This window comes from Erinaceus europaeus, chromosome 22, assembly GCF_950295315.1.
Source record: "Erinaceus europaeus chromosome 22, mEriEur2.1, whole genome shotgun sequence".
NCBI lineage: Eukaryota > Metazoa > Chordata > Mammalia > Eulipotyphla > Erinaceidae > Erinaceus > Erinaceus europaeus.
Window position 1 is genome coordinate 12,217,904 of NC_080183.1, and position 144,179 is coordinate 12,362,082.

The following is a 144,179-nucleotide window of genomic DNA, read 5'->3' on the forward strand; positions in this document are numbered from 1 at the left end:
TGTGAAAGGAAAATCCTATCTCTTATGACTTATTAATCCATTATATTTTGGCTGTTTTGATACTATTTATTGATAGTTATTTATTTAATTTTTCTTATCTTTATTTTGTCTTCGCTTTTGAATTAAACATATTCTCTATCAGTCTTCAACAAAGATTTTCTAAGACAATTATAGAAAGCTGATTTCCTTTCCCACCTACACCTCAAGGACATCTTTGATGAATCAAACCCAATGGCAAGGAAGACTAAAGCAGAAACAAACCAATGGGACTACATCAAATTGAAAAGCTTCTGCACATCCAAAGAAACTATTAAACAAACAGAGAGACCCCTCACAGAATGGGAGAAGATCTTCACATGCCAGACATCAGACAAGAAACTAATCACCAAAAATATAAAGAGCTCAGCAAACTTAGCACCAAAAAAGCAAATGGCCCCATCCAAAAATGGGCAGAGGATATGAACAAAACATTCACTACAGAGGAGATCCAAAAGGCTAACAAACATATGAAAAACTGCTCTAGGTCACTGATTGTCAGAGAAATGCAAATTAAGACAACACTAAGATACCACCTCACTCCTGTAAGAATGGCATACATCAAAAAGGACAGCAGCAACAAATGCTGGAGAGGTTGTGGGGACAGAGGAACCCTTTTACATTGCTGGTGGGAAGGTAAATTGGTACAGCCTCTGTGGAGAGCAGTCTGGAAAACACTCAGAAGGCTAGACATGGACCTTCCATATGATCCAGTAATTCCTCTCCTGGGATTATACCCCAAGGACTCCATAACACCCAACCAAAAAGAGGTGTGTACTCCCATGTTCATAGCAGCACAATTCATAATAGCTAAAACCTAGAAGCAACCCAGGTGCCCAACAACAGAAGAGTGGCTGAGAAAGCTGTGGTATATATACACAATGGAATACTATGCAGCTATCAAGAACAATGAACCCACCTTCTCTGACCCATCTTGGACAGAGCTAGAAGGTATTATGTTAAGTGAGCTAAGTCAGAAAGATAAAGATGAGTATGGGATGATCCCACTCATCAACAGAAGTTGAGGAAGAAGATCTGAAAGGGAAACTAAAAGCAGTACCTGACCAAATTGTAAGTAGGGCACCAAAGTAAAAACCCTGTGGTGAGGGGTAGACATGCAGCTTCCTGGGGCAGTGGGGGGTGGGAGTGGGTGGGAGGGATGGGTCACAGTCTTTTGGTGGTGGGAATGGTGTTTATGTACACTCCTTGCAAAATGTAGACATATAAATCACTAGTTAATTAATATGAGAGGGGGAAAATCAATTGTATGTCTCAAAGTTTTTCAAAACACAAACTGAATCTTTTTAATATATAGGCTGTGTATTTGATATGCAGACTCTCTCAAAAGCCTAGACCAAGTAGATCAGAAGCACCCAAGAGCACAGCTATATACAAGATACTGGGTACTTTACAGTAAACCCTAACAAAAGGACTTTTCAAAGTTAACCCAATTACCAAATAATGTGATGATAACATTAACTATCCATTGTCTTTTTGAACCCTAAGACAGCAGGAACCTCACATCTCCACTATAGAGCCCCTACTCCCCCCAGTCCTGGAACCCTTGGATAGGGCCCACTTTCCTGTATGCCTCTCCCAATCCATATCAAATAATATTGCATCTGCCGATCACAACCTAACCAACACAACGATTGCCACCTCAACATGCTTCACTTCAGACTGTGTCCAGAGACTTCACGTGTGGAATGACAACCCTTCAGCTTCATTACTCGGGTGAGACCTTTCCTTTCATAGTATACTCTAATTTCATCTCAGGTGGTTCACTTTCTAACAAAGTCCCAAAACCTAGATATACACCAGTTTCTGTGAGAGAGAGCATATGTTCACACGTATCCATAAACTACTGCAAAATATATACCTGAAAGCAGAAGTACACTAGAGTTTGCAGTGAGTACCTCCCTAACACTTCCTCTCCACTATTCCAAGCTTTGGGTCCATGATTGCTCAACAATTTGTTTGGCTTCATATGTTAACTCTCTTTTCAGTCACCAGGTTCCAGATGCCATCAGGATGCTGGCCAGGCTTCCCTGGATTGAAGACCCCACCAATGTGTCCTGAAGCTCCGCTTCCCCAGAGACCCACCTTACTAGGGAAAGAGAGAGGCAGACTGGGAGTATGGACCGACCAGTCAACGCCCATGTTCAGCAGGGAAGCAATTACAGAAGCCAGACCTTCCACCTTCCGCATCCCACAGTGACCCTGGGTCCATGCTCCCAGAGGGATAGAGAATGGGAAAGCTATCAGGGGAGGGGGTGGGATATGGAGATTGGGTGGTGGGAATTGTGGAGTTGTACCCCTCCTACCCTATGGTTTTGTTAATTAATCCTTTCTTAAATAAAAAAAAAATTTAAAAAAAGAATAGAATACACACACACACACAAGAAAGCTGATTTCATTCTTTCTCAGAATGTGTGAGATTTCAAAGTGTGCCCCTGAAGCATAATTTTCATACAGAAACCCAAAAGGAATGTGTTTTAACCACAAGTAATTAGCAGTGCTGTTGATAGTGTGATGGTTTAGGGAATGCTGTTTGTCTATGGAGAAAGATTTATTGAGGGAATGAATGCATTTCAATGTCAAACTATTTAACATAAAATATAGACCATATTCAGAAATTACAGAAAGAATGTATTGTATCAACTGTTGAACGTGTCTTTTATACATATCTTACTTTTGACATGATCAAAGGAAGATTGCTCTCAGATGTTGGGCTTCTCGTTTTTCTTCTCTGCTCTAAGGACAAACTATAATTTGAACTGCACATGCGGCTATGTATGTATGCATCACTTCAAAAGGGATATTGATCAAGTAATTAAATTAAGTCTGATGTTTGACATCATGTACAAAAATCATTTCTCCACTGACAGAATATATTGTTTTTTTACTCGCTGCTGCAAGAAACTTAGATTTGGAGAGAAAATTAAAAAGAGTCTTCCAACATTGAAAAATTCACTGAGTTGGTAGGGCATTTGGAGACACACAGAAAAATGAGAATCTCTAGTTTGACTTCGTTTTGTTGACTGTGTTTAATAATACCAATGATGATAATGATTTATTCCTTTAATTATGCATCTTAGCTCATACATTTTAGTCAAGTTCAATTATTTTTCTTTAAACTCAATTACATTCAAGGAGATATGGTCTAGTAAGCTGACAAAATGGGGAGAATGGAATATGCAAACAATTATTTTATGAATTTCCTATATGAGAATTAAATAACTGTTAAGACAAATCCAGAAAACTACAAATTCTTTCGTTCAAACATCAACAAAGGAGAAAGAAGAAGAATCAGAGGAATGTAGCCATTCTATTGATAATTAATTTTGTACCCTTTTCTTTTTTCTTAGTATTTATTTATTCCCTTTTGCTGCCATTGTTGTTTTATTGTTATAGTTATTATTGTTGTTGTTATTGATGTCTTTATTGTTGGATAGGACGGAGAGAAATGGAGAGAGGAAGGGAAGAGAGAGGGGGGAGAGAAAGACAGACTCCTGCAGACCTGCTCCACCGCCTGTGAAGTGACTCCCCTGCAGGTGGGAAGCCAGGGGCTCGAACCCAGATCCTTACGCTAGTCCTTGTGCTCTGTGCACATGCGCTTAACCCGCTGCGCTACCGCCTGACTCCCAATTTTGTCCCCTTTTCTAGCCTGACAAGAACTTACAATGGAAGCTGTTGAGAAGCACGATTGCAAGGATCAGGGTCCTTTTGGAGTGGAAGTGAGTCATCCCACAAATGAAACAGCATGCAGAAACAGGGCAGTTAAGTAACGAGCCTTTATTTGAACAATACCTTCAAAAGTTGATATACAAAGGCCATGGCAGTGGTTCTACCAGGTATTGCTAAAATTATCAAACAACCTGCAGATTGACCAGTCAAGAGGAAACAGGAGAGTCTAAGAGGGGACACCACTGACAGCAGGGTGTGAGAAGTACCATTAGAATTCTCCAGCAGAGATGTCCACATCAGGCAAGTGGAAATCTTATAGGCAGTGAGCAGTGTCGCCTGATGGGGACATGTAGCAGTCGAAGTACTTGCTGAGATTCTTTGAAGTCTTCTTCTTGTGGTTCTGATGTGTCCACTGAGACAAAGAATTGCTGTTTCTTTCCGTGAGAGGAGACATTGTCACCTGGGAATCCCTTTTACATTACTATTTACAGATTACCCGCTTACTATCTGCACTCCAGGCTCTAAACAAAGATTTATCGGGAACTCATTATGTGTTGAATATTGATTCGACTCCTTTGAGACAGAGGTAAAGAAGAAAGAACATGTCTGTTAGCTTTCATGAAGTTTACATTTTACTGAGGGCTATACTCAACATCTAGCCACAAAGCATTGCACGAAGAATTATGATCCGGCATTACAGCAGAAAGGAACTAGTGAACCTTTTAATAATAAACTGATTTCAATGGTGACAGGAAGTCACAAAAGTAGGCCTGGGAGATCACTTCCCTACAAAGCAATCACATCACCTCATCTGGGGCCTAGAAACACATGACTGTATCAGGGAATCTTAAAGGTTCCACAGATGGTGGAGTATTATTGGTGCTGTGCTGTGGTGTCTCTCCTTCTCGCTTCCTTCTTCTTTCTACCTGTGTTAGAAAATAATGAACATGTTGGTGAGGTGAGATAGTGTGCCTATGTGCCCACAACTGTGCTGTGAACCATTAGACTCCCAATGAAAAAAAAATGAAGAAAAAATGGAAATGATAAATAGAGAAGTCCAGAGTAAACATGAGCACAAGCATCATGGGGAGATAATTTTGAGATTTACTTGAGATGTACTTAGTATGGGCTGATTGTGCCTTAAAAGGCATTTTTTGAAATCTAATTATGACTCTGAGGACTTTGGGAGGAATGTTATTAAGTTGTGGAAGTAGAACCCTCATGGTAGAGGGTCGGGCGGTAGCGCAGTGGATTAAGTGCACATGGTATGAAGCATGAGGACCTGCGTAAGGATCCGGGTTCGAGCCCTGGCTCCCCACCTGGAGGGGAGTCACTTCACAAGCAGTGAAGCAGGTCTGCAGGTGTCTGTCTTTCTCTCCCTTTCTCTGTCTTGCCCTCTTCTCTCAATTTCTCTCTGTCCTATCCAAAACAAGGACATCAATAACAACAATAATAAACAAACAACAATAAAACAACAAGGGCAACAAAAGGGGAAAAAATCACCTCTAGGAGCAGTGGATTCTTGGTGCAGGCACCAAGCCCCATCAATAACCCTGGAGGAAAAAAAAAAAAAAAAACCAACCTCATGGTATCCTCATCAGAAGACATCATAAAGTTAAAGTTAGCTTATTCCCTTCCCAGCACTCAAGGATTCAGCAAGTAGAAGACCTTCCAAAAAATCAGCAGTTAGAACTTCCCTACACACTGAATTAACCAACACCTTCATTTTGGACTTTCCAACTTCTAGAACTGTGCAAAAGTGCTACTGCTGATAAGCCATCAAGTTATAGCATTTTGCTATGGCCGGGGCTGTTGAAGATAACAGTGGTAAGACACTGAAAGCAATTCTAAGTGAATGTCCAAAGGAGGGGGGGGAAAATAACAGACTCAGGAAAATGAATGAAAATTTAACCTGATCCTTTATGTCTACATTAATTAAATCTTCTCTTTTATTAAATTTACTGTTGAATTTGATGTGTGTAGAGACAATAAAATAGTAAAGAAATAAAAGCATTGCTAAAATAGAGTACCAAGCATCACAGGGGCAGGAAATTAAAACAAATCAGTTCTGAAAATGACCAAGGAAGAGCACTCCAATGTTCTAGGTATTAAAGGAGGAGAAGGAGTCTGTGAGCTGAATGAGGGTAAAGTTGCCTAGACATAAAGATTTTTATGAAAGAAGACAAGTAACTGAGATGGCATGATAGTAGCTAAGAAAATATATATATATATATATATATATATATATATATTCAAATGAATGTAATTTATTCCCAATTCCTTAGTGAAGATTATATGTTGAGTCCCTATCATTGTTCAGCCTTTGAGCCTTTGGAGGATACAAACTAATTTAAGATATGGTATCTGTAAAGGTCAGTAAGCTTAAATCATCCTTGGGGAAATAAGATGTTCATACATGATATAAGGAGAGAATAATATAAATCAATATGCAATTATATGCTAACCTTTGTAATATTTAGCAGGACTTCAGGAATAGAAGAGAGTCACCTGGAAACAGAGTTATTTCCTGAGCTTGGAAATCCATCAGAAAATACAAATAAATCTGATGTAGTGGGGTCTGGGCTCAAGATAGAGTTCCATGCATGGCCAGGCAGATGGACGGTTCAGATGAGCCACCATGCTGGATAATCTACTCAGTGTTCTAAACAAATATTGGTACTTTTTTTTTTTCTTGCTGATAGAGACGGAGGAATTGAGCACGGAGGGAGAAGTAAAAGGAGGGAGAAAATGATACCCGTAAGCATTTTATAACACTCATGAAACTTCCCAAGTACATGTGAGACCCAGGGGATTGAACCCAGGTCCTTGTGCATAGTATTTGTACTTTACTGAATGTGCCACTGCCAAGTCCCTTAAACATACGTGTTTTTTTCCCCCCATGAATATAATGCTTCAGATGCTCATAGACTTTGTGGATACATGATTCACAGGACATAGACTCTACTCTTGGGATTATAATATGATATGAAAATAATTCTCAAAGCACAGACATTCATGTAAGCATAATCACATGTGTATACATTAAATTATTATTTAATGTATACACATGTTATTATTACCAATTATTAGGAATAATATTGGGAACTATAATTATCAGGAGTCATTATTTGGAATATTGTATTACTTATTCCTGCTCATAGAACCTGGCACCAGTAAATGAGAGAAACTTGAAAGAAAAAATACGTATAAATCTTCCAAGGAAATGTAATAATAAAGAGATTTTAGGTTGAAGAATGAGTATGATAAAGTACTCAACTGTATAGAGAAATAAGACATATTTAGACATCCCTGAATCTTTCATCTGATCAGCATACAGGATTCAAAGTGGAAAGGTCAGACTGGAAAAAACTTGCTGAAAAGTTTATCTTTTTGCCTCTTAATTAATGAAAACTCCTAAGGTGGGGAGTGAGATTAAACAAGTATGTATTTAAAGCAATTTGCCAGATAATTGAGGATAAGTGAGAAAAAATCAATGGAATGAGATGCTTTATAAATAGTTAATGATAACACAAACATATTTCTGGAAAGCACTTACTATGGTGTGGTGGTGAGATGCTGTAAGATTTTATCTCTACTGCCACTGTTGTTTTACTGATCACATCACCATTCAAGTAGTGAGTCCATTTCTGCTGTGGAGGTTGGATCTTTTGGGATTCTACATGTCTCTTTCTTGTGTGACTGTACTGTTACTCTCAACATGGAAACTCAGACAGTCTTAGATGGGCATGTCAAGAAGCAGTGAATCTGCAGAGAGAACGTCAAAGGGAAGTCATTACTATAATATAACATGTCCAGAGAGGGAGCTGGCCCTTTTGAAATCCTTTGAATTATAGTAGATGTGCCACTTGCTTCACAGAAGAGTAAAGAAAAAAAAACATCTCCCCTACCAGGTTAAATATCCTTCTTGAGAGAATCCCACTGAGGAAGGAAAGAAGGGTTCTATGTCAATGGAGTTAGTGCAGCATATACTGTTGTTTAGAAAAAAAAAAAAGACAAAAAAAATAAAATGATTACTGCAATATTTAGTCATGTAGCTTCTTTCTTTTTTTTATAAGACGATCTCTAAATTATAGCATGTATACAACTTGTTGGATCATAACTTTCATTGTGAATAAACAACATTTTAGTCCTGGAAAAAAAAAAGGAATCCAGGACTGGATGTCAAGGAGGAGAGAGTGTATTTCCTAGAAGGATATTCCAAAATATGAGACTGGTTAACACATATGACATTAAAACTATAATGATCTAGTAAAGAAGAAATATAAGAAGTCTTTCTGAATATAATTAAGAACAAACGTTAAGAACAATTACACAACTACTATAACTCTTCTGTCTAGATATATATATACAATGTTTTTTACTATGACATTAAGGACTACTTCAGTGTCTTCAGGACATGCAACTTAATTTTCAATTTGAGTGTTTGTTTGTTTTGACCGGAGCACTACTAAGCTCTGGCTTACAGTGGTATGGGGGATTGAACCTGGGACCTTGGAGCCTCAGGCATGAAGTCTCTTTGCATAACCATTATGCCATCTACCTCCACCCTTAAGCTCTTTCTATTAATCTTTTAAATATTAGTGTTCAAATGATTACTTTTTCTGATTTTTAAAGACTTACTTAAAAACTGGGGCTTAAAGACTGGGGTCAAGTAGTAAAGCACATGCACCACAGTGCATAAGGAACCAGGTTCAAGCCTTTGCTCCCCAGTTCCAGGAGAAAAGCTTCATGAGTGGTGAAGCAGAGCTGCAGGTGTATTTCTGTCTCTCTCCCTCTCTATCTCCCCCTTCTCTCTCAATTTCTCTCAGTCTCTATCCAATAATAAATAAATTTTTTTAAAAACAAGCGAAAAATAGAAACATTTTTTTAAAAGACTTATTTTATTTGTTCCACAAAAGTTATAGGGCAAATCTCACTCACATGTGAGTGAAGCCAGAGTACCAGTCTTCTACATTGATTGTCAAGGAACAAACCAGGAGCCTCAGACATGCAAGTAAGTCCTGTGCTCTACCAGCTTGAGCTATCTCCCTGATCTATATCAATCTGACTTTTGCTTGTGAGATTTGAGTCTCTCTCTCTACTACAAGAGCAAAAATCCAATGCTAGTTTGTATTTTTTTTATTTTGTCTCCCAAGATGACCACAACATCAAAGGGGCTACATAAGTAAGTGTAACTAAATGTATCAGGTCTGGATTGGCTTAACATACTGTAATTGTTGAGTTTTGAGAGGTCTATAAGTGTTTGCGAGTTTGGTTATAAAGTGAGTGTGCATTAAGAGGTTTTAAGGCATCCGTGACTGCTGGCCACACAATATAAAGCCTGGAAGGCAGATGCTTGTCAAGTTCACCCAGAAACAGGTTAGTTAGAAGTTCTAGATTCTACCTCTGACCAAGATGATCTCTCAGGCATGAAGTGCTTCATTAAACCCTTGCCATTTCTAAGTGTGGTTGGTCACACAATTCCTTGTCTCCCTGCCAAAATTCTCTTTTTGGTCTTCTAAAATCACTGCAGGAGAGCCTATGTTCTCTACTCCGACTCTTGAGAAATACGGACGATTGTAAACTAACAGGCGGTTGCTGTCTTCTCAGTGATACTATTGGTAGCACTAAACTAAATAAACCAAATAACCCTCTCAGTATCAACTATGATATGTCCTCAAACAGCAGTCTTTCTGATTCCATCTCAGCTGAAGTGACTTTAGCAATGACAACAACAACAAACAACCCCCAGATAGGAGATTAAGGAGAGATTATAAGAATTCAGAAAAGAAAGTGAAGCAATGTCCAGGAATCTGAGATATCTAGCTTTCAATGAATGCCAAAATATGCTTTGATCACTGACCAATGAGAAAAGAGAACACTAAGAGAGAGGAATTAGAGCAATGTGTGTGTGTGTGTGTGTGTGTGTGTGTGTGTGTGTGTGTGTACGCACGCGCGCACCTCATATTAGAACAGGGCTGTGATAATGCACCCTATGGCTTTTGGCTTCTAACTGGTGCGTTTTACAAGAAAGAATAGGCAGGGTTTCATTTTTGCCAGCTGTACAGATGCAGACATTTTAAATTAAAAATAACCTTTCAGCTGATTCCTTGCATAATTGCTATCTTGTTTTGCTAATAGTGTGGCTGAATTATAACTTGCTGAAACCTTGGGGATTTGCATGCTGGTTTATCCTCTGAATTTGCATTGACATGGTTTTCAGTCAAGTGCATAACTAAATCCTGTGGCCATGAGTGAGACTGGCAGTATTTGCATTGAAAATCAGCTGGAGATTAGTGCAAAACTGGCAGTGTGAAGGCTTCCTAAACAGATTCAATGATGAACATTTTGGGTCTCTCAAAATGCTCTCTCACTTCTATTAACTAACTGCGGCTGCTGAGACATTCCTTGTCCTTCCATCAAATGACCAAAGCAAAATCCAGAACAGACGGGGTCAACTCTTAAAGTGTACAGACACCTATGGCAACGTGACACAGTTTCATGTAATTGTTGTTTGCCAGAATATTTCTAAAATGATTTGGGATGAAGAAACTTGGACACATTCTTGCTGGCAATGAGTTTCCTTTGATTCATGGAAACCTCAAAAGATTTTGTTTTCTCATCAGAGACAAATGTACTAAGTAAAGGATGAACTGAATCTTTCCAGAATTTCATCATATTCTGTGTGAAATATTATAAAGGCAGATAGGGAGGAATTCCATGTAGTAAAACCAAGTTGTTTTCTTTATGAGAGGGATGATGCTTGATGCTGAAAGAAAAGAATGTTGACCTCAAGCCAAGTCAATTTTTTTTAAAACACTTGACTGATTTTTTAGTTGCTTTTACTGGACACCACAGACTTTTTCCATATTAAAGCCAAAAAGCATTTGAGAATACATTCAGACCCAGTTTCTAAAAGAATGTAAGTCACTGAGAGTGTAGGGAACATTCATGTATGAAAATTAGCCTCTACCAACAATAAGAACAACAACAATGAAAGAGAGAAGGTAGCTGACCTGGAAAGGAGTTGCTATTTTAATGAGATTAGATAAAATTGATGCCTTGGCATTGATGAGGTTTACACATCCTTCTAATTTCATTCCCCTCCTGGTAAATGTCAGTGCTGCTGAGGGAAGTGGGCTGGGGACTCAGGATTCCAGAAAATGAACCTATTGTTGTTATGGAGTTTAAATTCAAAAGTAATTTGAGCCAGGGCCCTAGTCCCTAATCCTGTGGTTCCCACACAGACATGATGGGTTTAGACTTCTAACAAATTCCTTTCTCCATTATCACTGGTCTTCTCCATGAGGAACAACATAATGGACTCCTTTGTGGGCCTCTATAGGACCTTGCCCTCAATGTGGATCAACAATGGTAGGAAAAGCTCCATTCAATGAAGTAGGAGGTTGGACAATGTACTCTACCACTTGAGGAAGAGCGTCCTGAGATGAGGGCAGCTTAGAATGCTCCTAGCCATAACCACAGAATGTGAGCTCAGACCTACAGAGATTCAGAGGTTACACAGGCTCCTGTGATGAACATGGGCCCCAGATCAAATTATGGGGTTTACAGTTAATGATATATACTTTTCCCATGTTTTGCGAGCTACTCTCTGTCCTGATCCAGCTTGCAAATCCTATTTCCAAATCTGACACCATCTCCCAAGACAATACCTTGGATCCACCTGCATGTTAGCTGGAACTCTGTCTTCTCAGATCCCTGCTCCACTGGGGAAAGAGAGAGACAGGCTGGGAGTATGGATCAGCCTGCCAACGCCAATGTTCAGCACAGAAGCAATTATAGAAGCCAGACCTTCCACCTTCTGCACCCCATGATGTCCTGGCTCCATGTTCCCAGAGGGATAAAGAATAGAAAAGCTGTCAAGGGAGGGGATGGGATATGGAGTTCTGGTGGTGGGAATTTTGTGGAATTGTACCCCTCTTACCCTATGGTCTTATCAATATTTCCATTTTATAAATAATTTTTTAAAAAAAACTTTCAGTTCAAGAACCTGAAATATTCCATTTTATTAGTTCTTTGCTTTTTTTCAATAACGTTTTGTGGTTTCCAATGTATGGATTTTTCACTGTTTAAATTTATTCATAACTACTTTAGACACTATTGTAAGTTTTCTTAATTTCATTTAGGGATTGTTTGTTGCTAGCGCACAGCAATACAACTAATTTATTTTATAAATAAGAAAAAATTGAATTGGATGTGCTTGAAGATTCCATCTGTAAAGAGGAAAAGCCAACGCATGTGAAAAGTAAATGAAATTTAATTAGGAGGTGGGTAGTGTCCTACCTGGTAAAACTTACATGTTACCATGTGCAAGGACCAGGATTTGGCCTGCTATCCAGATGCCACCTGTAGTAGGGGGCCACTTCACAAGCAGTGAACCAATGTTTGCGTTTCTCATCTTTTTTCCTTCTCTACCTCCTCGTCTCCTCTCAGTTTTTCTCTGTGTCCATCAAAAAAAAAAAAAGAAAGAAAAGAAAAAAGATTTCCGGGAGCAGTGGATTTGCCATACAGGAACATAAGAGCACTGATGGCAATAGAAAATTAAGTTATTAATTTACAATATTTTAATCAGTTTTACATAAATAGCAATGTATATAAAACATGTATGTTAAATTGTTAATTAGCTGAAATTCTAATATTTTAGTACAAAAGTATGTGGTAAAATTCACCATTTTGCTTTTTTTAATTTAGCGCTATTCCTCTGCAGGTCTATTTCAGTAGATGCCTATGCATGCCATATTTATCCATATATTACAACATTTTAAATACTAGAAATATGAAAATTATATTAACTGAAGCTTGACAAAAATATTCAGGCAAAGGCATCCCTCAGAAGGAATATAGAATATTTGATCTAGTATTAAAATAAACATCATCTCTATGAGATTTAAAATGAGAAAGTTGAAGGAATTGCTTTACCCAGAGTTTAAGTTTTTGTGAGCAAGTTTCAGTGTTAGAACCAGAATGAAGTCATTGTGCAAAAATTACAATTTCAGTATTCAATTTGTTTTTTTGTTTGTTTTTTAGTAATTTATCCCTGACCATAAAATTCCCATCACTATTGAGGAAACCTGAAATGTGGGTCAGAGATGTTCTTTTTGGGGGAAGGATAAATATATTTCTGCATATGTGTACACATCTATATCAATGGTCTTTATAAATTGAAACTGCCTTTCTTTCTAAGAGCTTCTGAAGGCTTTTCCTGTTAACATTCAGGGCAGATGGGTTTCATTAAACTGCCCAAAACATTCTTTCTCTAATCATCTGCCTGGTTCAATCAGAGGGGGAAAGGGCAGGCTTAGGAGGATCTATTCTTCTCTATCCCTCTCTGCAAGGCATCTGCTAGGACTTCATTCATCACTGTAAAAGCTGTGAATGGATGCCTTTGCAATACTCCAAGGTCTCATTGGGAGTGGTAGTGTAACGCCTAGACCTCTCCTCTGATAAAGCATGTACTTTTGTCAAACTGTCAGCAGACACTTCTCTCTTGATACAGTTTACTCAAGTCAATCTTCTACAATGTCAATTGGCTGCAAATGTTTCTTTTTGAAGAAAACTCCCAACACTTGCATTGATGGGCTTCACACAAATGAATACTTCTGCCTCTCTGTTGGCTGAATTTGTGAGATCTGTTTGCCTCCGGAGTGATCTAGACTACTTAGGAAAACAAAATATAAGACAACAACAACAAAAAGACTTGCAAATTTGTCAAATCATGCTATAAGGTTACCAACCTTATCCAAAAGGATAGATCATTCAGTCAATCACAACATCACAAAACTCCAGATTTCCTGGTAGATTTGAGAAGTAGTGAGTGACTAGAATATCAACAGCTGACTCCCACTCCCACCAAGCTCCCAAACAAGGACTGTGAACTGATGAGGATGGTGAACTACGTGATCCATAATTCCTTTCAATTATGAATTCCATAACTTTTCAACCAAAAGAAATGAAGACTGGGATTGTCATCCACTTATTACAGTGTGAGATATCTCAGTCACTTTGTTTTATAGAGGTGGCATAAGAATTATGAAAACATATAATGGCATTTCTTACGTAGTGCGTGAGGTGATCTATGAACACCCGAAACTTGTTTCATAAAACAATATGCACCCTGACCCACTTCATATTCCAATTTTAAGTTGTGAGATCTGTTTAAAACTTAACTTATTCTTCCTTTCTTTCCTTCTTATTTATTTTATTTTAGCTTTCAAGATGTGCCTTTTTAATCACAGGATAGATTTTTAGGTATGATAATAACAACATATTTAACAGAACTATCTCTTCGTGATAGGAGGGGCAAAAGATACACTATCCCTTCTTGTCTCACAATTATTGAGATCACAGAAGATATTTCGTTTTCAGTGAATTCATTTTACTTACCTCCTACCATGTGATCTTTCTTTCTTTCTTTCTTTCTTTCTTTCTTTCTTTCTTTCTAGTTTATTTAATACGGACAGAGAGACATTTAGAAGGGCAGGGAGACAGAGATAGAGAGAGATAGACACCTGCAGACCTGCTTCACCACTTGTGAAGACCCTCCCAACTCCTGCAGGAGGCTATCACGTGATTTTTTATGTCCTCATGTATGTTCTTTTGTTAAAACTATTTTTATTTAAACATTCATTTCTAAATATTTTTAAACAACTAGAACTAAAATCTTGCTTTTTTAAAATTGCAGTTCTGTTTTGACATCAATTTATATTAAAAAGTATCAAATACATCAATTAATGACACTTGTTTTAAGGGAACTCAATAAATGAATGTTTACATTTACAAATGTATGTAGTATACTTCACAACACTTTTAAATGTATAGAATAATTATATTTCCTTTCTTGTTGTTGTCATCTCAGGGACTTCACCACTTTGGGCTGACACTTTCAGAAAGAGAGAAGAGACAGTGCAGCAGAGAAACAGAGACAAAGAATAAAAACTTTCTTCCATGCAAAGGGGTGGATGGGCTCTAACCTGCGGACCTCATTCACGAATCTTCCCTCCCTTTTCTGTATAAATTATGCAATTGACTGCAACATATGATGGAATACACAACATCTAATCCCACCAGATCTCTGAGATCACTCTCTATTATCTTACTGAACTGTGTCCACACATGTCACAGTGATGGCATTTAGAGTAGTAATCTGTAATTGTTGCCAGTTAAAACTATCAGTCACCTCCCCACCTGGAGAGAGTGAGACATCAGGTGATTTAGTTCATACTCTGCTGCTGAATTAGCCAGAGTGGATCCATTTGTTTATTTTTTTTTTTTCCTTGCTCAAATGAAGCTGACATCTACACAGTAATACAGCCCTTACGCAATAGTGAATCAAAATAAATAAATAGAGTTGAGAGATGGAATGGCAGTACGGCTCTGGACTTGTGAATGTGAGGTCATAGGTCTGCTATCCTGACCACTTCATATCCTCCCGTTCTCTTAGAAATGAATATTTATCTCTTCTGTCTGTGAGGTCATAAGTACAAGAAAGTAATCACAATCTCTTATCCAACATCCTCTATCTATACTTTTATGAATGAATGCAGAAAATGTTATTAGGTAAGTGAAGATTACAGGAGATACAATAAAAAGTAAACTTTTTTATTTTTTTGGAGATATGATGGTACAATGGAAAGATAACCAGACTAAAATTTATGAAAGTTAAATCAAACCCTAACTTCTATGCAAGCTACTGAGATAAGTCTCTTAATTGTTAGGATGCAATTAAATTCATTAATAATTGCTGCAAAGTCATATCAAGTACTCTTCCAGGGAGACAGGCGATAATTATGCCTAAGAACTTGGCTGTGAAGTTAGGCTATTAAAGTTTAAATCTTGACTACTATTTACACTTTTGACCCTAAGGTGCACTGATAAACTTTGCCTATGCTTAAGTCTTTTTTTGTTTTACCCATAATATGGAAATATCTCTGTGTTTGTCGTTGGATGAATGTATCCATCTATAGTGAACAGTGCCTGCAGGGATGAGATACACACAAGAAATAAAAAGCTGTGAGATTATCACTAAACTTAGTCCAGTTTTATCATTTTCTAGTCACAAGACAATAAATTTGGACTAGCTTTACAAAATATCCACTGTTTCAGATTCTTAATTGAGAACCATAATTATCATATACCCTATAAGATTTTGTATTAAAACAAAATGGAAGTGAAATCACGATTATCATTGCAGCAATATTTCAGACTCAGAAGACATAGGTACTTATTATGCTGGGCTACTCCATAAAAGTTAATACTGTATAAGTAGTTACAGGGTTGTTTTTTTTTTTTATAAAATAATTTGTTTATTTTTGTAGAAAGAGAAAGACAGACACATACACACAAAGAGAAAGAGAGAGAGAGAGTAGAGAGAGAGAAAGAGAAAGGGGGAGAGGGGGGGAGAGAGAGAGAGGGAGAGAGAGCAGAGTATTGCTCACATCTGGCTGGCTTATGGTGGTGTTGGGGATTGAACCTGGGAGCTCAAAGTCTCAAGCAGGACAGTCTTTTGTTTAACCATTATGCTGTCTCCTCAGGCCTACAATCTTTAGTCACTCTCCTTTTCCTTTGGGGATCATCTTCCAGCGAAAAAGACTTCAATGTAGGTGAGAAACTTGTCCTAGTTTGCCCAGGTATAAAAGTTATAGCACTAAAAGTCCAATTGCCAGGTTCCCTCAGATATGAGTCAAAAAGCACGGTTTAAGGTTTGGGCTCTTTCTCTACCTCTAAGATTTTAATGTTGTTTCTTATCTCTTATACCCCACTGAATTAAAATATATTCACTTGATTGTTGTCACAATCCACCTAAAAATGTACATACTTAAGCTTCAATTGTAGATTCCAGGAAAAATATATTGGAATTAAGTGAATGGAAAGTTACCAGGTGAATTGCTCTAAGTCAAAGAAAGGCAAAGAAATAAGAAGAGAAAGTAAATTCAATAGTACAATAAAAATAAACTACCCGGAAAATTGTAATATACAATGGTTAAAGTTTATTTTGCCCATTGGAAAAATCTCAGAAGTTGATATTAACTAGCCAATATGTTAAAATGTCTCCTATTGGCATTAACATCTATTTTAATAAAATATCTATCATATGCTTAATAAATACTAACTGCTTATTAAAATGTTCTGATGGCCATTATGGTAAGAATTTATAAAGTATCTTCCTTTTAAGGACTTGAACTGTTTTAGTAAATGATGGATAGTTGGAAATCATATGTAATTTAATGAGAACATTCAATATTTCCTCTTTAAGAGAAGCATGGACAATGAATGTCCTCTACTAATTATTAGAGATAATGCATACTGAAGGAGTCTGCTTGGTTATTCATCTTTTGAAACCTCCATCAAGGACTCCTTGATCTTGGCTGTCCCTTGAGAGCTAATGGAAGGCTGATACATTCATGCTTTGCTTTCCCAGTTTTAGTGATAGCGCATCAAAGGGATAGAGGTTCATAAGTCATACCTTCTGCTCCAGTCCTTGTTAGAAATATCAACATTGCAGACTTTCTGAAGGGTTTTAAGTATTTCCATCCTCTGTTGGAAACAGGAAGGGCAAAGGTAAAAATACAAAATAAGAAAAGGAAAGGAAACAAAATTGAACTTCAAAAAAAAAAAAAAAAAAAGAAAGAAAGAAAGAAAATGCTTGCTTTGCGTTTGGACTAAGTTTAGGAAATATTTTTTCTTTTTCATTCTGCTTACTAATTCATCAACCCCATGATCCCTGCGAGGGCAGAAAGTCAAACAGCCTTATACTTGTGTACCTCTGTACTCTGTGTGACTTTTCTAAGTTCAGAGCCCCCACTGACTTCAAAGTGGAGAGAGACCATGGAAGAAATCCACAGGGTGCTGAGGGGGTGGGAAGGGTAGTGAGAGCTGGGGTAGTGTCTGGGACAAAACTGCAGTTAAGTCATCTGAAGTGTAACGTTTCTTTATCATCATCTGATGGGTTTAATTAGCTTCTCACATTGATATTATATAGTGGGTAGGATTTATTTTCTAGATAGGATGAGGGTTTTAGAATGTCTCATGAATCTAAATCATTGTGACAAAAACCAAAAAAACAAAAACAAACTTATGAATGCTTTATGTGGGATTGGACATCCACTGGGATAATATGCTGTCCTTCCTGTCTTATGAGGCTGATTCTATTCACACATTTAGTAGTGACTGACTAATGAGGAATCTATAAGATGTTCACAACAGACTGACTGACTATTCAGTTAACATGGAGGTCACGGATGTAAACAAAGAGGAGACCACAAAGAAGAGAGGTGGAATGAGATGAGGAGGAGCAGTAAGACATAAGAAGAATGTAATATTTTGGCATGTGACTAGTTTCTGTGGGAAAATTCCATGCAACAGTAGCCCAATTGGTTCTACTTGCTTACCTTTAAATACTTAGGCCAAGGTATATTTTGAGGTAAGTATGTCAATTAACTAAATAACAAAATATGCCTCCTTTTGTGTTCAAACCATTCTTGTTTACCAGTATTGCTTTTTAGTTCTTTTCTTCCTGATTGTATTTTGGCCATTTCTTTAATTTTTTTGTATTATCTTTATTTATTTATTGGATAGAGATAACCAGAAATCAAGAGGGAAGAGGGAGATAGGCAGAGAGAGACAGAAAGACACCAGCAGCACTGTTTCACCACTTGTGAAGCTTTCCCTCTGAAGGTGGGGGTTGGGATTCAAACCTAGGACCTTTGTGTATTGTAACATGTGTGCTCAACAAAATGCACCACCATCCAGCCTTCTAAGACCTGCATTTTATGCCCCCAAATGTAGATAAAGATAAAGAGACCGAACACTGCTAGTCTCAGTCTAATGATGATACCCAAGATTGAACCTGAGCATGAGGAAAGCAAGCCCTATGTTCAACTGCTGAATATCCCCATGTTCTCAGCCATCTTAAAGTTCCACAGCCAAATACCATTTCACAGTTTAAGTCTTAAAATGTCTGTAAAGCTTTCTACATTTAGAAGTCTCTTCTTGAATGTTTGTGCTATTCTTCTTCCAAAGATGTAATAATGAGCCTTGCAACTGTGTGACTAATTTTTTCCAGAACTTGTCACTACCATACCAGATGCTGGGACCGGAGAAGCTTTGCATTCAGCAAAATTCTTACTTCCATTTTCCTTCCACGTAGCCAGAAATTGGTCCTAGAGAATGCATCTTGAATGATCTGGTATCTCTTGAGAATGTTTCCTTCTTGGGAAAGCATCTTAATGAATAGCGACTGATGGATTTACTAGAGTTGAATAGGTTTAAAAGTATGACTTTCTTTGGGTGTCTTCTGATTACAAACTTTAGGGTCATATAGCATATAGTATGCTCTGCCCTTTCTTCTAAGGATTGGTATGAGCTATGACAGGTCAAATCTAACCACAGTCATTTATTTTTCCTTGAGTCTGACAGGTTTTGAATATACCTGTGTTATTGAATGATTGTAGTAGAGGGAACTATAATGGTAAACACATACAATAAAAAGCCTCTAACATAAATAGCTAAACTAAATAGCTTGAGAAAATGTTTTCCAAACTATTGTGAAATGGAAAGCAATGAAAACTCCCAAGATGCATCGTGTTTTTGTTTGTTTGTTTCATGAGAGCACACACTGATCACCTCTGGTTGATGGTGGTATGGAGGATTGAACCTGGGACCTTGGAATCTCAAGCATGTGAGTCTCTTTGCATAGTCATTATACTACCTACCCCCACCCTACAAGATAGTGTTTCTATCCTGGCTTCTGTTTTCATTCTCATCCCCAGTAAAATGCGGCAGCCAATCTAAAAAAATCTTTTTAATATAATATTCTCTTTAAGTCAGAACAGGGTCCTTCATTTAGGATTCAGGAATAAGAATAAGAATTCTTTTTTTTTTTTTTTTTTGAGATAACGATTGGGTACAAGTGTTTCTGTTGATATGCATTTTTCTGGAAAGGCAGAAAATCAGTGACTAGGTATGCATATTCCCGATTTGGATAATGCTAGTGTTTGAATGCCAACTCTGGGAATATAATGTAACCTTTTATGCAAATTAGTAAGACATTCCTAAACTTGAATTTTTTTCACATTTGAAAGCATATTCCACTAATTCCTGTCTGAAAATATTTTTGTGGAGGGCAGGGGGAAATAGCATAATTATTATGCAGACAGACTCTCATGCCAGAGGCTCCAAAGTCCAAGGTTCAATCCCCCATGCCACTATAAACTAGAGCTGAGCAGTGCTCTGGTGTTTCTCTCTGTCTCTCTCTCTCTCTCTGCATCTCTCTCAAAATGAAAATAAATAACATATTAAAAAAATATTTTGCAGAGATAGAAATACATATAAGCATATCTATAAGTTTCTCAATTCACATACCAAGCAGTCTCTTATAGCACAAAGAAGTCACCGGAAAGCTAGTAAATTTTCGGTTTCAAAACAAGTTCACCTGCCACTCTTTTTCAGACTCAACCTCACAATAAGGCTGTTCAGCTATTGCAGTGATATCAAATAAAAACTTTCTAACTTATTCAAGAAATAAACTGCACCCTCCACAGTAGAGTGACTTTAATAAGTTGCAATTTTTAAGAACGTGCATTAATTGGTATCAAGCTTATTTCTATGGGAAACCACAAGTAAAACTTGGATATATCTGAAAATCAAAAAAGCCTGGATCAGAACTCTGGATTAACATTTATTTTTTGTTGCGGTACTGCTATTACAGTTTTTACATTGGCAGAAAATGGGTAACAGAATAGACCATTGGCTTAAAGGTGATTGAAAGGAAACCAACCTCTCAAGCAAGGTTTTTAGAAATCTGGAAATTTTGTGTGATGATTAAGTAACACAACTATGTGTGGAATAAAATTTTAAAAATTAGTTGACTCATTATTTTTCTTTAGCCCAGGGAGCAAAATAGAAATTACAGATTCAGTTTGAGAAAGCATATCTACTCTCTGACATCCTTTCTCATATGAAGTGGTACCAGCAGTGTTGAGAATGACAGTACATATGTTATGACTGTTTGAATTTCAGAAAGCCTTTGGTTAAATTCCGCATAATTGGTTCCTGCTTAAGACAGAGCCTGCAAGAATCCAGGAGAAGACATGGGAACAGATAAAGAATGAGTGAAAGAAACACAAAACAGACACTTCTGGTAAGAGGAACCATGTCCACTCTGGCGGGAAGTATTAAGAGGGTCCCACATGGAGTGGGGCTTAGATGTTGGCTGCCTTTTATCTGAGTAACTGGTTCAGACAGTGGGATCAGATTTAAGTGGTCGCATTGGCTGATGCTGATTGGAGGACAGTGAACACAGAGATAGCTGCCAAGGAAGTTCAGAAAGCAGGAATGCATTCTATTAAGGAGCAGAAGACGACCACATGGCAACCAATAGTCATAAACACTTTAGTCGCAGAATGCATTTACATAAAAATGCAGAGGCAAGGGGCAAGAGGGAAGGAGTTAAAATATAGACATCCATGACACAGGATGAAAGAAAAATCCATAAAAGCCTGGATTTGAAAGTTTTCATCCTTAATACTTTAGGGTCTGAAGGATGAGAACACAGTGGGTTTAACTATTTATGTTGAAATGATATCCCAGGGAGAACTATTTACTTGAGTGATTAGGATAGAAACTAGAAACGGAGGTCTTTTACTATTGGAATACAAGTTTAAATTTCAGGTATTTAACAGTGAGCAAAGAAGGCATTTCAGATTAGGAGCAGATCAGTAATGCAGTTTGAACTTTGTAACACCCAGCTGCAAGTCAGTTTGTGCAAAACAAACAAAACAAAAAAAATGAGAAAGTGAGAACATACTGCTACACTAACCATATCCTTTCTCGTTTATTTTTGATAGATATGGCGGTCTATCCTAGGCCTGGGAGATAACAAAGACTTATGCACCAGCTGCTCATGCCTGAGGCCTGGCTGTGTGACTGGTACCACCACAAACCAGAGCTGAGCAGTGATCTTGTTATATAAATCCACACACATGTGTATGTATGTATGTAAATGTGTATCCTGGATATAATAAATTTTTAAAAGTTGACCAATCAACTAAATAAATAAAAGCAAGAACAAGACTAAAAGAGTATTATTATTATTGTTATTATTATTATTATTATTTTGACTCCAGGGTTATTGCTGGGGCTCAGTGCCTGCACTATGAATCGACTGCTCCTGGAGGCCATTTTTCCCACCTTGTTGTGCTTGTTGTAGGTGTTATAGCTGTTGTTGTTGTTGGATAGGACAGAGAGAAATGGAGAGAGGAGGGGAAGACAGAGGGGGGGAGAGAAAGACAGACACCTGCAGACCTGCTTCACCCACCGCCTGTGTATCGACCCCCTGCTGGTGGGGAGCTGGGGGCTTGAATTTAGAAACTTAGCTAACTGGGTCAGCGACATAGCTCATTTGGATAGTGCATTTTCCCTGTGCATGGCCCAAGCTTGAGTCCTGTTCTCAGATTCCTGAAGAAAGTTTCAGTGTTGTGGTTTCTGTATCTTTGTGACTACATGAAAAAGTTGTGCTAGAGTAATGAAGCCCAAGAGATAGAAACAAAAGGAAAGAAATGACTTTGTAAAAATCGCTCACTGACGTGACACTCAGGTGTCATCGCTCTGACTTCAGTCAAAGGCTACAATTTAGTCATTACCATCACCAGCTTTCCAAAGTGATTGAAAGAAGCCAAACAACAAGCAGTTAATTATTCGCTTATACAGGCATTATTCATTATTATATGAACAACTTGATGATTCAGATTGACTTTAAAAAGCAAACTCACACAGAGAAAACACTAAATATTTTAAAATATTTATTTAATTAATTTATTTATTGATTCCCTTTTGTTGCCCTTGTTTTTTTTTTTTATTGTTGTAGTTTTTATTGTTGTTGTTATTGATGTCGTTGTTGGGTAGGACAGAGAGAAATGGAGAGAGGAGGGGAAGACAGAGAGGGGAAGAGAAAGACAGACACCTGCAGACCTGCTTCTCCGCCTGTGAAGAGACTCCCCTGCAGGTGGGGAGCCAGGGGCTCCAAGTGGATCCTTATGCCGGTCCTTGCACTTGGTGCCACCTGCGCTTAGCCCACTGAGCTACCACCCGACTCCCAACACTTAAATATTTTATGATACACAATACTACTTATCTTTCCACTTGATTGATCGTACAAAATATTCCAGGGTGATGAAAAAAAGGCTACTTATCATTGTGATAGATCATCCATGAGAGAAGACATAAATGCAGAACTTCAGCACGCAAATATGTAAATTGAAATAATAATAATAATTGCCCTAATGACAAAGATAAAACTCAAGCAAATAATTTTAAGCTGATCAGCTGGTGATTGTGATTATTAATTGTAATGAATAAGAGAAAAGAATCAAGATTTGTAATTATTTTCAGAAGTATTAATTCTCTTTGAAATGGTCCCATAGATTCTGGCTGTGAGTTAATGATTATTTTAGCTTAGTTATGAAGGAAGCAAATAATAAATCATAATTAGATTCCCAAAAGTTTTATGTAGTTGGTGGTGATGGTGCTTTTTATTTATTTATTTATTTATTTATTTTCTTTCCAGAGTAGTACACTGCTTTGGTTTATTTATTTATTTATTTATTTATTTCCTTTTGTTGCCCTTGTTGTTGTTTTTATTGTTGTAGTTATTATTATTGTTATTGATGTCGTCATTGTTGGATAGGACACAGAGAAATGGAGAGAGGAGGGGAAGACAGAGGGGGGAGAGAAAGACAGACACCTGCATACCTGCTTCACCGCCTGTGAAGGGACTCCCCTGCAGGTGGGGAGCCGGGGGCTTGAACCAGGATCATTAAGCTGGTCCTTGCGCTTGTGCCATGTACGCTTAATCCGCTGTGCTACTGCCCGTCTCCCTTCTGCTTTGGTTTATAATGGTGCTGGGGATTACACCTGGGACCACAGCTCCTTGGACATGAAAAATTATTTTCATAGCCAGTATGCTATCTCCTTAGACCACATTTTTATTTATTTTACCTAGAACACCTCTAAACCCTGACTTCTGGTGGTATTGGGGATTGAACCTGGAACTTTGGGTACTTTAGGCATGATGGTCTTTTTACATAACCTCTGTGCTATCTCCCCAGCTGTACTACAATTTTCAGTGAAAGAAAGGCAAACTCTGAAAAAGAAAGTTTTATTTCAGATTTTACTTCTTATTTAATGTGAAAATAATATTTCTCTATCTAAATCATAAACAGCAGTTCCAAATATTCTGTCCTAATTTGTGTTAAAATTCCTTCTGTTTCTTTGAATTCAGGAAAGAAAAATCACGTGGCTTAAGTTCTGGTGTACTAAAATAGCACTTGGACCACTGTGAGCTTTTTGTGGTCATTCCAGGCTCATCTCTGTCTTTAAAAAATGCTATGATTTCTGTTTCAATAAAATGGAATTTTGTAGAAGTCTCTGAATTTTGTAGAAGTCTCTTCTGAAGTCTTCATGAGAGAAATCAAGAGAGGGAAGGAAGACAGAGGTGAGAAAGACAAACACCTGCAGACCTGCTTCACCTCCTGTGAAGCAAACCCCCTGAGGTGGGGAGCCCTGGGCTTGAACCGGGATCCCTTGAGCTTTGCGCCATGTGCACTTACCCTGCTGGTCTACCACCCAGCCTCCGCTTCTGAATCTTTATTTTATTTTATTTTATTTTATTTTATTTTATTTTATTTTATTTTATTTATTCCCTTTTGTTGCCCTTATTGTTTTATCGTTGTTGTCACTGATATCGTTGTTGTTGGATAGGACAGAGAGAAATGGAGAGAGGAGGGGGAAGAGAGACGGGAAGAGAAAGACAGACACCTGCAGACCTGCTTCACCACCTGTGAAGCGACTCCCCTGCTGGTGGGGCTCAAACTGCTAAACTGCTTAATGAGCATAAATGTTTCCTTGTCTTTTCATGGGCCATGGAAATGTTTGCAAGGCATTAGTATGGGATGTGGAGGGGGAAGGGATTCACAGGCAGAATGCTCCAACACAAAGCTGTAATCCATAATTTACTGCTGTTCATGCTGAACCAAAAATGGAAGCCCAAAGGGGTTTATTTATGCCCAGAAGCATTCAAACAATAGTGCTGGGTATGGCCAGCCTTACCTTGCACACCATAAATCACTTCCTGCCGTGGCTTCCCTGTCATTTTTCTCTTGCCACATTATTAGCTACCATACTCTAGAACAATGTCCTTACATCTCTACTTGTGGATTTCTCTTAACCATATGGAAGTCAGGGCAAAGAATTGTGTGTTTGATAATTTTTCTAAGTCTCAGTGGAAAACACAACTGTCAGAGATGCGTTTGTGAAATACTTGCTTTGTGAAAATCCAACGATCACTTGGAGAAACATACCCATATCTTTTATCCACCACAAATTCAGTTCTGTGTATACATATGTGTGTGTATACATTTTTATTTGTTTTAAGAGTTACACATGTAGTGGCTATTTTTATTTAAGCGATTTTTGATATTCCTTTTGACTTATTCTTTAACTTGTAGGCAACAGAAAATAATAAGCAAATGGAATCAAGTTCTCTTCAAATGCAGAAATAAACTATGATGAGATAATTTTTGAGAAGAGATTAAAAATGCAGAAGTGGGAAGCCGCACAGTGATGCTCCTGGTTAAGTGAACACAGCACTGTGTGCGAGGATCCAGGTTCTAGCCCTCAGCTCCCCGCCTGCAGAGGGATGTTTGACAAGTGGTGATGCAGGTCTGCAGTTGTCTATTTTACTCCCCACCCCCTTTTTTTTTAAATCTCCTCTCCCTTTCTTTCTGTCTCTACCAACATTAACAACGGAAAAGGCCAGTCTTGAAGCAGGAACAGTATGGGAATAGGCAGGGTCTCAGTGGCACTAATAAATAGGAAAGACACCTCGTGCATAGTTAGTAAACCCTAATTCGGGATTAAAGTCTAAATCACTTGGGCATACATTTTTGTGTTGAACTGTTATACCTTCTTTCTTTCACTCACAGGCTTCATTTTGTGACTTTCATATAGTGCCACTTGCCACTTTGACAAGTGACATTTAACAGACATCAACATTGAACCACTTACTCCTAAGTAAATATCAATGAAAGAATAATTTTAGATGTGTGTTTATGCCACCTTTGGCCTCATAGCATTGTTTTTATCGTTGGATCAGCCCAGATTATTTTGTTAATCAAAGCACCCCTTTCAGTAAGATCAGTAAATATTAGTCAAAAGAAGTAAAAACAACTAAAGCACTGTAGTAATCTTCCAACTATTCCCTGTAATTTCACCTTCTACCTTATTTTTTTTTTTCTGCTTATCATTCTGTAGTATCGGTGTACAAAAGAAATTTCCTACTCTGGAAATACGCTATTTTCACACAGAGATGTGTGTGTTTATGCATATTCTTTTAAGAAGTACTTCTGAGAAATTGCCATTTTAGCAATAAGCTATTTTAGCATTTGTTTGTAAACTTATATTTTGTATTTTCCTTGTTAATAAGTATTTGAAATATGTCCCTCGTTTTTAGACTGGGTTTATCTATATGTACACTTTTTTTTTTTACATAGCATAAGGTGATTTGAAAATAGAAAATATACACTTGGTGACTGCCAACTTAAACATACTCAGTTATCAAAAATATCTATTGATGAGAATTTTGTCTCTTTTGCTTTAAGGGAAATGAAACTTTTTTTTTCTTTAAAAACGACAAATGTCGAGAAATGTATTCCCTGATGAAAGCAAAAGACTTATTTCGTCTTTGACATATTTATCCAAGGCTAATTCACTGAACCAGGATGACTCCGGTGGGGGCCTACACCAAGGACAGTTTGAATTCTGACACTGATCTTGTCCCTGAGTTCAGTGTGTGTCTTATTCCTCATGTGCCTTGATCTGCCTGGCTGCAAATGAGCCTCAGTTACCTCCACACCCAGCGTTTTCAAAGTCCAATGAAGCATCACAGAAAGGCACTTTTAGGGATTTCCGGCGGGAGTGCACCAGGTTAAGCGCAAGTCCTGCAAAGAACAAAGACCGGGCGTAAGGATCCCGGTTTGAGCCCCCAGCTCCCCACCGGAAGGGGAGTCCCTTCACAGGCAGAGAAGCAGGTCTGTAGGTGTCTCTTTTTCTCTCCCCCTCTCGGTCTTCCCCTCCTCTCTCCATTTCTCTCTGTCCTATCCAACGATGACATCAATAAGAGCAACAATAATAACTACAACAATAAAACAACAAGGGCAACAAAAGGGAATAAATAAAAAGAAAGAAAGGCACTTTAGCTGTGCTGTGCGTTGTGGTGGAAAAACACTCCACAAAAATGAGTAAAGTCCACAAAATGAATAAAATTCCTGATATTTTATATGAATACATCACGTGGACATTGTATGACATGAACTTTGACAAATGGCAAGTAACATGACCCAGAAATGTGGCTGACTCCCACTATTCTGTTAATGCAATCAAAGAGTTATCAAACATTGATTACTGCAATGTCTATGGAGGCTGGAGGGATTAAAGCTTATATAAATTAAATATCTGTTTTCCACTAAAGGGGGTTTATTGCTTCGCTGTGGAAGCACACACATGAACAGGTCATCTCTTCAATCTCAAAGCATTTGTAAAGTCTGCGTTATATGTACATAACATGGTTTTAATCAGTGAGGAGACAGTTGTGGGGGAACAGCATACAAGTATTCTCTGAATGGAGTTTGCGTTCTAGCGGAGAAACAGTTACGAAGAGAATTAAATATATCTATCGCTGGTTAGTATTGAAGTGGAAAATCTTGAGAAAAGATATGCAGTATTGCTATTGTGGAAATTTTAGATATATGATCACTTATTTAAGTGTGTGTGTGTGTGTGTGTGTGTGTGTGTGTGTGTGTGTGTGTGTGTACCTGGCAGGAGTAAGGCAATCGGCTCTTGGAGAGAGAGGTTAAGTAGAAGTGTTAGCAAGTATTAGTTGCTTGGAGAACAAAGGACCCATGACCTGAGAACAGCAAACATCCAGTGTCTAGAGTATGGAACAAAACTAGCAACCTGGATTATTTTTTCACAAAGTCATAGAATGGCAGCAGTAAAGGAAAATATATGGTAGAGAAACAACTCACCTGATTGGGTGAATGTTTTGCTATGCGTGTGACCTAGGTTCATATAAGCATATTTTTTTATGTATAACCTATGAATAGCAAACACATGGTGTCAGCAGTGAACATACGAACATTCATAGCAAGTGACATGTCCCGGAAACACGCCTTGCGTGTGTCCTCTTACTTGTCTTGTTGACAGCCTCCCTGGGGCAAATGTGCTGATTGTGATGTCCCTTCTCACCCGTCAACCAAATCTTTACTTGTGAGGCCGCTTTGCGACCTCCCTATCAAATTTATCCATTACCTATTCTGTACATTTTATAATACATGTCTAACATATAAAGGATATCAGTAATCTGAGCTATGCATACCAAATAAGAATGAGAACTTATTCAGGATATATATATATATATATATATATATATACATATGTGTGTATATAAAATCTAATGTGTATATTATATTTACATATTATATGTATATATTATGTGTATGTAAATAATAATGCCGTCTACTATAGTAAATTATTATCTTGATGTATCAAGATACACACAGGCATATGCATAGACTCATCATGAAAATGGTTTTTCCTTTTTAATTTTTAAATACGTTAGCGTTTTGTAACGTCAAATTAAACTTAGTAAAAATCATCCAACCACTTGTCTCTCCCCAAGGAAGCATTTTGCACTGGTAAAAATAAAAGGGAAAAAAAAAAAAAAAACATGGCTTATGCTTCTTCTCATCTATATCACCTGCAGAAACCAATAGTTTGTCAGAGTGATGTCAACCAGGAGAAATTTCAATTCAAAATAGTAATCTTCTGAGTAAGATAAAAGTAATGGAAATATTAGCTGAAAATTGAAATGCCCCTAAATTCTTTTAACAGTAATGAGATATATCACAGAAAAGAAGGTTTCACCTGAGTGATCCCAAGTGAGCAGGTTGAATTGCTTATGTAGACTAAATACAATTCTACACAGCTGTAAGAGTATTTCTGAAATGAAAAATGATACTTTTTTTAGGAAGCTAAAAAAAATATAACTCAGTAATATAACAGTCTAAAATCACATATTGCAATATTAAAGATAAGGAAGAGTAAGAAAAAGCATAGTGATCATGAATTTAGAATAAACTTATTCCATAATAAAAAAAAATAGGGGGAAAAAAACCTTAAAGGGTTTAGGTTTAGAAACTGAAGTTTCATACATTTAATGCTTATTTAAAAAGCTTTCTTCTCTTCCTAAACATTCTTTAAACTAAAATCTTTAAAGGCCAAGAGAACATAAATGAGACTTCCTTGTGGTTTTATTCAGGAAACAAAAACATTGAAAGGACAAATTTTACACAGGGTCTCTGCAGAAATAATAAAAAAGAAGTTGATGATTGTCTGAAAGATTTCATATTTGGATAATGATCTGAACTAATTGGATTTATTTCCCATTAGTAAAAATTGTTATTAAAAAAAAAAACCTAAAAGTCTTAGTGTAAATTATATTTTATTGTATTAGATAACTTAATGAAATGCATATGTATAGATAGATCTGTAAAATAGTGGTTTTATTTGTGTCATTTAGTAAAATTATTATAGATAATGGTAATCACAGACACAGAAAGACACAATGACAGGACTTTTAATAACAGATTTGTCACTCTGTCAGTTAGAGAGGCAAATGGTGAATTCACTTGGGCTGTTTTTCACATCAGCAATGAGACTGTGGACTTTGGAAGAGGTTTTCTGCCTGAGTGTAAACACAAAAAAAAATCAGAAGAGGTCTGGAGAAACGCAGATTTCTTAGAATTCTTATTCATTGACTCAGCTAAGCTTGGAAGTTGGTTTTATTTTTCAGGTATCTTTCCTGTATGGTTGAATAAATTAGCACATTTTAAAGATACTAGAAATGATGCCAATTTTCATCTTTTAAGATTTCATAGCAAACATCTAACGTATTAGTGCTTTGAAAAAGGGAGTAGGGGACAAGGTATTATTATTGTTATAGTTATTTATTTATTTATTTTGCCTCCCATGATATTGCTGGGGCTGGGTGCTGGCACTGCAGAATCCACTGCTCCTGATGGCTATTATTTTCTGTTTTAGTGGATAAGACACAGAGAAATTGAGAGAGGAGGGGAAGATAAAGAGGGGGAGAGAAAGACACCTGCAGACCTGCTTCACTATGAAGCGACCCCCTGGCAGGTGGGGAGCAGGAAGCTTGAACCCAGATCCATGCATGGGTCCTTGTGCTTCCTACTATGTGCACTTAGCCCGGTAAATATGTACCAACTTACTTTAATTCTGCATAGTGCCATCAAAATGAGCGTTCTCTCACCTTTGCTTTTTATTTAATTCTACAAATTAATCTGGTAGGGGGCCAACTTTTTCAAGTGGATATTGATTCTCATTTGAAGCAAATAGGTGTAATGAGTGCTTAGAGGGAATAATAATAATTAGAATAATAACACTAGGCTTTTATTAAATGTCTTTCTTTTATCTTCAAAGTATTTTACAAAAGTGCATACAGTTAATGACTGCACCCTAAAAGGAACTTGCCAAAATATTTTGTTTTGCAAGAGGTGCATTAGAGAAGTGTTTCATTCAGCGTTACATTTTCTTGGGCATAACTCCATATATATGGATTTATTTTTAAAGAAATGGGTCTGCTGTAGAAAATAAAATCCATCAAAGCTTTTCTTTTTAATGCAAATAAGGCTCTTTCTATTCTTTCCAGAGGAATAAAATGCTCCCCTTGAAACTGACTGGAAGCCCAATTCTGTTAAATCTATGTAATAAAGGTCATTTTGTGTAGGACTGAAGGTTTAGCTTTTCTGTGTCTCCACTCAAGTCCACAGAAATAGAAACAGGCTTGGAAGGCAGAGAACCAAGTAAATAGATTTTTCAGTGCCCTGGGATAGGCATTAAATTCACTTAAGGTAAACATCATTCCTAAAAGTACTAATTTTGTAGAAATTGAGCTGAGCCTTATTATTTTGATAATTTGCTTCATTGTCTCCAACTGCTTTATGAAACACTTCTGGTTTGGTCTTTTTTTTTTTTTTTTAATATCTAGAAAGGACCTTACAGGAGAGAATAAACAATATTAAGTCAAAGAATCAGAGTGGAGACTGCGTGTGATCTGGAAGCCGGGTAAGTACCTAGCAACTCTGTTGTCAGCCTTTGATCTCCCAACAAAGTCTCTTTTACAACCAGCATATAGATAATAGCCAGACATGTCTAATAGCCATTGTTTCATTTTTTAACTATTTTAATTACGTCCGCAATTCAAGTATGTTGTTCAAAAGGAAACTATGTAAAGCAATATGGAGAGAAGGAAAGAAAAGTGTCTTTATTCTCATTAGAGACTGTCTTGCTCAGTTCTTCCAGGCCTTTTTAAAAAGATATTTTATTTAACAGAAATGGTTTTCAAGCACAAGGACCTGAGTAAGGATCCCTGTTCGAGCCCCCCGTCTCCCCATCTGCAGGAGGGTCACTTCACAAGCAGTGAAGCAGGTCTGCAGGTGTCATTATAGTGTTGCAGAATATGGGAGGTCTGGCTTCTGTAAGTGCTTTTCTGCTGGACATGGCTGTGGGAAGATATTTCTGTGGTGTAACTCGTGACAAAATCGGATTTAGTAGCATGAGTACATTGGTGTAAGCATTATCAACATCTAGCAAAAATACCAAATGGAGAAAATGAACCATCTTGAAAATGGAATGTATGTAAAGACCTAAAGACTAGATGTTATGAGAGAGAAAACAGGGTCTAAATGATCATGGCTAGACACAGCCATTGAGCAAACTGTCCTTTTTACAGTCATTGAATAATTGTTGGTGTCAGTCATGTCCTTCACAGTGCCAGATACTGGGAGATTTGATCTTCTATTCTCAACAGTCAAGATAGACAGGGAAATACAACACATATCACACACACACAGAAATAAGCATGCACAGGTATGATAATATAATAATGAATTGTGACACAATTTATAATTGGGGAAGTTATGTAGTTCTATCCAACAACAACAACATCAGTAATAACTACAACAATAAAAACAACAAGGACAACAAAAAGGAATAAATAAATAATAAATAAATATTTTTTTAAAAGAGAGAAATATGTGAATATATTTTCAGCAAATATTTATCTTCCTTTCTATACTTTCTTTATTCTAGGGGTTCAGTTTTTGAAAACCTGAATCATCAATTCTTTTACCCCAGGTTTGAGGGTAATGAATTCTACTTGTCTATTTTGCCATTCTTTGTTTTTGTAAAATGTCTTTTTCCAACTATTGACTTCTGGAGTGGCAATTCATTTATTTTATTCAGAACTTTACAGGTATTATGTCATTTCCTTGTGAGTCGAGGTTTCTAATGAGAAATCCACAGGGATTCAAATTTGTGTTACCCTATAGTTAATATAATTTTCTTTTGTTTTAAGTATATTTTTAGATTTCCTAATTATCATTATTTATTGGATAGAGACAACCAGAAATCGAGAAGAAAAAAGGAGACAGAGAGGGGAGAGAAAGAGAGACAGCTGAAGCCTTGCTTCACCACTCACAAAGCTTTTCCCCTGTAGGTGGGGACCAAGGGGCTGGAAACCAGGGCCTTGCACATTGTGCATTGTAATATTAGCACTTAATGAAGTGCGTCACCACCTGGTCCCAGTTAATATAATTTTTAATGGTTTCCCCACTGTCTTCAGTTTTCACCTGTTTTAATGTGAGATAATGTCCTTATAGTACTTAGTAGCTCTCCAACAGATTTTTATCACTTTCCCATTTACTAATTTATATTGTTCTTCAGATGTTTCTTAACATTTTAACTTTTTTTATTGTATTTCAAATATTTGTGAACAGAGAAGGTTGTTTTTTTTTTTTGCCTCCAGGGTTATTTCTGGGGCTCAGTGCCTGCACTACAAATCCACTGCTCCTGGAGGCCATTTTTGTTGCCCAGAGCAAACAGTAGGTACATTGTGAATGTAGAAAATGCACTAAATAAGAATGGATGGATATCACAATATGTTTTGATCAACAGGATAAATGTGCCTTTAACAAAGTCCAAGATGTGCTGGAGAAAAAGCACCAACATTAAGTCAGATGGACAAGTGTCGATGACAGGAAGAGATAACAAAACCAAAGTGTGAACCCATTTGAAATGGACATAAACCATTCCCTCTGGGAACAGAGCTTTTACTTAGCTACTTTAGCAAAATTGGACATTGCTGCAAAGATCAAGTGAACTCAAGCCTGTGGCTACAGAGACTACCAGACAACACACTAGTCACTTAGTGTTAATTTGGAAAGTATATCGGAGCAAATTTATATCGGGGCTTAAACCTGTGTCCTAGTGCACTGTAATGTGAGAACTCAACCAGGTGCGTCACCACCTGGCCACCCATTCCCACTCTCCCTTCCTTTCTCTACCACCCCTCTCAATTTCTCTCTGTCCTATTAATTGAAGGGGGGGGGGGTGAAACACAGTCTGCCAACAGTACTAGATTCATTGCACCAGACCCTGGAGATAACTGGTGGCAAAAGATTAATTAATTAATTCAACACACATTTGTTCCATAAAATGACAACATATCACATCTTGGAAGTTCATTGCTTAGCTATAAATGATTCCTTCTGAGAAGCCATTTCTCTAACACATATACTGCCTACATATACATACACATCTCCACTAGAGCATTCAAATAATTCCCAAAGAATGGAATTCTCAGAAAAAAAAAAAACTCCATATAATATTGTTTAGTCTAACCTTCAGTAAGGCCATTATTATAAATTTGTTTTCCCCACTCACAGTCGTCACAGTCCAGGAATACTTGAGGAAACAATATTTCAAATAATGTCAGGAGAGTTTGCTGAAAGTTCTTCCTTTTCCAGTACCGATATTCTTTTCTTACTTTAAAAAGAGAAAAAAAATCGATATTTACTTTTTTTGTTTGTTTGTTTTTAAATGAGAGAAAGACCAGAGTCATGTTCAGCTCTGGCTGACGGTGCTGCCAAGGAGATAAACTTGGAACCTCAGAGCCTCAGCAGGAAAATCTTTTCACTTTGCAGTCACAGTGGTATCTCCCAGCCTCTCAATTTTTGGACATTTTAATTAAACCCAGGAAGGAAGCTATACTTACAACACAAATATGTTATGGGAAAAGTGCCTATCGGATTTCAGGCTCAGGCAAAAACAAGCAAACAAACAAACAAAAAACCACTAGGATAGCTACAGGCCCTTTGGAATATAACTAAAATATGCCTACTAGCTATCGACAAAACGGAGGATCCCCCCAACACTTCATCTGCACTATTCCAGCCTTTAGGTCCATGACGAGAGTTGCAGAGTTAGAGAGTGCTCGGCGCTGTCGCGGGGGAAAGAGGCAGCAGAGTTCTGTTTGGTGATTAGTTTGTCTTAGTTTATAAATCGTTGTTCCTGAACAAAGAAATACAGCTTCCCTGCCCAGCCGTATGTCTCTGTTACCCGCCCGTGAAGCTAGCCCGGCCAGCTGGAGCCCCCGAATATTAACAACAACTGGTCAACAATTTGTTTGGCTTTGTATGTTAGCTCTCTTTTCAGCCACCAGGTTCCAGATGCCAGGGCTTCCCCTCCTCTCTCCATTTCTCTCTGCCCTATCCTGCAATGACGACAACAATAATAACTACAATAATCAAACAACAAGGGCAACAAAAGGGAATAAATAAATAAATAAATAAATACTTAGGGGCAACAAAAGGGAATAAATATATTAATAAATACTTTTAAAATAAGTAAATAAATAAACTTATTATTTAATGAACTCATTAAAGATGAAAGCACTGTGCAAGTAAGCCTTACAGTGCCTTGTTCAAAGTTGAAACTGGATGCAAGTTAATTCCGCTCTTCTTCTCTTGTCCATCCATTGTCTAATACTAATATAAATAATATATTAGAAAGCCTTAAATTTACGCTTAAATGTGTGCTCTATAAGGGTATTTTTCACTTATAAACTTTTTTTTACTATTTTTTCAAATCTATTTATTAATTTATTCCCTTTTACTGTCCTTGTTTAATTGTTGTAGTTATTATTGTTGTCATCATTGTTAGATAGGACAGAGAGAAATGGAGAGAGGAGGAGAAGACAGAGAGGTGGAGAAAAAGACAGACACCTGCAGACCGGCTTCACCACCTGTGAAGCAGAGCTGGGGACTCAAACCGGGATCCTTATGCAGGTTCATGTGCTTTGCGTCACGTGCACTTAACTGCCGGACTCCCTACTTTTTTTTCATTTCCTTACTGGGGTTTTTGTATTGTTTACCAGCTCACTCACTGCTCAGCTCTGGTTTATGATGGTGCAGGGGATTGAACCTGGGACTATGGAGCCTCAGGGATGAGAGTTTCTTTGCATAACCATTATGCTATCTGAACACAAGTCACCCCCCCCCCACACACACACACACCTTTTTGTTAAATGAGAGAGAAAGAAAGAGATATACAGAGAGTGAACAAGAGCCTTGCTTTGGCACATGCAGTGACAAGGATAAAACTCGGAACCTCATGCTTACAAGTCCATTCTCTAGCCACTGGACTACCTCAGCACCTCACAGGTCACTTAACTATTTATTTATTTATTGGGATTATTTATTGGGAGAGCACTGCTCAGCTATGGCCTATGGTGGTGCAGGAGATTGAACCTGGGACACTTGGTGCCTTAGGCATGAAAGTCTTTGCATAACAAAATCGGTTTCTCTAGCCCCAGGCCCTAACACAACTTAAGTTTACAAAAATCTTCTGTTTGCACAGGGGCAACAAGCCTGAAGGATGGATCCCCAGGACAACAGAGATTCAAGGTGTTTCCTTTAGCAAAGGCACCTCTCCTTCACCTCTGCTGCTTTTCTCCTGACTAAACCTATGAAAATATTTGACTTTGTGTCTAGGACTTTGATAGAATGACATTCTAGGTAACTATTTTTTTCCTTCTCTTGCTTCTTTCAAAACATCCATACATGAGCCCCATGGTGAAACTTGTAGAGGTTAAAGTTTCTTTTTATTTAGTTCAACATAAAAGTAAAGGACTGCCAATGGCATTGGTATTTTAATGCAGTTGTCTTCACTAAGTGCTAGGTCTTCTCAAACAGTTTTTGTCTAGATTCATTTTTTTTTTTTGTAAGTATCTAAATATCTGTTTTACCTGGTGGTGTTTTTCCAAAAATCTGAGGATTCTGATATCAATATAAAAAATCAAACATACTGAATGTTTAGAAAGGAAGGAAAATGGAGTCATGAGTGGAACAAAAGAAAATAAAAAGTGCATTCTGCATCAGAGTGAAGTGTTTTCCAAGACAGCCCTGACAAGAATTCAAAGTTGAGGCTAAGGCTATGCTACGGTAAACACACCTGATCTCATCTAATCTAAGAAGCTGATCTCACAAAGTTGAAAGGGGAGTAAAACAAGCTAAACAAGCTAAACTCGCATGTTTACAAATGAAGAGGAACAGAAATATGTGATCAGGCACTGAGCATTGCAGTGGGCTCAAGATACTGTGGTCATTTACTGAGTCAACAGACCACAGGCGTTGAACATTTAGTGGGAGACTGTAGCAAGAACTATCAATAACTAATCTCACTAGGCCAGCCTCTCTTCAAATTGGCTCTGATACACCATCTTCTTTATCCCCTTTCATAGTTCTAACAAACACGCAGTATCTTTGTTTTACAAACAAAGACACTTGAGTCAATAGAAATAGAATCTGGGAAATAGATTAACCAGAAGTGTGTTTACTACCAAGTACAAGACCCTGGGTTTGAGACCTAGCATCACATGTAAGCACCTTGGCCAACAATAAGAAAGCTTCACAGATGGAAGAATGGTATTATGATGTTCTCCCTCTCTTTCGGTTGGCCTCTCTTTCTCTTCCCTAAAAAATAAAGAAAACTTTACCCTACAGAGGATGCTCAGTAAGGGCATGCTGTATGCATGATGCCTTGGGTTCATTCCCCAGCATTGCACATTAAAATTGATTTTCAAAGATAAATGAAAATATAATAGTTCATTTGTATGTTTAGATATGATATTACACACAAAATCGCATAGATAAGATCAAAATCTTTAGTTCTTGAGGATGGAGAAGTTGTGAGTTTTATAATTTTTTAATATTTATTTATTTTCCCTTTTGTTGCCCTTGTTGTTTTAACATTGCTGTGGTTATTGATGTCATTGTTGTTAGATAGGACAGAGAGAAATGGAGAGAGGAGGGGAAGATGGAGAGGGGAAGAGAAAGACAGACACCTGCAGACCTGCTTCACCACTTGTGAAATGACTCCCCTGCAGGTGGAGAGCCGGGGGCTCAAACCAAGATCCTTATGCCTGTCCTTGCACTTTGTGCCACGTGAGCTTAACCCACTGCGCCACCGCCCGACTCCCAGAGTTTTATGATTTTTAAATACATCTGTTGAGAGTCTCCTTTGATTCGATTGTCAGTTCTGTTCTTGAGTTATTTACCAGATGGAAATTATTAGCAAGTAGTGAGGAGTTACAACTCTGCTTTTTTTTTTTTTTTTTTTTTTTTTGCCTCTGACAGATTCCTTTCTCCAGTATCGCAGTTCAATTCGGTCAGGAATGTCATCATAAGCCCTCTCGTGAGCCCCTCTAGAACCTTACCCTCACTATGAAGCAGCAATGGTAGGGACTGGCCCCTCTCAGAAGGGAGGCTGGGTCACCCCACTCTACCATTCCAGGGAAAGTGGTCCTGAATTGAGTGCAGCCTAGAATGTTCCCAGCTATTGAATCTGAGCTCAGATTAACAGGGCCTCAGAAGTTATACAAGCTCCTATACTAAATGTGAATATATATGGGCCCTGGGTCAGATCAGTGGGGTTAACAGTTAATTTTGTGTTGATATGTATTTTCTTCACGTTTCAGAGACTCTGCCTTTTTTAAGGTATTGAAGATTCATGACAGGGTCTTAGGGAATAATCTAAAGGCATCATTTCGAGCATATAATGAAATGAAAACCATTCCTAAACAAGTAAATCTTAAGATATCAACTTACTTTTAATGTTTTGCCTACAAGCAACTTTGTTTAATGTACTTCTTGAAGTTACTGAAAAGGCACTGAAAAGATAGGAAGAAAGGGCTACTGGCAACCATCTTTCCTCTTATATACACACAAATCTGCAGAAATGGAGGTATAATTCAAAATGCGAAATATGTTAATTCATACATAAAGTTCTTCTCACTTCTGCATTATTCCAAGCACTTTGCATATTGTCTTACTTAATATTCATAATAGTTCCATAATGTAAGTGCTGTCATAGGAATGATTATGAGTACCTTCATTTGTCAGATGAGAAATTAAGGCATAATGAGTTTGAAAATTTTGCCAAAGGTCATAGGATTTATGAGTGAGAGAGTTATGTTTTAAACTCCAGTTATGAGTGAGAGAGTTATGTTTTAAACTCCAGTTATGAGTGAGAGAGTTATGTTTTAAACTGACATGTATGTGCTTCTGTTATGGTATGACATCTCTAAATACAAAGTAGTTTAGCCTACACCAAATCCTCAATAACCATGGATATGGATATAGAAAGAGAAATATATATATATAATTTTCTTTTCCCCTCCAGGGTTATCACTGGGGCTTGGTGCTTACATTGTAAATCCACTGCTCATGCAGGCCATTTTCTCCATTTTGTTGTTGTTGTCATTGCTGCTATTGGATAGGACAGAGAGAAATCAAGAAAGAGGGAGACGGAGAGCGGGAGAGAAAGATAGACACCTGCAGACCTGCTTCACCACCTGTGAAACGACTCCCATGCAGGTGAGGAGCAGAGGCTTGAACTGGGATCCTTATGCCAGTCCCTGCACTTAGCACCATGTGCGCTTAACCCAGTGAGCTACCATCCAACCCCCAACTATGCATATTTGTAATGTTAAAATAATGTCCATTTTATTATTTAGATGAAAGGAAGAGAGACTTTTAAGCAGATGAAAAATAGTATAATAGTATAATTCATAAAATCTAGAAAGGAAACCTACCTTTTACCTTTTTGTTTTATATTATGTTATGTTTCCTGTTAAAAACAAAATTAAATAATGCTAACAATTCTTCAAACTGTTAGTTTAATATCACCAAGAAATGTTTAATGACTTAGCTGAATTTATCTAAGTCATGATCAAAACAACTGTGTTCCTCCAAATCCTTTTTGACAAATTAATTAAGGGACAGGGCAAAAGAAAGAAAAAGGTAAAAAAGAAAGAAAAGAAAAGAAAAGAAAAGAAAGAGAAATGAAAAAGTAATTAAAAGTTATGTACATTTATCTAGAGAAGTAGTTAGAAGAAAAGAAATTTTTCCAGGAAGAAAAAAAGTCATTATTTACCAAGAACGGTTTAAATGTATAGAAATATTGAAAACAGTTGCATACATTTACTCTAAATTATTGTACATACTTTATCCAACATTAAAAATAAGTTAACAAAGAAAAAAATAATTAAGACCTATTTTGAACCAGATGTTAAAATAAATTTGACTAATATTAAAACTTGGTGATGTTAAAATAACAGATTGAAGAAGAATTAGGTTCTTTATAATAGGAGACATAATGTAAAAAGACAAATATAGGAGTTAGGCTTCCCTTTCTAGATTTTATGACTGTGTGCATGAAAAAAAAAAAAGGTGGTCTGCACTCTGATGGACTAGGACTCAGGTTTTGCAGGCTCCTCTGCTAAATGTAAATATATATGGGTATATAATGATAATGATAATCATATACTTTCCTCATGTTTGGGAACTACCCTGCCTTAATCCAGCTGTCTAGTCCTAGTCTCAGCTCTGACACCATCTTCCCAGACAATATTTTGAGTTCACCTACATGTTAGCTATCAGGCTCAGACAAAAATTAGTGAGGTCATAAGCCCCTTGGAACATACCTAAAATATATTGCCTAGCTTCTTCTCAACCTAAGACCCCTAATTTCAGCTGTTCTATTCTTATCTTTGGGTTCCTGTTTAATAAACAATTTGTCCTGCTTTGTATCTTACTGCCTTTCAGCCACCAAGTTGCAGATGCTACTAAGATCCCATGCTGAGTTCCCTAGACAGATGACTTCACCAATGTGTCCTGGAACTTCACCTTCCTGGAGCCCTACCCAACTAGGGAAAGATAGAAACAGGCTGGGGGTATGGATCCCCATGCCAATGGCCATGTCCAGTGGAGAAGAAATTACAGAAGACACAGACCTCCCACCATTTTTACTCCATAAAGAATTTTGGTCCAAAGAATAGGGAAGCTTCCAATGGGATGAGACATGGAACTCTGGTGGTAGGAACTACAATCTTATTAATCATTAAATTCCTATTTTTCCCCTGAGGCTTATTGGTAGAGATATGTCAGAAGATCAAGAAGGACAGAATTATGAATGAGACTTTCATGAATGAGACTCTGGTTTTTGTGCCTGATTTGCAAAGGGCAAAAAATTGCCCCACTCTTTAAAGGAATGAATAAGTAAATAAATGAATATGTTTAAAATAAGCTGCATGTTGGGAGCTGGGCAGTAGCACAGTGGGTTAAGCGCATGTGGTACAAAGCGCAAGAACCAGTAGAAGGACCCGGGTTCGAGCTCCCGGCTCCCCACCTGCAGGGGAGTCGCTTCACAGCCAGTAAAGCAGGTCTGCAGGTGTCTGTCTTTCTCTCCTCCTCTCTGTCTTCCCCTTCTCTCTCAATTTCTCTCTGTCCTATCCAACAACAAGGACATCAGTAACAACAATAATAACTACAACAATAAAAACAACAAGGGGAACAAAAGAGAGTAAATAAATAAATAAATAAATAAATAAGCTGTATGTTGTAATTGATTATGAGTATTATCAAAAGTCAGTAGCAACCATCTGACCATGCAATTTCAATTAGTAATTCACAATATATCAATATAATACTATATTTTACATTATTAGTAGTTGCTACTTACGACAGAAATCCTTACTTGTCAGCATTATATCTACATGATTTTACTGTAGAGAAAACATTTTATTGCTGTTTTTTTTTCAGATGGTTCTCTCTCTCTCTCTCTCTCTCTCTCCATTAGAAGTTATATTAGAGGGAAAAAAACTTTTCCTTTTACTCCAGTTCTGAAATATATAAGACAGACCCATTTGGACTAGAAAGAATTTCTCACTGGCACTGAGTGACAGCTTCATGAAATGAACAGTCCAGGACTATTTCATGGATTTCTGTTTTCTATTTAAATATTGACAGCCATAGACCAGGGCCTATGAGATACGGCAGATGTACACATGTATCCATAAGTTAGGGGAAAAGCAAGAGTTCACAATAGTTTGCAATAAATGCAGCAAGCAAGTAGAAAGACCTAAAAAATACACCACAAAGTACTTAGTCAAATAGTTTCTTCTTAGACCTAGATACCCTCCTCACCTACTTCCTATTTCACTTTCCTCAATGCTAACCTTGTCAGACAAAGTAAGGACTATAAAAGCTGGATAAAGGCAAAAGACTGGCATACCTTAATAATGGCTTTTTGGTTACTATCAGACCACCCCATCACATGTGGCCCTAGTCAGGGAATCCTGGGATTCCCACACAGACATGATGGGCCTTGACCTTTAACAGACCCCTTTTGCCACTGTCACTAGTTATCCCCATCAGGAACAACATCATGGACCCCTTTGTGGGCCCCTATAGGATCTTGTCCTCAATGGAGATAGCAAAGAAGGGTCTGTTCCATTCTTCAAAGGAAGGTTGGACAACATACTCTACCACTCAAGGAAGATGGATCCTTGACTTCCAGATGAGTGCAGCCTGGAATGTTCTAGCCGTGACCACAGAATGTGAGCTCAGACCTACGGGGATACAGAGGTCACACTGGCTCCTGTGCTGAACATGGGCCCCAGATCAGATCGATGGGGTTTACAATTAACAAGATTTATACATTTTCCCCACATTTGGGAGCTACTTTCTTTGCTGATTCAGCTTTCTAGTCCTTTTTCCAACTATGACACCATCTCTCCAGACAATACTGTGGGTCAACCTGCTTATTAGTTGTCAGACTCAGGCAAAAACTGGTAAAATCATGGACCCCTTGGAATATACTTAAAATAGACCTACTAGCTATTTTCAAAATGGAGACCCACATTCCCATCTGCAGTATTCTTGCCTTTATATTTCATGATTAGCCAACAGCTTTCTCTGCTTTATTATCTTCATTCTTTTGCAGCCACCAGGTTCCAGACGCTACCATGATGCCAACCTGACTTCCCTGGCCAGAGGACCCCACCAATTTGTCCCACCAATTTTGCCTTTCCAAAACCCACTCAACTAGGGAAAGAAAGAGACAGGCTAGGAGTATGGACCAACCCATCAGTTTCCATGTGCAGCGGGGAAGCAGTTACAGAAGCCAGACCTTCCACCTTCTGCACCCCACAATGACCCTGGGTCCCTGCTCCCAGAGGGATAGAGAATAGGAAAGTCTTCAACAGAGGGGATGGGATAAGGAGTTCTGGTGATGGGAACTGTATGGAATTGTACCCTTCTTATCCTATGGTCTTGTTAATACAAATAAAAATAAATAAATATTGACAGTCACATGAGATGCATTTAAATATGAACAGATCAGCCACAGAACTAGATTAGGCTATAGCATTTCCCATTTACCTGACACTGAAGCTTTTTGAACATAATGCTTTCAGTGCTTAAATTGAGCAAGTTGCAGCTGAGAAGATAACTCAACTGGTAGAGAACAGGATTGCACATTGAAGCTTCAAGTGTGATTCCGAGCTGTGCATACATTGGAGTGGTGTCCTGGGTTCTCAACTGCTCTCTCTCTCTCTCTTTTCCCCTCTCTCTGATGTGAAACTCTGTCTCATGTGAAATAAATAATAAAATAAGCAAACAAACAGAAAAACTCAGGCAAATGTGGTAGGTAATCACCCTATGAATAATGCACTCAAACCTGTCTAAGAAATCTACGTATTTGTAAAGCATGAGTGTTATCTGCCCTTGTAAGCATAAAGTTTTGATCCTTCTGTTACTAAGAGGTGCGGTTAAATCCACGTTATAATTTTTTTAGTTTTTATATATTTATTTATTCTCTCTTTTTTTGTTGTTGCCCTTGTTGTTTTATTGTTGTAGTTACTATTATTGTTGTCCTTGTTGGATAGGAAGGAAAGAAATGGATAGGGGAGGGGAAGACAAACACCTATAGACCTGCTTCACCGCCTGTGAAGTGACAACCCTGCAGGTGGGGAGCTGGGGGCTCAAACCTGGATCCTTAAGCCAGTCCTTGAGCTTCGTGCCACATACGCTTAACCCATTGTGCTACCGATCAACTTCCCCACAATGGTATAATTTTAATACCTCTCTAGTTCTTCTGGATTGTTCAGCCATTAAGTTCTGCCATTTCACAGAACTATGGGCAAAAGAGAGATATGCTCACAGGTTTGATCAATGAGAAGTGGGAACGATACTAAAATGAGTTGTAAATAGTCAACATTTGACTGATGAGAAACTTCAACTCACATGTGATTTCACTGTTATCGATTCTTTGAGAATCATCTTCTAGAAAGTGATTGCTTACAGAAATCAGAGTGTACATTAGCACAAGCCTCAAACACCATGCCAGTCGCATCTGTGTGATTAGCAGAATGTTAAACGTGGCCAAAGACCAAGACTTAAATCATAGGAGGGTCAATCATCGGATGTGGTGCATCTTGTCAATGTGGTTCTGTGATCTCACTGGGTTAGGGCCAGGCCCTCACAGCTGAATTAGCTGCACAGCCTCCAGTGTGGCTATAATGTCAAATCAAGAACAGGCTTTTTCAAACTTAACAGATGCATCCCTTTCGAGGTCAATGATTTTGTTATTAACGTGGAGTTCAATTAACCTAATTTCATGTTACGCTGATATTTGCTGTTGCTGTCTCTATTGTTGGCATGATATGAAAGGTTAATACCCACGCTAGGAAGTTTTTATGTTAGATTCCACAAAGAAAGAAATAGATGACATTACAAACAAGATATAGACCCATTCCCCACAAGTGATCACAGCTCATTGTGAGTGATCACATTAAAACAGTTTTTTATTTAAATTTTTCAGAAAATATCTTTATTTATTTACTGGATAGAGATAACCAGACATTGAGAGGGGAGGGGGAGAGAGTGGGAGAGAGACAGAGAGATATCTGCAGCACTGCTTCACCACTTATAAAGCTTTTCCCCTTCAGGTGGGAACAGGGGGTTTGAACTCGAGTCCTTGTACAACCAGTTCCCGTTAAAACCTTTCATAAGAAAAAAAAAAAAAAACTTTTACAAGTGGCTCAAGTATTGATGTCTGTCACTCAAAGAATGTAAAAATGGAAGTTAATATTCCAACAGTAACTTGGGGAAATCTGACCCTTCCTTGCATAGTGTCAGAAGCAAACTTAATATTACTACACCACTCTATAACAGTAGGACAATTTATTTTCCATGGAGTGGTTGTAAAATGAGTATTTTCAGGTTGGGATTCTAAGGATCCAGGAAATGAGGTTACATTCAAATGTACTTGTTTCTGCAGAGTGGCAACAAGTCATGCCACTTGAATACGTAAGTGGTGTCACTTGTTACGTAGTATGTGATTGTAGTTGGTTTTGTCTTTAACCAACTTACAGTCACCTTGATTCCATTTCCAAGCTTGGCTTATTATTATTAATACACTTCCATAGTAAGGTACTGACTATAAAATTAAGTAGGTCATTACCAGGAGTTTTTGACAGTCTTTTGCTAAGTTAAAAAAGACCACATGGCAATGTACTCCATGCTAGACAGGTGCCCCATAAAAAAAAAAAGTCTACTCTCACAAGAAGCATCCTTGTTGACCAGCTGAGTGATCCACTTTTGTCTGGGCAGAAGTCCATTCATTCTAGAGCTGATACAGTGCTAAGATACAGGAGAAAAAAAATATTCTTCCGGCCCTTACTTTACAAACAAGAAAAGGAAACTTTAAAGGTGGACTTCTCTAGTTTAAGTTGACACCCTTAATCATCAACACAAGCAAAAATTAAGTTATGACCATTCCCTTCCTGGTGTATACGATAGTTTCTTTTCTTCTCCTTCTCCTTCTCCTTCTCCTTCTCCTTCTCCTTCTCCTTCTCCTTCTCCTCCTTCTCCTTCTCCTTCTCCTTCTCCTTCTCCTTCTCCTTCTCCTTCTCCTTCTCCTTCTCCTCCTCCTCCTCCTTCTCCTTCTCCTTCTCCTTCTCCTCCTTCTCCTTCTCCTTCTCCTTCTCCTCCTTCTCCTTCTCCTTCTCCTTCTCCTTCTCCTTCTCCTCCTTCTCCTTCTCCTTCTCCTTCTCCTTCTCCTTCTCCTTTTCTTTCTCCTCCTTCTCCTTCCCCTTCCCCTTCCCCTTCCCCTTCCCCTTCCCCTTCCTCTTCTCCTCCTCCTCCTCCTTCTTCTTTTCTCTCTCTCTCTCTTTCATGTATTTTTTCCACAAATCTGTTCTGAGAGGAGTTCTACTTTCACTGGCTGTAGTGATACTACAGAGAATCATACTTTATTATTGTAGGACACTCTTTCTTATCGAGCATAAGGTTTCTTTGCTCTCAAGGTAAATTAACCTTAAGTAGTACTGATGACGAATAAATAGAGAGCAGCAGGAAATGTCTGTCTCCTTTTCTGTGAAAATAGGAAATGCACACTTCAGAAAAAGACAAGGCCAAAGCATCCGCTGACAGAATTCTCTCTCTCGACACAAATGTACAAGCTGAACTTGAGAACTGACTGAATGCAGTGTTCTTAGTTCAGAATCACAGCAGTTCTCCTCAATAATTTTTTAATATTAGATTGAAAATAACTTTATTATTTTTAGAGAATATAACCCAGTATCATTTCCCTTTTCATGCATTTCGTTTTACACACGGTCTGTGGGACATACGATGCTACTTCAGTGCAAAAGATCTAGATGAGGAAAAGAAATGAGATTGTTATGTGTAAAACTGAGAAGACGACTGTATTTTACTCTTGACTGTAATCCCTCCAATTAAAAAGAAAAAGAGAAAGAAAAATAATAAACATGATGGATGAGATTGATAGTGAATAGTACTGACTCAACTTTAAATAAAAATTCCATGTTCCAGTAAGTGGCACAGTAGATAGGGCATTAGACTCTCACGCATGAGGTCCTGAGTTCGATTCCTGGCAGTGATTGGTCCTGGGGAGTGTGGAGAGGAGGAAGGAAAAAACATGACAACTCCAAAGATTCTTCTAGTGGTGTTACTCTCTCCTGTGGTGCTAGGACTCAATCCTGGGCTGTATGCATAATAAGACAGACATTTTACCCGATTAGATATCTCTCTGACTCAGCAATATGGAATATCTTATACTGGGGGCCAAGCGGTGGTGCACCTACCTGATTAAGAGCACGCATTACAGTTAGCAGGGACCCAAGTTCAAGCCCTTTGTCCTCACCTGGAGGGCTGCAAGTGCCTCTATGTCTCTTTCCCTCTCTCTATCCTCCCCATCCCCTCTCAAGTTCTCTCTGTCTCTTTATTTGTCTACCCAAATAATGTAGTAATGGTGATTTGTAAATACTCATCATTCAAAAAAAATCTACAAGTAGATGTAACAATACAATCTCTTACTGAAATAAAAGTTGGTGACAGTAAGATTCTGTGATGTCATTACACTTAACAAAAAATGGAAAGTCAAAGAAATGGAGTTCATCCCTAGGGTCGAGGGATGTCCTGTGAAGAGGGTTTCACTACCCAACTTATTTTGGTAGTAGACAAGCATTCACGTATTTTTTTTTTTCCATGTGAACAAATGAGGCAGACTCACGATGGGGAAAGATAGACTGTGGAGATCTGAATAGAGGTGGTTCATTCTCCTTTTTTTCATTTTTCATTTGGGATTTGCTGTTTGCATGGCTACAGCGACTCCCCTGCAGGTGGGGAGCCCAGGGGCTTGAACCGGGATCCTTATGCCGGTCCTTGTGCTTTGTGCCACTTGCGCTTAACCCACTGTGCCACTGCCAGATCCCCCCATCATTTCTTTTAATGTTCTTACTATGTCTCAGGAGTGCGCTGTTTTCTCATATGGGGCTTAGCTTTTTGGGTTTCCTGAACAATCTTTTTAGTAAGTCAGCCTTTGTCAGGCCCTGAAAAATCACTGTAATGAAGTAGCTTTCCTATTCTTCTGGAAGGTTTCTTGAGTTCTCCAAGGAAACCTCAATACACTTAAATAAGCAAATATAGCATAGAATGAGAAACAGAAATGTCAGCTGCTGTCCTGGGAATGCATCCTAACTGGAGCGTGTCTTTCAGAGGTACTGGGAGCGCAGCAGTTTGGTTGTGCCAGTCCCTGAAGCTTTTTAGGGCATTACTGCTTTTGATTACTAGCTCAGCTGCAACGTGCAGTAAATCAAGTTGTCTCCCTAAACTAACTGCCTGTGGTTCTCTGACCATTCCGTTGGACTTGGAGGTGGAGCCTTGCAAACAAAGACACAAAAGGAACCTCACACAGACAGCAACCAGAGTTCCACTGGTCATATCAGAAAAAAGCTTCAGCTAAGAAGCTAAGAGACAAATCTGAAATATACCCACTAACATTGAGCATCGGTCTTGTGGAAATTTGTAAAACGCAGAAGCTAAACTGATGACTTTTTCTCTTCACTCTTTTTCCCCTCTCTGCTCTCACTTCACCCCTCCTAACTCCAACTTCCATATATGTATATATATACATTGTTTGTTTGAATCTGGTAATGCAAACACTGCTTGTATTCAATTGCAGAAGAGCCAAAACATCATTTCTTCATTTCAAAGGGAGAGGGACAGGGAGTCGGGCAGTAGCACAGAGGGTTAAGCACAAGTGACACAAAACGTAAAGACCTGTGTAAGGATCCCAGTTTGAGCCGGCTCCCCACCTGCAGGGGAGTCTCTTCACAGGCGGTGAAGCAGGTCTGCAGGTGTCTCTCTTTTTCTCCCCCTCTCTGTCTTCCCCTCCGCTCTCCATTTCTCTCTGTCCTGTCCAATAACAACAACAATAGTATGTACAATGAGGAAAACAAAAGGGAATAAATAAGTAAGTAAATAAATAAATATTAAAAAGAGTAAGAGGAAGAGGGACAGAGAGACACTTGGGGCCCTGCTTCAACACTGGTGAAGTTTTCCTCCTGTAGGAGGTGACCAGAGGGCTTGAACCTGGGTCCTTGCGCACCGTAATGTGAGCACTTAACCAGGTATGCCACCACCTGGTAACCCTTTAGAGAATTATAATTTTTCTCTATATATCTAGACATTTGGCTTTGCAAAATCAATTTCATTATTCTGAAAATAAGCCTGTGTAAATATTTGTTCCAATGACACATGATTTGCTCAGCAACACTAAGCAACTAATATTACAACTTTTATTTTTACATGATACTATTGTCTAATATTGTTCATTCATCTTCTCTCTTCAAATATTGATCACTGTCAAGATATTAGTTTGCCAACATTAATGCATATTTTTATTCATCCTACTTGAGGACCAGCTTACTGATTATCACTGTGCTTTGCATTGTAACCCTACACTCTGCAGGAATTCTCTTGTATTATAAACTCCCCTCTGACACTTGAATGACTGGGGGTATAAATATTTTAGCTTATTCAAAAATATTTTTATGGAGAAAAAAAATGTCAGTTGAGGTAGAACCCAAGGATGCATACTTGAAACTCTTTTTTTTAAACATTTATTTTATTTATTCCCTTTTGTTGCCCTTGTTGTTTTTTATTGTTGTAGTTATTATTGTTGTCATTATTGTGGTTGGATAGGACAGAGAGAAATGGAGAGAGGAGGGGAAGACAGAGAGCGGGAGAGAAAGACAGACACCTGCAGACCTGCTTCACCGCTTGTGGAGCGACTCCCCAGCAGGTGGGGAGCCAGGGCTTGAACTGTGATCCTTATACTACCGGTCCTTGTGCTTTGCGCCACCTGTGCTTAATTCACTGCGCTACAGCCCGACTCCCTACTTGAAATTCTTGATATGCTACCAGGTACTTGGCATAAGTCCTTTAGCGTCTTTCTGTTATGTCACAACCTCTTTCTCTAAATTAAGTGGCTAAAACAAGCCTTTGTAAAGATTTCATTTTCACGATTTTCTTATGAAGACTGATGGAGATGAAAATATATGTCATATTAGCCCTTGTTCCACATATTAATTGGCATACAATTTTTACACTTCTTAATTTTTTTCTTTTTTTTCCAAAATGCATTATTTCATTGATATATTGGTATCAAATATATTGATATATTTGATTGATATATTGATTGGCAGGAGGAAGAGTCAGGCAGATAAATTTGCTATGCAAGCAGACCCTATGATGCTGTTCCTGTGATCACATCAAATGGACAAAACTCACTTTGAACTTTTGGAGACAAATTGTACATTTCAACCTGCCTGCTGTGTCCTGGAATTGCTACTAGAAAAATCACTTCAGAATGACAATAGCAGTTGTTAGTGAAGGTCTTTACAAAGCGCCACAGATGATTTATACCTCCCATGTTTAGAAGGGAAAAAAAAAAGAAAACTATTCTTCACGACAAACCTTTGAGGAAGTCCTTGAGTGATTTTTGAACTCAATCTTACACACCTAAGAGTCTGATTAAATATCCAAACTTGAGGCTTTTCCAAATTTCCTTTCGGGCCCTCACTGATAAATAATATCATTGACAATCACAAGACCCTGGGCCCATGACTGTAAGATGTTTTATTATTATTATTTTTTCAAAGATCCTTCTGCCCTGGGCTCAAGTTTTAATTTGTTCAGCTCTAGGACATTGGGCTGCAGACTCTGGCAGTAATGCCAGAAGACATGATGGTTCAGTGACAGAAAGAAGTCCAGCTCATAACTATACTCCAAAGAGATCAATTTCTGACTCGAATGTACAGAACATACAAGCTGTCTGAATTGAAAAGCAAAGATACTAATTTGAGACCCATCCCTGTGGCTTTACACACAAATATTAAGCTGTGAAAGTCACAGTAATGGGGCTGGGTAATGGTGTACGACATTACTGTATGCAGGTTCAAATTCTTGCTGCCGTGTGTGTGTGTGTGTGTGTGTGTGTGTGTGTGTGTGTGTGTTCACGAACTGTGAAACAGGGTTGCAGGTGTCTCTTTCTCCCTTTGTAATTCCCCTCTCTCCTCTCAACTCTTATCTACTCTATATCAAATAGGATTAAAGAAAAAAATTAATGTGGCCTCTAGGAGCAGTGAATTTGTTGTGCAAATCCAAGCCCCCTGTTACAAAGATGGTGACAATAAAAATAATAAAGAAAAAAATCAAAAAGAAAATGGTGTATTTTCTCAATTTCCAGGGCTCCAGTGTTTCAAATCATAGAGAGAGATAAAGAGAGAAAGAGACAAAGAGACAGAGAGAAAGATACCATAACAAAAGTTCATATTTATTTTTCAGCAGTTAGCAGTTCCTATTAGTACCTGTTCATATGAGCACGGGTAAGGGTATGTTTGTAAGCTATTGGGAACGCTATGCACAAATGAGTATAGGTATACTTAGGGGATGAACATGTGTAGAACATGTATAGGTATACTTAGGGGATGAACATGCAGAAGAACAATTATATTTGAAGATGGGTCTAATAATCATAAAAAGAGATGCTCAAAGAGAGATTATTATTACTTGATCCTTGGCATACAAGCATTAAAATTAAACTAATAGCCAAGCTTGTTGTTGTTTTAGTTTAATTTTAGGAAGAGAGTTGAAACTGCTTGAGACTGATACTGTCCAAATTGGATAATACAAAACTAGTCCTGTCGGCAACTTAATTTACTGGAATTTGCGAAAGGCATTAACATAATGTTTATGAAGTAAGAGACACTGCTACTTTGCTTCATATTTTTAGCAAAACTCTAATATGACTTTTCTATAAGAAAACAATACATGCAATGCAAAGTTATCCAGAAAAATGATTAGTCAAGACATATCGACAATAATAAGTCTACAAAAAACATGCTGGCAATGTTTTGAAGGTCTCAGATAAGTATGAAGAGGAGGTTGGCAATTATATTTTCAGTATTCAAGAGAAAAAGTCAGACTACACTCTTGCTGTTTATGATAGATTCCTGTCCTTGTCTTCAAAGATCATTTGAAAGAATAGTGGTGTTACATGAAGAAAAGTTGTCATGTACTGAAATACACCCATGTACAGGAATATATAAGCAGAAAACAGTTAACACTAATCATAGAACATCTCTGTATAACATACTACAAAATATTTATTATTCATGAAGTGTGGCATTTTAAAATTTTACTTGTAGTTGCATGTACTATTCTTTTTTTTTTTTTTTTCCCCTCCAGGGTTATTGCTGGGCTCGGTGCCTGCACCACGAATCCACCGCTCCTGGAGGCCATTTTTCCCTCCTTTGTTGCCCTTGTTGTTGTAGCCTCGTTGTAGTTATTATTATTGCCCTTGTTGACGCTATTCGTTGTTGGATAGGACAGAGAGAAATGGAGAGAGGAGGGGAAGACAGAGTGCGGGAGAGAAAGACAGACACCTGCAGACCTGCTCCACCGCCTGTGAAGCGACTCCCCTGCAGGTGGGGAGTTGGGGGCTTGAACCGGGATCCTTACGCCGGTCCTTGCGCTTTGCGCCACCTGCGCCACCGCCCGACCCCCCCTGCATGTACTGTTCTTAAGTTCTAGAACGGCTGTACATTAATGATGATTTTGAAATTGGATTTTAAGTTCTTCTTGAATACATAACACTTTCTTCCCTTTAAAAAAAAAATAGGATAGCTGGCAATAGGACTTCACTGCTCCTGGTAGTAGCCTTTCTTTTTTTTTCTCCTATTTTATTTGGTAGTACAGAGAGAAAGAGAGGCGACAGCAGACTCGTTTCACAGTTCATGAAACATCCATCTGCCCTTCAGGTGCATAAAGGGGAGTTTTGAACCCTGGTTATCTTTCAGGTTTCACTCAACTGAGTACCACTCAACTGAGTACCACTGCCCACCTGTTTCTTATTTTTATTATTGCAATGCACAAAAAGAACTAGCTTAATCACATATAAAATGTAAACATTTCAGAATGCAAATGACATACATAGTCATACCTTCATTTGATTATTTGATTTTTTTTCAACATTTCAATTTTTGCTGTTGAAGTATCATTGATTTATTATATTGTGTAGGTTCTATGTGTAAAACTTTGTAATTCAAAGTTATTTTGGGGGTCCTAGGTGTTCTGGATTCTATAATTGTTTCTCTCTCTTTTATATTTATTTTATTTTTGAGAGAGATGCAGAGAGAAAGAGACAGAAAGAAACGCCTGAGCACTGGCTTATGAGATGAGAAAGACAAAGACAGAGAGAGAGAAAGAGAGAGCCTACGGTCCTTGTCTGTCACTACCAGCACTTGCACTGGTGTTATGGAGGAAGGGTGGTTCCATGTGGTTCTGAGGCAAAACCCTGGAGTTTTCAGAATAGTAAGGAGAATGCCAGAAAGTCACATGTTTAAAATTGTTATTTGCAGGATATTTTGAGTCCCTTCCCCTTCCTTTATGCTGTTGAACATTTGTGATCTGTTTAATGTGTTTAATTTTAAATCCTATAAAAAACAAAACAAAGATAAATCAGTATCTAATATTAACCCATGAAAAGTTAATATTAACTAAATATGAAAGCAGTTCTGAGTTATCAAACTATACACACATATGTGTATGTGAATGTAAAATCATATACATATATACATATATATTATCATTTATATGTCTTTGAGTTGTTAGGATGAACTAGATAAGCTTATCAAACTAAGGATAGTTTATACACCTTCTTTCACTTTTTTTTATTCAAATGCTATTTTGTTGCCTAATGAAAATTAATTAGTAAAGAGCTGTGCTATAAAGACTGCCAATGCAAGATGATGCCCTTATGTTTTAAGTGTAATTCTGAGAAAAATAAGCTTCCCTAGCTTATATTTTTGTCTCGGAGCAATGAAAATTCTTGGTCAATTTAAGAATTAGTACAGAAGACAAAACAAACAAAGAAGCAAAAAAAAAAAAAAAAACTGGAGGGTTCTGATGACTCTCCTGAGAGGAGTCTAAAGAAGCCAGTCATTGCTAAGTAGTGCATCTATGTGAACACAGAAAGAGAGATCAAAAGACAGAGACCTATAATGTATTGGGAAAAAATTCAAGACTCTAAATATAAGAAACACTGATCTCCATCAGCCATTAATATATAATATATATGAGGCACTGAATTCATTTAATATTTATAATATTCTAGATAAATAAAAGATACATCAAACACAGAAATCAGGAGGTCTTGGGGTTCCCACTGATGGTAACCTTTGGGGCCCAGTGTCCTCTCCTCAAGATCTAAGAGAACGTACAATTAGCCAGCTAATTGGTGAGATGCAGCTATGACCATGTAGAGTGACCTTGCAAATTTGGCTCTAGCCACACACACACACACACACACACACACTGGGGGAGAAAGAATCACTGAGCAGCGGATACCCCACGGTCTGTATAACCTTCTGTTTTTTGCTATATTCTTTTTTTTATATTTATTTTATTTATTTATTCCCTTTTGTTGCCCTTGTTTTATTGTTGTAGTTATTATTGTTGTTGTCGTTGTTGGATAGGACAGAGGGAAATGGAGAGAGGGAGGGAAGACAGAGAGGAGGAGAGAAAGACAGACACCTGCAGACCTGCTTCACCGCCTGTGAAGCGACTCCCCTGCAGGTGGGGAGCCGGGGTTCGAACCGGGATCCTTATGCCGGTCCTTGTGCTTTGCGCCACCTGCGCTTAGCCCGCTGCACTACAGCCCAACTCCCTTTTTGCTATATTCTATGAACTAGCCTACCCCACTTACTTTATTGAAATTCTTGCAGTATACTTTCCAGATAAATCGACTAAAAGATAGGTAGAAGCATTTTAATTCAGTCTGTTGAATACAGTAGTTTAGTGTCTCCAAGATAGTTTACTGATAGTGTCCTTGTAATCCCCAAGACAAGACTCAAAGATGGGCTGTATAAATTGTATAACTTGACACATTGTACAAATTATAAATGGCATCTTGTATAAATGCCAAAGATGGGGTTTCACTGCATTGTTTCTCCACTATTCAAATTAAAATCAGAACTTTTTGCAATATATATATATTTTTTTTTTTTCATTGAACTATAGGTGGTAGAGTTAAGAAAAGTCAGGCTCTCTGGGATAAGTGTTTTTGAGAATAAAACTTGGGGATATTTAAGTAATCACCTTATAAAAATGTCCACTGTAATTCAGCTAACCACAAGAGACAACTGGACATTCTGTGATGGTAACTTGAAGACTGAGAGAGATTATGATGCCGAAACAAACACAAGGAAGCACAAGACCTCGCATTTGAAGACCCCGTCAATAAGATTTAAATTTACAATTAGCGAGTTCTTCTTTAACTTCCATTGGGGATTTTTGAGAAGACTAATTGCAATCCCCTTGGGGAAATTTTATTCAGTGAGTGTCTCACCTCGGTGACACCAAAACATCAAAGCTATGATGGATTGGATTGAAAAGGAAAAAAAAAAAAGCTACTCTGATTGGATTGAACAAAAGCCTCTGTTGTCTGTATGCTGAGATGGTGAACTTGGAATATTAACCTTTCAGACAACATAAGAATGGGCAGCGTGTAGTTCCGTTTCTTCTAAAATGTAAATAAACTTCACATATTCACCCAGGCTGACCTCACAACATACCAGTGTAAAGAATTTTTTTTAAAAAAATACTGGTAGATTGATGTCTTCCTATAGACTTTCAATCCCAGTGATTGTTATGACAGATCTAGGAAAATCTTCCTGACCTACTGTTAGAAAAAAAGTTATGTACATTCAGATTTCCAAATCTAGATTTTTCAATGATTTCACAAGAGGTTGGTTTGTAATTATGATCCCAATTACAGCACTATTTCCAGTCAAACTGATTTTGTCCTAATTACAAATATCTATTTGTTCATTTTGATATGCTTCTGTGAATGAAACATGCATTTGGAAATCGTAAAGAATATAAAATTAAAACAAATCCATTGCTGGTCTATTTGGAAATAGTTAACAATTATCTATTTGCAGCTTTTGTACTGAAGTGTATAAGTCATGACATTTGTGTTTGTATTATTATTATTTTTTTATTGCCACCAGTGTTATCACTGGGACTCCATGCCTGTATGGTGAATCCGCTGTTCTTGGAGGTCCTATTTTTCCCACTGTTTTATTTGATAAGACAAGGAGGAACTAAGGCAAGGGGAGAAATAGAAAGGGAAAGAGAAAGAGTAACACTTCCACGTCGGCTTCACTATTCCCAAGTTTCACCCTAGCAGGTGGGGACAAGGGGCTTAAATCTTAAATCTGTATCTTTGCACATGGTCACACACACACACACACACACACACACACATACTCAATCTTCCTTCTCCTTTTTATTAACTTTAAAAAAATTACTTTATTTCATGTGTGTCAAAGAGAGAGCTTCACATAAGACAGAGAGAGGAGTCAGAAATGTGACCCCAGGGAGACAACAAGGGGGCTCAGGTAAGCAAGACATTCCCTCTACCAGCTAAGCTGTTTCCTCGGCTGTTAATTTATTTTGATTGTTGCTTGTGTTCTCATGTAAGCTGTCTTTTAACTAAACATGTTATTATACTATTGTACTAAGAAAAAAAATCTGTCAGCTGTAGTTTTAGTACATATATAAAATTAACATTTATCATATATTTATTATATTTATGTATCATCTTGAATCAGAAACATCTCTGCAAAATTCTAGGACATGTGTCATAGTTCATGTGAACTACTGCTTACTATCAGGTCAGATGGGATGACTTTGCTTTAAATTCATTGTGATAACTTCATGTTTTAATGATCAAGTAACTATTTAATGAACACTACTAGAGAGAACATAATCAATATAATTAGCTTAGAAGAAATGTCTATATTTAGAACATTTCTATATTTCTATATAGAGTTTCTACATATATTTCTAGTAATATATACTTCTATATATCAAATTCTATATCTAGGGAATAATTAAAAGAATTTGCTTACGATAAATTTTTATATTTATGATGTCATGTATCAGAATGAACATATTGAGATAATGGATACATTGATTGGATAATTTTAAATTAATATTTAATTATTATTAAATTAATATTCTCATAAAATATTTATTTATTCCCTTTTGTTGCCCTTGTTTTTTATTGTTGTAGATATTGTTGCTGTCATTGTTGCTGGATAGAATAGAGAGAAATGGAGAGAGGAGAGGAAGACAGAGAGGGAGAGAGAAAGAGAGATACCTGCAGATCTGCTTCACCACCTGTGGAACGACTCCCCTACATTTGGGGAGCCAGGTCTAGAACCAGGATCCTTAAGCTGGTCCTTGCGCTTTGTTCGACATGCGCTAAACCCGCTGCGTTACCGCCTGACTCCCTAAATTAATATTCTTATTATTGTTGTTTTATCAGATAATTTTGTCTTACTTGCCAAATGTGTGTGACCTTCTTTTTCTTAAACCTTCACTGATTGGTTGTCATTAAAATGAATGTTTATCCGTTTAAGAGGTAACAGCAGTGAGCTATTTACATTGCATCAATCATTTATTGTTCAGTTTGAATTCTTCTCAGAGACTGATTTACTGAGTTTGATGAGAGAAAGAGTACTACTCAATCCTAGTTATGGTACAGCTAGGTCTCAACCAGACCTGCAACTCCTTCATTCTCACACTGAACGATATCCCAAGTCCTACAATTTTTGAATTTTTTTGTGTTTTTTTTTCATATCTAATGAATCTTTTATTATATACAGACTTTAGTCATATGCTTTTCAGGGTACTCACTATTTTTTTTCAAGGCAATCATTATTTTTATTTATACTAAAGTTATTTAGTCAAATGTTTAATTTATAGGTTAAAATTTTTTGACATCTTTAATTTTCCTGATAGCTTTAAACTTATTATTTTATTTTACTTTATCTTTTTTTTGTTTGTTTTGTTTTAACCAGAACACTGCTCAGCTCTGGTTTCTGGTGGTGCAGGATTGAACCTGGGATTTCAAAGTCTCGAGCCTGAGAGTCTCTGCATAGCCATTATGCTATCTTCCCCACCAGTTTTAAACACTTCTATGAAGTTCTAACTGTATACTCTTTAGATCTGCATAGCCCTCATCCCTACACATAAATGTGCAAGAGTTATCGCCATTCTTTATGCAAGTATATGTCAGGTCATTCTATAAACCTCATCTCAAAGTAACATCTAGTGCATAAATAAATTTCTTAATTAGTAATAATTCATTCAATGATAATAAAAGCTTTAAAATCATTAATATGGGGCCATCCTGAAAGACCACTGAGCTGGCTAATGTTCCTGCTCTGTTCTGAGTACAACCCAGGTTCGAACCCAGTTCTCAGCATACTGGACTGGCTCCAGCGTTAGAGCGTCTGTCTTTGACGTTTTGACTCTTCTTTATCTCTATTATCTCTCTTCATCTCTTCAAACATGTTGAAGCCCTGGTGATTCCCAAAAGACAAAAAAAAAAGAAGTCTCAGATACTGGATTTATCAAATACTAGTGGATCTTTCAAGGAGTTATTAAAGAAAAGATAGTTTGTCCAGTTCAAAGATTAACCTTTTGCTCTTTTATTTAATCACATATATTAGATTCAGATTTATACACTGATTAACCACTCAACAAACATTCATAACTGCATAATTTTATAAAATGCTTATATGGTATTTATAACATATATACACCAAGCCACTTTATTAAAACAGAGTATATGCTAATAACTATAATTATATTAATTAAATTCTAAGGTGTACATACTAACCACAAAGCAAGCACTTTTTGCATTATTTTAAATTTGTCATGAAAACAAATTTGTAAGATAAATAATATTTTAGAGAATCAGTATAGAAAATCAGGGTTCAGAAAAAGGCAAATGATTTATTTTTCAGAGGCAGACATAGAACTTCAAATTATTTTTCAGGTACAAAATTCTTTCTTGACTTACCTTTATTTTACTGTTCAGTAGTTTTTTTAAATTTTATTTTATTTTTATTGTTACCATAGCTATCCTTTCATCTGAATGTAGCTTGTGGGACATTACTGAGACCTTTATGCTGGAAATGGTCTCAAACAACTAAAAAGAACCAGAGTTGCACAAAGAACTTATGAATTCAGGTCCATCCACAAAGACAATTTAGAGGCATGACAGAAAAACTATCATGATAATGAATTCTCGGGCTGAAAATGGCCCTTATTTTCTTCTCTGATAGGGTTTTTAGTTCATTTTGCCCTGAATAGATGCAGACTTAAGAGTGTAGCTGAAAGTAGAGCTGTCACTTGGGTTTTAAGTCATTCTCATTGACATTTCAGTGATTGGATGATATGAGCAAAAGCTTCCAAAGCCATCCCCCTGAAATGACCTGATTTTGACAGCTTTGGATATTACATTTTCCCAACTGGAAGTCCATTAGACTGAGACTGAGGTAAGCACATGCTGAGTGAAAATGATATGGATGCTAACAAGATAATAAGCAGATTAGGGGCGCCAGGCAGTGGCACAGTGGGTTAAGCACACATGGTGTGAAGTGCAAGGACCTGCCTAAGGATCCTGGTTCAAGCCCCCAAGCTCCCCACCTGCCGGGTGTGCTTCACAGGCATTGAAGCAAGTCTGCAGGTATCTTATCTTTCTCCCCCCCCAGCCCCCATCTCAGTCTTCCCTTCCTCTCTAGATTTCTCTCTGTCCTATGCAACAACAATAAAAACAATGCTACTAACAACAATAATGATAACAGCAATGATAAAAAAACAAGAGCAACAAGAGGGGAAAAATAGCGGAAAAAGAAGAAGAAGAAGGAGAAGGAGAAGGAGATTAGAAGGATCCTGAGGATTCTTGGAATGTCATTCAGTGTGGCTGAGTCTGTTGCATTAAAATTCATCTGATACTCTGGAAGGAGCAGCGTTAATTGTCAAACTCTCTTTTATTCTTCAATCAATATATTAGTGAAAAAACCTCTTCAGTTTTTTTTTTTTTTTAATAAATTAGAAGCATAACACAGGGGAAGTTGAGTGTTGAGAAATTAACTTTCCCTACAATGTGTGGAGGTATTCTAGAAATCTGTGAATAAAAAAACTACTCAATATATCCTGGTCTAGCATGTAAACCCACTTATCTCTTGGCTGATACTGTAGTTTTTGTCTCTTTCCTGCATTATAGAACGTATCTTGCAATTTACTGGGTAGATGATGCCAAGATCAGCTTTTTTTCATTTACATGTAAATAACCCTATCAGCTTTGAAGCAGCTAGCAAGAGAGGCAATAAAGAAAAAAGGCAAGAGAGAGAAGTAGAAATAGCCATTTCTCACACTGCTACACAGCCCTCCCCTCCCCTGCCACTGTGTATAAAGAATGAGGATACCCCATATGTTGCCAGGAATATTTCTCAGCAATCAGTAGACATGGAGAATTGGGTGGCCAGATTCATCAGCCTGGGCCTCTATGGTTGGGGAGAAGAAATGAAGGTGAGGTAAGAAGTTAAATTCTTGAGTGAACTCAGAATAATGTGAACATGATCATGTTGTTTCTATGAAGGTTGCCATCAATTATATTTGGATAGTCAAGCAAGATGTGAATTAATAGGCAGTTAACAAGTACAGGAGGCCCTTTCTGACACTATCAATACGAGTTGTGCATTTGAAGAAAGGACATCTTCAAGACAAAAGTCTTACTTTAAATTTAACATATATGTGAAGAAAACTCCAAGAAACAAGTAATATTAATATAATACAATATATATATATTACTTAATAGCTTTCACGTAAAAATTCTTCTCAAATCCTATTAACTTGACAGTGTAATCTAACATTCCAGACTCTTTTGAATAAATTCTTCACTAGACATGAACGTAGACATTGCAATTAATGGAAGTTCTCAGAGTGTATAGGCAGGAGCAAGACCTATTAAATCCTGAAATTCATGATAGGGAGGGTTAAAGAAGATTGCTCAGGGCTACTGAAAAATCAGGAAGACAGGGCATGGGAGACCCAGCTGTGATTTATTATTAGTTATCAACCTGGCCAAGAGGCCAGCAGGCCCTAGAATTAATCTTACCCAAGAGATCACAGTGACAGTTCACTCCAGGCTGGCTTTAAGCAAAGCCAAATCCTTTCCTTCCCAAAAAGCCAGGATGTTCTATATGTTTTAGAGAGGATTACCGAAAAGTGGGTCAGCTGATCAAATGCCAGATTTTAACAAGTGTGACTGTGTTGGGGAAGGAGAGACACGGGTTGGGATGAAAGTTTCTATAGTTGGGAATAATTAGCAAGAATAACGTGTAGGATTTTTATGGTAAGTCACATATGAGAGTTCATGACAATGATATACATGAAAGACAAAGGTAATGTTTATAAGAGTTTTTAAAGATTTATTTATTTGTTAACATGGAAGAGAGAGAGAGGGGGAGAGAGAGAGAGAGACCAAGAGCATCACAGGTACATGCAATGTGGAGACTGAACACTGTTTCCATGTACTGAAGAACAAAATTTAAGCCACTGTGCCACCTACCTGCCAGACCACTGTGGATGAGACCTGCACTGTGTTGGAAGTGAGGGCATCCTCTTTCTTTGTTATACTTTGTAGAGAATGACTCTTTGTTCAATCTGGGGTTTAAAACGAACATGAAAAGCAAAGAAGAAACATGAGTTTTTGTAAATACAGATGCATGTTGGTACTTGGGATGACAATATGCTCCCTGTCAGCACTTCACTGGCAACTTGAAGTTCCTTTATGTTGATCTTGGCAAGGAGTGAGGCCGTCAAAGCTAAAACAATGGACTAACCCTCCAAATCCATTAACCTGCATTATGTTACCATGTTTGTTTTTCACTTGAAGTAGCTGGAGCTGCTACAAAAGTATGGACAGTTTCTAAACTGCTCAGTATCCAAACAGTTGAAAGAAAACAAAAAAAGATTCAACTAGCTTGTGCCTAAGGACAAACTAATATTTAGCTAATATTTACTATCAGATTACTCCCACAACAAGGTCAAATCAATCACGAAAGGCCTTGTATGCATGTCGTGTACATGCTGCCAAAACCCATTAAAAAAACAACAAAACAGGAGTCCGCGGTAGCGCAGCGGGTTAAGCGCACGTGGCGCAAAGCGCAAGGACCGGTGTAAGGATCCCGGTTCAAGCCCCCGGCCTCCCACATACAGGGGAGCCGATTTACAGGTGGTGAAGCAGGTCTACAGGTGTCTACACCTGTAGACCTGCTTCTTTCTCTCCCTGTCTGTCTTCCCCTCCTCTCTTCATTTCTCTCTGTCCTATCCAACAACCACGACATCAACAACAACAACAACAATAGTAATAATAACTACAACAACGATAAAACAACCAGGGCAACACAAGGGCAAAAAAATAGCCTCCAGGAGCAGTGGAATCATGGTGCAGGCACCGAGCCCCAGCAATAACCCTGGAGAGGGAAAAACAAAACAAAACAAAACAAAAAACATTCACTGATCTGGAATTGCACAGTGTGGTGTTACATTTTAAGCAAAGCTTCCCTAGGGACTAAAGGGGGAAAATTAATAAATCGATTAAGTCTTGACTCGATTGAAAAATCTCCCAATTTGAGTATGGATCGACCTGTCAACGTCCATGTTCAGTGGGGAGGCAAATACAGAAGCCAGACCTTCCACCTTCTGCATCCCACAGTGACCGTGGGTCCATACTCCCAGAGGGATAAAGAATAGGAAAGCTATCAGGGGAGGGGAGGGGATACAGAGTTCTGGTGGTGGGAACTGTGTGGAGTTGTACCTCTCTTATCCTATGGTTTTGTCAATGTTTCCTTTTTGTAAATAAAAAAATTAAAAAAAAAGAAAATCTCCCAAATTAATATGGCTTTACTTGGAAGATTTTTAGTCACACATATGCTTACTTTATAAGGTTGCTCTGAACATAATTAAATATTTTAATGGACAAATTATCGAGTAAAATAAATAGAATCTTCAATATTTAAAACACAAGTATAGTTGGTTATGTTTTTTTCTATCCTTGAAAAAAATGTTTATTTTTACATACCTGGCATACTAATTAGAAATATCAGACTGATGTTGCTGTCAATTCTTTATTATTTATTGGGTATGAAAATGAAGGAGGACTACAGAAATTTAATGACTCTATATATTTTATATTTTATTCTGAAATAATAGTTTAATTAATCTTAAATTGATTCCTTATGTATATTAAGTATTAAGTGTCCCTATTGATTTCTATGAGGTATGGATTTATCTAGAATGCCACTTATGTTCATATTAAAATGCTCCAAAATAATGTGAAATCAGCATTATGAGTTAATAGGTATGCAAATCAGCAAGATATAAAATATTAAAATTCATAAGAGCAAGATTTCTTTGCTTGAGGTTACATATGAAAGGCACTAAGTTCAGTTCTTCTTTATCCCTTTCTGGAAATTATGATGATTAAAAAGTCACAAGAAACATTTTTTGGCAGTGGTTATAGTCTATTTTTCACATATTTGTCATACATAATGAACCAAGGGATTTTCCTCAAATGTTGTGATGAACATTAACCTTTTCATGAACCTTATGATATAACAATAAAGAAAATTTGTAGGAAATGACCAAAACACAATACTACACAGCTGAAGTCCCTAGTTGAGAGGATCTTAATTGTATCAACAACATAATCATCACAGAGCATTCGTTCTCAAGGGACACTCCTGCTAAGATAATGGACTACAAGAAGGCTTTCAAGGAGTCAAGCTTACTTATCAGCCTGCAGAAACTCCTTCTGGGAATCATTGCTTAATAGATAATTTTCTCCTTTTCCAGGAACTTGATTTTTCAACACATCTAAGAGATAGTGATTTCACAACTATGCAGCCAGTCTCATGGAAGAAGGCCAAGAATTTTGTGTGTGCCTTACACATACAACACTGAGGTGCCACTGCCCCTGAAATACATCATTAATTTAGCAGTATTTCTTGTGGAACTAAGTATTACCCTTTTTGGCTACTAATCTTGTATGTGCAACATCCAAGATCAAACTCAGGACCTCACACTTCTATCATATCCCCCAAAGAGATGTAATACACAATTACATAGCCATGGAACTAAGTTTATGAAAACAACTAACCCAATGAAAACAAACAAACAAACAAAAAAGTGATTAGGTAACTTTCATTATTACATTCTTATATTTAAAGATATTATGTGATTAAGTGAGAAACACTGCTCTGGGGGAAATAAAACATTTTTTATCTTTACAACCTGTGTTGTTTTTATATTTAAAATCTATCAAAAAGAACATTCATGTTTCCCAGAAAAAGACAAAGTGAAGTGATGGTCCAAAGTTAGAAACAGAATGCACTGATAATCTCATCTTGGTGGACATGCTTACTGGCCTTTCTTCAGATAGCTGAGAAACTCCCAAGCAGTGAACAAACTTCATGAAAAGCTACTTTCAAATTCAGACTGTTGACGCTAAGCTCTTATCACTACCTCAATGTCTATTCATTGATACATTTACTATAGGATTCCTCTAGTATGGAAGTTGCATGTGGAAAATAGCAAAATAGTATGGGCTATGCATCTATAACTGTGGGAGCCTCTTGGATTATGTCAGCCCTCTTTAAGGTTATTCCTAAAAGATCATGGAAAAGCAGAGTATTCCAGTTATCAGAAAAACCGAATTTAAAAAAAAATATTGTATTTATTTATTAATGAGAGGGATAGGAGGAGAGAGAGAAAGAACCAGACATCACTCTGGTACATGTGGTACTGGGACTGAACTCGGGGGTGGGGGGGGCGACCTCACAGCTTGAGAGTCTAACACTTTATCTACCATGCCGCTTCCCAGGCCACAAGAAACAGAATTCTTCGTGGTGATCCATTCGATGTCCATGGAGTTACACAAACTGAGGCGTAGGACGCAGGAAGTGAGTTTGGTTGGATGTGTAGGACATGGAACAAATATTTGAAGGATCCAAGAGAATGGACTGAAATTGACTTTGAATCATGTTCCATTCCAATACTAAATATTCTCTTACTCCTTTCTTCAGATAGTACTTTTCATAAAACTATGGGTAAAATGAACAACTATTGGTTCAAATGAACTTTCCCCACAACAACGCATACAGGGAGAAAAAAAAAAAGTCTTGATTTTATCAGCTCTCTTGGTCAGGAGCAGTTGATTGTAAAAATTGGAGCAGTTTTTAGATTTAGTTAAAAGTAATTTTTTTTCCTCCAAGCTTCTTACTGGGGCTGGGTGTTGGCACTATCAGTTCACAGCTTCTGGGGGCCATTTTTTCCATTTTACTGGATAAGGCAACAAACGGGGGGGGGGGGAGAGCAACAACAATAACAACGACATAATAAGATAGAAAGGGAGATGAGAGAGGCAAATCATAAAGCATTTGCCTTGAATGAGTGTGTGTTACACCAAAGCAAAGACTCTGGGTAAGGCCAAAGATGGATACAAGATTGTACCCATGTGCCAAGAACTGTTTTGTAGGCCATTAACCCCCCCCACCCCCAAGATAAAAATATTTAAAAATATACTATACTTCCAGTAGTCTATCTTATAGAATGCCACACCTCTGAACAAATAAGTAATAACATGGGCTTAGAGTAGATAGCATAATGTTATGCAGATTCTCATGCCTGAGGCTTCAAAGTCCCAGGTTCAAGCCCCTGTATTACCATAAGCCAGAGCAGAACAGTGCTCTGGTAAATAAATAAATAAATACATAAATAAAAACAAAAATAAAGAAATACATAACAACATTTGGAAACTTCTGCTTTTTAAGCTACTAGTATATATCTATATTTCTATCTGTATCTGCCTATCTCTCTCTATATATACACCCTTTTTTTAAAATGTTTTATTTACATAACAAGCAAATGCATGTTTTGAAAGTGTCACAAAATATAATTCCCCCGAAAGAACTTTGAATCTCAATTGTTAGATATTTTCTTCTTTACCAGAGAAATAAAATCAAGTAGAATTAGTGTCTACATATAGTCTATCAAGAAAGACCCTAATATAGACTGCTTTACGTCATAATTGCCAGCCTCTATCAGCAAGATGTTACTGTTTTGATTCACAAATTGGAAGCCCATTTGGTTTGTCTGAGCTTTTAGAAGACTGAGTTGTCTCTGCTCCACCCTGAAAGTAAGTAACTGACTGTTGGTTCATCCCCTTGTTTATTCATCTGGCTGCCCTTCCACCAGATAAAAGAGGCCCTGTAATAAATGGGAGACTTCCATATTTTGTCTCGCTTTCTGGATTTAGTAGCAAACATTAAAAGAAATTGGAGACTGATTTTTGCTCAGGGACCAGTGCCAGAAAAAACAAGAAGTTGAGCGAGCAGACTGGTTTGTAGACATGTGCTCCTTTATAATGAAAAGAGATCTGAGGTTTAATCTACCAGAAACTGGGTGATTCCAGGTGTGTGAGTGTATGTGTGTGTATAATGGTGTGCGTGTGTGTGTGTGTCTGGGTGTTCATCTTAGCTGATTTTCATTCATTCTTTCTGAAATTTTTTTTTATATTTATTTATTTATTTATTTATTTTCCCTTTTGTTGCCCTTGTTTTTCATTGTTGTTGTAGTTATCATAGTTGTTGTCGTCATTGTTGGATAGGACAGAGAGAAATGGAGAGAGGAGGGGAAGACAGAGGGAGAGAAAGACAGACACCTGCAGACCTGCTTCACCGCCTGTGAATCGACTTCCCCGCAGGTGGGGAGCCGGGGGCTCCAGCCAGGATCCTTCCTAAGGTCCTTGTGCTTTGCGCCACATGCACTTAATCTGTTGCGCTACCTCCCGACACCCTTTTTCTGAAATTTTATTGATGACTGTTGTTGTCAAAGATCAAGACTAATTGAAACTCAGACACTTCAGTCTTCATTAAACAGTAAAATTCAGTTGAATTTTTTTTTTATTGAATCACTTCTACAGTGACAACACATGCAAACACCCACCCACCCACACACACAGAGAAGATGAAAACAAAAGAGAGTCTTTTATATGTACATTATTTTTTGCCCATGTGCAAATTAATTCCTTTTTCCTTTTCCCTTTCACCTTTGGGAAGCTTGGAGGACTCCTTTTGCTCTGAAATTTGTCATTTGGCATGATGCCACCAATCAATTTCTTCAAATCTCCTCTCTTCTTGCCCTGGAGAAGATCCTGGGTCTTCTTTGACTTGCAGTTCTCAGTTGCTGACAAATTGCCCAATAATGGGAATAATGGACACAGCAGTCTCTTGTCTCCTTATGAGCCATTTACAGGTCAAGTCTGAAGTGTCTCCTCTTTAGAATTCTGAGCTCAGAGGATTCCTCTTACAGCTACTAATGGAGCTAGCCTCAGTGCCACTAGTCAATGGATCAATAAATAAAATACTCTAGGTTGCTAAGTATTTGGGCTATGTGAAACACACTAATAATAGAGGAATGAGAAAAAGAGAGGACAAGGAGGGGCTTGTATCTGAGAGCTGGTATTGGATTCACATTCTCCTCTTTTCTAACCAGTAGACCTTCAGTTGGATGTATCATTGTCGTTAGAAACTAGTGTTCTCAGTTTTCTGATATGTCGAAACAGAACTTCAGCAATGTCGGTGTTGTGTGGTAGATTTACTGGGTTTTGTTTGTTAACTCAATCAGTCTTATAACAACGGCATTCAGTTTGATTTCGGTATGAGAGACTGATGTCTACATTTTTCATTCAGGTGTAGTCATCCATTTCTGAAACTTCCAAATTCGGTACTTTCAACACACTTTCTTTTGAATCATGGGTTGATGGTTCCTCGGATTACTGAAGACTCATTAGTAACATGATAGCTCTGATACAGATACCTACATATAGGGAGTCAGGCTGTAGCGCAGCGGGTTAAGCACAGGTGGCACAAAGTTAAAAGTTCAAGGACCAGTGTAAGGATTCTGGTTCAAGCCCTGACTCCTGAATATCAAGTAAATATAAACTCAAGAAAAATGGAGAATAAATTATTTTCCTTGTGAATTTTAAAGGAATATGTATGTATGCTATCATGAAACCTATAACTCTCAACAACCAAATTATAAAATTTCTTTCAGAAAGAAAGAACTTCGTAATTCTCGTTAATTCCTCTAGCCACTCAGTGCCTTGGTATCCTCATCTGAAATCAGTTAGACCATTTCTGAGACATGGTGAAAGATCTTCTTTTAGGAAATTGAAGTAGAATGATAAGTGTTATGGCATCTCTGCCTAAAATACATTACTGGAACACACCTCCTGTACTAAAGTTCTAGGTTCCAAAGACAAACCACATTTGAAAAGCTGGTGATCCATTCACTTTTATACTTTGTTCTACAACTCCCACAGAACTGTTACATGTAACTGTTGTTAGATATTGTATTTTGCGATTGCCCAAAGTTGTGTTAAAGAGAGTGTCTTTGTTCTCTGGCTTACAGATGTTATCTGAAACATGTTTTTTTTTTTTTTGTTTTGTTTTTTTACTTATTCACAAATGTCTCACAGGCTGAGAGTTCTACTGTCCATGTCACCAATAAACCATATTCCTTATCAGACTTCATTACAAGCCAATACTCTGCACCTAAGAGCTAACTGGAACTGAGGAGAGATAGCTACTAAGTGACATTGTTTCTGTAACCTTGAGTTTTATGTTTGATGAATAAGTATTCCATTTTATTTGACAAGATCCAAACAGCAAACTCATTTTCTAAAGTCAAAAAACAGAAATTTAACTATTTCCTTGTACTGTAAGTTTGTACCAGAAAAGACAAATTAAAAATGGAAGACCAGACTTTTGTATTTTTTACCAAATTCATTCACTGAAGAAAATTTGATGATAGAATACATTATTCAATACATACTTCCTCAGTATGTGGAAAGTCACTGATAAATTGCATAGTACTTTGAATTATATTGTCTACTTGATATATTTAACATTATAAGAAATATATTTATTATTATAAGAAATAAACAGGGCCAAATTTTTTATCCTTTTTTTGACACTTGATAGTAAAGAAAAAAAAAAAGATTCAGGAAAAAAAAAAGTTAACCATTGCATAGACATGAGCTTAGTAAGGCCCAAGATTTACTGCTGGCCATTCATACCTCATTGGAGATACTGACCATTCATAAGGTGAGGATTCAGGAGTCTTGGTCTTTTGTAGAGATGCATTGGATCGACCTTCTCATGGTGCATCCCGTGAGTACCCATTCATTGAGGAAACTGACGATCCTTCCTAGCCGACTGAATCCACATGGATCCCAGTCACTTTCAAAGCCAGCAGCAAGCAGCTCCTGACAGCTTTCAACCTGACGCTGTTGAGTGGCTACGGAAGAAGGGCAAACGCTAGAAGAAGAAGTAGAGATACTTTGGGCCCTTTTAGGAAGAAACAGTAAGCTATGTTTGACAAAGTCATAAGATATATTCCATGAATTCTGCAGCTATATTCCTTTTCTTGTTTACTTGTTTCACATTCAGTTTCTCCACTCACCTTAAAATATCACACAATCAGGGTGAGAGCATGATAATGGAATTAAACAAAAAGTAGGGATCTAGGACTAATGCCAAGGCAGAATCATTTCTCTTCACTGTATGGGAGACATCAGCAGTATAACCTTGGGACGTTATAAGGTTTATATTTGGCCTCCACCAAAGGTATTCTATTTCTTAGTCACAAGGAGTCCACCTATAAGGTTTTGTTTCTACAAATATTTGCCTCATTGAGAAAGCAGTCTGTATTATACCATTGTTCTATTGGGTTCTAGAGTAATCCAAATACCATTGTTTCAATTGAATTTCATCTAGTAATATACTTCTTTTACTGAAGTAATGTTTCTGTTTGTTGGTTTTGTTTCATTTTGTTTGCCTCCAGAATTATCACTGGGGCTTAGTGCTGGCAATACCAATCCACTGTTCCTGGTGGCCATTTTTTTTTCATTGTATTGAATAGAACAGAGAGAAATTGAGAGAGAAGGAGGGAGTTAGGGAAAAAGAAAAGAGACACCTGGAGACCTACTTCATTGTTTGTGAAGGCTCTAATTGGGATTCTTTTTTTTTTTTTTTACTTTTTTAAATATTTATTTCTTTTTGTTGCCCTTGTCTTATTGTTGTAGTTATTGTTGTTATTGATGTCATTGTTCTTGGATAGGACAGAGAGAAATGGAGAGAGGAGAGGAAGACAGAGAGGGGGAGAGAAAGACAGACACCTGCAGACCTGCTTCACCGCCTGTGAAGCGACTCCCCTGCAGGTGGGGAGCCGGGGGCTCGAACCAGGACCCTGTGCTTTGTGCCATGTGTGCCCATATTAAAAATTCTTGTGTGTTTGCCTGGCATTCTTTCTTTCCATGTTTCCTGTATATGTATTTATATTTTCTAATTCACTTACTCTCATAAGACATTCTTCTCATTTACCAGTATTCCAAACCTGCAATGTCTTTTAAGCCTCAAGTTAAAAAGCAATCTTCTGGGGGTGGTGGGTGGTGGTAGCCCAGTGGGTTAAGCACTAATGGTGCTAAGTGCAAGGACAGGTTCAAAGATCCCGGTTCAAGCCCCAGCTCCCCACCTGCAGGGAAGGGGGTCACTTCACAAGCAGTGAAGTAGATATGCAAATGTCTATCTTTCTCTCCCCCTCTCTGTCTTCCCCTCCTCTCTCGATTTCTTTCTGTCCTCCAATAGCAATGACAACAATAACAATAATAACAGCAAAAAATAAATGGTAAGAATGGCCTCCAGCGGAGACACCTCTCCCCAACTCTTCATCTGCACTATTCCAGCCTTTAGGTTCACGATTAGTCAACAACTTATTTGGCTTTATATGTTGACTCTTTTTTTCAGCCACCAGGTTCCAGATGCTAGCATGATGCCAACCGGACTTACCTGGGCAGACAACCCCACCCATGTGCCCTGGAGTCCTGCTTCCCCAAAGCCCTGCTCCACTAGGGAAAGAGAGAGACAGGCTGGGAGTATGGGTCGACCTGTCAACACCCATGTTCAGCAAGGAAGCAATTACCGAAGCCAGACCTTCTACCTTCTGCATCCCACAATGACCTTGGATCCATACTCCCAGAGGGTTCAAGAATCGGAAAGCTATCAGGGGAGAGGATGGGATATGAGTTCTGGTGGTGGGAATTGTGTGGAGTTGTACCCCTCTTATCCTGTAGTGGTTGTTGTTGTCGTCAGTGTTTCCTTTTTATAAATAAAAATTTTAAAAAAAGAAAAAGAAAAAAGAAAAGATTAATTTTCCAGTGTTAGTGGGATATCATAGTAGAACATAGGATTTGAGTGTGAGAGGTCCTAGGATCAAGGCATCTCAGTAGCCCAGGATTAATGAGGTAGTTTAGGGATAGATAAGGATAAATATGTATAGATAGATACATTAAAACATTCTTCGCAAAGCTGTGAACTAATCTGAAACTGTTTTTACACTGTATAAGAACACACCACAATATGCATGTTTAATTATATACAGAAATTAGTTGTAAGCTAATTTGAAACCATTTTTTATTGTATATCAAAATATGCCATAGCAGTAGAAATTTAGATACCAAAAGAGAACTCTTCACTCTATCAGGCCTCCCACACACAAAGTATGCACTGTAATCTTTTTAATCATTTCCTTGACCTTGTTCTTTTAAAGATTGCTTGATTTATGCATTTATCAATGAGTAGAGAACCCATGCATAATTATGGGATGTAATATGCCAGGAACCCTACTCAGACCTGGAACCTCATGCCCCTTCGTGTTGCTGACTACATTTTCAGTATTACTGATAAGAAAAAAAAGAAAAGAAGAAAAAACAGTTCAAAGGATTTTGTAGTGCCTAATAGTTTGACATCCTGAGAAAGAAGGAAAGACTTGTTAGAAGGGTAAAAAGTTCAAACTCAGAGGACTCTAAGTTCCTGCTACATGTTTTATTATTCAAGTATGTTTCTTTGTATAGCTTTTTTTCCCCCCCCTTTCATGACTTCAATAGCTCAGCCAAAAAGGCTGTAATCTGTGGTGAGACAGGGACATCTCCTCCACCTCGTCTGTACACCAGCAATCCAACAATGCTTCCGAAGTATATCAACTCTTAGATGAAAGCAGAATGACTCTTCAATTTAAAAGTAACAAGTCTGCTACAGTGTGTCTACAATTAAAAATACTTTTAAGTCCCTTGAAAACCATCATGGAAGCATTCCCCACCTTGGCAGATCTATCTTTTTTTTTTCTTTGATCTTAATGGCAATTTGGAAAATTGTTTACCAAGGTTAGTGACAGCACAGACACATTTCATCACAGATACCGCCTATGTGCAAGAAGTTATTTATTTTTTCACCCAAGGTTCCATGAGCTTTATATGAGTATCTGAGCTTTGCAATGGCATTTAAATTTCCAACATTGAACAGCTTCTAAATTGTAATTAATTTCAGTTCTTTTTGCTGTACCATAACCGGGACCATTATCATTTAGAGCTGAAGTTGGATTAAAATTGCAATCCATCTACCCAAGGATTTGAAATGCTTTTGGCCATTAGCAAATGGTACTTATAAATTCATAAGATTATTAAGTACTTGTATTAGTCCAGACAGGAAGGCACATTCTTCTGTTGCTAGAAACTGGCTCATAAAAGTGTTCCCACATTTATCACAGAAGAAACACTCGGGTTAGTTAGAGGAAATTATAAAGTTCTAAAGGCTGGATTTTGTCATATTTATTGTGGCCTTCACAGTGTGGACAGAGCATTCAGTGAATCTGGAGGGATTCCATTCAGCTTTCTGTTTCTAGAAGACACATAAAAGACAAATATTTACATGCTGATGAAAATTCTGCAAAGAGATGATCTAACTTTCCTTTAAACTTGGTGAGAATTTCTACAAAAAGTTAACATTTTTGATTATTGCTTATTTTTAATGTCTTAATTACTTTTATTTTAGTCAGAGATACAGAGTGAGAGATAAATAGATGATAGATAGATAAATAGACAGTCACAAGAGCACTGCTTAGCTCTGGTTTATGTCGGTACTGGGGTTTGAACCTGAGGTCTTAGAGCCTCAGACATGGGAGTCTTTTGCATAATCACTATGCTATCGTCCCAGCCCTTGATTTATTTTTTTCTAAAATACACCAATTGTGTGTATCTTTTTATGAAAGCAGATACATTTTAGATGTGCAATTATGATAGGTTGTAAGAGAACAAAGATTAAGTAGGAGAATCATATGAGGAGATGTATTAAATACTGAGTCAGTATGACTGGGAAAAGCCTATGAGAAAAAATGTGAACTTTATAAAGATGCTTCCAAACTTTGTTTATACACATATATAGTGCTGAGGTGCTGGCAGGGAGGCTCCTCAACAGTCTGAATGCTTCTCTATGTAGAGGAATAATCCAAATAGTAGTAGACAGGTAAGAATGAAGGCAAAAATCAATACTAACAACAGAGGGATTTGTGAAATGTACTGTGTGCATGTAAAGAAGGGTGTGTTTATGTTTTATTTTTTTAAAATAGATTAGTTATTTTGGATAGAGACAGAGAAGAGAGTTTACTGTTTACCCATTTATTAGGCTTACCCCCTGTAGCAAGAGACCAGGGGCTTGAACCTGGATCTTTGTGCATGTTAAAGTGTGTGCTCAGTCAGTTTTACCAACAGTGAGCCGGGGTGTTTGTATTTTAAAATTATGTCTCTAGGAAGTTTGAAAATATGGGGGTATGGGATTGGGGGGGTGAGCTTGGAATGACCAAGATAAATCAAACAAAGTTGATCATTGATTCTTTTTTGAGAAGAATGGTTTATCAAATGGTGCCCACCTTGGTGAAATAAGGGCTGATTCTGGAGACTCTGGGCCTCTACTTTCAGGCTAATGCAATCTGCACATCAACAAAGAGACTACATCGAAACCAACACTGAGAAACTTTCTGAAGTCTGTGTACAGCACCTTCAGTGACATATTATTCAAACAAAAAAATACCTACATATGGAACCAAATAGGATCAAGGTACTGTTAAGAAGTAATGCTGTCTGAAACTCATCAATGACTTTAGACAGAATATAAACAAGATACAGAACTACAGATATCACTTTCATTTTGCTTGACTTAGGACTTGAGAGATAGAGCTCAGTGGGTCTACATCCTGGAGCCCTGCCTCCCCAGATCCCTTTCCAACTAGGGAAAGTGAGAGACAGGCTGGGAGTATGGATCCACCAGTCAACATCCATGTTCAGCGGGGAAGCAATTACAGAAGCCAGACCTTCCACCTTCCGCATCCCACAATGACCTTGGGTCCATGCTCCCAGAGGGTTAAAGAATAGGAAAGCTATCAGGGGAGGGGAAGGGATACGGAGTTCTGGTGGTGGGAATTGTGTGAAGTGTACCTCTCTTATCCTGTGGTCTTTATAAATAAATAGATAGATATCTTGCCATGTGGGAGATGCCACAAAACCAGGAATATTTCACTGCTGTGTTCCTTTTTGTCTCCCTTCCATCCTTTCTTTCTTTCTGTCTTTTTCTTCTTTTTTTCTCCCTCACACTCTGTATCAATAGGATAACAAATAAAAAAAAAGAAAGAAATGAACATCCTGGAGCATTTAAATCAGTATAGCAGAGATAAGTGAGTCTGCCCAAAAAAAGGAAAATAGGAAGAACCTACTGAAACATTATTATTTTTGTCACACAAAAGGGTAAAGAAGTAAAGATTAGAGGTCACGTGGTACCACACCTGGTGGAATACACATGCTTCCATGTACAAATCTCTGGTCAAAGCTCTTGATTTCTCCCTGCAGCAAAGATGCTTTGTAATTAGTGGAACAGTGTTGTAGCTGTCTTTCCTTCTCTCTGTCTTTCTCTACCTCTGTCTTTCTCTCTCTCTCTCTCTCTCTCTCTCTCTCCCTCTCTCTCTCTGCCTTTTACCCTCTATTAAAGGGAAAGAAAACAGGGAACATATTACAGCCTGGAATAGTGATGGATTTGTGCAGGCACTGACTGAACCCCAGGAATAAGCCTCGTGGCAGAGAAACAAAAAGTGTTGATTAGCAACTGCATTTTCTCCTAATCAGATACAGGATTGCTTAAAGGAGTCAAAGAAGAGTCTGACAGAAAAAAAAAAAAAAAAAAAAAGAGTGGGAAGGGGAAGGGAGAGAGGGAGAGAGAAAGAGAGACACCTGCAGATCTGCTTGTGAAGTGTCCCCACTGCAGTGGGGGTGGGGGGGGAGGCTCGAACCTGGGTTTTCCTTGTTGTTTTAACTGTTCTATTTATGGGAGTCGGGCAGTAGCACAGCAGGTTAAGGCAGCAGGTTAAGCGCAGAATCCTGGTTCTCAGGGGTACCAGTCTCAACACCTCTTCTCTCTGCCTTGGAAAATTCCTGAATAATTTTGCGTCCCAACTGTCCAGTCCGTTGCTCCCTGGGTCACGGGAGATTAAAAGCCCAGTCTGTCTTCCCTTATACACTTTCTCTACTTGCTCTTCTTTCTAGCCCCTATCCTTGCTGGAACACCTAGAGTCAGGCTCAAGCTACATTACACTAGAAATGATGGGGCTTAAACTAAGACTTGAGGTTGGTTCCCCAGCACAGTGATGTAACACTGAGCTGTTGCGTGGCTCTACTAGTGAGGGAATCTTTTCTTTCCACCATAATGACCTTTGGTAGCTAAGAGAAAGCTGTATAGATTGCACTTCCTTTCACTATCCTTGACACTTTCTTTGAAAGATCTTGAAACTTCCAAGACCAATATGGAAGTCTTGGAGTGGATTTGTTCAAAGTATATATCCTATGTTTATTATTTTGCTCTAAGAAGTCTACTACATCACTGTACATATGCATAACATATTTCCAGTGTTAAAAGAATCTCTCATTTCCTGGAGGATCAGCCCTGCAACTTCTGGTTTTTCCAGTAAAAATGCTACGACTGAGCTATTATTTGTGTTCTTCAAACCTTCTGTTCCCCTAATGTTCTCTGTCAGCTGAGTGAAAGCTGAGCAGATAGTGCTTCTCTTAACTATCTTTTATCAACATTTGAGAGAAAGCTATTGACACATCAAGAAAATTTAGCACACTCACAACACACTCACAATACAATGGATGTATTTTTGTGTCTTGCTCAACACAGTCAGGATTTGGAAGCAAATTCCACAGTAATTTCATTGCATCTGAGCTGTTTTCAGGATCTCTAAACCTTTTTTTTTTTGCATTCATTTGCATTCCTACCAACAATATAAAAGACCTCTCTTTTCTCCATATGTTTCTCATCTCTTTTGTCTTTCTTTTTTTTTTTTTTTGATGTGGTCCATTGTCACAGGAGGGAATCAGTATCTCAGAGTGTCTTGATTTGCATCTCTCTGAAAATCAGTGATGGTAAACATTTTTTCATATGCCTATTAGCCATATAAAGATCTTCTTATAAACGTAGCTACATTCTATAATCTCGGTGGTGACTATTGGCTCCCATACTCCTTTGTTCATGTTGCTCATGGCTTTTACCCCTTGGTTTAAGTGACCAATAACATCAACTATGAACATTTTGCTCTAGACAGGTCAGAAGTCACTTGTCCCTGAAGATCAAGACAACAGAACTTTCATGTCTCTTCAATGCTCTGCTCTCGCCTTTTTAATGCATGTGCACATTTTCCACGGATTTTTACTGGGAAGAAGGGGGTGGGGGGAAGGGCAGATAGCACAGAAATGGAACCTAGAAAATCACTTATAGTGAAACCTATTTTAATACCCTTGCTAATATAGTTCTCTCTATACATATGGGCCTGATCTTTCCAGGAAAAAAGAAGTAATTCTTTATTTTTTTCCAGAGAATTTAACTCTTTCAATACTCAGGGGCACTATACAGTTCATTAAATTATAATAAATAGCCCAAATAAATTAACAAGCTTTCCAAGTCAAATCTTTTACTTCTTTCTACTGGGTAACATCAGACCATTGATCATATTAGAAGGTCTAACCAACTCCCACAAGGCACTTTCCTTTTATGTCAGGGCTAGCCAGGTGTGATGGTTTCCTTTCCTGAACTCCAATAAACTTTATAAGACCTATTCAACTTCACTCAGCTAAATCACATAATGGCAAAATTATGACCCAATGGCACTAAGAGATCTAGTCGGTTGTCACTAACGATTGCTAACCAAAGTTTCTGTTTTGAACTCAGCTAGCCTCACCTTCATCTAAAATCATGTCACTTGACCTGTGTCATCCTCAAAACAAAGAGAAAATCTTCACATCACCTTGTATTTCCTTTAATGATGTCTTTCTCCAATTGGTCTTGTAAAATAGGGAGCCAGTGGAGCATTTTATTCCACCCAGGGGGGTCGAGAGAATAGGAAACCTGTCACTAATTCCTTTCACCTCACAGGCAAAACTCCTTCACCCAATTAACTAACACCAGGTGCACCCTCTAGTGAGTCTGAGGAATGCAGAGGGCGGCTCACAAACCCTGCTTCCATTTTGGCAGGAAAAAGGACCCAGTCTGTACCTGATTAGCCTGCTTTGCTGGAGCTGAAAAAATTTAGCGAATGAATGTACTTTTCTCTGTTGTGAGAGCCTATGCATCTTTGACATCAGTAGATGTATCCTGTAAAGGAACTTATCTGTCACCCGTATGATAAACAGGTGGCAAGCTCTATGAGTTCATCAGTAACAATCAATCCACCAGTCTAATTTTTCTCTCTCTTTTTTTTTTTTTTTTGCCTCCAGGGTTATTGCTGGGGCTCGGTGCCTGAACTAGGAATCCACTGCTCCTGGAGGCCATTTTTTCCCCCATTTTGTTGCCCTTGTTGTTATTGTTGATGTTGCTATTGCTGTTGCTGTGGTTGTTGGATAGACAGAGAGAAATGGACAGAGGAGGGGAAGACAGAGAGGGGGAAAGATAGACCTACTTCAAGTGATCACCCTGCAGGTGGGGTCCAGGGGCTCAAACTGGTGTCCTTGTGCAGGTCCTTGCACTTTGCCCACATGCTCTGAACCTACTGCACTACCGCCCAGCCCGACCTGTGTAATATTTTAATGCGTGTAGGCTTTACTTTATTTCAGGACTGTATGCTAATTGGCATTGCATTTTCAATGGTAAATATAAACATATTCAGATCAAAAAGTTGCAGCATAAATGGAAGAGAACTAAAATTTGAACTTGAAAATTATGAATGACTATCCTAAGTAGTTAGCAGTGATGTTGATGGTGGTAAGAGTGGGTAAATGGGCAGACGCTTCAAGTTCAGAAGACTTTCATTCAAAACTCTGACTAATAAGCTCATAGCTTGTATGTATTAACATCAACTTCTTAATATCAATTTCCCCATGGGGAAAACTGAAAATATATGCAACAATACTTCATGTTTAGCATCTTAGTGAAGTTTAAATGTGACAAATTGTTCAAGGTTTAGGAGATTGACAGACATATAGGATGCAGGCAGTGCTGTGTGTTCTTTAGGAATTAAAAAAATATATATATATATATTGATATATATATATATATAATAATATATATTATATTATTATAATATATATATATTGATTTTGGATAGAGACATTGAGAAGTTGAAAGAGAAGGGGAGGTACAGAGGAAGAGAGAGACACCTGCAACACTGCTTCACTACTTGAAGCTTTCCCCTTGCACATGGGGATGAGGGGCTTGAACCTAAGTCTTTGTGTGTGGTCATAGGTGCACTCAACCAGGCACACCACCACCCAGTCCCTGGAATTTTTTTTTTTGAAGCTATCAAGTTCGTGAACGTTGCAAAACAAACAAATGAAAAATGGGTTCATTCCCAGAAGGCAGATCTCTTTAATGAGAACTTAGGGCTTTGCCTAATGAATTGGTACCAACTGGCCAGCATCCAGGATATAAACTATATCCTGAAAGGGTATAGTTTAGAGCTGTGATTTCTCAAAACGCACGTAGCCACATCCTAAAGACAGTTTGGGGTCCATACCATACGGTGGATCAGAAAGAAGCAGAGTGGTGGCAAAGTTTCCCTTGACCATTTCATTCAGAAAGTTAGCTCACTTCAACCTTTTTATATATTCAAATTTACCACACAATTTTATTTGAGCAAAACATTTGTAAAGCTGATGGGTTTTTTTTTCAGTCTCATGCTTAGTATGAGTGAAAGAGTAGCTCTTGAAAATCTGGTTTTAACCATTACATGGGCCCTTCTCTTGGGTACCTGTCTTAAGTAAATATAGATTATATATATAATATAATATATATAATTATATATATATTATATATTATATAATTATATATATATTATATATATATATATATAGACATAGATAGATAGATAAGATATATTAACCTTAGATAGTCCTGACCAGGAGGTTTAGTATTATTAATTAATTAACACTTATTTGCTGACTCCTTATTACGTGATTAAAAAATAACTGGCCTGTTAGCCGACTCAAGTTTTCATGAGAGATTATAACCTTCCATATGCAACCCTAAAAAAAAATCACAAACTCTGTGAGAAACAGTAGGGAAGGGTGTTTGCACTTTAGGTAAATTCTGGAAGAAGCCCAAACCAACCCTAACAAGTCGACAGCTGACTGTTTTCTCTATAAAAGGACACGTAATCCTGAGAAAGCATATGTCCAGGAGGCTGGCAAAATTCATTGCTTCACAAGAGGGTGTTAACATTTCATCAGTGGAGTCAAAGTGCATAATGCCACTTAAGCCTCATTTTTTTTTTCTTTACAAAAAGCCATCCTTCTGTTTTAGCCTCCTCTGCACATTGTCTCTGTGACTTTGATTAATTCTATAAGAACTATAATAACTCCTTTCCGATTAATTCCTGTCCGTGTTCCTGAGGAGATCAACTGTCAGGTCACTGGTAGTGAATGTATATTTGACTCAGATCTACAGGGAAGAGTCTGAGTTGGATCTAGATACTTAAAGTGTGAATCCATCAACCATAACCTCCTGAATATAACTTGAGGAAATGCAAATTACAACACTCACATAACTTTGGTTCAACCTGAAATAGTCATAATATTATAATCTAGCAACCAAAAATACTAAAAAAAAAAAAAAAATTCCTGTGATCAGTTTCCAATTTCAAAAGGATGTGAGCCAGAGCCCACAGCTGTATCACTGATAATTTGTAGTTAATTCTTGAAGCAATTGTGGAGAATATTTTATTAAACATGTCATTTTTCAAATAACTGTATAAATAGTTATATAGAGTGCCTACTAAATTAAAAAATATGTAATATAATATTTTGAATTTATATCAGTTAAATTTGAGAAAAATTGAGTTAAAAAATAATGTTTAACAAAGTCTATTAGCTGCAATTCTGGGTGGGTTACTACAGTGCTTTTAGGTAGATGTCATGCCTTGTGAAGTTCAATAAGTCTAATGCAAATTACAAACATAAAACATTGCAGAAAAAGTATTATTCACGTGGCATTTTTGTTTCTTCTATCTGTAAAATATAACAGAATATATATATTTTTAAAAATAAAAAATCCTTTCCATGAACTACAAAGGTGTGATTTAGAGTCAAGATTAAGACATATAAATAGTCAACAATATTTATACCCCTTTCCCATACTTGGGAGCTACTCTCTTCTCTTATCAGCTTTCTGGCCCTTTTTACAGCCATGACATCGTCTCCCCAGACAATAACTGGGGTCCACCTGCATATCAGATGTCAGGCTCAGGAAAAAAAAAAAACAACTAGTATAGTCATGGACCCTTTGGAATATAACTAAAATAGGCCTACTCACTATCTACAAAATGGAGACCCCAAATCTTCATCTGTACTAATCCAGCCTTCAGGTTCATGATTGGTCAAGAACTTTTATGGCTTTATATGTTAACTCTTCTTTATATAAAGAATTTTCAGATGCTACCATGATGCCAAACGGACTTCCCTGGACAGACAACCCCAACAATGTGTCTTGGAGCCCCGCTTCCCCAGAGCCCCACCCCACTAGGGAGAGAGAGAGGTTGGGAGTATGGATTGACCTGACAAGGCCCATGTTCAGCAGGGAAGCAATTACAGAAGCCAGACCTTCCACCTTCTGTATCCCATAATGACCCTGGGTCCATACTCCCAGAGGGATAAAGAATAAGAAAACTTTCAGGGGAGGGAATGGGATAGGGAAGTCTGGTGGTGGGAATTGTGTGGAGTTGTAGCCCTCTTATCCTGTGGTTTTTGTCAGTGTTTCCTTTTCATAAATAAAAATTTTTAAAAACACATATAAACTAAGATGTTCTTTCCCACAAGTTTAAAGGTCTTCTTCCAACCTTCTTTGGTTCTCAAGCACTGAGCAGGACTCCTGCAGAGACAGAATCCAAGCCACATACTAACTCCTTCTCTTTGTCAGGTCTTAAATTAAATGAGATTTTTTTTTTGTCTTCTCTTCTTAACTCACCTGATTTTTTTGAATATCCTGCTTGCCAACTGCTCCATCTGCTTGTCACCCCCTACAGGTATCACCGTCTTCTCCACATCTTAAAGATTTCTGCAGTGATTCCATTCCTGAGCTGGCACACGTTCTCTTTCTTTATGCAAGGTAGAAATGGAATTCCTTCCATAGTCCGTAAGTACACATGCATTGCAAGATCATTGGGTCTATTCATAGAGTTATTTCTTTTTTTTTTTTTTTTTCCTCCTCCAGGGTTATTGCTGGGCTCGGTGCCTGCACCATGAATCCACCGCTCCTGGAGGCCATTTTTTTCCCCCTTTTGTTGCCCTTGTTGTAGCTTCATTGTGGTTATTATTTTTGCCCTTGTTGACGCAATTCTTTGTTGGATAGGACAGAGAGAAATGGAGAGAGGAGGGGAAGACAGAGAAGGGGAGAGAAAGATAGACACCTGCAGACCTGCTTCACCGCCTGTGAAGCGACTCCCCTGCAGGTGGGGAGCAGGGGGCTCGAACCGGGATCCTTACGCCGGTACTGCTCTTTGCGCCACCTGCGCTTAACCCACTGCGCCACCGCCCGACCCCCTCATAGAGAGTTATTTCTTATCGATATGTTCAGATAGTATGCATATATAGCTGAACCATAAGATCAAATGTTTAGGAAAAAATATTTTTGAAAAATGGAAGACATTCAATAAAAAAAATCAATTGAAAGTATTTGTCAACTGTACATATCATACATTATTTCTTAAAGCAACCACATTCTGAGTCTTCATAATCATTTTCTATGGTAATATACCACACTCCTATTTTTTTTTTTTTTTAGCTCAAAATAATACTAATACCCAACTGGTGGTATCTTCTTGGCTGATTGATCCTCTAATAATTATGTAATGTCCTTGCCTATCTTTTTAAGCTCTTTCATCTCTTTCTTCGTTTTCTCTAGCTCATCCTCTGTCTGACTAATTCTGTGTTCTGCTTCTGTTAGTCTGCTTTCCCTTGCCTCAGCTTCTTTCTTCATTACAGCTATTTCAGCTTTCAGTTCTCTAATTGCCTCAAGATAATCAGTATTTTCCTTGGGGGTCTCAACTGTTGTTTCCCTAATACTGCCATTCCTTTCCTCCAATGTTGTTTTCATTTCTGTGATTAATAAGTTTATTATTGCTTGCATACTTTTCTTATCTATGGTTACTTCTGGCTGATTTGTAGTTTCTTCTGGGCTCTTGTCTTCATTCATTGGAGTAGCAGTTTTATTTGTTTTTGATCTACCCATTTTTTTGATTTATGTGTTTCTTTTTTTATGCTCTATTGTTCCTCAGCTGTTGTGTTTTGAGTACAAGCAACACTGTACTAAATACCTTTAGGACAATTGCACTCACCAACCTCAGGAATTACAGTAGCAACTGAAGCAAGTATTGAAGCAGTTTAATCGCTACCAGTTAGCCAAACAATTACTCCAGTCCGTGAAAAAATAGTAACCAAATCCCAGTGAAGAAGAAAGAGAAAAGAAAGAAAGGATAGCAAGAATAGACAGTTATGCAAATCTACTATCCACTGTATATTCTAGGGGTAACAAGAGGGGAAAGGGAACTAGAGCAGAGATCCACACATAGAGAGTCCACTCTGAGTCAGATTTCTTCCCCAAAATAATTCACGAATTCAGGAAGGCAAAGAAGAAGGAAGAAGTGTTATGACAAGATAAGAAAAAGGAAAAAAAAGAGAGACAAGTGAGAGAAAAGGGAAAAGATAAGAAAAAGAGCTGTAATTAAAGAGCAGTGAAAGGAGAAGTTTTTTTTATTACTTTATGTTTAATTTAATTTAATTTTTTTAATTAGCTAGGAGGAGGAGGGAGGGGAGAGTCTGTAGAGGAGGTAGGAGTAAGAAGACAAGTTCCTCCCACAATAGATAAGATGCCCACTACCCTAGCAATGAAAGATACTCTAAGAGTTAATTCTGATCAACCTAAAGGGGGGGGAAGATATATGCCTTTATATAATATTAATAATAAAATAGAGCAGGGTAAAAAAAAACCCTGTCCCAGATTACCTCAAACCTCGTGATCAGAGGCAGCTGATTGTTAAGAATGAGAAAAAAAAACAAAAAACCTCAGGACTAGACAAGGATAGCTGAAATAGACAGTTACGCAAATCTACTATCCACTGTATATTCTAGGGGTGGCTAAAGAAGGAAGGGAAGTTGAGCAGAGACACTTGCAGTGAGAGTCCACACTGAGTCAGAATTCTTCCTCCAAATAATTCCCAAATGTGTATCAGTGAATTCAAAAAAGCACACTGTTTGGTGGTGTGGGGGCTGGGGCCTGTGGCTTTGGAAGCTGTAGGATTAAGGAAGAAAGGATGACAAGAATGAGAAAAAGAAAAAAAAAAGAAAGAGAGAGAAAAATGAAAAAGATAAGAAAAAACAGTCATAAAAGAGCAGTGAAAGGAAAGAGTTTTATTCATTTATTTATTTATTTTTAATTATTTAATTAGCTATGCGGGGTGAGGTGGGGGGGGGGGGTTTTGGCTACTTAGAAAGAAAAAAGGCCAGAGGTTTCAGAAGGGTATAGACTTAGAATGAATGATACTCCCTGGTGGGACAGGAATTTGGTAAAGACAGAAGCTCAGCAGGGGAGCCTGCTAGGAGCTGGTCCCCAGGGACTGGTTATGGGTGGGGGGGAAGGAAGAGGGGGTGTGCTTAATAATTAAAAGGAAAAAATTTATTTTCCCTTTTTTTCTACTCTATTTCTTAACCCAAATTAAGTTATAGTCACCTCCTTGGTGTTACCGCTAGGACCCCTTATTGACTGGCCTACTAAAGGCAGAAAATCCTACCATTTCCAGAAGATGTGGTCAGAGCTCAAGCCACTAGCAGCTTCTCAGTCCGCCATCTTCCAGGAACCTCAACTGGTGGTATCTTAAATCCTTGGAAATAAAGGCAATAAATTTCTGAACGGGCTATTAAATATGTGTTTGCCAGTTCGGATATATATATATATATATATTGAGAGAGAGAGACTGAAAAAAGTATTGTTTTCCTAAACTGGGTTCCCCCCCAAGAAGTTGTTTTAAAATGTCTTTCATTAATAATGCTTTTAAATGTAACTTTTCCAATTATTTTCCCCCTATTAAATCAAAGGAAAAATGAAATTAATAAAAAAAAAAGTACCTTTTGAAATGGTCCAAGTCATATATGTAAGTTTCCTCAATAAAATCTTTAAATGTTTTGCTTTAATGTCCACTACTGCAATAAGTATGTAGCAGAACAAAGCAAACCCTTGAAAACCCCTTGTGGATATGGATTTAGGTATTTAGATTGGAGACGCGAGGTATGTGACCCAACTGGGAAACTGAAAAGAAATCTGAGTGAACTTCTTGTGGTTACTTTCCCTCTGTGGATTTTGAGTGATTACTTTATAAAAACAGTGTTAATAGTAGCCATTTTTATTAAATAGAATAACTATCAGGCTCACTAGAAATTGGCCCAAATGCAGGAATGAAAGCCTCCACTTGAGAACTACTGCCCATCAGATCATCTGTTTCTGCATACTTTCACACTGAAATTATTTAATGAAAATGCAGAATCGAAAACCTACACTTTGAATATAACCTTCCACAGGGCAAAGTCATCAAATCATGGAAGGCATTCCATTATATTGCTTTAGCTCTGGTACCTAAATTGACAGTCATTCCTTACTTGAATCATTGACACTTTTCACTTGTGTAGTGTGATTTGCAGATTTAATTTGATCTTCATTTAATTTAGAAGGCAGTACTTACTTGTGGTAGTAAATTTTATTTTATTTATATATTCCTTTCACTTATTTGCTGCCAGATTTTTTTTTTTTTTTTGCTGAGGCTCCAACCCTCCCAGTGTTTGAGTTCTTGTTGTTTGTTTGTTTGTTTTTATAAAGAGGTGAGGCACAGAGAGTGAGAGAAAGAGATAAATGGAGACACCACAGTATTGTCTCAACCCATGTGAGTTTTCCTTCTTGAGCAAGGTTAGGAATTACAACTTGTGTCCTTTAACAAGGTAAAGCCTGTTCTTTTTCATGTGAACTATCTCCTGGCCCAAAATGAAAAACTGTTTTTTGAATATATTATTATTATTTCCTCCAGAGTTATCACTGGTCCTCGGTGCCTGCACTATGAATCAACTGCTCCTGGAGGATATTTTTTCTTTTGTTGCCCTTATTGTTGCTGTTATTATTATTGTTGTTGTTACTGCTGCTCATTGTTGTTGGATAGAACAGAGAGAAATGGAGAGAGGAGGGGAAGACAGAGAGGGGGAGTGAAGGATAGACACCTGCAGACCTGCTTCACCTCTTGTGAAGGGACTCCCCTGCAGGTGGGGAGCTGGGGACTTGAACCGGGATCCTCTTGCCGGTCCTTGCGCTCCATGTGTGCTTTACCCGCTGAGCCACCACCCCAGCACCCTTTAATATGTTGTTTATTCTTACTTGCTGATTTAGTAATAACTGAAAAGCTTGTAGGATAAGAGTGGGACAATTCCATACAATTCCCACCACCAGAGTTCCGCATCCCATCCCCTCCATTGGAAGCTTTCCTATTCTTTATCCCTCTAGAAGCATGGACCAAGGATCATTATTGGTTGCAGAACATGGAAGATCTGGTTTCTGTAATTGCATCTCTGCTGGACATAGGTGACGACAAGTTCTCCATACTCCCAGCCTGTTTCTATCTTTCCCTAGTGGGGCAGGGCTCATGATGTCGTCTGCCCAGGAAAGTCAGATTGATGTCATGGTAACATCTGCAACTTGGTGGCTGAAAAGCATTAAGATATCAAACAGAACAGATTGTTAAATAATCAGAACCTATATACAGAAGATATAAAACAGAACAGATTTTTAAATAATGAGGAGCCTATATACAGCAGATATACAGAATTTAGCCAATGAGATTATACACAGAACATATACAGAATACACATTCTGTATATATAGAACACAGCAGATGAAATTGGTGGTCTCCATTTGGGACAAAGCTAGGTATATTCTAAGAGGTCCATGACTTTACTAATATTTTGTGTGAGCCTGACAGCTAACATGTGGGTGGGCTAAAGGCATTGTCTGGGAGATGGTGTCACAGCAATTATTTATTTATTTATTTATTTTAATGTATGAAAGATACAGAAATATACAGATAGACAAGACTGACCAGCTCTGGCTTATGGTGCTGCTGGGGACTGAACCTGAGACCTTAAGGCCTTGCTCCTGAAAACATTTTGCATACTAATTATGCTGTCTCTTCAGCCATCAGTGCATGCCTGAATGAGACACTGGATTTGATCTCTGACATTGCAGTTAAAAAACTTTAAAACAGAAAGATTTATTCTGGAAACAACTGTGAATTTTAGAAAACCGATAGTTTAGGTCAATATTTCAGATGAAAATTTTGGTATCTGCATTGAGAAATACTATGAATGTATGGACTGTTTTTTAAAAGACTGGGTGTAAATATCTGACACAGAATAACTGACTTAAGTTTTATATTGATTACAGATAGAAATGGAATATTAAAGGGTAAATGAAAGAATTTGTTTAAAAATTATTTTACTTTTGTCTCTTTTTCAGTAGGACAGGACCACTAAAATTTTAAATTTACTTACACAGCTTTCCTTCTGCTTCTCCTGGGCAAAACGGCTGCACTTTTACATATGGAATAAAACTGAACATAAAATTTAGGCTATAAGTCCAAAAAATGACAACAGAAAGACTAAGAATTTATAAGACAAGGAAGAACAAATTATCCATCTTTCTATCTACTAGAAAGATGATAAACTGACCTGTACATTTCACAAAAACTAATAATTCAATTTAGATGCTATAGGATGCTTTTAAAATTATATTTATTGTAAATAATTCAGAACTCAATGCAATACACCTTTTAGATGTGAGAATACTCTGGAGTTGTTTTGGTTGAATGTGCATTCATGTCATGGGAGTGAAATGAAATCACAAAACATATTACCTGTCGAGCCTAGAAATGGAGTTGAGCACAGTAAACAAATGGAAGGCATTTTGTTATATATATATCTAGGTGTTTCTATGTTGGGTATGTAAGCATTTACAAGTGTTTTCTTGCTGTGTCCTTTTTATTATCATATAGTGGTCTTCAATATCTTAGTTAACAGGTTTTAGCTTAGAACCCATTTTCTCTGATTTAACTATAATTCACCCTATTTTATTATGACTTTCACTTGCATGAGCTGTCTTTTTTCTAGCTCTTTTCATTTCTGTGTACATAGTTCATGCTAAATGTACCTCTTGTAGCTAGAATTTAGTGTGTATTTTTAATCCACTTAGTCACGTCTTGTCTTTTGATTTGAAGAACATAAATCCATCTACAAACACACCAGACCCGTCAAAAAGGTCCCTTGTCATTATACCTAAAAGATTCCTCTACTCAACCCTCCCTTCCCCTTCTTTTTCCTAGATTTCTTTGTTTTTATATTTTATGTATATGCCATAAGTTTTTACTTTGTGGTTAACCTGAGATTTACATAAAACCACTGCAACACGTAACAGTCTATTTTAAGCAGGCAACATCTTAACTTTGAATATGGCCTAAGAGCTACGATTTTATGTTAGCCCTACTCAACATTTTATGTTTCCTGAAGCTACAATTTGCATTTTCATCATGTGTGTCCACAACGAATTATTATAGTTATAGTAATTTTTAATACTTATATGAATATTTTATAATTCTGAGCATGGATCCATTATATTTATTGGTCAATAAATTAGATTCTATAAAGTGATATAAATACATAAAACTTCCTTATTTCAATATGTGTTTTATATGGTAATAAGTCAGATCTACATTCTACTTAATGAATATGTTAAACACATACAAGAAATGAGAAATTCTGAAATGTTCATCCTCTTTCAGGAGAGATTTAAGGCTTTGTCATAATCTCAGACTAAAGTCTCAATTTATAATTCATCTGCAGTAAAGCTCCTGGGTGTATAATATAGACCATGCAGGGGCTGGGTGGTGAGGCACCTGTTTGAGCATATGTTACAATGCACAAGGACCCAGGTTCAAGCCCCTGGTCCCCACCTGCAGGGGGAAAATCTTCATGAGTATTGAAGCAGGGCTGCAGGTATGTCTCTCTCTCTCTCTATCTCACCCTTCTCTCAATTTCTGGTTGGCTCTATCCAGAAAATAAATAAAGATAACTTGTAGAGCATACAAGTTGTGTTTTTATTATAGTTGACTCCTGGGACATAGTTGTAATGAATGTAATAAGGTTGTCTCCAAAGTTTCTTTCTTTTTTTTTTCACAATCAGGTGAAATGTGTTGTCAGATTATGAATAAAACTCTAAATTGGGGAGTTGGGCTGTAGCGCAGCGGGTTAAGCGCAGGTGGCGCAAAGCACAAGGACCGGCATAAGGATCCCGGTTCGAACCCCGGCTCCCCACCTGCAGGGGAGTCGCTTCACAGGCGGTGAAGCAGGTCTGCAGGTGTCTATCTTTCTCTCCCCCTCTCTGTCTTCCCCTCCTCTCTCCGTTTCTCTCTGTCCTATCCAACAACGACGACAACAACAATAATAACTACAACAATAAAACAACAAGGGCAACAAAAGGGAATAAATAAATAAAATTAAAATATTTTTTAAAAAAACTCTAAATTGATTTTCATGGTAAATTTTTTTTTTCTTTATTGCAGATAGTTTGCCACATTGAATAAAACCCCAGAGTTCTGCTTGTACTCTTACCAGACTAATTTAATTGGAATTATTTTTCTTCCTTATCATCAGGATTTTAATAGGGCTCCTTACCTACGCAATTACTCTCAGCTGATTTTTTTTTTTTCTTTTTAGGTATAAGATGAAAGGCAAAGAGAGAAAGGGAGAGGGAGAAAGTAAAAAGGGAGATAAAGAGGGAAAGGAAGATAGTGAAGGGAAGAGAGAGAAAGAAATACTACAGTGTTGCTTCCCTGCTTACAAACTTCCCCTTTTCCGTGATTTTTCCATGTGGTGGTCCAGGCTCAAACCAAGGTTGAGTTGCTCCCTGGCCCTTTAGAAAGTAATTCTGTTAAGTGGTAGGAGCGGATAAGTGTTGCTATTTACGTAGCACTCGTACACATCAAAGTAGAAAATTGGTTTGTTTCGTGTATAAGATTATAAAAACTGAATCTTGGAATCATCAGTATTTAATAACATTTTCTTTCTATTTTAACTATTATTCATTTATTTATTCATTTTGTTATTAAACAGAGCCACCCCCTTGCATTTGATTTGGAAAACACCTTATATATCCTTTCATTCTAAAATATTGCTCAAGGTAAGTGGCTTGTCCTAAGAAATGTGACTTCAAAAGGGTCATATGTTAAACATTTATATCTGGCACACTTTCCACAGAATAAATTCAATAGGTTTAAACTGTTAATGCATCCAGGCAAGAAAGGAAAAAAGAAAGAAAGAAAGAAAGAAAGAAAGAAAGAAAGAAAGAAAGAAAGGAGAAAGAAAGGAAGAATGAATGGCAGATTTAAAATGAGAAAGCTTTTAACGTGAGCCACGATGATCCTGGAGAGGTCACAAGTTAAAAAAAAAAAAAAAACGGATGCCATGTGCAGCCATACTCAAGTGAATGGATCTCGTGCCAACTTGAGCTGCTTATACATTCCCCCTGAAAATGTTGTGGTTAACTTCTCCAAAGTATGTGAAAGTTGATTTGAATAAGTTTCCAGAAACTGCACTGTTTATTCCAGCTTTCTCCAAAAAGCTTTGATATGTAAATCAATTTGGAAGCAAAGATATTTTTGTCTCAGTGTTTCCATCGTCTGCATGTGCTAAATGACAGCCTCAGAATGATTGTCCTCAGTCGCAGAAAATGGCCTGGTGGAAATGTTTCTGAAGGTCAGGGTGAGAGTGTGATATTTATTTATTTACTCCTTTGTGTTGCCCTTGTTTTTATTGTTGTTGTTGATAATCGTTGTTGTTGGATAGGACAGAGAGAAATGGAGAGAGGAGGGGACAGAGAGGGGGAAAGAAAGACAGACACCTGCGGACCTGCTTCACCGCTTGTGAAGTGACTCCCCTGCAGGTGGGGAGCCGGGGCCTCAAACCGGAATCCTTATGCCAGTCCTTGTGTTTTTGAGTGTGATATTTCATTCAATCCAGTCAACATATAACAGATGTGCATGGTCCTTGGCATATGAAGTTGCAGATTCCAGGACAGGGTATCCATGAGTTAAAATTCCTGTGACACTGTCACCCAGATCAAGTCAATGGGCCTTTGGTTTGATGACATTCAAAGTGGAGATAATCACACTTACCTTCTGAATTTGAGAGGAACTATTGGTGGTACACGAACTTCTATCTCACCTCTAGATTAGATGAGTCTCAATTGGTGGTAAGTAACTCCTGTGTTTGCTGTACCTTTCCTGACCACTATTGCATGGATCAGAGCAGTAATTGCTGCTGAGTAGACTAAGAAGGGTAAAATAATGTCTCTAATATTTCTAGAATATAGGAAGCGGAACGCAGTAAAAGAAGAACTGATTTCACTCTGAAGGAGGTCAATAATTTTCCTTTTCTTTGTATTCCTGGACTGGTGACGAGGTTAGTGCAAACCAGAATGACAGGACTGCTCTTTGCAGCTAATGTCTTTTGTGATTGAACATGCCTCTCTCACATAAGTTGTTAGCTATATTCAAATACCAAGTATTGCTTTGTTTTATTTTGATCCCCATCAGTGCTATCCCTGGGGCTAAGTGCCTACATGACTCCACAATTGCTGGTGGCCTGCATTTTTATATAGAGGATAAACATTGAGAGGGAGAGAGATAATGGAAAAGGGTGAGAAGGACAACACCCACAGCACTGCTGTAACCATCCCAAAGCTTCCCCCTGCAGGTGGGAATTGAAGACTTGAATCTTCTGCTTGGTAGCATGTGAACTCTACCGGGTATGTCACCACTTGGCCTCTTGTTTACTATGCATTGAATATGTTAAAATAAGAGGTACAGGGATCTTCTGGCAGATGCTAAAACCATATCATTTGTTTCCTCATTCATTCTACATTTTCTTTGACTTTGAACACACATTTCTTTGTAGACAAATACATTTTTTTTCAGAATCAGATTTTCTATAAAATAGACATAGATAAATGAAATCAGACTTTCACCCATCAGAAAAGAATGTTCTCTCCAACCTGACGAAGAAGGCATTTTTTTTTTATCGCTTTCATCCGAATTTTCCCTTTCCACTTTTTTGAAATACTTACCATATGACCAACAGCTGTGTTATTTTTTATACAAACTGATTTTCACTGCAAATGTCAGCATTGGCATTTTAAAACAAACAATTTAATTAAAAGTTTGACAAACTGGGAAGAAAATACTGTGGATTTATGGACACAACATCTTTCACCGATTCAAGTCAATCTTTAATTTTCATAGATGTCAGTATCAATCAGTATATATGTATGTGCTGGTTATTTGCTGCTTATCAACAAAATAGAAAGTGTTCCATTTCCAATCCCATAGTAAAGCTGTCCTATTCACTAATGATAGTCACTCTTCTGAGAAAACTCTCTAAGCTAGAAGTAGTCCAGACTGCCTCTCAAAGGCAAAGGAGGGTAACTCAGCTCCCTTTGCAGAGTGGAGAAGACTAAGATGCTAGGTCATGACATGGCCTGGAATTGGCCAAAATAGCAGGTATTGAACCAATCTCTTGTCCTTTTCCAGTTTTTGTAGTCCCTCCTGTTGTAACTTAAAAGAGGTATGGGAGTTGGGGCTGCTTGTGGCGCCTATAGGAGAATTCACAGTGGGAGCTGGGAACTGGTTTAATCAATACACGGTTTATTAGGGTGAAACAGGGAGAAGGCAAAATCAGCACTTAGCAGCAAGGGTTCATCATATACTCGGTCTATGAAGTCTCAATATGGTGATCAAAGCTTAGTCCCATAAGATCAACCATGATCAGCCCTGGGAAAGGTCGCTCATGGCTGTAGAGGGGCTAAAAGTTTCCAGGCTGGCAGGGTCCCAGGAGTTCAGTTCCCAGAAGAGGCGGGGATGGAGATGGGGATGGGGATGGGGATGGGGATGGGGATGGGGATGGGGATGGGGATGGGGATGGGGATGGGGATGGGGATGGGGATGGGGATGGAGCCAAAGTGACGTCAGGGTCACGGCATATGGCGTCACCACACCTTCTTTGACAAGTTTAACTTTCCTCCCAGATCTTAAGACCTTAGTGGCCCATTGCCCTGTTGGATTACGAAAAGACAAGAGATGGGCTGGAGGTAGGGATCAGCTGGCCAATGACCATGTTCAAGGGAGAAACAAATTCAGAAGCCAGAAGAATTGTGATCTATACTTCAGAGGGAGAAATGTTAGGAGGAGGAAGGAGAAGGATGAACAGAGAGATCTGAACTGCAATTCCATGGGGACCCAGAACCTTTGTGACCAGAAATATCATCACTGAGAGGGAAGGGAATTTAAAGCACACCTTTCAGGCCCTGGTTCCCTCAGCGGACAGGGAAGGAGAGCAAATAAGCAAACCCAGAAGCTGCTAGATGTTGGCATGGCTTAGCAAGGAAGTGGAGGCAGTGTCTTAATGTGAGTGAAAATGGGCGTCGGCTTCCATATGTGATCCATCATCCATCCCTCCACCCCCGCATGGCCCTAGTTCTTCTCTGGTGTGTCTTTTCATTTTCCTGACTGAACGTTTAAAATATCTAGAAAAGTAAGCAAACAAAAACCCTATGAGTAATACTTTGAATGATTAAGCGGAAAAGGCTCTAACAACGAAATTAAAAAAAAAAAAACTAGAGGAGATTATGCTTCGTGTTATAAATAAGGAAATGCAGAACAACTAACAGATGTGGGGAGAAAGGGAAGCAAATATATGGCAAGAATTCTTGGTCTTTCTCACAATAGGGGTAAAAAAAGGTTCAGCAGTGGAAGTATTTTCATTGCATTAATGAGATGCAGTAGAATGAGTAGCTAGTGCTGAATGTAACAGGTATTTTTGAAACCTTATAATTTGGTAAGCCAATATTAACTGATTGATAATAAGAATATTTTTTAAAAGTATCTTATTACCAAATACATTTTCGAAGAATACAAAGAAAACAGAATGGAAAAATCAAAAGCAGAGAAAAGGGGAGTCTATCCAGAGTTCAAAAGGAGTGTCTGATGTAGCAATTAGTCTCCAAGAAAGTTCTAAGTCCTCTTTCCCTTATCCCCACATTGATTGTCTGAATCTGCTTAGGTGAGTTTTGGATCTCACTGTTGTTTGGCTAAATTTATCCAGGTGAGCTTAGAAACCTTTCAGTGGTCTTGATTGGTAGAATTTTCACTTTGGAACTCACATTTTGTGACTGATGAATTGTGCGCCAAAGAATCATTGGCAATGTTTTGTTTCTTCCTTTTGTGTGAAAACCTTGACAATAAGAGGAGTTATGAGCAATTCAGTACCTAAGATCCTGAAGGAAAATAGGTCATTGCTGAAGTAAATGAAGCACTGCTGTAATATTGTGAATCGTGGAGCAAATTCAGAGAACTGTAAGAGGGCATGAAAGTTGGAATCAAGGTCAAGACCTACTTAAATGAGCTTCCTCTTGCCATAATGAGCAGACTGTAGATGTCTAAGCTCAAACCCTGCAAGCAGTTTATATAGAGACCTTGTTAGAGTTAACAGTGTTAATATCTGCTTTCTTTCTTTTGTTTATGTTTATTTATTTACTTTCCCTTTTGTTGCCCTTATTGTTTTCCATTGTTGTTGTAGTTTGTTGTTATTGATGTTGTTGTTGGATAGGACAGAGAGAAATGGAGAGAGGAGGGGAAGACAGAGAGGGGGGAGAGGAAGACAGACACCTGCAGACCTGCTTCACCGCCTGTGAATCGACTCCCCTGCAGGTGGGGAGCCGGGGCTCGAACCAGGATCCTTATGCTGGTCCTTGTGTAATATCTGTTTTCTAAATACTTGATTCCATTCATGACCACTATTAGATTGATACTGATTTCTTAAATCCTTTGGGTTCCCACCTGTCTATCTCTTCGTCTTTTCTTTCTCCCAAAACATTACACACACACACATTTTAATACTTGGAGGTTTCACTAATACTACAAAATAATAAATAAAAACCCTTTACTAGACTACTCTCTGCCTTTACTAAAGAAAGAAGCAAGGAAAGGGTGAGTCAGGCAGTAGCGCACATGGCACTGAGCACAAGGACCGGCATAAGAATCCCGGTTGGAGCCCCCGCTCCCCACCTGCAGGGGAGTAGCTTCACAGGCGGTGAAGCAAGTCTGCAGGTGTCTGTCTTTCTCTCCTCCTCTCTGTCTTCCCCTCCTCTCTCCATTTCTCTCTGTCCTATCCAACAATGATGACATCAGCAATAATAACTACAACAACAATAAAAACAAGGGCAACAAAAAGGAAATAAATAAATATTAAGAAAAAAAGAAGCAAAGAAAGGAAGAAAAAAACTGATCATATGAAGAGATAGAATCATGCAACAACCCTGATGACAAAAACTGGGATCACATATTAAAAAGCATATCTAAAAGTCTATATTTCATTTATCACTTATTTTGTATGCATTCTTATAGTTTACATACTTTTTCCTCCCCCCTAGTCTGAGTCAACTGGAATGTGAAACTCAGAATCTTCCCAGGTGGTCTCACCAAACACCCCCCACGCAACCAGTTTCTGTGAATCAGTTGTGTAATTGGAGAATTAGGGCCATTTTATTCTTTACAAACTGTATGGGAGCAGAGCAGTAAAAACTCTTGAAAAGCAAGGTGACTCTTCAATGACCATTTTGGCCTCAATCACAAACTTGTTGTGAAGTCTCTCACTTTATTTTTTATCTCATAAAGTTTGCACTGAAAATGGTGTCACCTCACTGCATTATGAAAGACAGTCCATCTTTCTGTTCACCACTAAAGGCTGATTGCACGTGTGACTGCACATTCTAATCTCATAAACATAAGTACATGGATACAGATCATGTATACCTTGTGTCTCATCAGCTTTATCAAACACCTTCTAATTTTCTCTTTCTTTCTTTCTCTCTTTCTGTCTGTCTGTCTCCAGGGTTATTGCTGGGGTTCAGTGCCTGCACTACAAATCCATTGCTCCTGAAGGCTATTTTTTTTTCTCCTTTTGTTGCCCTTGTAGTTTATTGTTGTTGTTATTACTGTCGTTGGATAGGACAGAGAGAAATTGAGAGAGGAAGGGAAGACAGAGAGGGAGCAAGAAAGACAGGCACCTACAGACCTGCTTCACTGCCTGTGAAGCAACCCTCCTGCAGGTGGGGAGCCAGAGGCTCGAACCAGGATCCTAATGCCGGTCCTTGTACTTTGAGCACTTAACCCACTGCCCTACTGTGCTGCTTCCATCTTCCAAGTTTCTATCATAACATAATTAGTTTCTGAACACAAATGATATAGTCATATATGTGCATATACATGATGAAATTACCATCTTATGTGATGTTATATAAATGACATGAGCTTCTGTTTGTTTGATGTTGTTTTTTTAAGCCTTTGGGGTTATTGCTGGAGCTCAGTGCCAGCACTATGAATCCACTGCCCTGGTGGCCTTTTTAATTTGATCTGACAGCGAGAAATTGAGAAAGGAGGTGGAGATAAGAAGAGAGAAAGATAGACACCTGTAGACCTGCTTCAATGTTAGTAAATCATCCCCCCTGCAAGTGGCAAATGGGGGCTTGAACCCAGTTCCTGATGAGGGTCCTTTCACATAGTATTACGTGTGCACTGCTCTGCCCCCACTTCTAGTTTATCCATGCCCTCTAAAGATTCAATATTGTATAGATTCATTTATGAAACCATCAACTTTGACCAATTCTATAGTCTTAATGAAGCCATTTAATTCAATGCAACCCATATTGATGGATTGTTCTTCCTGAAAATTTATTCTTATTCTCTTGATTATTTTTGAGTTATTCCACATACGTTGATACTATATTCCCAGCTAAATTGTAAACATTTGTTAAGGACTCATTCAAGCCAGCCCCCACCACAGTGAATGAAACTTGTATCTTTCTCTCCCTGTATTTCTCTGACTATCTGGAAAAAAAGAAAGACAGTTGGGAGTGGTAAAGCCTTGACAATAACAGCATGATAATAACAATAATAATAAATTCTTTCAGGACTGATATCAAACACTGTGTTCATGGACATGCATGTGAATGAATGTTCCCTAAATGCTAATGAGACTATTGTTCAAAAGTATTTCTGGAAACTTTTGACTCATTGAGAATTTGTGTACCCTTACCATATTGTTTAATTAGGTTTGATTAGCGGAAAATAACTCTAAGAGACATTTAAATATTTCTAGCCAAATAATGGCATTTAGAATGAACTGTCAAGTAGAAGACAGAGATGTAGAAAACATAATCATTTGATTTCAGTTCTACCTAAATTAGCATTCTTTGGTAATTTGAAGATAAGTCTTTCTAATATTACATTTTCCATTTGTACTTACCAGGGATGATATATAAGCGAATTTTAACAACACGTTTTCATCTCTGTCTTATACACAGAAGTATCAGCATGATTCATAACAATGAATTATGGGACTGAATGCTACTATGAAGGCCTTTCTATCTTACACCCATGCAGTTCAAAACATTTTGACTCAATTAACTCTGCATGCCCAAGATGCAATCAATTTTTCTCTGTCTGAATTACACATTAGTAAGCCCACAGTCATTCTGTTTATAAAGTATCGGCTGTGCCAAGACTACTACAGTTGGTACAAGGAAAGTAACATAACTCAGATGGCATCCTTATTTTAACCTGTATTGCATTAGAAATTCATAGAGAAATGAATCTGGAAACCGATGAGATTAGAATATAAACAGTGCAGAAAAAATACGGTCATTCTGAAAAATTTTTTAAAAATTAGTCTGTCTTAAAAATGATTACATACATGATTGTGCATTAAATCACCTCATCTCCTGGGGCTAAATAGTTTACATTAACAAAAAGAGAGATTTATCTTTTGGTGTACAAATTTGAACATAACAGCTTTAAAGTTTCTAGTATGATATGATTCTTGGTACACACACACACACACACACACACACACACAGCCCCTCTATATTTTAATCATGCACCCATGTTTCTGAGCTCACATTCTGTGGTCGTGAGTAGGAACATTCCATGCTGCCTTAGGATCGACCCATCTTCCTCAGGTGTAGCATAGAGTATGTTGTCCATCCTCCCTGCAGAGGATGGAACATTCTCTACCATTGTTGATCCAGGTTGAGGGCAAGGCCCACAAAGGGGTCTGTTTTGTTGTTCCTGATAGAAATGACTGGTAACAATGGAGAGAGGGATTTATTCGAGGTCTAGGCCCATCAAGTCTGTTTTTCCCTGTTTATCTTGAAGATTTAACTGTTAGTGGCTAAATAGTCTTTAAGTGGATTCCCTGAAGGAGATGTATGTATACTATGATTTAGTATGATAACATATGCTATTTCAATTAAACACACACACAAGCACATTCTGGATTTTGCACTGCTTACTTTAATTCATTTGGCAAATCCTGAATTGTATTAGACTAGACTTATTTATGTTTGCCCTTTTATTTCATCCTTGGTTTTAGAAATGAAGCAACAAGTTTATCTAGACCCTCTCATTTGGTCTTTTAAAGATTATAATATATATATGTGTATATATACATATATATACACATATATATATTATAACACACACATATATATATTATAACACACACACATATATATAGAAACAGACATCACTCTGATAAATGCACTGCAGGGAATCAAACTTGAGAACTCATGCTTGAGAATCCAACACTCTATCCACTTCCTGGACTGCTCAGTCTTACTTTATATTAGTATGTTAGTACCAACCAATATTACACATGTTTGCTTCAAGGGAAAAACATTTCTTGTATTGTGATTATGTTCGTTTTCTTAGAGGCAAAGAGGTGAGAAATACTTCCTTAATAACTTCTTCTTCTAGCGTTTGCCCTTCTTCCGCAGCCAGTCAACAGCGTCAGGTTGCGCCTGATGTCAAGTTTCGAGACCTCCTTTGAATCTGGAGAGGTGGCAGTCGTTGACTATGTGGGTCATAGTCTGTCTGGAGCCGCAGGGGCAGTTCGGGTCGTCTCTGGCTCCCCAGCGATGGAACATAGCGGCGCACTGGCCATGGCCTGTTCCATAGCGATGGAGGAGGGCCCGATCATAACGTGCTAGGTCAAAGCCGGGTTGACGCTCGCAGGGGTCTGTGATGAGGTGTTTGTTCTTGACCTCAGCTGACTGCCAGCTCTGTTTCCAAGAGACTGGAACAGAGAAGTTCAGTGTAGGCGTAGGGGACCAGATTGGGTGACGAGACGTCAAGCGTTGGACAGGGTGGGCGAAGATATCCGCGTATATTGGCAGGTCCGGGCGAGCGTAGATGTGGGAAATGAACTTAGATGATGCCGCATCCCGACGAATATCTGGCAGGGCGATGTTGCTGAGAACTGGCAGCCATGGGACCGGGGTGGAACGGATGGTTCCAGAAATGATCCTCATGGAGGAATATAATTTGGAATCGACCAAGTGGACATGGGGGCTACGGAACCATCCTGGGGCACAGTATTCTGCAGTGGAATAGCATAATGCCAGAGAGGATGATCGCAGTGTGGAAGCGCTCGCGCCCCATGAGGAGCTGGCCAGTCTTGCAATGATGTGATTCCTCGCGCCCACCTTTGCTGCAGTTTTTATGAGATGTTCGTGAAATGACAGAGTGCGATCGAGAGTAACGCCAAGATAGACTGGCTGGGCTTCATGCCGGATTCTCGTATCGCCAAGCTGCACATTAAGCTCACGCGAGGCTGAGGCATGGTGTAGATGGAAAACAGATGATACCGTTTTTGCAGTGCTGGGGATTAGTCGTCCTTAATAACTGAGACCACTGATTAAAGGGGAAGAAGTTTCTGTTTTGTGACACAACTGACCTGTCAGAATATAAAGACTGTTACTTTCATAGAACAGATGAACTGGCTGATAAGTAAATATTCGTTCTACTATCACTTAATAGTGATGGTTATTATGAATTTTCCATGTATGCCAACTTTTAACTTGCCTTTTTTTTACAGATGTGGTTTGGTGAAGCAAAGATTCATCAGATAACTAGGGTGGCAAGAAATAAGCCTCAGACCCAGCTCAGTCTGATGACTACACCTTATGCAACACAGGTTTCCTCACTGTAAAACAGCAAATGTGTTTTTATTGCTTTACAATCCACTAGATACTGTTCTACCTAGACTTTAATTTAACTTGCATAATAATTCTTTGATAAAAGCACAATGAATACCCCTACTAACAGCGGAATGAAGTGAGAGTCTATTGTGTGTGTTTTTTTCCACAGTATCATAGCCTGAGATTTACTATTATGTCTTGATTTCTCTGTCTCTATTCTAAACACACCATGAAGTTCTCATCAAATTATGTACACACACGTGCACAGAGTCCCAGAGGCCTTATTCAAATAAAGAAAAAAAAATTCCTCCCTCATCATTACATAAGGAGTGAATGTGAACACCAAGCTAATGAGATTTGAACTGAGAACAAACTCAGGGCAGCTCTACAGGCTAAATAAAAGCAGCTCAGGGAATTACAAGAGGTCCTGCCGGGGAAAACTTCAAAGGAAATACGCTATCCTTATTCAAAAGCTTTTACAGCAAACTTATCCAAAGCAGAAGGCCTGCTATGGGTATTTTTTGTGATGTGTTTCTGTATAGCATTGCCTACTAGTTATTTGGAGACAGAAAAAAAAAAAAAGAAAAAAGAAAGAAAATAAAAGGAAAAGAAAAGGAAAGAAAAAGAATGGAAATTTCAGGTGTTAAACTGGCCACCCTGGGGCAGTCCCCTGAAAGCAGTAAAGGAAATATATGGAATGTGACAAAGAAAATTAATTAAAAGGACTAATAAAGGCTGTCAAGTTCAAACAAATTGGGGCCCCTTGCACACACCGATTCAATACCTGCAAGTCAGGTTTCATGAAATACAGAAAACCTAAAGCGTGTTTTTTCTACTTTAATGAAGAAAGGAGGTTGTCATGATTCTTAACTACTCCAGAATCCACCTTGCACTCGAGAATTCTAGGAAGGGAAATTTATTGGGGTCTGTAATCCTGTCCTGGGCAACAGCTGCAGAGTGCTCAGTCCAATTCAATTTGAGAGTTTCCAAGAGTTTGGGACAATCTTTGAATCAAGACACTACTAAAAAAAAACATTATGCTTATTGTCCACTAGCACAAACTTCAGTGCTAGTTGTAGGATAGTTTATTCTGAAATGTTAACATTAATCTGAGTTTAGATTTTTTTTTTTGCTGTTAAATTAACATCTTTGTTTGTTTGTTTTGTTTGTTTTTCCAGATAGAGACAGACAGAGCCAGAAAAAGGTAGTGAAACAGACCACAGTACCAAAGTTATCTTCAACATGGTGAGGGCTGGGCTCAAACCTGGGTTCAACAAAAGGCAAACCATTGCACTAGCCAATAGAGTTATTTCTTTTTTTTTTTATTTCTTTTTTTATTATTTATTTTCCCTTTTGTTGCCCTTGTTCTATTGTTGTCATCCTTGTTGGATAGGACAGAGAGGATGGGATAGGAAGAGAGACACCTGCAGATCTGTTTCACCACCTGCCAAGTGGCTCCCTTACAGGTGGGGAGCCAGGGCTTGAACCGGGATCCTTACACCAGTCCTTGCGCTTCACGCCATGTACGCTTAACCCACTGCGCTACTGCCCGACTCCCCCAATTGAGTTATTTCACTGAATCACATTATTTTTTTCTGCATAATATAAGAAGAGATTCTCTCAGCTATCTCCATAGAACCCTCTAATTCTCTGATCTCTCTCTCTCTCTTGTGATTAAGCAAATGTTTCTTTCATGGTATTTTTCTCCAGAGGTGAAATCCTACCACTGCTTACCACTTCCTCATATTTTGCCTTTGTGACTTACACGGGTAACATGACTGGCAGAATCCATGGTCATTCTACGTGTCCCATAATCTTCCATCCTATTTGAAACTCTTTATAAGACTCCTTAACCAGCTCCTCTTATTCTCTGTTTCTCAATTTGCTCATTAGACTCAACTGACGATTTTCCACCTAGAACGTCTTTTTCCTGTCTAAATAAGATGGCATCAATAACAACAAAAATAATGACTACAACAATAAAACAACAAGGGAAACAAAAGGGAAAATAAATATATATACAATTTTAAAAAACATTTAAAAAAAAGAAACTTTACATTTTAAATATAGAAAAGCCTTGTTGAGTTTCAAACTTTGTTATTTTGAGAGGCAACTATGAGCATAAAAATGTCGTCTATATATATATATATATTTTTTTTTCTCCAGGGTTATTGCTGGACTCTGTGTCCTGCACCACAGATCCGCTGCTCCTAAAGGCTATTTGTCCCCTTTGTCATCCTTGTTGTTTTTAGATTTATATTTTTAATACACTAATACAGTAACTATAGCTTTTCTTTAAAGCGCTGGTGTGTTAGCCACATAGGACTATTGTCACAAAGTAACAGAGACTGGATATGTTAAGTAACACATAGGAATGTTTTCACAGTTCTGAAAATTAGAAGTCTAAAATCAAAATGGCAGCAGCGTGGTTTTCTTCATAGTCCTCTGCCCTAAGTTTATAAATGTCTTCTCCCTTTCTCCATTTGATTTTTTTTCTCTTTGTAAGCACACACCTGCGTGTCCTATTTCCTCTTCTTATAAGGACTCCAGTCAGAATGGATTAAGACAAGTCCTAGTGACTTCAGCTAATTTAATCACATCTGTAAAGGCTCATCTTCAAAAGCAGTCACTTTCTGAACTACTGGGTACCAGCTCTCTTTAAACAAATGAATTTTTAGGAATCTTCAGCTTAGTCCATTAACTCTGGTACAACAGTTCACGAATTATGAACTGTAGACAAAGAAAATAAATGACATTTTTAATAGTGAGTGACATGTCTTGAACATTGGTACTAAAAACTGTGACTAGAATATATTCAAAAATGGATGAAAGCTTATCTGAACAAAAAGATATGCAGTGGGGCTGGGCGCTAGCACAGAGGGTTAAGTGCAGCACATGGCTTGAAGCACAAGGACTTGGTGTAAGGATCCTTTTAAAAAAATTATTAGAAAGCCTAACATCTATATTCCTTCATAATCCTGGTTCTTCAGTATCTCTTCTGGAGCTTTAGTTATTTTTGTTATATACATAGGAGATATATATATATATACATATGTATGTATATATCCTAGTCATATTTTTCATTTTTTAATATTTTATTTATTTCTTTTCCCTTTTATTGCCCTTGTTTTTTATTGTTGTTGTAGTTATTATTATCGTTTTTATTGATGTCATCGTTGTTAGATAGGACAGAGAGAAATGGAGAAAGGAGGGGAAGACAGAGAGGGAAAGACAGAAAGATAGACACCTGCAGACTTGCTTCACCACCTGTGAATCGATCCCTCTGCAGGTGGAGAGTCTAGGGCTTGAACCAGGATCTTGATGCCAGTCCATGCACTTCGCACCACATGCTCTTAATCCACTGTGCTACTTCCCAACTCTTGGTAGTCATCTTTTTTTCATATTCACCTTTCTACATTGCTAGCCTCTATTTACTCGTCCATGTAATTCCACCCGTTCTATTTATATTCAAAACTACTATTTCTCCAATTTTTATCTTTTATAGGTATTACATAACCTCACAGCTTGGATATGGCATGAATTAGATAACAGACTTTATCTCTGCCCTGCTAGATAGGATGATGAAGAAGTGAGGGAACAGGAAGAGGAGGAGGACAATGAAAGAAAGACTAATGAGAAGAAAAGCTATAAGGAAATCTCCCTTATAAATTTCCTGCACAAAACACTTTTTATCTGGGGCCTAAGATAGATCTAAAATAGATGTTAATCTGGTCCAGGGGTAATGTAAATAATCCTAGGGTTTTCTGCAATAAAACTGTGTGAAATAATATTTTGCACTAATGTGATTTCTCTCCCACATGTGATTATCCCCAGAGTGATAATTGTATCTTTACAGAATGATAATCACCAGTTAGATGAGCAGATAAAAGTATTGTCGAGACTGTGATGTGTAAAAATTATATACATTTATTTTCCAACTGAAGCAGGAATATATGGTTTCTGAAAATATTTATTATATGGTCATGAAAAGGAAGTATTGAGATGTCTTTGCCTCTCAGTCCTTCTCACAGAAGTAACCACAGCTTGTAAATGTGAATTATAGCGCACATAGTGTGCATAAAACTCCTTGTCTGTTGTTCTGTGTTCAAATAGCAAGGTTAACGTTAAAATAAAATAATAGAGAGCTGGTCAGTAGCACAGCGGGTTAAGGGCACATGGTGCGAAGTGCAAGGACTGGAATAAGGATCCCTGGTTGGAGGCCCCAGCTCCCCACCTGCAGGGGAATCGATTCACAAGCTGTGAAGCAGGTCTGCAGGTGTCTGTCTTTCTCTCCCCCTCTGTCTTCCCCTCCTCTCTCGATTTCTCTCGTCCTATCCAACAACAACAACAGTTATGACAACAATAACAACTACAATAAGTGCTACAACAAGGGCAGCAAAATGAGGAAATTGACTTTAGGGGCAGTGGATTCGTAGTGTAGGAACCAAGCCTCAGTGATAACCCTGGAGGCAAAAAATAAAAATAAAATAAAATAAAATTACCAACTGATCATATAAACAATTAGTTTAACATTATTCTTAAGTCTTTTCTTAAAGAGACCAAGGGTATTTATAAAATATATCAAAACATCTTAAATTATCTTTAAGGTTTTTTTCCTTAAAGACAGACTCACTCATTGCCCGGCTAGCTTCGCAGACAGGAGACAGACGACCAGAGACTCATGGCTGAGCTGTACGCAGTATCTCTTTATTCATGTAGAACGCAGCACAATCTAAGCCATCTAAACTATCTATAATCACAATCCTGGCCTTATATATATGCTCGCCAAGTAAGGGGAAACAGGATGTGATGTAAGAGGGTGGAGCGAAAAGTGACTGGTGCAAATCAGGGTGACTATGAGAGGGGGCGGAGCAAAAAGACATCATGAACGAGTGGGGATTAAACCAATGCCCTGGAGGCAGGGTGGTGCTTAGTTAGCAGTGGTTATGTAAATAGAATACAGTGTTAAGCAGGGGGGATTAAACCATGAAACAGAAGGGGTCTTAGAAGCAGAACAACAACTCAGGACACAACTGATTCTATAACTGACCCAAGATCGTATCCTTAATAAATTTCATAAATTTAGACCAAGCTAGATTGCTCAGATGTTTCTTCTCTCTCTTGAATTCCACTGTTTATTAGCATCATTATCTCTGCATTCTCACCCATTTGATGGTGTCTCATTTTAGAATTTGTGCTTCAGAGAGAGATCAGGAAGCTAACTGAGCAAATGGGAGAGGAAAGGGAAACTATAAATGTCCCAAATTCAATGCATTATTTCATGTTTCCCAAATTTTATTAAGTGTATGCCTATAAATATATGTGATATATTACAAATGCATCTAATTTGTAATACTGACTTAAGGTGTTCACATTTTATTATGCCACACAGCATCATAGGGAAAAGAGATTCTTGGATTTAGAAGTAAATAGTAACTAACAGTTTCATATGCTGAGGAGCAATGGTCTCCCCTATATGCTATGAGACACTTTCTAAAATGAACACCTACAATTTTCAATAACTTCTGGATATGAAGTAAAAGCATCCATATAAAGAGACAAGATCTTTAAATGGGAAAAATCTTTGACCATATTGCACAGCTGATAAAACAAGTTTCTGATGAATAAACAGAAAACAGTAATTGAAATTGAGCCAGCTGCAGGATTTGTCAGGAACAAAAGTCAAAGCTGATTTGCTTGCAATGGAAGGTTGAAAGGAAGAGGAGGAAGAAAAAAAAAGCTCTTTGTAATGCAAGTGTTGTGTTGTTGGGTTTGTTTAATGCTTGAACTTGACACATTGTTAAAATGACATGATGAATGAACTTGAAAACCTACTAAACAAGCTAAGAACTGGTGAGTCATCAGTGGTGAGAAATAACTGTGGATCTGCTTGGAAAACTTTCCAAACTTGTCTACATATTTCAGAAATGTTGTGAGCAGTGACATGTCCTCTAAAAAAATCTGAAACAATGTTATTTTAAAGCAGACGCCAAGAATTGAGAAAAAGCAGACATAGATTGTGCATTTGGTCAAAATGACATCTTAATGAGGTTAAAACAAAATGTTGCAGACAATTAACGTTTTTGAGACCTCATCAAACATAATTCTTCTTAAGAACTACTTGTTTCCACCCCAGAATGAGCTCATATAGACTGTAAAACAATGCCACGTGTCTGGTAGAGAATCATGGAGAGAAAAAGGTTTTTCCCTCAGTGCAACACTTAGGTTACTGGAATGCACCTTGGGCAAATTTTCATTTAATTAAACCTAATCCGATTGATAGACAGAAAGAAGAAAGTAAGCAAGAAAAGGGAGTGAAAAAAAGAATATTTTCATCTTCCCCTTTCTTTAAATGATTTCATGTATGAAAAATTCATTCCAATTTACTTAATTAGTTTCACTAGGTTAAGTACAGCTAGTGGCATTTATTTATTTATTCATTTTTGATGACAGTACAATTTTATTTCATCAAACTAAATCTAAGTTTATCTGGAAGTATCTCTCTCCCTTCTTCCCAATTAAAATAAAGTAGCCTTGGGGCTGGGTGGTGGCGCACCTGGTTGAGCACACATGTTACAATTTGATTTTGCATAGACGATAACATATTATGATTACAATTTACAGAACATTTAATATACAGATTCTGGTTATCACTGCAATTATGTTTTACAAAAGTTTGTCCAGCCTCCTAACCTAATTTGAACTGAATTTAAGAAAATGTGTAAGGCCTGCAGGATAGCATAATGATTATGTAAAAGACTTTCATGCTGGGAGTTGGGCAATAAATAGCGCAGCTGGTTAAGCGCAGGTGGCGCAAAGCTCCAGGACCGGCTTAAGGATCCTGGTTTGTTCCTCCGGCTCCCCACCTGCAGGGGAGTCGCTTCACAGGTGGTGAAGCAGGTCTGCAGGTGTCTGTCTTTCTCTCCCCCTCTGTCTTCCCCTCCTCTCTCCATTTCTCTATGTACTATCCAACAACGACAACAACAATAATAACTACAACAATAAAACAACAAGGGCAACAAAAGGAAATAAATAAATATTAAAAGACTTTCATGCCTGAGGCTCTGAGTTCTAATACTTCATCACTGAAGAGGGAAAATGATCCTGTTAAAAAAATGAGAAAGAGGGGCCGGGTGGTGGCACACCTGGTTGAGCACACATGTTACAATGCACAACGACCCAGGTTCAAGTCCCCAGTACCCACCTGCAGGGGAAAACTTCATAAGCGGTAAAGCAGGGCTGCAGGTGTCTCTCTGTCTCTCACTCTCTCTGTACCCCTTCCCTCTCAATTTCTGGCTGTCTCTATCCAATTAATAAATAAAGATAATATTTTTAAATGAGAAAGAACAGAAAATCTTTGCACATTTTTAGAACATGTAATTTATTAATCTACCCTTACACACCTCTGCTAATAAATGACATAAGATCATTAAAGCATTGGATCGACCTTCTCGTGGTGCATCCCGTGAGTACCCATTTATTGGGGAAACTGACGATCCTTCCTAGCCGACTGAATCCACATGGATCCCAGTCACTTTCAAAGCCAGCAACAAGCAGACATCAGGCTCAACCTGACGCTGTTGACTGGCTACGGAAGAAGGGCAAACACTAGAAGAAGAATTACAGTTTACTAATGTAATTATGATTAACTTAATTTTCTACAACTCTGAATATAATAACAAACTCGTTTTTTTTTCCAGATTTTATTTATTTATGAGAAAAATAGGAGGAGAGAGAAAGAATTAGACATCACTCTGGCACATGTGCTGCCGGGGATCGAACTTGGGACCTCATGCTTGAGAGTCCAAAGCTTTAGCACTGCACCACCTCCCAAACAACACAGACTCAGTTTTGAATTGAATGATTTAGACATTCATTTTAGGCCATCCCCCTGGGCTGGGGTGTCTATTGTAATGGTGTCTGTGTGTATCTGTGTGTGTGTGTGTGTGTGTGTGTGTATGACTTCAGTGATAGTCTTTGTCAACTTCTTGCCACCAGTTCTTTTCTACAACGCCACTGCAAATATTCACTATAGATCTGATGTGATTATGCAGAGTTTTAACATCATCCCTGGCTTAGGAACTCACATGAATTATGTCAACTGAACCGGGTTTTTTATTTTTCCCCTTATGGGTCACACACTATGGTAAGGTGGAGGTTTGGAATCTAAACCATTTGGATTTTTTTTTTTAATCTTTCTTTTACTGGGTACATGAAAGAAGAAATTTTAAAAAGTCACTCATAAGTCCTACACTTGTCACAGTTGTGGGCACTGATCCAGACCTAGGATAATGTGACACTTCAGAATACAAAAGGGAATGACAGGACTGGGCTATTTGATTGTGTCACTGCTCTGATGCTTTCGCTTCTCTCTACTGAGAAACGGTCCGAATTAGATCATTTCATACATGCTGAATGTCAGTGTCCACCTAAGATCAGCACAGCATTAATGTTTGTGTTTGGTAGGCTGCTTCTCAACTCTTGACAGAGAATTTCTAGCACTTATTCAGAAGTGTTTACTACAATATTAGGCTACTGGATCTGATGACAAAAAGATACCTGTAAGGATAATCTATCCTAAAATTCACAAGGCTTATTTGACTGGATCTCAGAGATTATATTGGTGTGGGACAGACAGAACATAGAAATATGTCACATTTTTGGTTTTTGATTTCAAAATTTGTTCATTTATTCACTTTATTTCTTTAATATTTATGTATTTCCTTTTTGTTTTCCTGGTTGTTTTTATTGTTGTTGTGGTTATTGTTGTTATTATTGTTGTTGATGTCTTTGTTGTTGGATAGGACAGAAACGGAGAGAGGAGGGGAAGACAGAGAGGGGGAGAGAAAGATGGACACCTGCAGACCTGCTTCACTGCCTGTAAAGCAACTCCCCTGCAGGGGGAAAGCCAGGGGCTCGAACTGAGATCCTTATGCTGGTCCTTGCACTTTGCACCAAGTGCGCTTAACCTGCTGCGCTACCATCCTACTCCCTGTTCACTTCTCTTTTTTTGTTTTAATCTAATTAGAAAACCATGTTTACCAAACTGTATAAAAGCAAATAATAATAATAATAATAATAATAATAATAATGAAATTAACATTGTGCCATTGCTTTGTTTGTGTGTTTTTTTTTTTTTTGCCTCCAGGGTTATTGTTGGGGCTTATACTATGAATCCACTGCTCCTGGTGGCCTTTTTTTTTTTTTCCATTGTTTTCATTGTTGGATAAAACAGAGAGAAATCTAGAGAGGAGGGGAAGACAGAGAGGGGAAGAGAAAGATAGACACCCACAGACCTGCTTCACCACTTATGAAGTGACCCCCCTGTAGGTGGGGAGCCAGGAGATTGAACAGGGATCTTTATTGCGGTCCTCACACTTCCTGCTACTGCCAGTCCCCCATTTGTAGGGTTTTTAATAGAGAAAACCAAGCATACCTAAACCCCTGGTATATTGTACATGTTGTTATTGTTATTGTTATTGTTGGTGAATATGACAGAGAGAAGGTGAGAGAGGAGGGGAAGACAGAGAGAAAGACACCTGCAGACCTGCTTCACTGCTTGTGAAGCGACCCCCTTGCAGGAGTGGAGTGGAGTGAGAGCTGATGAAAAGTGATAGACGTGATTTTTGCAATGTTCCTACTGGAAATTTACCCTGTAACTCTCTCTCTCTCTCTCTCTCTCTCTCTGACTCCATATCCAGGTTCTCTGTGCCAACTGGGACACCTTGATAGGCTTCTTTGATTCCTCTAAACAATTCCTTGGTGTTATCTCCGGGGCCTGTGGCTTCTACAGATCTAAACAGTAATCCAGAGCTCCTTTCTTTAAAGCCACTTGGTCCCTAAGTAGTTCCACATGGGCCCTTTAAAATCTGCCACAAAGATTTGAAGGGATTTCAAATGTGGTAGCCTCTGGCAATGCAGAGCTAGTTGGGTCCTTTTCCCCCTCTCCTTCTGTTCCTGCCATCCTGTCCTTGGTGAGCAACCACCAACCTCCAGATGGTGATGTTTCTCTCCTCCCCTCAAATCTCAGCTGTTTTCTGATGAAATTTGTTGGGCTATTTTGTTGTAATATTGGTTAAATGAGGGAGAGCTATCCAATAACAAAGACAACATTAACAACAACAATAATAACTACAACAACGATAAAACAAGAAGGGCAACAAAAGGGAAAAAATAGTCTCCAGGAGCAGTGGATTCATAGTGCAGGCACCAAGCCCCAGCAGTAACCCAGGAGGGGGAAAAGAAAAAAAAAGTTCTCTTCTCTTTATCATCTTCTTTGGTTGTCTTCAAACTGGGCTATCAGTCTTCTTCTGGTCTGTTGGTTTCAATATTAATTTCATGTAGAATTATTCTTTCAGACACAACCAGAATAGTATCTGGGTATTTTGTAGCTATGTAAAATTTACTTGGACTAGTAAAATTAGCTGTCATAGTACCACCTATAACTGTCTCTATGTTGACATGGTTTCTCTCCTTTTTTAGACTACTACTTACATCTTTGGAAGCTCTTGGGTCTCCAGTTTGTTGACTTCAGGTCCTCAAACTTCTGTTCTTCACTATATATAAATTAAATGTACAAGTATATAAATTAATGTAAATATATAAATTAAAGGTATGTGAGAGTAATATAAATGGATGTCTATGTGGATATAGACATACACATAGACATACACAGATATAACATATGTAGATAAACATATATGCCACATATATATCCTATTGTTTCTTTTCTTTTTTTTTAGTTTTTATTTATTTATTTTCCCTTTTGTTGCCCTTGTCTTTTTATTGTTGTTGTAGCTATTAGTGTTGTTGTTATCGATGTCATAGTTGTTAGGACAGAGAGAAATGGAGAGAGGAGGGGAAGTCAGAGAGGGGGAAAGAAAGACAGACACCTGCAGTCCTGCTTCACAGCCTGTGAAGTGACTCCCTTGCAGGTGAGGAGCTAGGGGCTCAAACCGGGATCCTTCCATTGGTCCTTGTGCTTCACGCAATATGTGCTTAACCTACTGCGCTACCGCCTGACTCTCCCTATTGTTTTTTTTTTCTATTTGAGAATACAGATTACTTAGATGACACACAGGTCAAATTAATAGACTATGGGATAAAAGATGAGAGAAGATATAAATTCTGAAGAAGAATGTTGGTGAGAGTTAAGGTAGGGTGGAAATATTTCAGTTATATCTAAATTTATCATTGATCTATATAATAAATATGTATCCATATACACATTTTAACAGTGTATTTACTTATGGATCTATTGACTTATTTAGCATTAACTCATCTTTGAGCCTCTTTGTTCCTTCTACCAAGAAACAACAAAATTTCAAAAGCACTTAATTGTGAAGAGAGAAATTGCAAAAGTCAAAGTGGTCCATAGACGGACTACCCAAGAAAACTGAAATGCAAACTGTATCTGAATCAGATACAGTGAACTCTGGGAAAATAAAGAAATGGTGGTGGGGCCAGGTGGTGGCGTACTTGGCTTAGCGCACATGTTGTTTAGTTTAAAGGACCCAAGTTCAAGACCCACCTGCATGGGGAAAGCTTCATGAGTGGTGAAGCAGGGTTTCAGGTTTCTCTCTGTTTCTCTCCCTCTCTATCAGGCCCCCTTCCTCTCAATATCTGGTGGTCTCTACCCAATAAATAAATAAAGATAATAATTTTTTTAAATGGTGAGTATATCTGACTGGTTAACCAGAATACTATTCAAGAAGAGAAAACAATTTTAACAGTGCTCATGAGTATTCTGCACATTTTTACTAGATTTTCTTTAGTTTTCCCAACAACATGAGAGAGAAGACAAAATATAGACCATCTCCCTTGGAATTGAAAGGATATGCTTCTATTTCTGTCAATCTAGCATCAAGCTTACGTTCACTCTACTTACATTCTCACGCCTAGGCAAAGTGTACCACCATCATAAAAGTGTTTTATACAGGCAGTTCAGAAGACATTGATTTCTTGCTTGAAATCTGCACTGCATAATGATCTTTGCACCCAGGCTATTGAATCCTACCTTTCTGGACTGGGAACGTCTACACAATTTACTGAGGCTATCAGCAGGGTTATGTTGGTCTAGCAGTTAAATAGTTATGTTAGGAATAAAAAAATATTGAATGGTTTATTGGAAAGTCAATGGCATAATGTGGAAGGTGTGTCTTTAACAGTATACTAAAAGTGTCAAAATTCCATGTGATTTTCTACACATAAAAATTGCATAATATGCTACAGGTGCCAGCCATAATTTCTACTTGCCCTTCTCATTAGTAATATATTTCAACACACCAGCTCCTGTATAATGATCTGGCATATCTCAGTGAATAGCCAGGCTAATCAGTTATGTAAGTTCAAATATATATATTAAGCACTAAGAACTTAGTACAACTTATTTGAAGTGCTTATACTTGTGGTCACTTCCTATGACAAATTGTCTATGTTGATTATTTCATTGTCTGTTATTAAATACATATTAGTTGTGTGAGGTTTGGACATTACTGTTAGATCACGTATCTTTGCTTTAAGCTCACTACCAAAATAGTAATGATTCCCTAAGGTTGATATACCTACCAAAAGGATATGACTTCTCTTTATTTTCTTTTTTTAAAAGATTTCATTTATTTATTAATGAGAAAGATAGGGGGAGAGAGAAAGAACCAGACATCACTCTGGTACATGTGATGCTGAGGATCAAACTCAGGACTTCAGGCTTAAGAGTCCAAAGCTTTATCACTGCACCACCTCCCAGACCACTGTAATTGCAATAAATTACAATTTATTTTCTTAAATTGTAATTTATTTTCACCAGTATGTTCATGTTGGAGGAATATAAGCTGATAACATAACAGACATTCAATTTAAGATGTAAATATACAATGTGATACAAAAACTTCATAGCAGAAAAACAGAATAGCATTTTGTTCACAGTTACAAAAGTTTCTAGTTTTAAAAGAACTGTAAATATGTACCATCTAATGGTTTTATACACAGAATGTATATGTATCTATCTTATTTACTTTATTTATTGAGAGAGAAGAGAGAGATTAATACACTGGTATTTAGTGGTGATAAATAGCAATTGGTCTTGGAGTTTCAAGCATGAAGTTCTTACTACTCCAGCCCTAGAATGAATATATTAATCAAGTTATAATTCCAAGATGTTTTAAGAGTTTTTATGGGTATATGTATATATGTGTAAGTATACATGTACACATGTGTGTGTGTGTGTGTGTCACTAAATATGTCTGGAGACCTAGTACATTAGAACAATCAGTATCATATAACAATATCTCTCTCTCTTTTCTTTTTTTTTTTTTTGCCTTCAGAGTTATTGCTGGGGCTCCATGCCTGCACCACAAATCCACTGCTCCTGGAGGCCATTTTCCCCATTTTTTTGTTGCCCTTGATGTTATCATTATTGTTGTCACTGCTGTTGTTGGATAGGACAGATAAATCCAGAGAGGAGGGGAGACAGAGAGGGGGAGAGAAAGATAGACAGCTATAGACCTGCTTCACTGCTGGGGAAACGACCTCCCACCTAGGTAGGGGGCCGGGACTCGAACTGGGATCCTTAGGTCCGTCCTTGTGCTTGGCACAACATGTGCTTAACGTGCTGCGCTACCACCAGACACCCACAACAATAATTCTGTAAACTTACATATAAAAATAGGGAACTCTACATAATATAAGTCATTTGTAACAGCTCAACAAATGTAATTCCTTTGTGAATTAGAAATATGTGGTGTGTTGTGTATATGTGTATATAAACACATACTCAGTTTCTAGTCTATTTACAAGCATATAGAAGAGAAACAAAGTCGGAGGGTATAGGTGACATATGTGTGTGCTGTTCTTTAAGTCTAGTAACACTTAGCTTTCCAGCAATGGTAACAGTTTGTCAAGAGTATAAAAGAAATATTATCATGACAGCTACCAACTAATACAATGTCACCTAATACAATTAATACAATGTCAATTAATACAATGTCATTTTTTTTAATGGTAAGCCATAATGGCTTACCATTTATCCCAAGTTCATTAAAAAAAAAAAACTTGGTGGGCTGGTAGCACAACGGGTTAAGCGCATATGATGTGAAGCGCAAGGACTGCCCTAAGGATCCCAGTTCATGACCCGGCTCCCCACCTGCAGGGGAGTCGCTTCATGAGCAGTGAAGCTGGTCTGCAGGTGTCTGTCTTTCTCCCCCTCTGTCTTCCCCTCCTCTCTCCATTTCTCTCTGTCCTATCCAACAACGATGACAGCAATAACAATAAGGGCAACAAAAACGGGAGAAAAATGGCCTCCAGGAGCAGTGAATTCCTGGTGCAGGCACCAAGCCCCAACTTTTAACCCTGGAGGCATAAATAAATAAATAAATAAATCTTTAAAAAATAATATCATTTGTGCTATTAATAGGTCTTTCTGGTCTGAGGTTTTAAATGCATTATTCCATTTATAAGGCACATAAAACACATCTAAAATATACTACTTAAGTTCATATGATAGATTTTTTTATCGTTATTTTTTATTATTAAATAGGACAAATGATATAGAACTTCAGTATTTTCTTCTCTAGTTTTTAATTGCAGCAAAAGTATTTTTAAGAAATAATGGTTCTCAATGAATAAAGTGTTTCCTGATTCCATCTTGGACATCAGTAACCTATACATAAAATCACTTAATTTGGTTGTTATAACAACCTCTCCATATCACTTTTTTGATATGTTAAAATCTGAAACATGCAGTTATTAAGATTATACTTGTAATGGAATTTTCAAAAATTACTTCTTCAACACCTTTAATTAGACTAACCCTTTATCCTTTTCTGTCATTTCAAGTTAAGAATAGTAATAATGTCTTCTTACTTTGGCATACTTTTAACCTAAGTCGTATTATGCTGTGATGTCTGTCGTAAACATCTAAAACAAAGGTGTGTCACCCGGATAATGGGTGGGTGATTTCTGTCACTTATGGTGACAAGATTTGTGCGTGGCTCCTGCTGTGTGAAGGAAGTTTCAGTTCTGTGGTGTCTTTCTCTCTCTCTCTTTCAGTCTCTATCTCTTTGTATCTGAAAAAAAAAATATCTACATTACTTAATGAAATCCCCAGAGAGAACACAAAAGAAAAAAAAAAAAAGCTAACATTCTTTCCATTTGTCTTTATTAAATATTAACAAAACTTGCTTCCAGGGGGCTGGGCAGTGATTGTACCCTTTTAAATGGGAAAATATATGGAAGTCAGTAAAACGAGAGAGAGAATGAAAACATTTCTGCCTGGGTTATTTACTTATTTTTAGTAGGTTTGAGATTACAGGAAGTGCTATGTTGATAGATTTTTGTAGTATACTTGTATAAACAGATGGGGCACAGGGATAACCATCAAAATTAATACGGACAGAAGAAAACTCATGACGGGGGATGACCCAGTTGTGCCAGTTAGGAAACATCTGCACAAACAAGAAAGGAAGCTAGATTAAAAACCCAACGGGGTGATGATAAGATACTTCAAACTCAGTGGATTCATCTTTACACGTACCAAAAATAAGGTAGGGTGGGATTTTTGAACCAAGATGAAAGTACCATTTTGGTCTGATGGGGATTGGGACTTGGGAGCCTCAGGCCTGAAAACCATTATGCTTTTTCTCTGCAGCCCCATTACCCTTTGTTTAAAACTTCCAATCCTAAAACTAGGGAAATGGTTATGCAAAAAAAAAAAAAAAAAAAAAGCCTTCCCTCTTTGAGGCTCAAAGCTTGAAGGGAGCAGTGTTCCATTTTGTTTTGTTTAAATAAATTGTTTTATTTTTTCACCTAAACTCCTAACATAAATTGCACAGACAAATAACTTATCATTGGTTTTGCTTCTGTGTGAAGTTTTTCTTTCTATGTTTATTTGAAGACATTTATTATGAATAAGGCAATGTTTTAGCTAACTTAAAACCTTGGGGTTTCCCTGCCCTATTTTTCTTAAAGGTCCTTTCTTAGTCAATTTAGGCTATTCAGAAGGTTAAGCGCTCACATCACAATGTGCAAGGACCCCAGTTCAAGGCCCTGGTCCACACCTGCAGGGGAAAGCTTCAGGAGTGGTGAAGCAGGGCTGCAGGTGTCTCTCTGTCTCTCACCCTCTCTATCTTCCCTCCACTCTCAATTTCTCTCTGTCTCTATCTAATAATAAATAAATGAAAATGTTTTTTAAAATCAATAGAAATGTTTCCAATGAGTCTAGAGACTGAAAAGTCCAAAACCATAAATTCTGTCCCAATTAAGAATCTGCTTCCTGTGCATAGATGATTATCTTCTTGGTGTATCCTCACATCTGAGAAGGGACAAGGGAGCTCTCTGGAACTCTCTTCTAAAGACAAAACATTTGCAAGGGTGTTCAAAGACCCTTTCTTCTAATACTCTCAGATTGAATGTATTAATTTTGGAGAAACACAAAAATGGTATGAAAATGTGAAAGGAGATGGTGCTCACCAGGGAATAATGATGGATGTCTTACTGATTTACTGAATCTTTTGACCTCTCCCAGTGGTCTTTTTTGTTTTTCTCCTTATTCTTCTTTCTTCTTTCCTTCCCTTTTTTTTTTTAATTTTTATTTATTTATTGTACAGAGACAGCCAGAAATCAAGAGGGAATAGGGACTTAGACACCTGCAGCCTTGCTTCACCACTTGTGAAGCTTTCCTCCTGCAGGTGGGGGGACCAGGGGCTCGAACCTGGATCCATGTCATATGTACTGTAATGTGTGCTCTCAAGAGGAGAGGGGTTTTATTTATTTATTTATTTATTTATTTTAGGGAATCTTTCCCGACACTTGGGGAATCTCTTCTCTGAGCTATCTCTTTATTCTAACTTCACTTCGGAACTATAACTACCTCATAACTTCAAAGAAGTTTGGGAGGAGTCGGTGGTAGCGCAGCCGGTGGCACAAAGCATAATGACCCTTGCCAAGGATCCGGATTCAAGCTCCGGCTCCCCACCTTCAGGGGCGTCACTTCACAAGCAGTGAAAGCAGGTCTGCAGGTGTCTTTCTCTCCCCCTCTCTGTCTTCCCCTCCTCTGTCCATTTCTCTTTGTCCTATCCAACAATGACGACATTAATAATAACTACAACAATAAAACAAGGACAACAAAAGTGAATAAATAAATATTTAAATTGTTTTATTATTTTTTTTTGTTATTGGATAGAGATGGGGGGAGAGAGAGAGAGAGACAGAGAGACACTTGCAGACCTGCTTTCCCGCCTGTGAAGTGACTCAACTGCAGGTGGGGAACCGGGGGCTAGAACGGGGATCCTAACCGCCCGACTCCCTTTTAAAAAAATTTAAAAAAGAAATTTGGGAAGTGTATACCGATCATGAGTGCTAACTTGTAATTCTTTCAAGAGGCAATACAAGCAACCCGAGAGAAAGAGCTGTCTCAGGTAGCCTTGTTACCCCTCCTTAACATTCACTTAAACACGTCTCACATTTTACCACTGGACCCCCTCCAGGGCTGCTAAGGGTAATCTTTTTCAAAACACGACTAAGCAACATTTCTAAATTCCTTGTAAATTAATTTTAGCCATTATTTGGAGTCTTTTTTTTCTTTATTCGAATATGAGTAAAAATAATAAAGTTTAAAGAATTGGGAGGCAAGTACGGTTTCGACTCTACAATTAGCTGGCATTAAGATGTTGAACGACTTTTTCTGTGACTTAGTTGTCTCATTATTTGTTGAACTTAAATGAGAAGTTCTCTAACGATCTCATTTTGTTATGGATTGCCATGAGTCTGTAATCAATGAACTGCAGATCTAATGATCTTACTGTTCTGCCAGACGTGGTTCTGTGTCTAGGCTTCTGTCCTTGTCCTTATTTTGACAAATACCTCACTAGTGTTAGCTTTCTGATGTACTTTATAAATCTTGAAAGGAAATAGAGGAAATAACAAAGCACCTGTTTCAAAAGTATCTTATGCCCACATTTCTCTTTAGAAATCACACACACAAAAATTCATTTAAGGGAGTCGGGCGGTAGCACAACGGGTTAAGCACAAGTGTCGCAAAGCGCAAGGACCGCAGTGAGGAATCCCGGTTCGAGGCCCGGTCTCCCCACCTACAGGGGAGTCTCTTCACAGACGGTGAAGCAGGTCTGCAGGTGTCTATCTTTCTGTCTTCCCCTCCTCTCTCCATTTCTCTCTGTCCTATCCAACAGCGAGGACATCAATAACAACAACAATAATAACTACAACAATAAAAAAGGCAACAAAAATGGAATAAAGAAATAAATATTTCAAAAAAATTCACTTAAATTAAAGTTTCATGAAAGATTTTCGTTTTTTTTCAAGTTGAACACGTATTTTGTACAACTAATAACTCAAGCAATCACAACATTACCTCCGTGCCTTAAGTAAAATTCATTAGTTCATGTTACAATGTGATATTTATTACCCAAGTTGAGTATGCTCCCTTCAAGATAGTCATTTTACTTCTACTCACTGCTTTCTGTACCTCCTATGGAAATGGATTTTTGTTTTATTTTGTTAAGGTAAGAAGTTCAAATCAAAGTTCCTCAGTCATCTGCTGAGGACTTTCGATCTATTATTCTCTGCCTTTTCTTAGCTCCCTTTGGGGTGTGTGAGTTTGTCCTTTAGCCAGCTAATCTTCAGAGAACTATGCATTGTTCTCAAGGATGGGGGAGCCTCAAGGAAACAGCCTGTTTCCTGCTGCCCCAGTCACACTGTGAATGATGTAAAGTGGCATTATCTCCTTCCTATCTTGACAGATACCAGGGTGAAAACACCGTTTGGCTGCCAGGCAATAGATCACCCCCTTTGTTCTGTTGAACCTGGATTGCCAGATGACAAGGGCAGGAGCCTGGAGTGGGCTTAGCCCTGAGATTCCACTGTGAATTTGCCTCTGCTGAAATTTCAAACACCAGGTGTTTAGTAGCGATTGTGGGTCATTTGGATTTGCTTTGGTTTGATCTGTTCATACCTTTCAGGGCAAAGTGTTACATACTATGTTTTCTGGAAGGGATTAAAAAAATAGTGGAATGTATTGGAATATAATATTTAGACAGAAAACCTCCCAACTCATACTCCCAATAGGCACATTTTAGAATAATTGAAATACTATCTCAGGAAGCTTATAAGGTTAGAGAGAGAAAACATGGATTCTGTTGCCAAGGTTTCCTATTTCATTTTCTTTTCTTTCTTCTCCTCCTCCTCCTCTTTCTTCTTCTTCTTTTTTCTTTTCTTTTTCTTTTTCCTTTCCCACTATATGCAGTGCTAAACTTTATGCCAGGCTTTAGTAATACTTACAACGAAGCTTCTGTTCTCATGTCTCTCATTGCTAGTGGGGGAGACTATCAGAGTGCAAGAACTCAACATGGTGGTATTCTGTTACTGATCCTGAAAGTACTATGAGAGAGAGAGAGAGAGAGAGAGAGAGAGAGAGAGAGAGAGATTGCCAAGATCTTCTTAGTCTTTCAAAATACGTAAACTCCTGTGAAATTCATACAGAAAGAATGAAATTCACCAGGCTTGTCTTGAAGAATCATTAGTCATTTTTCATGACATGCAATAGAAGAAAAGGAAGAAACACAAGGAATGTTGAAATCTGAGCATTTGTAGTAGTAATAAACCATTTAAAAAGTATGGTCAGTACGCTTACAAGCAAGCAGAATGTAGCTTTGCCTGTTTGTTTCTTTTTTGTTTTGTCAAAACTTGACTCGTGCTAGAGTCAAACTCATGCTAGAGTCTGGTAGCTCTCAACATGTAATATAATGTCTGGCATGCCGATTTATCAATAGTTAACACACATTGGGTAAGTGATTGATTGAATACAAAGATGAGAGCCTCTTTCTATTTGGAGATCCAATTAAAAGTCAAATCTTGAGAAGCTCACCGTACTTTTCATTTCTTGTAATCTATCTGGTATAGTGAAACCTTTGCATCTGTGATAGAACACAGAACAGAGAACAAGGCTTTCCTGTTGAGGAGGAAGTGCTTCTGAATTCATCTGTTATTCACCAGCCTCCTCTTCCCTCTGGCAAGACTAAAGCTACCCCTAAAAAAAGAATAAAATGCCCACATTAAATGCAGGGGACACTCGAAGCCTTGGTTTCCTAAAGCCAGGTGTGGTTGTAATAAAGAAAGAGCTGTTCTAACAAGCAGGTCAGATAGTGTATGTGTTGTAGAAGGGGAAAGCTAATAGGACAATCTGACACCAATCATAGAGAGATTCTTTGATTATAAATTCACTCATTAAAAAAAAGACATATCCAAGGGCCAAGTGGAGGTGCACCTGGTAGAGTGCACAGGCTAGACCCTACTCAAAGGTCCAGGTTCAAGTACCTCCCTTGTCTCCACCTACAAAGGGAAAGCTTCACAGTGCTGGCAGGTGGGATTTAATTCTTGAAGAAATCATATTACTATTTTTCTTTTAAGTAAAATTTCACAACATAATTTCTGGCCAGTTTCCATGGGAAATTGAAATAGAATTAATATTCTAAATTAAATGAGTGACTATGTATTAGAAAATTAACGTATATAAAATACATATATATGCACACACACATACACACACACACATATATATATGATACACAAACTAAGCCTCAGGTGTCAGTTATGTAAATTTTAGTAAGAGTGACATTATTGGGCAGAGGTGGTTGAAATTACTCAGACACATGAGCGTGTTGAACACATGATATCAACTGCACGTGTCTATGTATCTTTTCAAAACAATATACTTTACAGTTTTTATAAAACTTACTATTCTAATCACAATATACTGATATGCATTTATACACAATCAGTATAACTAATAGCCACTACTATATTTTAATCAGAGTTTTAAAGTTTATGCAAGAGTTTAATAGAGTTACGTATGGTTTATCAATTAGTATCTGCTCAATTAATTTGCACTTGGGCACTCCACTTACTTAATATACTTCACCTAGGGAAATTACAAAGTTTTAGCTGCATGTTTTGTGAACCTGGTCGCACAAAATAAAAGCTGTGCTAAAGTAACTAACAATCTTCTGGTCTGTTACTAGCTCTCATTGTGCAATTGCAGCTGTCTGAAGCACTATCAAGGTTTAAGAAATAATCTAATCATTGCTCCCTTTATCGCTTTAAAATATAGTCCAAGAAAGAGATAAAGCTGAGAACAAAAGCAGAATATTTTGTCCCCAAGCCTGAAGTTCACATAATCCCATAGCTGCTCTAATTCCAATTTTATTTAGGTCTATATATAGGAAATGGATTGTTAGCCAAAACTGGAGCTACTATCAAAACTAGGCAATTTTAGGTAAATGTTTATTCATTATTCTTTCTATAAAGTAATCGGACTTTTAAGCATCTCATTTCTTTGTCAGTGAGAAGCAAGTGCTGTGCAAATAACATCTCTCTTGATTTAACTGATATTTCTACTTCAAACCTTTAAGAATTGGCTTGCCCTTAGGTTTGTGCAATAAAAATGAACACATCAACCTGTCTTAATATTTGAAGACAATAGGAAAAAAATATAGAAATTATGTAATGACATGATCTCAGAAATGTAAAAAAAAAACTTCTTACATTTTATTTCGACATGCATGCATCTTAATAACATTAACTCACTAACTCTAAATGAGATGAAAAAGCAATCAGTATACACTTAGACTCTGATGTGTTTAACACCAGGGGACAGAGGGACAATGTTTCCCCATGCATTCATTAGTCCCATAAGGACATTTGGGACAGGACTGCTTTGTGAAGTCAGTGCTCATTTGTGATAAAACTAAATGTCAGCCTTGAAAGATTCACACGTTGTCATGCTATCAATGTTTTAAAGATTTTTGTGTGAATGAGAACTTCCTTAAAATATGCATTTATTTGTGTATTTATTTTTGAAAGAAGGAGAGAGAGAGAGAGAGAGAGAGAGAGAGAGAGAGAGATTTCTCAGCTCTGATTTATAGTGCCCCAGATTGGGCCTGAGACCTCTGAGCCCTCAGTACATTCAAACATGGAAAACATGGAGTTATCTCCCTAGTCCTGTGGTGATAACAAGTTCACTTTTCAAATAAGAACTCTTCAAGAGTGATCTTAAAAATCCAGGAAATTAGCATGATCACAGAGAAGAACCTAGTGGAGGTTGTATTGTTATGTGGAAAATTTGGAAATGTTATACATGTACAAACTATTGTATTTTACTGTTTAAAAAAAATTTTAAAAGCAGACAGGAAATTGGCCATTTATTTTTCCATTTCAGAGCCAAAAAAAAAGTAGTAAGCAAGGATAATTTTCTTTTTATTGTCGTATACTATTTTATTAGTGATTTCATAATTTCATAGTTACAGAAAATTATAAGATTACAGGGATATAATTTCACACCATAACCACATGCAAAGTCCTTACTCCCCCACAGCCACCACCACCATAGTTCAAAGACCATTTTCATATCAAAAAAATCTCAATCACAGATTGATTTAAGTCTCTCTTTTCTTTCCAAATGGCAATCATTTGCTCCGAATAGATGTGTTCAAGGTAACAGAGCAACTGTCACTGAAATTTGACAGGGAAAAATTCACACCCTAAATTGTGTTGAGATTCATTCTGAGAAAGAAAAAGTCTTCACGTCAGAGATGAAGAAAGAATGATTCATGCAAAGGGATTTGGCTCTCCTTACACCTAGTATATTATAAACCTTTTTTTCCCCCCTTATGTACACATTGTTCCAGACAGTCTAATTAAAGCTGGTTAAGAACACTTGAAATTCTTGAAAGATGAAAAGATTTTGCTGAAAAGGTTAAGAGAGATAGGATAGGACAGGATTTACACATCTCTGGAATAGGGTTTTTTTGTTTGTTTTTTTTTTTTTAGAAAGCTGTAAATTCCTGTTAGATCATCTATCCAGGGGGGCAAGTTCTTCCTTTAATCAGCCCAGTGAAATGTTCTGTTTGCCTGCTGACAGGGTCATTTTGGGGTTTTTACATTTTAGACTTTGGAAAAATGCCACAGGAGGTGAGAGAAAGAAAACCGAAATGTAAAGTTGACTTAAGGTCTTTCTTCTTTTTCTTTCAGGTTAAAAGAAGTGGTCCTATGCAGGACTGTATTTACCTAACATCGCCAAAGTAGAAATTCGAATAGCCTCTATGTTCAGACTTTAAACATTCAATTTCTATCTGCAATGATTTCTAGTATGCATGCACCTACATAATTAAAACCTCTGGGCAGAAATTATTCCGAGTCTCTGACTGAAAACAAAATGAGTTCTAATATCTTAACTTCATTCCATTATAGGTAATTGAGATATTTTTACTACTTTAGGGGGAATATCCCATAATTACAATTAGTTTCTCTTACGAATTCTCATGTTTAGATCTTCTTCTTATTTTTTTCTTTCTTTCATTTAGATTTCTTTGTAGTAATTTAGTACAGTTTTTCTTAACAGATATGCCCATTGTTCCTCTTTTTGGTGATGTAATCACTACTTTTCACAATTGTAGTAGTTACATTTATTTTTTTTTATGATAGTATCCTCTAAGGATTATTTCTTATCCCTTAGATACAGACTCTGTAATTACATTAATCTGAACTCATAAATCAAGACTGTCATGCCTTTTCATGTTTTTTTATTGTCCTTTTACAAAATTTTGCTTAAATTCGTATCCAAATACAGAGAAGGAATTAAGCCAACTTTCAGTATATTTTGATTCCATAAACATAGAAAAGTACAGGGACAGTTTGAAAGTAAAAGAAGATACATTTAGTTATTATTTGCTTTTTTAAAAGATTAAGAGCTAAAAGAAGCAGTATTGTTAAAACTAGATTTATAGTAATGGTATCAGTCATTATCCTACCCCTAAGAGAAGAATGGTACAACTTCAAAATGAAATCTAACACTTGTGGAAATCTTTGCTGTACTTTTTGTCCTGAACCATAGAGATAAGTCTGTATCTGAATTTTTCTACCATGGCAATATTAACCATTTTGGCGCAAGCTGCCATTAAACAGGTAACTTCTTTTCTGACCATTTAAAAGTTTTCATGATTGAGAACAATTTAAAAATACTAGACAACTCCATGCCTATAGTTTTCCGTCCATCCATGACATAGTTACATAAGTAGTTTTGTATATGGATGAGATAAAACCAACCATGTCAAATAATGTGGCAGGTTTATTAACATTTAGGCTAATTCAGTTGGAAACATGCTTACAGTTATTTTTTCTTCCTTGCTGTTACAAAAATTGATGTATCTCTCTATGAATGAAGCACCTGAAATGATAAAAAAAAATACAGTCTATGTAGGCACAATGAAAGATAGGAGATTGCAACTTCACCAATGTGTCCTGGAACCTCATCAATTCAAAGTGCTACTCTACTAGGGAAACCCAGAAAAGTTAGGGGGATGGATCCAACTACTGATACATACCCATGTCCAGCAGAGAAGTAATTACAGAAGCCAGAGCTCCCACCTTCTGCATTTTGGTCCATATTCCCAGTGGGGCAGAATGGCAGGCGGAAGATGACCAGAAGGTTCTGAACTCCACCTTCAACAAGACTGACCTGGAGAGAGAAGAGGAAAAAGAGAGGGACATTTGGATGTAGTCACAGGTGTATGTGTGACTTGGGAAGGGAGAGAAGATGAGACCAAAGGGAAAAAAAAAAGGACAGATATATACAGATAGTCATAGAAATAATAGCTAACCATACCTATCCCCTTTTGAGAACTGTGGTAACTTTACAATGAAGGGACTAAGGGTTCAGAACTCTGGTTGTGGGAATGGTGTGGAGTTGAACTCCGGTTAGCTTGTAATTTTGTATATAAGTACTAAATCACTCATGAAATTAAAAAAAAATAAAGAAGAAAGGAGATTGCAAGTGAATATCTGATAGATAGATGTGGCAGTTATGAAACACATTGCTATTTCACCACTGCATTTCCAGCTCCAAGCTCATTATCCTAAGAGCAAACAATATTTGGCTGCCATCTTTATGTGATAACCACTCCACCAACTTCCATCCAATTTCGTTCCACTTTTAGAAAAATAGAAGTCAATAGAAGTCATGAAACTTACAAATATATTCCCGTAATGCGTTTGTCATACCTGAAGTGTTCAAAATTCCCAGCATGTTTTATAGTATTGACATAGTTTTTCAGGCCAATCACTTTAGGTGCTTTGTATGTCTAGGCCATTTCATTCAAAATACCTATGTGAACAACTACAATGACCATATTGATAGTCCTTTCTGAAGTTCTTCCCCACAAGTATGCACTCATATTTCATGCTGATGACATTCCAATCACACACTGAATGATTTTTATACTAAGTCACAAATCCAACTGCCTAGACTAAGACAGAGGAAGGGATTAAAACTAAAGGTTACTATCACCGTTTATAGGACTTTGACTCTTTTAAAACATAAGGGAAGAGAGGCCCTCTCCTTTGTGGTCTATTTATTAGGCATGGAGACATCTCAGAGGATTCTGTACAATAAGACCTTTCTCCCAGAAAGAGAAGTTACACTGGCTTTTCTGTGTAGCTGGCTTTTCCTAAAGAAAGCTGTCAGCCTGCATGACTTCTAATGCCTCACATTTCACTTACAACTATGAAGCCAACGTTAGAAACTGTGATTTAAAAAAAAAAAGTGTTAGTCAAATGAAAATACAGTACCATCAGTGAACAAAGCATTTTTCTAACCTACTAAAATGTCACTTACCTATGTAAGAAAATCTCTGAAAAAAAAGTTTTAAGGGAGAAGTGTCACAAATAATCTGGTTATATAAGGCAGCAATTACTTCCACAAGCTGCTCTTAGATTAACCAAGAAATTTGATCCAATTTGACCCATCAAACTATTGACTTCCGATAGGAAAATATACACACTATAGGGTTAGTAAAAAGTAATCAGGGTAGTATTTTCATACTGACAACTAATTTATCAAAATATTAATAAGCCTCAAGAACTCACAATTTCCAGTGCACAGTAAAGAAGATAAACTGTCAGTTAAAACGTTGATTTTCCCCAAATTAGCTCCATTTGGGGAAAAAAAAAGTCAACAGTAAGATTTATAAAAGCCAGAGAAAATTGGATAGTGACAGGTGTGGGGGAAAAATCCTTGCATGCAAGAATTTTATTGAACTCTAAGTTTAATATATTGGTTAGTTTGCAAAGCCTATTGATTTGTTTGTGCTTTGGATATTTGCTGGAGTAATGAATGGCTTCCATATGAACTGAAAAACTGGGCAAAAGATATTGGTCTACCAGTGGATCAATATTTACAAAGCACATCGGTCATGGCTACAGTTCTACATTGGTTTTAATACATTCATTTTGGAAGGTACCTTGTGTGAGTGCATGCTATGTTAGTATCATGTGCAAATAGCCATTCTAGGCTGATAGATAACTAAATTGTTTCCACTCTTGGGCATAATTATAAACTTCCATGCATGTGTTTTTGGATAGACACTTGTATCATTTTTACTGGTTATCTATCCAGACACAAAACTGCTAGCTCATATGAAATCACTATGTGTAAGAATTTCAAGGGTCCGAGGGATAGCTCACAGGGCAGGGTGCCTGCCTTGTTATGTGTGTGGCTGAGGCCTGAACCCTGGCGTCACATGATAACATGTGTCATGACGACAGAGGACGCTCTGGTGCTTTGATATTCTCCTCTGCCTTCCTCTCTGTCTGTATCTGAGTGGCAAAGGGACCCACGGGTCCTGGGACTGCCTGTGTGAACCCCAAGATCAAACAAACAAGCAAACAAAAATAGATTCAGAGGTTAAGCGCACGTGGCGCAAAGCACAAGGACCGGCATTAGGATCCCGGTTGGAGCCCCCAAGTCCCCCCTGCAGGGGAGTCGCTTCACAGGCGGTGAAGCAGGTCTGCAGGTGTCTGTCTTTCTCTCCCCCTCTCTGTCTTCCCCTCCTCTCTCCATTTCTCTCTGTCCTATCCAACAACAATGACATCAATAACAACAACAATAACTACGACAATAAAACAACAAGGGCAACAAACGTGAAAATAAATTAAAAAAAAAAAAAAGATTCAGTGAGATTGCCCAAAGCTAGTGCAAAAGATAGTGCAAAGCTCCAGTTGGAGCCTGCCCCTCTTACATTGGAAGAAGATTCAGTGCTGTGGTCACTTTCACTCTCTCCCTCTCTCTCTCTCTCTCTCTCAAAAAAAAAAAAAAAGCCAAAAGTTAAAATGTCAAACATTTCAAACCCGCTGCACTGTTTTAAAATTGGCAAATATTCACATTTTGTCCACTTTTCAACATTAAATATTGCCTTTTTTCTTTATTCTAACCATTTGTGTGGGTTTAAAGAGGTTTTGACTTGTATTTATCTAATGACTGATACTATTGGACATTTTTTAAATTTTTAATTCTTGCTGAAGAGTTCTATAACTACTTTGGTGAAATTGCCATGCAGTGACTGATTTTTGTTCAGTTTTTTACCATGTTATTTGTCTGTTGATTGTTTAATTGTAGTATTTCTTTCTATACCCTAAATCTAGTTCCCATCTTTTCTGTTGTTCTCTGGGTTGTAGTTTCACATTGTTGATGGTGTGCTTTGAAGCACAGAACAGTTTAATGCCGAAAAAGTTCAATTTATCTTTGTTAATTATGCTTTTAGTAAAATATTCAAGAAAACACTTCCTTCCTAAAGTCATGGAAATATACTCCTGTTTGCCCCCTACAGTATTGCTGGATGTTTTGTTTGTTTGTTTCTTTGTTTGTTTAAATGTACTGGAAATAGTGACTCATGTTGAGAGCTAAAAATTGGTGAAGTGGTCTGGTTACCAAAATGAATTTTTTATAGAACTGTAATGCCAATATAAGGGTGGACTATTTGTCAGCACACACATATCACATTTAAAAGACAGAGGTGGAAAAGTAACTGGAGGCCAACTAGAGGCAAACTAAGTAAGAAATGAACAGCACATGCTGGCAATTTGAGCCTAACCCTAGGCAGTTCTTGTTTTCCTCATTTTCGTAAGGTTTACAGTGTAAGTCATAGCTTCAGTTTGAATATTTGATTTCCCTGTTTACTAAGTCAAGTTCTGGAGAGGTAAAATGATCTCTCTTTCTTAACGTGAATGTTGACTTAATCTAAGTAGGAGATCTATATTTTTAAGGAGTTTCATAATTTTACTCTGAGGTTCAGATCTCTAATCTATTTTGAGCTTTTTTTTTTATATATATATAGTGCAAGATAATGATCCCATGTCAATTTTATATGGCTCTTTGGTATCCCTGCTTCATCTATTCAGAGACAGTTTTTATGCCACTGTGATGTCAAAACTAATTAGCTATTGCTAATTGATATGAAATTAATTAAACATGAAGACAATTTTTCTCTAGACCTTCAGTTTCTTCCTATTGATTAATCCTTATGACAGACAGTACTACACTGACTTGTTAATTGTTGCTTTGAGTAACTGGTGAGTTTGGGAAGTGTGAAGTCTCCAACTTTGTTCTTTTTCAACATTCATTTAGCTAATCTGTGTCCTTTCAGTTTTCTATAGACTTCATGATAAATTTTTCCAAAATGCTGAGACTTCCATGTTTTTCTAATTTGTATACAATCAATGTTTTACAGTTACTCTTGGATGACCGTAAATATTCTCGAAGTAATAATGAGTTCAGTGTGAAAGTACACCCAGATCTCATCTAACATAAAATGTAAACAATATTCTCTAAAAAAATAAAATAGATTTGACAATAATAGTGTATCTTTCCCAAGAGTTGTTTCTTTTTAATTTTACATCATTACTTTGTATTAGTAGTAGTATTTCAGTTCTCTCTATTCACTGAAAGGAAACTGAGATCTGACCCCAAAACAACCCTCAAGGAACTGCATACAAAGTCTCAGGACTAGGTTTTCAAATTGTATCTTATTTACTCAGCTCTATTTTTTCTTTAATGATTTCCACTGTAAACTAATAAAGTATGTAACTTGGTTATCATTAAAATAAATCCTATAAAGGACCTTTAAGGATTTCAGTTAAGTAATGAAAAAAAAGTGTGTGTGTGTGTGTGTGTGTGTGTGTGTGTTTAAGAAATCCAGTCAGATTGAAATACATTTAAGTCAAATTTGATATTGAGATCCTTCTAAGACTGGATGGATACTTCAGGTTCTCCTTGACACTTTGTTTACCTTGGAGAATATATTCATCTGACCAGATAAGTACTAGAGTTGGAGAGAAGGAAGCATAATTTTAAAAAGAAAATATATGTGGAGGTATCACCCACCTCTCCCTAAATTCAAGCAAAGTTAATTTAAGGCACATGTATTCTGTCATGTTTAGGAGATATATTATAATTAGTATAATATTCATTATACTGGGAAGCCAATTACTTTACTCTAAGGACATGCCATTGGATTTATCTAAAGTAACAGAAATACTCAGAGTTAATTAAGTTTGTCTTGTGCTAACAAGAAATTGTGTCATATTATAGAAAGATTTTAGAATACTAAAAGGTCAATCTGTATTGTAAAAATTCTTCACATAAATGTTTCATGAGGGATTGGCACTGAATAACAGATGAACAGAGTTATAATCTGTCCTTATCTCTCTAATTGGATATGCATTTTTTTAAGTTCTGCATTTTAATTAGAATGGTTTCATCTGTAAGTGACAGAGAGCCAGGTACAATCAAGTCAAAGGGAAAAAAAAGTCGAGAAGTAGGTAGTTACCTTAGTCCTGAATTCCTGAACAAAATCCTGATGGTGCAGGGCTGAGGGATATGATCCTTTCAAAACATTCTATTTCCCTACAGCTTATAGGGTCTGAATCCCCAAATAGCGTGGTCTAAGGGCTTGTGTTCAGGGGACTGTACCATGTGGAAGTAAACTTAGGGAACACATAGCAAGTAAAGGATTAGGGATCTTCCTTGTAAGATCTGACAATTTGCTTAGGTTAGTTCTGCAAACCAATAATAAAAATTTGAAGCCAAGAGCTAGCTCCCTGCTTAGTCATTCACCTGACTTTGATTTTGGCCGAGTGCCGTGACTTTGGGGAAGTATAGGTGTGGTGTTAGTGCTTCCTATACCTCTGTCTTTTTCTATAAGTTTTATATTTATTTATTATTTTAAAAATATTTTTAAATTACAGAATTACATGTCGACAGGAGTTTGAATCCACACCATTCCCATCACCAGAGTTCTGAATTTTCAGTCTTCCCACTGCAATCCACCACAGTTCTCCTAAAGTTCTAGATTCTCTGAGAGAAATATCCTGTGGCTTTCCTGATGTGTATGTGTCTATCCTTCCCACATCTCAAGTAAAGTTTAGCTTTCTTAAGTGTTAGAACTATTTCATAGATTTGTTTACTCACCCACTGTCCCTCTCCTGTGGGACCTTCAACATGGGTAAACCTAGGAGAGGGAGTGAGGACAAGGGAGAGGGAATGGGGACAAGAGACGCAAGAGACAAATGAGACAAGACAGGATTCTGATCAAGTCTGTTTATTAGCACCAAAGGTGCTGTTTTTAAGGCCGGGTAAGGGGGAGGTTAGCAGCTGGGGCAGTTGGTTGACTTGGCATGTTGTCATGGTGATCAGCCATTATCTGGAAGGTCCTGGGTGATTCATAGGGAGGTGGGCAAGTTACCTGACTTACGAGAAACGGTACAAACAGAAACTTTTCTTTGTCAAGACTCTAGTTAGGAAACAAAAACTTATCTTGTAAACAGCTGGCTATGTGGCCATGCCAATAGCAACCTTGAGGGCACATGTGGCTCCCCACAACCCACAATTGACTATTTACTTTGCCCTAAGAGAAGAAAAGAGACTCATCACGAAGGAGAGAAATACTGAAAATGGTGTGGTTTGATTTTCATGTTTGCATGATGCTGGCAGACAGTTATCTGAACAAACCAAAAAGGATGTTATTGAATTGTCAAAATAGAACAGTTCTGAGGACGTCTAAGAGTTTATTGTGCTTTCTAGGAAAGTGGAAGGCCTAGCATTTGAGAAACACCGTAACACTGTTTTTTGTTTGTTTGTTTGTTTGTTTGTTTTTACCGGAGCACAGTTCAGCTCTGGCTTATGGAGGTGCAGTGGATTGAACCTGGGACTTTGGAGCCTCAGGCATGAGAGTCTCTTTGCATAACCATTATCTACCCCTACCCTGTAAAACTGTTCTTAATTCATCCAAGTTGTAGCTGAAATTGAAATTCTCTCGCATAGTATTTTCTGGTCAACTTCAAATTGTGTGTAGTTCAGCTTGGTCTCTGTTGTTTACCTGACTTTGTTTAATTAAGTTTTCTCCCCTAACTGCATAGATTTTATCAGTAACAAGACACTCTGAATGTCACCTTTTAACATTGAAAATGTGTCTCCCAATTTGGAAGTACACACACACACACACACACACACACGAAATCTCAGTCAAGTCCCATTATCGGTTTTTTTTCCCCCTTCGTTCTATCTTTCTCTATCAGAAAATAAAGAAAAATAAGGGAAATGCCCATTGGGAATGAGGACATCAACATGTAGGCATCAAGACCCAGAGAAAAACTTGGTGACAATAAAAATGATTCACCAGTTTTCTTTTTTTAAAAATATTTTGTTTAGTTGAGAGAGAGAGAGAGAGAGAGAGATGCAGAGAGAAAAATACACACAGATATACCAGAGCGCCACTCAGCTTTGGCTTTTGGTGGTGCAAGGGATTGAACTTGGGGCCTTGGAGCCTCTGGTATGAGTCTTTTGTGTAAACATTATGCTGTCTCCTCAGCCCTTAATTTTCCATAGAGAACAGACAGGATCTTCTTTCTTCTAACCCCATCAATTTCATAAATTATGGTCTTTCAGAGGATAATGAAGACAAGAACACTTCACCTTATGTACATCTCTTAGGCTACAGACTCCCTAAGTGCAAGATTACCATTCCTGCAGAACTTCCTTTTGAGTCTACTATGACTTTTGCCATAGATGTTGTTATTCCATAGAGTCGTAGGTCGATAAAGGAAGGGGTAAGATCAAGGATTCCTTTTTTTTTTTTTTTTCATGCTGAGTGAAATATATTGTTTCTAGGGTATTGGCCTGTGTAGTGACTTTGCTGTTAATACATTTGATTCACTAAGTGATATAAGCAAGCTTTCCCTTGAGCTTAACCTTGTAAATTAGAAATGCTGAGTCAGAAAGAGGGAAATTAGATTGCTTTTATAATTTTTAGACAGCGATGGTGTAATGATATATATTGAAACAATGACATTTTGCGTAGTATATATGTGGATCAAGTAAGAAGTGTAGAATTAAAAGGAAGGGGGGCTGCATGGTGGCTGGTTGGGCACACGTTACAGTGCACAAGGACCCAGGCTCAAGTCCTGGTCCCCACCTGTAGAGGGAAAGCTTCACAAGTGGTGAAGCAGGGCTGCAGGTGTCTCTCTCTTTCTCTCTCCCTCGCTATCTCCCCCTTCCTTCTCAATGCCGGGCTGTTTCTATCCAAAAAATTGTGAAAAATGAAAAAAAAATCAAAAGGAATGAAAAAAGTGACTCATCCATCAGTGCCATCTCAGTGATTGGTTATCCTGTAAAAATACTGAATATATTTATACAAAATTAATGTAACAGGCCTCAGGTGTGTCTCGTGGATATTACACAATCTATAAAGTGTGGGTGGGGAAGTAGCAGTGATTTCTTAATTCTAAGCAGGCTTTCCATTTGACACCATTGTTCACAGTCTTTAACTAGCATCTCATATCTGACTCCTATCTTAAGTTGCAGGTATGTTTTACCCTTGAACCCATAAACTTTGGGAGACTGAAGTGTCATTCTCAGTAACACAAGAGACATCATATTCTTGTACCAGAATTAGAAACAGTCAATGTCTTTCATCAAAGAATAGTTTGGGGGAGTCAGGTGCAGCAGGTTAAGCACACATGGCGCATAGTGCAAGGACTGGCATAAGGATCCCGGTTCGAGACCCTGGCTCCCCACCTGCAGGGGAGTAGCTTCACAGGCAGTGAAGCAGGTCTGCAGGTGTCTATCTTTCTTTCCCCCTCTCTGTCTTCCCCTCCTCTCTCCATTTCTCTCTGTCCTATGCAACAATAATAACATCAATAAAAACAATAATAACTACAACAATAAAACAACAAGGGCAACAAAAGGGAATAAATAAATATAAAAAATTTTTAAAAAGAATACTTTGGAATATTACAGCTACAACTTTTGCAATTTCATCCTGACTCTGAAATATTTAGGAAAAGTGTGAATCTTGTAATAGAATTTAGCATGTTTAAACCATTTCCAAAACATATGGTGAAGCAGTGTTACGCTGGGAATGAACCTAGCACAAACATGCTATGGTTTACAAACAGTGTCAAAACCAAACACATAATAATGAGATTTCATTTTAATGGGCTTCCATTTAATATTGTCTAACATTTACCATTTGTTCATTAGGTCCACATAGCACCTATTATGCAAATATTTCATGGCATTGTTTAGGGGATATTAAACTCAAACCCTTTAGAGAAAAATTTGAAGGTTCTAGGAGAATAGGAGAAAGATCTCAAGAAACCTTATTTACAGAAAAGAGAGATAAGCCTGTCCCAGTAAAATGCACTTTATTGCTATATCACTGGACACTGATGTTCTACTTTAACTGGATTATGAACTCAAAATTTATGTAGTTCTGCCTCATGTTGGGTTCTTATATATATTCATTTTATTTCATCTGCATTTCCTGAAAACAAAAGTAGTGGCAAAAAAGGGAAAAGTGACATTTAAAACCTTATTTTCTTTTTAAAAAATATTTATTATTGGATAGCAATAGAAATGATGAGGGGGGGATAGAGAGGGAGAGAGACAGACACCTGCAGTCCCGCTTCACCTCATGCAGGTGGGGACCAGGGGCTTGAACCTGGGTCCTTGTGCACTGTAATGTGTGCACTTAACCAGGTGCGCCACCTACTGGCCCCAAACCTTATTCTCTATTTTCTTTTTTCTTTTCTTTTTTTTTTTTTTATCAGAGCACTGCTCAGCTCTTGTTTATAGTGGTGTAGGGAATTGAACCTGGGACTTCGGAGCCTCAGGTATGGGAGTCTGTTTGAATGACCATTATGCTGTCTACCCCTACCCCCAAACCTTATTTTCTAAGTTTCTTTGCTTTGCTTTTTTAAAAGATTGGTTTCAAGTGTTGGTGGAATTTACTCTACACTTTGATATTTATTTACTTATTCTTAATGAGAGAGAGAGAGAGAGACAGAGAGAGATAGAGAGAGAAAGAGATGAGAGCACTGCTCAGCTCTAGCTTATGGTGGTATTGGGGATTGAACCTGAGACCTCTGAGCCTGCGCTTAATCCATTGCACTACAGCTTTACTCCTCCCCCCCTGCTTTTTTTTTTTTTTTCAACTAGATGTTCTTAATAGCAACCCTGAGCAGCTCCACATCCCTCTATCCTATCTCTCACCTCAGCATTCTCTTACAGAAGTGAGATCAGATAATGGTGCAGTTGGATGAGATTGATTCATCTAAAGTTTAGTCATCTTTCTTCTTTAAAAGAGCGCTCTTTATAAACCACTCTGATTTTCAAAAGATTTAGTACTTTTATTTTATGAGCTAGAATGAGAAGGACAGACCTGATCATGACCTTGTTATATAGAACCCCAGAGAACTGTCATATATAAAAGAATGTGTTTATTAACTGCACACTTCAAGTTTTTAAAATAACATTTAAATTTTTGTTTAATTTTATTTATTTATTTATTTATTGGATAGAGACAATCAGCAACTGAAAGTGATAGAGAGAGAAAGAGAGGCACCTGCAACACTACTTCACCACTTGCAAAGCTTTCTCCCTTTAGGTGAGGGCCAGGGTTTGAACCCTGATCCTTCTGCACTCTAACGTGTGTACTCAACCAAGTATAGCACCATGCAAGCCCTAAAATAACATTTTCAAGTAACAGGATATGGACCTTTCTTCTTTTTTTATTTTATTTTTTTCCTTTTCATCATGGACACTACTGTGGGCACATGGGTGGACATCTCAACAGAGATGTCTACAAAACCCTGTCACCCTCAAGTTAAGTACTTTTTTTCATCACTATGTACCAGGAACTCAGCGACCCTCTTTCTGTCCTCCTTCCCCACAGTCCTTGACTTTGGTAAGATAGCACAAGTCTTATAATAAGTTCCCCCTATCTACTTCCTAGAGCTGTCTGTGAGTGAGATCATCCCATATTCATCCTGCTCTTTCTGGCTTATTTCATTTAACACAATGTCTTCATACTCCGTCTATGATGAGAAGACGTCAACTTCATCACTTTCAAGAGCTGAGCAGTCATTTCTAGAGCCCACACTGTGAATAGAAACTTTGAGAATGGCGTATTTCCAGGTTTCCACCATTGAGAAAAAGTGAAGTCTTTCTAGTGTGAGACAATGTGGCCAGTTGTTTGTCATACTTTACTGATGCTAATCTACAAAGACTTGAGTACGAAAGTAAAAAATACATGTAGTTTGCATTCAGCCATTGACAACAGATTTGCTTAAGACATCCTAGACCAAAAGTAGTACAAGTCAATGCCTATCTGTCACTCATGAAAAGGTCTTTCATAGCTCTAGTCCCCACCATGAACCTTCCCAATTAATAACCTAAACTGTATTTTGCAGCAGAGGACTTCCAGGCAGTACTGTCAACACTCTTGGCTCTCTAGTATCTGTTATATTTTATATCTGGGCTATAATTTCAAGTTTACATTAGAAATGGCCTGAACATCTGATGTGTCCGACATCAGAACTTTATTATGCACTGTGTCATCTTGATCTGATTGGTGAAGCAGCTAAGATCAAACAACCACTAACCAAAATGCTGATTCCATGAAGACTGCAAATTTATTAAGAAAAACTACAGTGGTCCAGAAGGTGGCACAGCAGATAAAGAAAGCACTGGACTCTCAAGCATGAGGCCCCAAGTTCAGTCCCTGGCAGCACATGTACCAGAGTGATGGCTGGTTCTTTCTCTCTCTCCTATCTTTCTCATTAATAAATATACATTAAAAAAATAACCAAAATTGCATAGAGTACACTTGATACTTTTGGATAAAAAAATAAACTCCCTCAAAGTTATGTGACTAAATTGATGTATAGGACAGTGAGAAATTCAGAGGGGAGGGAAAGAGAGACAGAGACAGAGAGAGACACCTGCAGAATGGCTTTACAGCTTGTGAAGAGACCCCCCTGCAGGTGGAGAGCCTGGGCACTGGAACCAAGATCCCTGAGCGAGTCCTTGTTCTTCATACTGTGTGCACTTAACCTGGTGCACCATAGCCCAGTCCCCAAGTGAATTAATTTTTATTCATTTACATTGGTAATAACATCATAATCTGCACTGTCAGAGACATTTCTAGACTAATCTCTCTCTTTTTCAATGCTGTTCATATTGATGGGTGGACAGTTAGATTAAATAAGATTCTTGGCAGTTACATGTAATATTCTATGAATATTCATTTGTAAGTCTTCCTGTCTGTATGTTTTGGTTTTTTCTTGTGTTGATATCTGGGAGAGAGATCACTAAACTGTCTACTAAGTTTATGTTTACTCTTTTAGTAAAATATTACACTTCCTCAGTTTCACATTGCCTAGAGCAATGGATCCAGTTTCTCTGCTTTCTGGTCTCTGCTTACTCGTCTCCTCAAATATTATACCCAATGTGTGTAAAGTGCTATCATAATGTAATTTTAATTTGTGTTACTTTGATGGCAATTACTGTTGAACAAGTTCTCATTGCTTCTCAACAATATGTGTATTTTTCATATGAAACTTCTATTGTTATCTGTTAAGAGTTGTGTTCTCCAAGAAGATAATTTGAAGTTCTAGTTCCCGGTACATGTGGGCATGACCTTATCTGGAAACAGGGTTTAAGACGAAGGCAAATTAAAGGAGAGAAGACTTTGAATGTGACACGCCTGATTTATTTACAAGGATAGGAGGAAGTAACAGGGAGAAGAAAGCCATGTGAAGCAGGCATAAATCAGGAAGGAAGATGCTACAAAGCAATAGAGGGAGCCAGCAGTTATGAAGCAAAGCACGTCAAAGATGGCCGGCAACTAGTACCAGCTATAGCGAGAGGTAAGGGGGAGATTCAAACCAGGGTTTCTGAGGGATGCTTATTAATACCTTCTGAGGCCTTACTATTACCTGGATTTTGAATTTTTAGTCTCTGGCACAGTGAGACTATAAACTTCTTTCGCTTTTATGTCATGAAGTTGGTTACAGCTATAAGAATGCTGTGACATTTTAAATACTATTTTCTTTTTCTTTTTTTTTTTTTTTTTTTTTCTCTTTCCTCCTCGAGGGTTATTGCTGGGCTCGGTGGCTGCACCATGAATCCACCGCTCCTGGAGGCCATTTTTCCCCCCTTTTGTTGCCCTTGTTGTAGCTTCGTTGTGGTTATTATTATTGCCCTTGTTGACGCAATTCGTTGTTGGATAGGACAGACAGAAATGGAGAGAGGAGGGGAAGACAGAGAGAGAGGGGAGAGAAAGATAGACACCTGCAGACCTGCTTCACCGCCTGTGAAGCGACTCCCCTGCAGGTGGGGAGCCGGGGGCTCGAACCGGGATCCTTACGCCGGTCCCTGCTCTTTGCGCCACATGCGCTTATCCCACTGCGCCACCGCCCGACCCCCCTATTTTCTTTTTTATTATGTTAATTACTTATTTTTATTGCCACCTGGGTTGTCACTGGGATTCAATGCCTGCATGATTTTGATGGCACTAAAATAATTCTTTAGACAACCCCAAGGATTCTTTCCTGAAAATTTCCTTCTCAGACCCATCTTGGACAGAGCTAGAAGGAATTATGTTAAGTGAACTAAGTCAGAAAGATAAAGATGAGTATGGGATGATCCCACTCATCAACAGAAGTTGACTAAGAAGATCTGAAAGGGAAACTAAAAGCAGGACCTGACCAAATTGTAAGTAGGGCACCAAAGTAAAAACCCTGTGGTGAGGGGTAGACATGCAGCTTCCTGGGCCAGTGGGGGGTAGGAATGGGTGGGAGGGATGGGTCACAGTCCTTTGGTGGTGGGAATGGTGTTTATGTACACTCCTAGCAAAATGTAGTCAAATCACTAGTTAATTAATACGAAAGGGGGAAAATTAATTGTATGTCTCGAAGTTTTTTAAAACACAGACTGAATCTTTTAATATATAGGCTGTGTATTTGATATGCAGACTCTCTCAAAAGCCTAGACCAAGTAGAACAGAAGCAACCAATAGCACAGCTATATACAAGATACTGGATACTGTACAGCAAACCCTAACAAAAGGAGTTTTCAAAGTTAACCCAACTACCAAATAATGTGATGACAACATTAACTATACATTGTCTTTTGGAACCCTAAGACAGCAGGAACCTCACATCTCCACTATAGAGCCTCTACTTCCCCCAGTCCTGGAACCCTTGGATAGGGCCCACTTTCCCGTATGCCTCTCCCAATGCATATCAAATAATATTGCATCTGCCGATCACAACCTAACCAACGCAACGATTGCCACCTCAACATGCTTCACTTCAGACTGTGTCCAGAGACTTTACGTGTGGAATGACAACCCTTCAGCTTCATTACTCAGGTGAGACCTTTCCTTTCATAGTATACTCTAATTCCATCTCAGGTGGTTCACTTTCTAACAAAGTCCCAAAACCTAGATATACACCAGTTTCTGTGAGAGAGAGCATATGTTCACACGTATCCGTAAACTACTGCAAAATATATACCTGAAAGCAGAAGTACACTAGAGTTTGCAGTGAGTACCCCCCTAACACTTGCTCTCCACTATTCCAAGCTTTGGGTCCATGATTGCTCAACAAGGCTTCCCTGGACTGAAGATCCCACCAATGTGTCCTGGAGCTCTGCTTCCCCAGAGACCCACCCTACTAGGGAAAGAGAGAGGCAGACTGGGAGTATGGACCGACCAGTCAACGCCCATGTTCAGCAGGGAAGCAGTTACAGAAGCCAGACCTTCCACCTTCTGGGTCCATGCTTCCACCCACCTGGGTCCATGCTCCCAGAGGGATAGAGAATGGGAAAGCTATCAGGGGAGGGGGTGGAATATGGAGATTGGGTGGTGGGAATTGTGTGGAGTTGTACCCCTCCTACCTTATGGTTTTGTTAATTAATCCTTTCTCAAATAAAAAAGAAAAAAAAAAAGAAAATTCTTCCATATGTTGCATAGCACCACAATTTATTCCTAATATGTGGAATAAATAATATTCCTAATAATAAATAATAATAAATAATATTTCTAATATGTGGAATAAAAATCTCTTAAATTCATCACTTTATTCGAGGGAGTTTCTATTATTTTAGCATTGCTTATTTAATCCTGCTTTATCTTTGTTGCAAATCAGCTGGTCATGAATGTAAGTTTATTATTACATGTTAATTCTGTTTCATTGATTTGAAACTGACTCATTCTTTTTTTAAAATTTTTTATTTATAAAAAGGAAACATTGACGAAACCATAGGATAAGAGGGGTACAACTCCACACAATTCTCACTACCAGAACTCCTTATTCCATTCCCTCCCCTGATAGCTTTCCTATTCTTTATCCCTCTGGGAGTATGGACCCAAGATCATTGTGGGATGCAGAAGGTGGAAGGTCTGGCTTCTGTAATTGCTTCCCTGTATAACATGGGTGTTGACAGGTGGATCCATACTCCCAGCCTGTCTCTCTCTTTCCCTAGTGGGGCGGAGCTCTGGGGAAGCAGAGCTCTAGGACATATTAGTGGGGTTGTCTGTCCTGGGAAGTCTGGTAGCATCCTGTTAGCATCTGGAACCTGGTAGCTGAAAAGAGAGTTAACATACAAAGCCATACTGACTTACACTTTGTAAGAAATGTTAATTCAATTATATCACAGTACAATTCTACTAAGATTTTTTTTTTTTTTTAGTTTGGATTTTGTTTGCTTTTTGTCAGAGCTTCACCACTCTAGGTTAAATTTTTAGATACAAATAGAGAGACTGGGCAAGGGAGTTAGCATAATGGTTATGCAAAGAGACTCTCATGCCTGAGTCTCCAAAGCCCCAGGTTCAATCCCCTGCTCCACCATAAACCAGAGCTGAGCAGTGCTCTGATGTTTCTGTCTGTCTGTCTCTCTGTACATCTCTCTCAAAAATAAAATAAAGTAAAAAAATGTGGTTTAAAAAATAAATAAATAAATAAATAAAAATGAAAATAAAAAAAAAAGAAACAGAGAGACTTAGGGGGTCATAGGAGATCCCAGGACACCAAGGCAAAGGATTAGAGGTCGGGCAGTCTGGGAGAAAAAACTCTAATCGGCATTGCTGCCCAGCTTAGTACCAGGCTGTCCTAGCCAGGATCATTCCATACAGATTCTGCTTCGCTTTCAAGTTTTACCTTTGACCTGGAATCTCATGTCTTCCACTCTTGTTTTCTTTGCTATATAGTCCCGAATTCCTGGTGTCATCCTTTTTGGAGTACCCACTTTAGCCTGGCTTGACTGTTTGGCTATATTTGTAAGAAAATGCTGGACTTTGAATTAAAAAAAAAAAAGAAAAAAGAAAGAAAAATTCATCAGCTGCATGGCTTTCTGGAGAACTAGAGAAACAGGAAAATAAATGTTTGCACCTCCAATGACCTCCATTGTCCGGACTTCACAGAATTCCCAGTGGGTGTCTAATCCTTTGGAACAATGCAATACAGATGTTTCACAAGATAAGAAGGCTAATTCCATACCAATCTGAATCACTCTAAATCAGAACACAGGAAGCTGATAAACAGATGCCACTCACACAGCCTGACCCCTTTGCTATACTAAAGGCCATCCTCTGATTGATTTAAGGAAATGCTTTTGCCCTTCTTATTGAGAAATGCCCGTGTGTGTGTGTGTGTGTGTGTGTGTGTGTGTGTGTGTGTGTGTGTGTGTGTGTGTGGACACAAGCTATGTTCACTTTAGAAATTACCCTCATGATAGACTTTACAGGATAAACACTCACTACTGATATCCTGACACACCCCCATCTGAGTAGAAATTATTGACAGACACAGATGTTAGCAAATCATGGTTTTAAGTTTAGATAATGACTCATTCAGTTGTGCTCAATTTATTTAATTAAACGTTTGATTGGAGGGGGGGATTTCCCCAAATCTCCACTGTGAGAAACAGAATTTTCTTGCATAAATCAAAAGTGTTGCAAGGTCTTCTGGAATTTCCCAGGGGAATGTTGAAAACTCTTATTATTAATAGGGTTGCTAGAATTAGTCTACAAATGTATTAGCCCAAATGATACTCATGCTCATTCAAATATGCTATCCTATAGTTTCCTATTTCATCTATAAATTATGTAGCATTATCTTTTCTTCATTCTAGGAAGACACTGAGTTGATAATATTGCTCTGAGAAGTGAAGTGACTTCTTTCCTTCTGAAAGAAAAGGTACATTGAATGCGTAAGCCAACTACAGAAAAAAAAATCGCTTGACCTTAGATAATATTAACATGGGGGGGGTCAGGTGGTGGTATACTTTGTTAAGTGAAATCACAGTGCACAAGGACAGGGGTTTAAGCCACTGGTCCCCACCAGCAGGGAGAAATCTTCATGAGTGGTGAAGTGGGGCTACAGGTGCCTCTCTGTCTCTTCTCTATTTCCCCTCCCTCTCAGTTTCTCTCGGACTCATCCAATAATAAACAAAATAAGTAGGGAGTCGGGTGGTAGGTAGCACAGCGGGTTAAGAGCACGTGGTGCAAAGCACAAGGACCAGCATAAGGACTGAGGTTCAAGCCCCAGGCTCCCCACCTGCAGGGGAGTCTCTTCACAGGCGGTGAAGCAGGTCTGCAGGTGTCTGTCTTTCTCTCCCTTTCTCTGTCTTCCCCTCCTCTCTCCATTTCTCTCTGTCCTATCCAACAATGACATCAACAACAATAACTACAATAATAAAACAACAAGGGCAACAAAAGGGAAAATAAATAATAATAAAATAAATAAATAAATAGATTAAATTTAAAAACTTAATAAAAAGTGATAAAGAAAATAATATTAACATGTGAATAATCTTAAAGATTAAAGTTAAACATATATAAAAGCTCCTCAATAACCTATAAAAAATATTAGAGGGCCAGAGAATATTCTATGAAGAAAATACGACATAGGAATTTTGATTTTAATTTAAGCAATTTAGAATAATAATTTAAAAAGTAAAAAATTGAGATAATATTTATTATTTGTGAATCTACATTGTTTTTAAACATTGTGATGAATCTATAAGCTAGAAGTACTAATCCGCTTATAGATAACTTTACAAGTACTCAAGTACTGAAACCTTTGAAGTTGTCAAAATAACTGAATTTTTAAATTTTATTTTATTTTATTTTATTTTATTTTATTTTATTTACCAGAGAGGAGCTATTCAGCTTTGGTTTGCCTTGTTGCCTGGGACTGAACCTGGGACCTTGGAGCCTCAGATACTAAAGCCTTCATATATATATATATATATATATATATATATATATATATATATATATATATAATGTTATCTCCCTTCAGTAATAACTGGAAACTAATTTAGGACAACAATTTGTCTAAATTATCACACTGGGAAATATATGCTTTATGATAACTTTCTCAGCCATTTTCTATGCTAAAATGAGGTGACCTATACTATTTTGTCTCTGTTTGGGGAAAGGAGTGTAGAATTAAATTCCATACTCATTTCCTTTTTTTTTTTTGTAACATTCACTAGACCCACATCAGCTCTATCTCATATTTTCCCCATAAGTACTAACTCAGATAACTCAGTTTTGGCTTTTAATTCTTTGCTTGTCATTTTTAGCTTTTCTTGATTTCCTTTTGCTTACTGTAGGAGAGATAGCAGACAGGAAAGTAGTGTGGTTGGAAAGCATGTGTCAGTACTGTGTGAGGCCCCAGGTATAAAACCCATTTTATATCTGGTAAAGAGAAAATATATCTTCCTATGTGGCTTGTTTTTCCCATAATTCTTTGGGAAAATAATGAGCTTGGAGGTTATCTGAGTGTCACTATGATAAGTTAATGATCAGTATTATACCTGATCACAAAGAGGACATTATCTGAATCACAGAAAGAATATGAGGGAAAGTGAGGCAAAGGTACAACTGACTGCATTAGGCTTTTCTTTCCACTTCACACTTTGTAGCTATTTCCATCTTCCTAAACTTACTCTCTTTGTGGGTCCACCCTCTATGCTTTTCCACTTCTTTCGGATCTACTGGATACCTAGTCAATGGATTTCATGGCAAATGAAAAATTTCACTATACTATCTGACAGCAAATTCAGCACTGTGATTTGCCCAAAGTTTTAAGTCAGCTCAATCATGTATTGTAGCATTGTATTACTAGTATATCATTTTCTTTTGAGATTTTTTATTTTTAAGACTGAGTTCTAGTTTGTTTTCTTCTTTATTTTCGTTCCATTGATTAAAAAAAAATAGAATACCCTTGGACTTTGATACTCTCTACCACATTTCTGCTTTACCAAAAGAACTCTGGCCAGCATAATTAAGGTGTTTGTTTGTGTTGTTTTCTTAAAGCTGTCTGTATCCAGAATTTGAGCTTCTAGTAAAATTTACAAGATGCTTGTTTAGTCAAGGTTTTTGGATAAAAGATAAGACTCCCTGTGTCTTGAGAATGGAATAGAATAATTGAACACAAAACACTTGATTTTTCAGACTGTTCACTTAAACAGCTCTCAGGTAACTATCTTGTGGTCTTTGCACTTGAAACCTGAATAATGTTTTTAGGTCTGCATTTGACTGCAGCTGAGTGAAAGACAATGTTTCCACTAAAACCTTAAGTCCGGTGTTTGAGTGGGGAAAAACAGTGACTGAGTAGCCAAGTAGAGTTGATAATGACATACAGAAGAAGAGCCAAAAACTAATGGAAGGTTCAGTCAAATAGCTGTCATACATTGCATGGTTTTGAACATGCACAAAGCAAGTTCAAGTTTAGCCCCTGAAGGATGGTTTCAGAGCTGGTCCCCCCTCCTTTTTTTCCCTTCCCCTCTCCCTTTTCTTCTCCTTCTCCTACTCCCTCCCTCTCTCCCCTTTCCCTTTCTGTCTCTCCCTAGCTCTATATAAAAAGTCATGTAAGTTTGAAATCTATGAAGAGAAAGCAAGCATTTCTATATCTATGAATAAAGACTGAAAAAATGGATGAGAATTGAAGTTGGTCACTCACCGAGTTTTGTGAAAAAGACAGCTTTTCTCACAATAGTCAGTGTTTCTTAGATACATAGCAAAGGACACCTATTAAACCCATTACATTATAGTCGCAATTTGCTATCATGTTCTGTACCTGAATAATTTTATGTAGATCATAGGTAATATGTACCACTGATTATAAAAACATTACTTGCAAAGCTACATAAATGAGCTGAACACATATCTTTAAACAAAATCCAACTTAGAAAAAATTATATTGATATCTGTTTACTTTCCTAGCTGATCAAGTATGTTCTTCCAAAAGTATGTATTTTATTAATCTGTTGTGAAAGAAGAGACAAGTTTCAAGTACTCTTTTTCCAATTTCAGGGTATTTCAGTCTTTAGAAAAACATGCATAAAGTTAAGTATCTGGACATTGGTAGGCTCATCTATCATTGGGAAGAGATGTTTAAATATTCTGGGAAATCTCTGCTTAGAGTCGCAGTGAGAGAGAAAACTGATTTCAAACAATGCGAGTTTTCTGGTCACGTGCCATGTTTCCTGACCTATTGTGTTTGGCACCAGGAAACAACTTGGCTTGAGTTGCTGAAAAATCCATCAGCAACTGTGTCAACTTTATCACTTCCTGAGCTCATGCTCACAGGAAATGGACACCAAAACAATGATTTAGAAAGGGGGAAAATTACCCTTCGCCATTTTAAAAATTAAAAACTATGTATTTAGCCCTTAACCATTATTTTCTTGCAGTAAATAAATTAAAAAATGTGTCCCCAACAATAGACAGTGAATACATCATAATACACCACAGAAAAACCCTCATGCATGGAATAAAATTTAAAATTCACTCCCTGTTTAATTCCCTTGACTTCTGTGAAAGTTGTTTTTTTTTTTTTAACTGAAGCAAATTGTATGAATTCAAATAAGTGTATATTTGGAAAAGCAGAGAAAGAAGAATGATACATGTGATAATGAAACTGAGAAACATAATTAAGAGGCTACTTCTATGGACAAACAATTATTCTACTTTTTGTATGGAGACGCAGGGATTACAGAGTAGGTGACAAAGGATACACACTACTGCATGTGGCAGGAATAACGCTAGGAGTGTGTGTGTGTGTGTGTGTGTGTGTGTGTGTGTGTGTGTGAGAGAGAGAGAGAGAGAGAGAGAAAGAGAGAGAGAGAGAGAGAGAGAGGGAGATGGAGAGACAAAGTCTCTCTCAGGGATGATTCCACAATTTACAACTCCAGAGTTGACTTTTTTTTTTTTAATATTTATTTATTCCTTTTTGTTGCCCTTGTTATTTTTATTGTTGTTATTACTGATATTGTGGTTGTTGGAAAGGGCAGAGAGAAATGGAGAGAGGAGGGGAAGACAGAGAGGGGAAGAGAAAGATAGAAGTGACTCCCTGCAGATGGGGAGCTGGGGGCTTGAAGCAGGATTCTTACACTGGTCCTTGCTTGTCACACCATGTGCGCTTAACCCGCTATGCTACCCCTTCCCCCTTTTTTTGTTATAGAGGAAAACATTGGTGGAACACTTTCCCACCTAAAACTCAAGGACACCTATGAGGAATGCTTACATAGAATTTGGTGGGAGGAATTATTTAACCATGGGATAAACCTTTAAAATGCAAAAAAAAAAAAAAAAAAAAAAAG

At 37.8% G+C, this 144,179-nt stretch overlaps 1 long non-coding RNA gene across 1 annotated transcript; it reads right to left on the minus strand.

The window, feature by feature from the left end:
• Positions 1-3,841: 3,841 nt before the first annotated feature.
• LOC132535402 (uncharacterized) lies at positions 3,842-103,122 on the minus strand. Its single transcript, XR_009547180.1, has 3 exons — positions 103,016-103,122; positions 7,349-7,488; positions 3,842-4,296 (listed from the first exon to the last, which is right to left on the minus strand). It is a non-coding gene; the product is annotated as an uncharacterized LOC132535402 (long non-coding RNA).
• Between the last annotated feature and the right edge of the window lie 41,057 nt (positions 103,123-144,179).